The sequence below is a fragment of the Triticum aestivum genome, chromosome 2B, assembly GCF_018294505.1.
Source record: "Triticum aestivum cultivar Chinese Spring chromosome 2B, IWGSC CS RefSeq v2.1, whole genome shotgun sequence".
In the NCBI taxonomy this organism is placed as follows: Eukaryota; Viridiplantae; Streptophyta; class Magnoliopsida; order Poales; family Poaceae; genus Triticum; species Triticum aestivum.
In genome coordinates, this window is record NC_057798.1 from 232,942,642 (window position 1) to 233,086,820 (window position 144,179).

A 144,179-nucleotide genomic window follows, 5' to 3' on the forward strand; every position below is an offset into this window, starting at 1 on the left:
GGCTGGCGTAGACGATGCAGGAGACAACGGCGGTTCTTCTGGGCTTATCGACAGGGCGAGGGGTGGGCGGTGGCCACGGTGGTTGCGAGCGACGTCGGCGGCGGCTCTTGGTCATGGGGGGGAAGCAGAGGAGCGAGGGGGAGGGAGGTCCAGAGAGCGAGGGAGAAGTGAGAGGGGGGTCGGGGAGGCGCGTGGCGTCACCGGGGCGTCGAGGAGGAGCCAGGCAGGCTGGGAGGGAGGAGGTGGCCGGGGCGCGTGGCCGCGCGCGCCACCGAGCAGCTTCGGGGCGAGGGGGAGGAAGACGACAGGGGGAGAAGCGGCGGTGGGCTAGGCCGCTGGAGGAGCTGGGCCAGGTGGGCTGAGAGGTGAGCGCCAGGTAAGTTTTCTCTCCTCCCTGCTTTTATTTCTATTTAATTTTGTTTTCTATTTTCTGTAGTTTGTTTTGATTTAGTTTTAGACACTAAATCATTTTAATAAATCCTGTAGGTTTTTATGTGGCTTGCTAAAATATATACAAAGCCACTCACAAACTTCCAGAATTATTGGAGTCATATTTAATATATATATATTAAATATAAATCCAAAGCAAATAGTTATTGGATTAATTCAAAGGGCCAAAATAAATATTTCTGTGACTCCAAGAATATTGGTTTGAATTTTACCTCTTACCAACATTTCTATGGAATAACAGGAACATTTTCTTGGACTCATTTGAGAAGATTTAAATGTTAATCATTTTTAGAAGGTTTCTGAGGCTTTGAAAATTCCTCAATTCAAATTTCATTTAAATTTAAACATGATGCACACATGGAAGCAAGCATAGGTCAGGCCAGAACTAGGGATGTGACAACCCCGTCGTGGAGAAGGAGAGCGGCGAGGCCTCTATGTCGGACACTCTCGTGCTGCCTCCGCCGCCTCCACCGCCGTCTGGGAGACCACACGGCAAACAGCCGGTGGATCCGTCGGAGCCGCCGGCCATGGACGAGGCCGAGGCGCGGCTGCTTCTCCAAGTCGCCTCGCCGGCGTGCCGCCGTCTTGAGAGGGCCACCTCGGCGCCGCGACCTCGGGAGACTGGCGCTGCCAGCTCGGCAACCCTAGACGCCGAGGCCACAAGCGCCGCGCCCATCGGGTGGGTGCGCGGAGGCGGCACCGGGCCGCTAAATCAATTGCTCCTGGAAGTCCAGGCGAAGTTGCGGGCCGAAGGCGATGCCCTTCAAGCCTGCACCAGAGCGCACTTTGTCCTCAGTGACTTATTGCAGGAGTACAACAACCTCCGCGCCACTGCCTTCAACCGTAATGTTGAGGAGTTGAGGAAGCGGGCTGCCGACTTGTCGGAAAGCCAGAGTAAGCTCTTCTTCTTCGCGGGGGCGCGTTGGTGCACCCGAGGGCTGTAGTCCCCGAGATTCGGGCCGACTGCTGAGGAGTCGGGCCGGATCTTCCCGGCGATCTTCTTTGCTGACGACTCATTTGTCTCTTCTTTCATTCTTCAGGAGCCAACGCCGCTCTTCAGGAGCAGCTGGGCGAGGCCAATACCACCCGTCGTGCCAAGGAGGAGGAGTGTGACAAGCTTTCCACGGAGCGCGACCTGCTGGCGGCGCAGCTGGCCGAGCAGAAGGAGCTGCTCAAGAAGGCGCAGGATGAGGCTGAGAAGAAGGAGGCCGCCCTCCTGGCCGAGTTCGAGAGCGAGCACTCCTCCTGGACTGATAGGGAGGCGATGCTGACCTCCGGCTTCAACGAGATCGAGGATATCGTTGATGGTAAGTTTTTTCGGGCTTCCGACTATGTGTCAGGCCGACTTCTGATTTTTCGACTTGCTTCTTTTTTGTCTTGGCAGACTTCTTCCCTGGTCACTCGTAGGCAGTCCCTCTGGCCATCGAGGCTGCTCGCGTGGCGCGAAGGGCAAACGGTGAGGAGATCGCCGCTAATGCCCCCCGAACCGTCGATGAGCAGCTTCTGAGCATTGAAGCCCGTCTTTGTCCGGCTTGCCGGCTGATGCGCCGGCTTCAGCGTGCCGGCGCCCAGGCGGTTTCCACCCTATGGCCAGGCACACCAGCTCTGCGCACCGCCAGCCGAACTGCCGACTGGCTGGAGGTTGCTGCCGGCCCTCTTGAGGCCTGGAAGGGCTCCTCGGCCCGGGCCGGAGCGCGCTGGGCCTTGAGTTCGTCAAGGCGTGGTATCCAGGGCTGGACCTGGACCGTCTGGCCGCGTTCCGGTCAGAAGCCCAGGCCGAGCTGGAGGCCGTGGAGAGCGCCCTTATCGAGCGTGCGGCGGCCATCGCTGAGTATACGGACACCAGTGTCTTCGTCCCCGAGCGGGCTGAAGGCGGCAAGGAAGTGCCACCAGAGTGGTTCGGGATGAACCCGGAGTATGGCGAGGACTCGGCGGAGGTGATCGACTCCATCACCAAGGAGGAGGATGAGGCGGAGGACGAAGGCGAGGCGGAGGTGCCAGAAGACGGAGCAGGCGGCGAGCTTCAGCTCGACCGCGCCTCCAGCAATGACCCGCGTCGGGACAAAACGACTGCTGCCGGAGGCGATCAAACCGAGACCGCCCAGCCGACTGCCCCGGCGCCTGACACCATCGTCACCTCTGATCCTCCGATCCCAGATGCCGCCTCCTAGGCTGCCTTTTTCACCTCTGTTTGTCTATCTTAGTAATCTTTTGAAAACTTTGTTAGATTCAAACAATTCCACCCGCGGGGTGTATCTTGAACTTCTATTCGAAGATTCGGCCAAGGGCCTATGTAAATATTGATCTGATTTCCGTATTTCCTTGCTTATTGCTCTTTAGGCTTTTCCCTTTGCCGCCTTCCTTTAGTCGCTGCCTTGCCAGTCGGGCGGCCGCTCTGCGGACTGTCACTGGGTCAAGTGCTTGGCCACTTCGGGAAGGCAAGTACTTGGCCGTTTAGAGTTTCTTTAGCAAGTCGGATGGAAAGCAACAGGCCGACTACCCAAGAGTCGGCCGTCCTTGATAGAGGCTAGTAAAGACGGCGAGCCGGCTACTCATGAGTCGGTTTTCCGCTTCAGAAATGCTGGAAGCCGTCTTACGCTATGTTCATGCTTTAGGTCCTTAGCCATTTTTCGTGTGGATGCCCGTTCTTCCTCACTCCTGCCCGCCTCACAGTCGCTCTGCGAGCTGCGGCCTTGCCAGGAGGCGGATTGGGCACCGCGCACTACTTGTCTGACTGCGGGAAGCTCCTCATAGCGCAAGGCGGCGAGTCCCCGGGCCGACTAGTCTGACCCGGTGCCAAGCGGCTTGCAATGAAAGTAATATACTCGGAGGCATAATTCTTATCATACAGATAACAAAAAGGGCAGTCCCCGAGCTCGTCTCGGGGGGGCCAAAGTCTTAGTACTTAAATACAAAAGGGGTAGTGCGATACATACTGCATCAACTGTAAAATCTTCGAAGAAGATTTGCATTCCACGGGCGCTCTATCTCTTTGCCGGAGTCGTCCCTCTTGCGCGCTTGGGGCTTCTGAGCGTCGATCAGGTGGTAGGCGTCGTTCCCTAGCACCTTGCTGGTGATAAAGGGGCCTTCCCAAGGTGCCAACAGCTTCTGCTGGCCGGCTGTTCGCTGGATCAGCCGGAGCACAAGGTCGCCTTCTTGGAAAGATCTTGGCCTGACCTTCCTGTTGTAGTATCGACGCAGAATTTGCTGGTAGATGCTGGACCGGCTGAGTGCCAACAGCCGGCCCTCTTCCAGCAGATCGACACCGTCTTGACGTGCTTCTTCTGCTTCTTCCTCAGTGTACATGGTGACTCGCGGGGAGTTGAACTCTATGTCCGTTGGGATGACGACTTCGGCACCATAGACGACGAAGAAGGGTGTGAAGCCGGTTGACTTGTTTGGAGTCGTGCGTAGACTCCAGAGGACGGCTGGCAGATCGCTCCAGCGGTACGACGAGTCGAGGCTTGATGCCGGATAAGTTGAGGCCGTTCGCTCGCTCCACCTGGCCGTTTGACTGTGGATGGGCAACGGACGCTAAGTCCAGTCAGATGCCCTGCGTCGCGCAGAAACGGGCCAAGGCGCCTTTGGAAAAATTCGTGCCATTGTCAGTGATGATGCTGTGTGGGATGCCGTACCGAGTTGTGATGTCAGCGATGAAGGTCACTGCAGTCGGACCATTTAACTTCTTGATGGGTTTCACCTCCACCCACTTGGTGAACTTGTCCACTGCGACAAGTAGGTGAGTCAAGCCACCCCGTGCCGTCTTGAATGGTCCCACCATGTCCAGGCCCCAGACTGCAAAGGTCCAGGCGATGGGGATAGTCTTGAGTGCGGAAGCTGGCTGAAGTGGCTTGGAACGGAAAATCTGGCACCCCTTGCACTTTTGGACTAACTCTTTGGCCTCTTCCAGGGCGGTTGGCCAGAAAAAACCATGCCGAAAGGCTTTGGCGACGAGTGCCCTGAAGGCTGCGTGGTGACCGCACTCGCCTTCATGGATGTCTCTGAGGATTGCCTGGCCTTGTTCTGCCTCGACACAGCGTTGGAAGATGCCGGTAACGCTGCGCCTGACCAGCTCTCTGTTGACTATGGTGTAGGCTGCTGCTCGGCGTTGCACTTGCCGAGCCAAGATTTCATCAGTTGGCAGCTCTCTGTTTATAAGAATCTGAGGATGGGCTGGGCCCATGAAGGTGCTACTATTTCTTCTACTGCCACTAGTGCGACTTGGATAAGGGCGGCCGAGCTGGGAGGCGGCGGGTTGGAGTCCGCAGCCGCTTGCTGATTTGACAAAGTCTCTGGGCTGACTGGAGCAGTCCCCGGGCCGAGCTCTGGAGTCTTCGATCTTGCTACTGCAGTCCCCGGGCCAGGTTCTGAAGTCCCCAGGCCGGCTTCGACTGTATGTTTCTTGGAGTCGGATCCGTCCTCCTCAGGCGGAGCCGGCACATAGATTGCATCTGATTCTGGTGACGGTTTGATAGAAGGCTTGAGGAGGCGCCGGAGGGCGACACCAGATGGTATTTCCTGGCGGGTGGAGCCGATTCGTGCCAAGGCGTCTGCTTAGTCGTTGTCGTTCCTTGGCACGTGGAGGAACTCGCACCCCTCAAAGTATCCGCTGAGTTGCTGGACAAGGAAATGATAGCTCGCCATATTTGCGTCCTTGGCGTCCCAATCGCCAGATGATTGCTGGACCACCAAGTCAGAGTCGCCATAACACAGGATCCGGCGAATGTCGAGTTCTTTGGCAAGCCGGAGCCCGTGGATGAGCGCCTCGTACTCGGTCACGTTGTTGGAGGCGGCGAAGTGGATCTGCAGCACATATCTGAGCTTGTCACCCTTGGGGGAAGTGAGGACGACGCCGGCTCCCAAGCCGGTGCGCATCTTGGAGCCATCGAAGTGCATCCGCCAATGGGTGGAGTCGGAAGCTGGCGGCAGATACTGGGTCTCGGCCTAGTCGACGAGGAAGTCGGCCAGTGCTTGTGACTTGATGGCGGTGTGGGGCTCATAGTAGATGGTGTAGGGGGCCAGGTCGATGGCCCATTTGGCCACTCGGCCGGAACCATCTCGGCTCCCGATGATCTCGGCCAGCGGAGCCGTGCAGACCATAGTGATTGGATGCTCCTGGAAGTAAGGCTTCAATTTCTTGGCGGCAAAATGCACGCTGTAGCACATCTTCTGGTAATGGGGGTAGTTTTGCTTGGAGGCTGACAGCACCTCGCTTAAGTAATATACCGGTCTCTGGACAGGTAGCGCCTTGCCTTCCTCCTTGCACTCGACTACAATGACTGTGCTGACTACTCGGCTGGTGGCGGCAATGTATAGGAGCATGGGCTCTTTGGGAGTCGGAGCCACCAGCACATGGGGAGTAGTCAACATCTTCTTTAGCTGGAGAAAAGCCTCGTCCGCCTTGGGAGTCCACTCAAAGAAGGTCGTCTTCTTCATGAGCTGATACAAGGGGAGAGCCTTCTCGCCCAACCGACTGATGATTCGGCTGATGGATGCCAAACAGCCGGTGAACTTCTGCACATCTAGCAGTCGTCTGGGAGCTTCCATCCTCTCGATGGCCTTGATCTTCACAGGATTGCACTCTATGCCGCGTTCGGAGACCAGGAAACCGAGGAGCTGGCCGGCTGGTACTCCAAAATCGCACTTCTCTGGGTTGAGTTTGATCTGGAATCGGCGCAGATTCTCAAAGGTTTCCTTGAGGTCCTCCAGCAAGGTTCCACGCTTCTCAGTCTTCACCACTACATCATCCACATAAACGTGGGCATTTCTGCCGAGTTGCTTCAGGAGGCACTTCTGCATGCAACGCTGAAAGGTGGCGCCGGCATTTCTTAAGCCGAACGTCATGGTCAGGTAGCAGAAGGCTCCAAACGGCGTGATGAAGGCGGTCTTCAGTCTATCGGCCGGGTTTAGCTTGATCTGGTGATATCCTGAATATGCGTCTAGAAAACTCAATAGCTCGCATCCGGCTATGGAGTCTATCACCTGATCAATTCTCGGCAGAGCAAATGGGTCCTTGGGGCAGGCTTTGTTGAGGCTCGTGTAATCAATGCACATCCGCCACTGCTTGTTCTTCTTCAGCACCAGTACTGGGTTTGCCAGCCACTCTGGAAAAAATACTTCCATGATGAAGCCGGCCGCCAGGAGCCGGGCTATCTCTTCTCCGACAACTCTTCTTTTTTCTTCTGACAGGCAGCGCAAGGGCTGCCTGACGGGCTTCATATCAGATCGGATGTGTAATTTGTGCTCGGCGAATTCCGTCGGGACACCAGGCATGTCCTTGGGGGACCATGCGAAGATCTCGCGATTCTCACGGAGGAAATCGACGAGCTCGCCTTCCTATTTGCTGTCAAGGCCTGTGCCCATGACAGCGTACCTCTTCGGGTGCTCCAGGTCCGACGGTATCTTCTTTGTTTCTCTGGCCGGCTTGAATGATCCTTCTGCTTCCGATTCCTTGGGGTCGGGCGATAACTCGGGCTGCTTGCCGGCCATCGCCACGACCCGATCGAGAAGTCGTTTCTCAGCCGCGATCACCAAGGATTCGGCCAGCCGACTACTTTCGGCCGCGCAAGCGGACGACTTCCTGTAGTCGCCGGACATGGTTAGGATTCCCTTGGAACTCGGCATCTTCTTCTTGAGGTAGGCATAGTGGGGGACCGCCATGAACTTGGCCAAGGCGGGTCGGCCAAGCAATGCGTGATATGGGCTCTCAAGGTCCACCACCTCAAACCAAATTGGCTCTCGGCGGAAATGATCCTTGTCTCCGAAGAGGACATCTATCAGGATCTTGCCGATTGGTGAGCAGGAAAGGCCAGGGGCAATTCCGTGGAACACAGTCCGGCTGCTCTGAAGCTGTCTTCGCTTGATTCCTAATTTCTCCATCGTATCCTTGTACAGGATGTTGATATTGCTGCCTCCGTCTATCAGTACTGGCGAGAAGCGAGCGGCCCGCCTATCTGTGGCGAGTGTGGCGCCTAAGACCAAGACGTAGGAGCCCGGACTCGGCATCACCTCTGGGTGATCCGCTCTGCTCCAACTGATAGGCCTCTCGGACCAATGCATGAACTCTGGAGTACTTGATGCAACCGCATTCACTTCTTGCTGCTGTTGGCGCCTGCTGCACCGATCATCCGACACACTGGTGAACACCACATAGGCTCCGTGCTCATCCAGGAACTCATCTTGTATTGCACCGACTGGCCTGACGGCTGGCTGCTGGGGCGGCTGTGGAGGAGGTGGCCCAGCAGGAAGGGGAGGGAGCAGGCCGTCCCCCTTGGCGATTCTGGTCAGCCAGTGGCATTCTGTGGAACTTGCAGGGACCATCTAGAGTCTGGTCGTAGGAGAAAGCCGGCAGTCAGTTGGACTTGCCGCCCTTTTGTCGCTTCGCCGGAGGCGGTCCCTCCAACTACTGGTCTTCTGCCGTTGCCACTTGCCGACTGTTGGAAGTCGGCTGCAGGGCTTTGCGCTTCTGGTCATTCTGCTGCTGCCGCCGACTGGTGTCTCCAGCCGGAGTCCTTGGAGCCTGAGGGGCGACTTTGCCGGTTGTGCTGACCCGTACCTCCGCCTTCATGGAGGAGTCGGCCGTGGCCTACTTGTCCGCTGTGATCAGCAGCTCATCGAGGGTCTCCGGCTCGTCGCAGAGGAGCTTGTTCTTGAGGACGGTGCCTTCTCTGCACCCGGCAGTAAAGTACTCGATGGCCTGCACCTCGTGCACGCCCTCGCAGGAGTTCCGGAGTTCACCCCAGCGCGTGAGGTAGTCGCGAGTAGACTCGTCAGGGCCCTGCATGCACAAGGAGAGTTGGCGTGGCTTGGGAGGTCGCTTGTACGTGCTGGTGAAGTTGCGGACGAAAGCCTCGGTGAAGTCGACCCAGCTATTGATGCTGCAAGGCTTCAGACTGTTCAACCACGTCCGGGCCAAGCCCTGGAGCATGAGCAGGACGTATCTTACGGCAACACGCTTGTTGCCGTTCGCTATGTTGACGGCTGTGGAGTAGTCGATCAGCCAATCTTCCGGCTTTACGGTGCCGGTATATTTGGGCATGTCTCGGGGGATCGTGAACCCTTTGTGGAAGGGCTCATCTCGGATGCGGGGTCCAAAGCAGGGGGGCCCAACTCGTCTTCTTCTTCCAGCGCCAGGGATCGGTGGAGTCGGTCGATCCGGTGGCGGGCGTCATTCTCTCCGACTCCCTCTCGGCGGCCAAGGCGGTCGCCGAGAGTCGGATGTTCCACGGGCGGCGGGGAGACTCGCCTTTCTCTGCGAGGAGGGGGAGGCAGGTAGTCGTCGGGACGTTCCACCGCTTTGGGGCGGCCGTCTTGGTCGTGCTCGATGGCGATGTGAGTCCGACTGTGGCTGACAGCCGGCTCCTTGTCCTTCTTCCCACGGGCCCCGCCAGTCGGCGTTCGTGACGTCGCTCCCTGGTCTCGGCGAGGCGGTGGGTCGTCGTTTTGGCGCTGCGGCGCCTCGGTGCGGCAGCCGGCATCATTCTGTGCGGCAGCCGCGTCGAGGAGCTGCTGAACTTGCTCCGTCATTGCGCGGCGCTCTTCGCCTTCAAAGTTGTCGAGCTCGTCTGCCGCCACCTAGGCGGCACGGATATTCTCTGCGGGCGTGGCATACACAGGGTGATCGGCCCCGAAGAGGTTGGCGATTGCCGCGCCACGCTATCGGAACGCGCCTAGGCGGCTAGGCCCGGTCGGAGCTGGCGAGCCGCCTACGGCGCGATCCATCTCGCGTTGGTAAGCTTCTGACAAGCGCCTCATGCTTGCCAGCTTCTTCGCGCCCTCGATGAGCTGAAGGCGGAGCGCCTCCAGCGTCTCGGCGTCGGCGTCTTCCGGAATCGGCGCTGCAAGGCCTCGGAGGGCCGCGTCAAGCAGGTCGTGCGCTCCTTCGCCGGAGCGCTCGCCATGGTCGAGGACGAGGACCTCAGTGATGGTGCTTCCGCCGCTCCCCGTGTAAGAGAGCGGCTCATCGTAGACCACCACGTTGGTGGGGAACGCGTCGAGCGACGCGGTGTCGGAGTCGACCAACATCGGGTCGGTGGATCCTATGGATTCCAAGTCCGCGGCAGGCTCACCGGCGATGTGGAGTTGGTCGAGGAGGCCCGCGAGGAGGCTCTCGGGGACACTCATGCCTGCGTCGGATGCAAGCTCATCGGAGAGGCAAACCTCGCTGATAAGATCGGGGCAAGGCAGCTGGCCGCACAGGCGATCTCAGCGCCGTGCAGCGCGTTGGCACAGACGCCATCCGGCGTGCCGGGCTGGCTGTACTCGCCAGGGAGAAACAGGGTTCCCGTCCAGAGCATATCTCCGGACGACGGTGCACCTCGCCCCACTGTGGGCGCCAAATGTCGGGGGTTGGGTACGACATATGCCAAGGGATGGCTTATCATGGTGGGAGCGAGTAGAACGTCGCCGGTGCCTGGAAGCGAGATGAGGCGAAGACATGCACGCCGGCGGAACTTACCCAGCTTCAGGTCTCTCCTAGGAGATAACACCCCTACTGCTGCTCGGCGGGGTCTCCGCATGATCACTAAGGAAAAGTGACTACAATGGTGCTCCTGGAGCTGTTTCGGGAGGTAGGAGAGGGCAAGGCTAGCTCTCTCCTCCCTGTGCTATCTGGTCTATCTCTATTTAGGTCCGAACCCTTTGCATGGGCGCCCCGGGGGGTTTATATAGACCTACCCCCGGGGGTACAATAGTAATCTGGCTGGGCGCGGGTCCCAGCCGTCTGTCTCTCAGGCCGCCGTCCTTCCCGCCGGCTTCTGGGGCCCGCCGACTGGCGGGTCCCGCGGACAGGCTTGATACTGTAGCGGCGCTCCTCATGACGCAGGCTTGGTCATTGGGTCGTGGCAACAGTGCCGCCGTCTATCGGGCGATCACTGTCGCCATTCCCCATCCTATCTGGTTAATGGCTCGTGGGGCCCTGGGGAGGAGTCGGCCAACTCCAAGGAGGCTGACTCCCACAGGTCCGTCTTCGGGTCGCCCAGGCCGCCTTCGGCCCACCCACTGACAGGCGGCCCCGCCGCCTTTGGGTCATACAGGCCGGCGTCATGGGCACAGTGTACTACGCACTGTGGCTGAGGTCAGGGCAGGCATGGCAACAGTGTCGCGCCTCGCCGGAGATCTTCCAGCGATACGGCTCACTGTAGCCATGCCGACCCTCCATAAGCAGGAGGGGGAAACGGCCATGCCGTGACCATACCCCGCATCGTACTTGAGATGAGGGAGGAGTCATGGGCCGACTCTCCATAGTCGGCCTCTCTGGAGGTCGCCAGCTTGGAGTCGGCTTATCTGGGAGTCGCCGTCTGGGACTAGGCTTGTCTTGTCGTCGCCGTCTAGGACTCGGCAAATTTTGGAGTCGCTCCTGGGACTCGGCCTGAGGGGCGCGGCCTGCCCCGATGTCTTGAAAGGTCCTGGGGCTCGGGTTAGCCTACCCGTGGCCCATTACTCCGACAGTGTGCCAAGTAAAAATTACCGACACCAACCATGCTCCATGCACGCATTGGCGTCCACCACCACCAGTGGGATGTGTGGCATTCTCTCTGGACGGATCTTTCTCGGTAGCAAATCCTCTGACCAAATACTAGTGTAGCTTATATTGGCAGTTTCTAGGGAGTACTCTTTTCTGAAAGAAGCACCAATCTATTTTTCTTTATTTGTACACAGTGTCACAACTTTGACCCAAAGGTCCAGATCTATTTTAGGGTGATTGGTGTAGTACATGGAGACTGATTGTAAGCATGATTTTCATTAGCTGTCACACTGATTGTAAGCATGAGCAGGTGGAAGATTAGGTTAGTGCGAAGCTTACCTTAAACCCTACCGCCGTCGTTGAAACAAGGCGAGCGTCGAGGGAACCGTGGAGAACGGCAGGGAAGTAACATCGCGCCATCTGGTCTCCTCTTGCATGGGAGAACGAATACTCCTGTGGCTCCGGCTAGCTCTGCACCCTCACAAACGGCACACCGTACTCGATCGATTCGTTATCCTCTGGGTGTTCGACCTTCGACTTGTACACCCACCACCTCCGCCTGACTTTCGCCTCGGGCGAATCTGTCTGCGCCATCGCCCAGAGGAGATACTCGATGAACTCGAAGGACTGCGGCGTGACTGCCGCCGAGGAGTACATGTACATCGCCGCCGTCTCGCTCTTTAGCATACATTGCCACATGGCCCTCACCATCCTCGAAATCTCCCACTCATTGTCAAACCAAGTAAGGATCTCCTTCAACCTGGCTAAGTTTGCCTGGTCGCCCCTGGCGATCTGCCTGATTCGTTGCTGCATCCTCTCCATAGATGTCCTTCTGAGTGGTCCGGTGCTAGCTTTGGAAGATGGGAGGAGTGACGGTGGTCTTGCAATAGAGAAGAGGGAGAGGCAAGACTGTGGTTTTGGAATGGAGATGATGGAGAGGAGAGGAGGTGGTTTTGCAATGAATAAGAGGGAGAAGCGAGACGGTGGTTTTGGAATGGAGATGATGGAGAGGAGAGGAGGTGGTTTTGCAATGGAGAAGAGGGAGAGGAGTGTGCGGCAGCGATTCAGGATTGGATGAGAGGGCCGGCGCGCTGTGACTGGATCAAAATCAAAATCAAATTACCCTTCAATTAAGAAAGCGACCCCACATTAACTAGTCTCCCTTTTTTCTGGGTCATAATTGACCATGATTTTCGCAAATAAAAAATATGTTATACGTTGCAAAAATAATATAATTTGAAAGTACATTCAGATACGAACCAAACGTTACAATTTTTCGTGACATGCATTCACATTTTGCTTGTCAAATACAGTGTGTGGTCAAACTTTGACCCGAAATATGCAAAACAAAAAAATACTTCTAAGACCAGCGCCGCTCTTCTGCTCTTCTCCTCTTAAACCACCACAACTCCTCCCATGTTCCAATCTAAATCCAGCGCCGCTCCTCTCCTCTCCCATTTCAAAACCATCGCCCCTGCTCTCTTGTTCCAATCCAAAACCAACGTCGCTCCTCTCCCGTTCTAATCCAAAACCAGCGCTGCTGCTCTCCTCTTCCATTCAAAAATCACCGTCGACGAGTGAAGGTGCTGTGGAGAAGTAGATCGATGGAGGAGTACAATCGATATGTGAGGATCGTAGACGGCGACCCTGTGAAGCTAGCTAGGATGTTGGAGATACAGTCTTGGTTTGACAACAAGGACCAACTAGCAGTGATAGTGACATCCATGGCCAAATATCTGAAACAGAGCGAAAAGGCGATGATATTCCTAGAGGGAGTCACGCGGGAGTACATAGAGCTGCTCCTCTGGGCCATGGAGCAAACAGATTCACCGAATCTGATCGTGAGGGAGAGGTGGTGGGAGTATCGATCCCACATGGAGCATCCACCAGAGATTGAAGGATCAAGCATCTACAGGGTGTCGTTTATGAGGGTGTCATGGCAGAGAGAGCCGGTGGAGTCTTCGTTGACCGAACCCAACTGCAAGAGGAGAAAAGCAGTAGGCCCGACGACGCTTCCCCGCCATCCTCTCCCTCTCTGTTCACATCGTCTCACGGGGCGGCTGTCTGCCGCCGAGGAATAGGAGGGGACTGCCCCCCCCCCCCCAGCCCAATAGTCTGGCAGGTTGTGAATTGTCAGGAGGAGCTTAGGGTTGTCAGTATTTGCAGGTTGTGAATTGTGTTTTGTGTTGTGTATTTTGAGAGTACTTTTAGATATGAATGTCGTTTGAATTTCAGATTTGCAGTATTCAGCATATGAAGTATTTTATGAATTCTAGAGATATATTTTTAGCACTTAAAAAATGTAGTTTCATAGGAGTATAAAAGTGCAGACAATGTGATTCTCAGAGAAGAAACTACAAGTTTCAGTTTCAGATAAGAAACTGCAAGTTCAGTTTCACATAAGAAACTGGAACTTTCGAAGGCAAAGCATTTATATTAACACGGCCTTTTCGAACAGGGTTAACATCATGTTGGAAGTTTTATTCATGGTCGTAAATGGAACTACCAGCCAGTTAACATCATGTTGATCAACATTCATGTATAGCACATCTTCATATGATGCACAGTCAAAAAGATATGCTATTTTCAAAATTCCCACACAATGTCGAGTGTGCGAAAAACAGAGAAAACGAGGGACGAAGTTTTGGCAAGTGTTGGACATGGTGTGCATAGATGACAATGGGGACCCACATGTCAATAAAGGCAGAGGCAAAAAATTGGGAGATATTTTCCTTGCATAGGTGGAAGTGAACCCGGCCGGAGCAGCTGTCGGGTAGTGTCACTTGTCCACTAGGCTAGTTCAGTAGTTTTGTTACTAATAAGGCACTTCCTCAGGTGGTCGGATCTCCTCCTGCGCCTTTCTGTGCTCGCCGCGACGCCGCTGTCTGCCGTTGTGAACATGTTGAACAAACGAGAGGAATCTGGAGAGCACTGTACGTGGAGAGGAAGACAGTCGGGACCCACCAGGTCTATGGCCATACGCAAGCAAGTGCCTCATCGAAAAAATACTTCCTCCTAATGCTATACTGACATTGGGGCCCACGGGTTTGTCAACATAGTTACATTTTTAGGTGTTTCAATGTAATACTGTAGGAGATAAATTCACAACGAAGCTGGGGAGCTGGCAGGTATCATTTATTATCACTGGGGCAGCAAGTCTCAGCTGGGTTTTGGGCTGCCCCGTCTAGGCTTTCTTTTTTAACATGCGCAGCCCACGACATGCCGGTTTGTATTTTATTGAGGGTAGTCATGCATCGACTGGCCTATGGACCTCCCATCCGAGGTTTTATTTTTCCTGAAACATCGGCAGCCCAATTTATGTATTTTTTTTGAAGAAAACGCCGAGGTTTGTTCTATTTTTCTATATAAGAATAGGAATGCCTGGTCCAACTTATGTTTCCCTTCTAACTATATTATATATATTTAAATTATTTTATATGTTATCATATATTACTGTTATTGTCATCATATATTTAACAGATACTTACATATGTAAGAAAACGATATCCCACATCTTATTAACTTATAAAAATAATTTCTTAACAATAAAATCCTGGATTTTTTTGGCAACGAAAATCTTGGTGATTGTGTACAAAAGCTTGGTAAGATTTAAGGACCAATGTAATAATAAATCACTTATTACTTGAATATATTTATAACAAAATGCTTAGCCCCTGTTTATTTTTTGATAACATTGCTGGCCCAGCCCAACATTAAAATTAGAATCAGCCTAGCAAAATCGTGTATTTCGAGAAAGTGCAAATGGCCTGCAATTTTTTAGGACAAAAAAAAATGGGCCGCATGGACGCTACATTATTTGTTCACCCAACCCAGCTAATGGACTGTAATTCAAAAAAAGATCAAATTGACTGTAAATTCTACCCCGCAAAAAACACTGTAAATTCTAAAAAAATGGGTTGAGTATGTGCCACATTTTTGGAGCCTGAAATGTGGGCCAATAGGTCAAAGCCAACACCAGTCATTGTCAACTTAGTCAACAAATGATTCTGACATCATTAGCCATTGGATTTACATCCAATGACCGGCATCCATCTTCAATCTCTCGTCTTCTTCCTCCAGCGCCGCCGGGACCACCTGCTCCCGCCTCCTGCTACTAGCAGCTCTGCTTAGCACGCTTCGCTCCGAAGCGCTACTCCACTGTTGGCCAGGCCATCCCTCCACCCCTCCACACCTCATGTTCTTCTCCACCGACTGTTGAACCACACCGCACCAGAACCAGTTAACCCTCGTACACCTCTCCGTCCGCGACTCTACTCCCGCGTCTTCCCATCTCCGGCTCGTTGCTGTCCGGGGCCTCGCCGTCGTCCACCACCTTGGATGTGCTCGGCGCAACGTGGTCAACGAACGACACCATCAGAAGTAAATTGTGCGTGGAGAGGCTGACAGTTGGGTCAACGGCCGCACACAAGGAAATGCCTCCTTATTATGCGCAAAATAATGATTCCTCCACCTGACAGCTGGGACCCACCGAAAGGGCCTCTGTATCTTACAAAAAAACGTTCCCCCTGCTGACTGGTCGGACCCACCAGCTATATCTTCGCACGCAAGGAAGGGCCTCCTTATTATGCACAAAAAATGAATACCCCCTGCTAGCTGGGACCCACCATAGCGGTAGGCTGACTTGTGGGCCAACTAAGTTGACGGGAATGGAGGGCTTTGTCAACTTAGTCAATATGAACGATTCTAGGTCCAATGACTGTACGATGTCCATCCAACGGCTGTAGTGCTTCTTCAACCTCTGGTCTTCTTGCTCCAGCCACCCAAACTAGCGCTGGTCGTGCCGCCTGCTCCTGCCTCCCGTGGTCGGCTGTGATGCAGCAGAGGCCTCATCACCCCCTCCTACTCCCACCGCTGGCTAGGCCATCTCTCTACTCACCCACACCCCCTGTTATTCTGCGGCGACGGCAGCCTCACACCACAGCCGGACCAGTGAACCCTCATACTCCTCTACGAGTGGGCATCCACTGCCGTGTCTTCCCCGGCTCCGCATCGTCCCCTTCCTAGGCCTCGTCGTCGTCCACCGCCCTGGTGCTCTCGGTGCGGTGTTTTCAACGTGTTCAAGGAACGACTTCCATTGGAAGAGTGTTGTACGTTGATAGGCTGACAGCTGGGTCCACGGCAGCCGCAAGGAATTGGCTCCTTATTACGCGCAAAATAATTATTCCTCCGCCTCACAGCAGGGACCCACCAGATGGGCCATTGTATTTCGCAGAAAAAAAGTTTCCCCCTAACTGCTGGGACCCACCAGCTACATCTTTGCACGCAAGGAAGTGCATCCATATTACGGGCAAAAAAATGATTTTCCCCCCTGACTGCTGGGATCCACCAGCTACATCTTCGCACGCAAGGAAGTGCCTGATAGTCGAGACCCACCTGGTTGAAGCGTACATAGTGTTGTCATTCTGGTCGCGAACGTGTACGTACATACTAGTCGATGTAGAGGCCTGCATGTGTCGTAGTAGAGGCGCGCACATAGCATGTACACATACGTACAATGGCCAGTGTGCAAGAAAGAAAATACGGTCACGTGCATACATACGGGCGGGGTCTCGAACGCCTACTCACGCATACATATGGCCAGGGCTCGTGATGGCTGGGTCGGAACGGAGAAACAGCGTCGTCGTCGTGTTCATGGGGAGCCAACGGGTTGGGTCGGAACGTAATGCGTTGTCGTGTTCATTGGGAGGGCTTGGATGGAACAGACGATGGAAACGAGGTTTGGCGTACCACACAACAGAGGAAACAACCTTGTGTCCGACCGACCACGGTCGAAACGGGATCCTGTTCATTGGGAGGGGTCTGGCGTACTAGGAAACAGACTTCTGTTGGACCTCCTACGGTCGAAACGGGGTCCTATTGATCAGGAGGGGTGTGGCATACCGCAAAATGGAGGAAACAGACTTGGATTGGAGCGCTATGGTCGAAGTGGGGGTCCTATTCATCGGGAGGGGTGTGGCGTACCGCAAAACAGGATTCCACGGGATACTGTTCATCTCCACCGTCGACCTCCTCCAGCCTCCACGGGCTACTGTTCATCCACCGTCGACCTCCTCCACCCTCCACCTACGACTGTTCATCCACGGGTTCCTGTTCATCCAGCCTCCACCGTGCGCTACTCCACCGGCTACTGTTCAACCAGCCCTCTCCACAGGCTCCTGTTCAACCACCCCTCCACGGGCTACTGTTAATCCAGCCATCCACAGGCTACTGTTCAACCAGCCGTCCATGGGGTTGTCCTATTCATCTAGCCCTCCATGGGGTCCTGTTCATCCAGCCCCAACCGGCTCGATCGATCAGGGTCCTGTTCATCTAGAGGCAACACCACGGGGTCCTGTTCATCCACCCCCACCGAGAACTGTTCATCCAAACCCCCCAGCAATGCTCACTGTTCATCCAGACCCCCCCAGCAACACTCATTGTTCATCCAGAGGCAGCATCGATCAGCTTCAGTGAGCAGCAGTAGCAAAGGAGTCGCTCAATCGCTCAGGTTCGGTAACGCGTAGCCTGCAGTGCAACCGCCCGGGTTCAGTTAGGCGACGCCTCGCTTGGGTTCAGTTAGAGCCCAACGCCTCGCACCCATGCTCGTATGGTATGGGAGAAACACGCATCGCTCGGCTCCCGACCGCCCACTGTAACCGGGAAATCCTCGATATTTTCCTCACCCTCGCTTCTACCATGGTTTTTTCTGTCATGGACGGCCCAAAGAATGTCATCCAGCTGCGTCTCCGGCCCGCCCAGGACGAAAAGCCCATTTTCTGTCATGATTTTTTATCATAAAAGTAGGAGCCCACCACATCTATGATGATACCGGGTTTTGTCATAATTATCATCATAGAAGTGTCATCAATATGACAAAAAAATTGTTCTGCCCAAAAATCACAGATGTGTCTTTTTTTAGTGTAGATCGGATATGAACTCCTTCATCCAGACTCCTTCATTTGCTGCTTCCGAAGCAGCTATGTACTCCACTTCACATGTAGATCCTGCCACGACGCTCTGCTTGGAATTGCACCAACTTACAGCTCCACCATTCAATATAAATACGTATCCGGTTTGTGACTTAGAGTCATCCAGATCAGTGTCAAAGCTTGCCTGGCGCGCCTAGGTGGGTTGTGCCCACCTCAGACACCTTTTGTACTCCATTTTTCTTCCGTATGCTTGTTCTCTAAGATAAAAAATCTATATATACTTCCCGAATGTGTTAACCACCGTATCACAGAGAAAATCCTTTGTTCTCTTTTCCTTGTTGTTTTCTGTCAAATCCCATCTACCATGGCCTCTTCAAGCTCCTCCAAGGACAAGTTCTTCAAGAAAGTCATCAACCCTTATCTGCGGGAGGTGGTGCAGCACCCTCCAACCATCCAGATGCATGAGGGGGTGCTTCACCTCGGCTATGTGCCATGTCCCAAGGGGACGGGAACCATGGAGGCCAGGCTTGAAGCTATAGAGCAAGATGTCTTCCGGTGCAAGGGGATGGTGGAGCGTGGGCTCAATGCCAATCACCTCATGATCATGGACCTCTCCTGTGATCTCACGGTGGATGGCAATCCCATGAAGGACATCGTATTCACCCTCAACGAGCAAATAAGTTTCCTCCAAAGCCAGATCTATGACCTTCAGAACCAAGTCTTTGGATATGAGGCGAGGTCTAAAGGTATGAGTTTGGCTGCTGGCTGCAGGACCCATGAGACTGACTCCTCCGCTTATGATGGTGGACCACTGCCATGGAAATCTAAGGACAAGATCTCTTCTTCATCGCCATCACCATCTTCTTTACCAGCGAAGGAGAACTGAGTATCGAGTATGGGCACTCCCCTTGGCTTCCTCCAAGCTTGGGGGAGGTGCCCTGGTATCATATCATCCCACAATCTTTTGCTTTTACTTATCTTAGTTTGATCTTTTACCTTAGATGAAATAAAGTTAGTTCAATCCTTTCTTATTTGAGAGTTTGCTTAGTGATGTATCATTGTAATCGTGTGCAAGTTATATAATAAAGTTTAGTTTGAGTTTTTTCTTTATTTACTTCCATGTTGCAAATTAAGAAAATAAGTAAGAAAGAAATAAATAAAAGAAAGGAAATAAATCAATAAGATCATATATTAATCCTATGTTAGGTGATAGCACCACATAAGGAAAAGTATAAGTAGAAAATTTTATTAGGGATTGACAAACATAGCATTAGTCAATGATGCAACTCATGAAAGAATTAATAAGGGAAGAGAAGATTCACATATAAATATAGTATCCTAGAAATCTTTTGTGATTTTGAGCCCTCATCGAAATATTATATGCCAAAATTGTTGAGTTGGACAAGGAAGACAACTTAATGGTCTATGTTTGTTTATATTCACATAGAAATCATATTGTCATAGATCCTTCAACATGTGGTGCTTGCCCCCTATCTTTGCTAGCCAAAAATTCCGCACTAAGTAGAGATACTACTTGTGCATCCAAAAACCCTTAAACCCAAATCTTATTTTCAAGTGTCCACCATACCTACCTAGGTATTGAGCAAGATCCCTCAAGTAAGTTGTCATTGGTGCAAAAAGACAATAAAAATTGCTTCCAAAATTTTTAGATCATTTAGTGTAAGAGAAAATTGAGCGTTGAACGAACTTGGATGACAAAGAATAAAAGCGACAGACTGCATAATAAAGGTTGTCATCTTAAGGGGCAATACAATGTGACGTTCTCTTGCATTAAGGGATTGGGCATACAAAACAACTAAGCACATGGCAGCCTCTGCTTCCTCTATGAAGGGCCTATCTTTTACTTTTATGTATTTACTTTTTTGGAAATAGTAAAAGTTTTCCTTCTATTCCTTTTTATTTTTTCTCCTTTGGCAAGCATCATGTGGTGAGGAAAGATCTAGGCACATATGTCCAGTTGAATATAGATAGCATGAGTCATTATTGTTGACATCACCCTTGAGGTGAGTATGCCGGGAGGCGAAACTATAAGCCCCTATCTTTCTATGTGTCCAGTTGAAACATTTTGCTCATGGGTATGAGGTGAGTGTTAGCAATCATAGAAGACTATATGATGGTTGAGTATGTGGACTTGCCTAAAAGGCTCCGACAAGTGACCCTTCCTGAAAAGATGATGAATTGTAGTTACAAAGTTGACTGAGAAAATAGTTTGTTGGTTTCTAATAGAGTTTTTGCTTTATACTTCGATTGTGTGATGAACTATTACTTATTCATGAGAAGTATATGATAATAGTTCTATGATAAAAGTCCTATGTTTAATTTTGTTACTGTTATAATAATCAACATGATGCTTCTATGCCTGTATTTTGTTTTTATCGACACCTCTCTCTAAAGCATGTGGACATGTTTTTCGATTTCGGTTTTCACTTGAGGACAAGCGAGGTCTAAGCTTGGGGAGTTGATACGTCCATTTTGCATCATGTTTTCTTACTGTTATTTACAATGTTTTTACCCATAATAATGCTTTTTGGAGTAATTCTAATGCCTTTTCTCTCATAATTTACAAGGTACACACAAAGAGGGAGAATTCCGGCAGCTAGAAATCTGGACCTGGAAAAGATACGTCAGGCCACCTATTCGGCACAACTCCAAATAAGCTGAAACTTGACTGGGATTTTTTATGGAATATATAAGAATTATTTGAGCAAATAACTACCAGAGGGGGCCCACCAGGTGGGCACAACCCACCTGGGCACTCCAGGGAGCCCAGGCGCGCCATGGTAGGTTATGCCCTCCTCGGCCCACCTCCGGTGCCCATCTTCTGGTATATAAGTCATTTTGACCTAGAAAAAATGAGGAGAAGACTTTCGGGATGGAGCGCTGCCGTCTCGAGAGAGAACTTGGGCAGGAGCACTTTATCCCTCCGGCGGAGCGATTCCGCCAGGGGAACTTCCCTCCGGTGGGGAAATCATCGTCCTCGTCATCACCAACAACTCTCCCATCGTTGGGAGGGAAATCTCCATCAACATCTGCAACAGCACCATCTCATCTCAAACCCTAGTTCATCTCTTGTGTTCAATCTTGTTACTGGAACTATAGATTGGTTCTTGTGGGTGACTAGTAGTGTTGATTACATCTTGTAGTTGATTACTATATGGTTTATTTGGTGGAAGATTATATGTTCAGATCCAATATGCTATTTAATACTCCTCTGATCATGAACATGTTTATCATTTGTGAGTAGTTACTTTTGTTCTTGAGGTCACAGGAGAACTCATGTTGCAAGTAATCATGTGAATTTGATATGTGTTTGATATTTTGATAGTATGTATTTTTGATTCCCTTAATGGTGTCATGTGAACGTCAACTACATGACACTTAACCATATTTGGGCCTAAGGGAATGCATTGTGGAGTAGCAATTAGATGGTGGGTTGTGAGAGTGACAGAAGCTTAAACCCTAGTTTATGCGCTATTCCGTAAGGGACCGATTCGATCCAAAAGTTTAATGCTATGGTTAGAATTTATTCTTAATACTTTTCTCGTAGTTGCGGATGCTTGCGGCAGGGTTAATCATATGTAGGATGTTTGTTCAAGTAAGAACGGCACCTAAGCACCAGTCCACCCACATATCAAATTATCAAAGTAGCAAACACGAATTAAACCAACATGATGAAAGTGACTAGATGAAATTCCCGTGTACCCTCAAAAATGCTTTGCTTATCATAAGAGACCATTTTGGCCTGTCCTTTGCCTCAAAAGATTGGGCTACCTTGCTGCATATTTGTTACTACTATCATTACTTGCTCGTTACAAATTATCTTGCTATCAAACTACTCCGCTACTTACAATTTCAGCACTTGCAGACATTACCTTACTGAAAACTACTTGTCACTTGTCATTTCCCTCTGCTCCTTGTTGGGTTCGACACTCTTACTTATCGAAAAGAGCTACAATTAATCCCCTATACTTGTGGGTCACCAATAATCATCCTGTGGCTGAAAACATGAAGGAGAGAAAGGATCCAGGCATAGTTTCAAATAGGAGAGATAGCATCCGCTATTGCGTCCGCAATAGTGCTAGCGCAATAGCGTCCGCTACTTCTCAAATTAAATGTCATTACTTTTTGTTTATGATATTGAAATATACAGAATAATCTAGTGTTTTTAAAAATCCATTATACGGACATAGCGCCCGCAATATCGCCCGCTATCAGCATTCCGCTATGCAGACCCCAACCCGCTACCAGCCCTCTATCCGCTATTTAAAACCATCCAGGTCTCAGATGGTGGAGACAATCAGACCCCTATGCTGCAAGGAGAAGAACTGTTGTGGACTACAAATTTCACACTAAGGAACAACATGACTTCTAGGAGACAATTCTTTTGGATAGGAAGCCTATTGTGGGTGACATGAAGTGGATAGTCTAGGAATACATTGATGAAAATGAAGGCCACTTCCCTGGAGTGCATGAGAGCTTCAGACTCAATGAAGTTGACACCTTTGTGGGTCAGAAATTGACCAAGTGGAATGATGAGCTTATCATGCAGTTCCATTCAATAGCTCACTCCTACCTAGATGGAAGAATTGTTTGGATGTCTGAGGGTACAAGGTACCAGTCTACTATTACTGAGTGGGCCAAGCTTATCAATGCTCTAGATGAAGCTGATGATGACATTGATGTCTATGCCAAGCGCAAGAAAGATCACAACTCCATGGCCAACATGTACAATGAGATACCTGACAAGGCCTTGGAGACACACAAGCTAGGCTTAGTGTACTATTTGTTGTCTGGACTGGCCACCATAAACACCATTTTGAGGCACACCTTGTTGCCCAAATCAGGAGATCGCGGGATGATTAGAGGCCACTCCATCAACTTGCTTCAACTGTTTGATGCGCCACAGAAAATCAAGGTGATGAGCTTGACAGTAGAAACCATCAAGAGAACTGTAGCAGACCAAAATAGATCATGTGGGTATGCTCCACACATTCAGATGCTTATTAACTCCAAGATGGGCAAAGGCACATATATCCTGGATAAAGAGCACCTTCCCTTGAGGCCTGATTTTGAGGACAACACAGTTGTCATGGATGCGACAAATCCTACTTCAGTAGAGGCTCAGGAGAAGAGAGCAAGAGCAAAAGCAGAGAAGGCTGCCAAAATGCCAAGCGTTGAAGAGGCATCCCAGGTTTTTCTCATGTCTAAACAAGATCAACTTAGCTATCTTATTCAAGCTACTTTGAGGATTGAGAAATGTTTGGCCAACCTGACTCAGAATCAAGAGAGTCTTGAAAGAATTTTCAAGACAAAGCTTCATGACTTGGATGTCAAAGTGACTGAGATTCAGAGTTCAGTGGAGAAGATTCAAGAAGAGCTTGAGGATAGGAGTGACAAGACCACCACTGATGCTTATCGAAGGGTGCCCGAAAGATAGAGGTCTGCAGCAGCGCCAGTGACAGACACTAGAGCTACAACTTCAGCTCCTGCAGCCACGCTTCAGTTGCCCCTCCAGTTGCAACTCCACTGGCTCCTACAACCTCTTCGGATGCTTTTGTTGCAGGACTCCTCTCCACACCACCTTCGCACTTTGGCGCTCCCGAAGATCAAGCTTACAGAGCCGCATACCACTATGCATTTTCGAGCTTTTTGGTAACTTGTTGCCAAAGGGGAGAAAGTGTATAGATCATAGGCTTTGATAGAGAGAGAGAGAGCTTTGCTACCTTTTGCCTCTTTTGCTACTTATTTGTTTGCTAGCCTTGATGATATTCTATGGTTGTGTGTGAGATACTTGTATGGTCATGTGCTTGATCATATCATACTTTAATGTTTGTGCTTGGATGATAATGTTATTTATCTCTCATGTATGATCATTCACACTTTGTCTTGTTGATGAGTGCATGTTTCATATTCTATCATTTTGAGCGCTCCACCAAGATGTATGTGACATGGAAGAGAAACCCATGATCCTAATCGATTGTGCATTTGCATTCAAAAGCAAATTTTTAAATAATGCACAGATTTAGGGGGAGCTCTTGCTGATCACATACTTCTCAAAGCGACGATGTATTCCATTCTTATTATCATTTGTCGAAGCTTTGATCAATATGTTGTCATCAATTACCAAAAAGGGTGAGATTGAAAGTGCAACTAATCCCTGGGTGGTTTTGGTAATTCTTAACAACATATAGCTCCCTGAACTAATACACTTTCAAGATGATCATTTCAGAAAGTTCAATGATTGGCATGGCATGGACTAGACATGTGGACCCCAAAATGCTAAGGACACATATTGGCAACAGCTCAAGACTCTACATTTTCATTTTTGTAATCCAAGATCACATTGAGTCCATAGGAAAAGCCAATACTACTAAAAGGGGATGAAGTGTTGCTTAATGGCTTGCTTGCTCAAAATGCTTAGTGATATGCTCCAAAAGCCCTCAACCACTTTCTCATTTCCACATATGTTCTAAACCTAAAGCCAAACTCGGACCCACCGATTTGATCTATCCGGTGCCACTGAGTTCATTTGGCATAGCCATAGCCAGAAACCCTAATTAGTTCGGTCTCACCGCTAGGGATCTTAGTCTCACCGAGATGGGATTACAAACTCTTTGTTTCCCTTCGTAAAGTTTCGTTCTAGCCGAAATGAGCAACCGGTCCCACCGAGTTCGCAATGCAAACTCTCTATTTCCTTTTTGTAATGTTTCGATCTCACCGAAATGAGCGATTGGTTCCATCGAGTTTGCCTGACCAACTCTTTGTTTGCCTATTACTAAAATCGGTCTCACCGAGTTCATGTGATCGATCTCACCAAGATCCAGTTATTCCCTAACCCTAACGCATCAGTCCCACCGAGTTGATCATGTTAGTCCCACCGAAAAGCCTAACGTTCACATTTCGAACTAAATCGGTCTGACCGAGTTTCACTATTCGGTCCCACCGAGTTTGGTAAATTGTGTGTAATGATTAGATTTGTGTGGAGGCTATATGTACCCCTCCACCCATCCTCCATTTGTGGAGAGAGCCATCAGAACGTGCCTATAATTCCAGCGTTCATTTTCAGATAGAGAACCACCTACTCATGTGTTGAGACCAAGACATTCCAATCCAACCACAAGAATCTTGATCTCTAGCCTTCCCCAAGTTGCTTTCCACTCAAATCATCTTTCCACCAAATCCAAATCTGTGAGAGAGAGTTGAGTGTTGAGGAGACTATCATTTGAAGCACAAGAGAAAGGAGTTCATCATCAACACACCATCTATTCCCTTTTGGAGAGTGGTGTCTCCTAGATTGGTTAGGTGTCACTTGGGAGCCTCCGTCAAGATTGTGGAGTTGAACCAAGGAGTTTGTAAGGGCAAGGAGATCGCCTACTTTGTGAAGATCTACCCAAGTGAGGCAAGTCCTTCGTGGGCGATGGCCATGATGGGATAGACAAGGTTGCTTCTTCATGGACCCTTTGTGGGTGCAGCCCTCCATGGACTCACACAACCGTTACCCTTTGTGGGTTGAAGTCTCCATCAACGTGGATGTACGATAGCACCACCTATCAGAACCACGCCAAAAACCTCCGTGTCTACATTGCGTTTGCTCCCTCCAAACTCCTCCCCTTTACCTTCATATGCAATGATTTACATTCCGCTGCTATACTCTTAGAATTGCATGTGTAGGTTGATTGCTTGACTAGTGCTAAGTTGCTAAAATCTGCCAAGACTTAAAACTGGGACAAAGCTAGATTTTTATTTGGTCAAGTAGTCTAATCAGCCCCCTCTAGACATACTTTCGATCCTACACACACTAAACTATCGAGTAGTCATCAGATCGAACTTGCCAGACATTCATAACATCAGCATCTGCTCCTGCAGCAGACACTACAAAAAAACCACCTCCATGATGATACGTGTTTGTCACAGTAGGTCACGTTTTCTATCATGCATGTACATCCATGACAATTTTATGACAGAATCAAGATAATCATACATGTGCTGTCGTAGAAGTGTCCCATGACATTAACAAAATTATCAACACAGAAGTCTCCACTTCCATGACGATAAACCGCGCGTCATAGAAGTGCTTTCGTCAAGGGTAACCGACACTTGGCATCCACCATAACGGGTCGCCGTTAAGCTATCGGGTTCCAGTTTGGATCCGATAACCCATTAACAACTTGGACCAATGGGGATTTTCCATGTGTAAAATTACCATTCGCCGGCAGATCCACGTGTTGGCCCGGTCTTCGGACAGTTGCCATCCAGCGAATGGACGGGATGCGCCTATGATACGTCGACACGTGTCTCAGCCCAACAGTGGCCCATTCAGGTTAAAAGGCCGGGCCTGTCAAAATAAGCGAGTCGACCCATTAGCGTCCTACTTGAGTCAAGCCCATTCACAAGCACGGCCCATACAAGTTACACATAATCGGCCCCTCAAAGGCACATTCCGGATTTGACAATTTCTAGCCCATCGTCAGTTTCTGCCCGTTAACAGTCTGCTACGTCTTTGGGCCCAATTACGGCCCAGGCTTCTTTTGTCCTGTTAGCATCCCATCATCAGTTCCAGCCCGTTAAAGGCCCAGGACGTCTTTCGGCTTTTCTCGGCCCATTCTACAGTTGGGCTAACTTCTAGCCTGTTGTGACTTTAGGCCTGTCCTCGGCCCATTCGGCAAATGGGCCAATTCCTAGCCCATTTTGTCTTTCGGCCTGTTAACGCCCACACAATAGTTGGGCCTTTAACTATGCAACCTAATTTTTGATCCATTAAGGGCCCATGTTCTGCAGGGCAAAATTTCAGCCCGACGCGACTTTCGGCCTGTTAAAAGCCTAGTTTGCAAATTGGGCCTCCTCTGGCCCATAACACTTTCGGCCTCTTACTGGCCCGTAGAGTAAAAGGGTCGAGACAAAATTGACATTTATTTTGGCCTGCTAGAGGCCCGCAGGCCATTTCCATTTATACAGCCCTATCGAGCTTTCGGCTTGTTAATGGCCTGCTAAGAGCCGTTGTTACGGTGGGCCACATCATTTGTGATCCACTAAATATTATTTTGACCAGCCCAATTAAGGCCTGCTTTGACTACACATGTTTGTTCATTCGTATGGCGTCTAGGAAATGTTTGGGCGTGTTGGCCCCTGTTTCAACGATATAGCATATTCAAAGAATTATCCTACTCTATACTATCGCCTCTAAAAACATACACTATACAATAAAAAGACTAAGGCATAGGAATGTAGAATAATCCTACACTATACAATAAAGAAATTACAGCCGATTATGCCCACCAGGCATTATAGTTCGGCACCAGTGATAATAAAGCGTACACAAACAACAAATTACATACACTAGGCAAATAAAGCTCATATATCATGGAAACGCATCAATAGAACTTACCATTTGAACTATAATCTCTTTAGAAAATAGGATAGGCCGGATTCAGATACCACAAATTTCAGTCTGCAAAATCTCCAATTCCTTTGTGGTTACCTCAGTGTCTCGTTTCATTCTTTTGACTCATGCATCTCATACCTGCAAGTCCAGTCTCAACTTGTTGATTACATGTTCAGAATCATGTACACGTTGTCTTGCCACCTCTAGTTGATGCTCGAGAACATCAGCACATTCCAATTCCAATCCATAATCATTTGGTAATGGCCATGCCGCACTACTCGCAGATCTTTGTGTTGATGTCACTTCATCCTGAAATGTTTCTATAAGTACACATGACTAGGGCAAAAATATAGTTACAACAGTGAAGCAAGCAAAAAAGACTATTTTGTACACGGCAAAAGAGGACTAACAATAATATTACACGTCATGAAGCATAAGCGGGTGATATTTTAAAAATTATAAAAATGCTAGTCTGTGCAGCCCGCATATAGAAATCTCTCTTAGCTCACCAAAGGAGCATGATGTTGGGGCCAAATCCAAAACACAGACAGGTTACAATTTTAGACAGCACATTGTGTATAAGTAAGCAAGTTGTTGGCCATTTTGTAGCTCAACTGAAGTCTTAGGGAGCATAATGAACAGCAGAGGGATTCATACAAACCTACTATGGAAAGCAAAACTATGCAATCATTAGCCTAGTATAAACTAGATTGTGAGCCTCATGTAGTAATAGTTGGTTAATAGACTTCAAAGCTTCATGCACACTTCGCCAGAGTAATTAAACGGTAAGCCCTTTAATTATATCAACTAATAGTTATACAAGTACCCAACATCAGGTATCATTGTTTGGGCATCTCATTAACTGAGGACAAATAAAGCAATTGAAAAGAGCAATTTAACTATGCCTAAAACAAACAAGCAATTGTACTATTGAGTTGGCAGCATGCATACATGCATGCCTCGGTAACATCCAAGGCCTAGCTACATTTACTATATAAAGGAACAAGTAATGTAATATTATTTTTCCCCTATGAAGTATCTCGATTAGTATGTAAGCAGTATCCTAGTAATGATAGGGAGGCTAATGATGTGAATATGTGTTTGGTTATGACATTTATGACATCGACAACTCTACCATGGCAGGAAGCAGTTTCACACTGTTCACTACTATAAGATGTTTTAGATATTTAAAAGTAGACTACATCTGTAATGAGTGAACAGACACATTAAAATGTGTTTACATACATCTGATTTACAAAAAAGTTAGATCATATAGTAGTGAGTGGAGGGGTTTTTAATCAATGGCCCAATGACTGGGTTACAGGTGAAGAACCCTACGCAAGCACAATGTCAGACAAATAGGATGTCCTAGTAATTGTAATACAGTGTGACTTACCTTAACTGGTTGAACAGGCTCAGCGCTGCTCCTCCTTCTCTTGCAAGGCTCCTTCCTAACATCTTGTACTTGGAAATCCTCAATCTTATCTTCATTGCACCCCCTCTGCAAGGTGACACAAATTAGTTACTGGTCTCCTTGGAAGATAAATATGCATACTTTCTAGTATGTGAACAAGACAAAAGGATGATATTATAACAAAACAACACGACATAATGAAACATGCCACATCTCTTGCACACAATGAAATGAGCATTTACTATGTGTGCACTATGTAAAAACTAGGCATACCTTCGAACTGGATCTACAGGTACTCTTGGATAGCCTACTTTAGTGTACAACCAAACTTTATGTCACCTATCAGTTATACAAGCCCCCACTACAGCAGCCCTTAGTGTTTAAATCATTGGCAAGCTCTATTAGGTCAAGGATAGCAAGTAATCAAAGCAAACAGTCCTAATATGGCTGGCTGACACAAACAATCAATTGAACAGATGTGCGAGCAAATCTTATGTATCAAGAGAAGAAGCATATAGAAGGAGGCTTAAAGACCATCACTTGACTGACCAGATTTAAGGGGCATTTAAACATCATGTGCAATGTATGAACTAACATAAACCACTGGTCCCATCTGGCCTGGTCCTCGACGATGCTTTGTCCAGCTAGGCTACATGGCCAGTGGGTAGGACACAATCTTCCCGGCTGCTCCTCCCTCTAACGCTACCCCTCATTCTAATGATCTCCAGCAGTAGCTCCGTTATGGTCCATCCAATGCACTACTCTGGCGGGCGCCGCACAACTACGGCTGATGCCACATTGTAGTAGAAGGCACCTCGTTCCCCCTCCCCTCCTCCCAGGTCGTGGCCTTGAGGTGTTGTTAAAGGATGAGCTCATCCAACAAGGTGAGGATCTACTCTTATTTTTTGCCAAATTTTCATTCTGATCCGCTATACGATGAATTTCTATGAGCTGCTTCTGCTACTATATGATGCATTGCTATGAGCTGCTCCTGCTACTGCTATATGATAATTTCTATGAGCTACTGCTACTGTATGATGAATTGCTATGAGCTGTTGATGCTATATGATGAGTTGATATAAGCTGCTCCTGCTTCTGCTATATGATGAATTACTATGAGCTGCTCCTGCTGCTGCTATATGATGGATTGCTATGAGCTGCTCCTTCTGCTGCTATATGATGAATTGCTATGAGCTGCTGCTGGTATATGATGAATTGCACACTGCTGTTGCTGCTATATGATAAGTTGCTATGAGTTGCTGCTATATGATGCTTTCAGGTGGTGCTTCTATATGATAATAACCAGCCACTTGAACCATCGAATTTCGATAAATAATTTTTCTTCATTTAAATTTAGATCATGTGTTCTTCATTTAAATTAGCCAATGGGATCTCTATGGAAGACATTGACCAAAGTAGATTGTGCCAAGCAGATGGTATCTTTGTATTTGCATTTTGAACAAATATTGATGGTTTGTTTTCCTATCATATTAATTACTGCACTGGGTTCAATTTGTGATGTTTGCAAGTCAAATTAATTTTCATCTGGGCAGCAATATGACAAAATATAATGCAATCTAGATTTTCAATAATCATACCATAGATAAGCTGAAAAGGCAGGCAATGAAAAGAACTGGTTGGCTTATTACCTGGAGCTTATATTCAAAGGTGCTTATTTTCTTAGGATAACTCGAAATAACTGTCCCTAAGAAACTTGGCCAATAGAAGTGACATACAAATAACATGTCACGATGATTGCAATGGAGGCCCAATTCTTTTGCCAGATTCTCCCAGAATCTGACCCCTACCCAGATTCTCCCAGAATCTTTGAGCCCCATTTGTTTTACAATCATATCTAGTTAGGGTCTAGTTAGGTAGGATTATAAAACAAAAGGGGGTCAAAGATTCTAGGAGAAGCTAGAGAGGGGCAGATTCTGGGAGAATCCTGCAAAAGAACTTGGCCGGAGTGACCTACCGTAGCACAATGTATACGCTCACCACTGCCTCTCCTTTTTTTGCGATGTTCCATGAAATTGCCACATACATCTTGTACTTTTTCATTGCGTAACCCTATCTGCAAGTTGACATAGCTAATTTCAGACATCTCTACAAGATAATACATTGCATATCCCTTCCGCATATTTAAACCACCAATTAACGATTGTGTGCGTAGCATAAACTAGCCATGACTCTGTGTGCTGGACTAGCAGGCACTCTAAGGGAGCCTAATGTAGTGCACTGGAATTCCTACATGCCACCTACCATTTTGTGTAATGTACTACCTTTGTTCCTAAATATATGTCTTTGTAGAGATTCCAGTATAGACCACATACAGATGTATATAGATGCATTTTCAAGTGTAGATTCACTCAGTTTGCTCTGTATGTAGCCTATAGTGGAATCTCTAGAAAGACTTATATTTAGGAACGGAGGGAGTATCATGTATGACATCTACATATCTAATTTAGCAGTCAGCTGTAGAAATCATTGTCTGCATAAAGGGATTACTGGTCAAAAAACCTAGCAAAGCACGCTGGTAGGCACACAACAATATAAGAGAGAGAGATGCACTTACAAGATCGTAGCAATGCCTCAGTCCAGGATCTTGGTTGGCCAAGTTGTTAGATCCAGAAGAAACATCGTCCTTGTAGTTTTTGCCAGCTGCATAACATGTAACAACGACCTGTTAGTATATTTTAAGTACGCCAGGAAGGTGATGCTCGATGGGTTTAAAGGTGACAAGTACCTAGGCCATGGCAGGTGCTTGGCATCTTGCCAGATGGTGGGAATTAGGGTAGAAACATCAAGGGTGATGACATTGCGCTAGTTGTCGGGGTCCGGTAAGGAGATCTAGAATCGTTGAGGTGGGTGTTTGTGGAGCGGCTCCCGTAGGGTGGACTACGGTGTGGGCGAAGCGGATCTGAGGCCGTGGACAAGGGCGTCGGTGAAGCTACTCCGGTGGTTGGGTTCATGATGGTGTCAATGATGCGGATCTGTAGCCATGGACGGGGCATCAAAAGTTGCTCCGGTAGGTTGGACGAGGGAGCGACGAAGTGAATCTGAGGCCATGGACTTGTGCGTTGGCAAAGCAGCCTTGGTAGGGTTGAGAATGGTATAGGCAAAGCTACTCCAGTAGCGTTGATGATGGTGTCAGCGAAGCGGCCCCGGTAGGGTTTAGGAAGGTGACCCCGAAGAGGAACAAAGGCCGTCGACCGGGGGCGTCGGTGGGGCGGCTCCGGGGGGTGTGGACGAAGCGTCTCTGGTGGGGAGTACGAAGGAGCCGCTGCAGATGCGCTGCGATTGACGAGAGTACCGTTGAAGCAGATCCGGCGCCATGGACAAGGCCCGCACCGAATGGGTTGTGGTACAGTGGTGGATGAGTAGTCTACTTGTTTCTAGGGGAGGTGGGAGTGGTAGATGCGGCTGCAGAAGCAGATCCGGCGAGGTGTACGCCGCTGGCAGTGAATGGGCTCTGGTATGCTGGTGGATGAGCAGTCTAGGGTTTCGAGAGGGGAGGGGTAGAAAGCCCGATGAAGTATGGACGGCGTGATGTAAGATGCTCTGGTGTTGTGGAGTTAGTCGTTTTTGCGGGAGGGGGAGAGGAAATGGGGGTGCCGTGTGGTGGGGGGAACCAGAAGTTTCCAAAGTAGCCCCGGCCTATTATGTAAAGGAGGGTCGTATTGTAACTGTTGTTCTTCATGCACCAAGGACAAAAGGGGAATTTCGCATGGTAAAGACTAGGTGGCGGAAGTTTTAGAAGGAGGCGGGAGATTTTGCCGCCCGCGGGATCGTTCGTATCTAGTTTCAACTAATTTTGGACAGTGCTAGTGGAAAGGTCATGCGAGACTGTGTACACGGGGCACATGTCAGCAGTTAATAACTGGTGTGAAGTCCACCCCAGAAAAAATGATGCACCGATAACTTGGACGTTCACACAGGCGTGGCCAATCGTACATGAGTAGAGGTGCGTTCACAAAAAGGGGATCAAACGCTCAGCCTATGTATTTCTTGTGTAAACAGATAATTTAGTGCCATTGGTTCTTTACTTTAAACATAATGCATTGACATGTTATTGTAGAGGCGCACAAAAATAAATGGATATTGCAGTCTCAGAAAAGAAATGGATATTGTAGTCCACTACATAAAAGTGTTACCTCATATGATTACATAGCCTCCATTTCATAAATTGTGTACCCGTTGAATTCATATATGAATATTACATATATTACTTCATAATAGAACCTTAAATCATCCAAGACTAATGAATTTCAATGCAATACTAACAATGGTGCATGTACATGATAGCTACATTGGTTGTTTGAAGAAGCGTGCACAATTGAAAATGATTATTTAGAAAAAAAATGTGATATGTGAGTGTCCAATCTTTATAGCGTTGAATCGATATTGTATCTTTGGGTACGATACGAAGTAGACATTGATTTATGTTCAAGCGATGCACGTCCACGATCGCTAGATAGTGATACGTGAATGAATTGTGCAATCTCTCTCACACACATACATATCTCATTTCTCCATGGGCATCAGAATCACACACGCGCACTTCGTGTATTTCTCTCCCTCCATCAAGGTTAGAATTTGTCTTTCTACCCTGTCCTACAAGTCTCTCACTCAAAAACACACACGCTCTCTCTGTCGAACATGCCCACCCCTTTAATTCCGCCCACCCACCGCCACTAATGTCTCAAAGTATAATTATGTCTCTCACACATATGCCTAAGGTTAAGTCGAGTCCCGGAACCATATGAATACATATGATGGGATTCCAGTAGAGCACCTTTTATTTTGAGATTTCGCTCTCTCTATCTCACACACACACACGCACGCACACACACGCGCGCGTGCGTAGACATTGTTTCTCTCTTCATTTTTTTCCGGCACTTGCATGCACGCCGCTTGTTTATCTCCGTCATGCTTTAAGTATGCCTCGCACACATGCTACCTACCTATCCCTTAATATAGATATGTGTCACACAACTCCTTCTCCCTATATCTAAGTGTCACTAACCCCCCCCCCCCACACACACACTTCCCGGCATCGAAGGAGTAGGGTGACACCTCGATCTTGATACTAATCTATCTACTGGCTTCTCTCTCAAACACACACACACACACACACACTACCTGACACCGAAGGAGTAGGGTGGAACCTCGATCTTGGTAGTAATCTATCTACTGGTGTCGGCGTTCTGGGAACGGGGGTCCCCAGACTTGCCTGCCTGCGGCCTGTGGTGTGGCTCGAGCGGAGGCCCAGTGTGGCCCAGCTTCATCAGCTCAAGCTCAAGACCCTCGCGAAGGGTCAAGCCTCGTGGGGCGGATCACAAGAAGCTTCCACAGGAGCAGCCTCATCAGGCGGGCTCGCGAGGAGGCAGAGAGATCAAAGCAGGGGTACCTCGCGAGGTGCCCGTGACGCAAGCCATGACGATCGAGACTAGGCGGGCGCCAGCCTGCGCAGTGTCCTTGTTTCCCCTTTGGTGCAAGGGGGGCAAGCACAGGCCAAGGCATCAGGCAAAGGTTGCCGTTTCGGTGCAACAAGACCAAGACCAGCGGAAAGGCAGGATGGAGGTCACCGTGGAGCCCAAGACGGCGTCACCGTCAGAGTCTTTGGCAGTCAAAGACCAACTTTAGTCAGGATAAGTGTACTAGATGTTCCCCTTCAAAATGGCCAATTGTTGGCGCCCTTCCCGCTCATTATTTGGGGAGAGGCCTAGGGCCTCTATAAATAGAGCTAGCCACCACAGAGTAGGGGAGAAGATTTTGGGGAAGACTAGAGAGAGAGAGAGAGGCGATCGAACTCACCCAAGCAGTTCATCGCACCAGCTCAAGAACACCTCTCGTGAGGCTATTTTTCCTTTGTATTGTTCATCATCAGGCCCTGAGGCAATCCACCACACCACACACTGGAGTAGGGTATTACAGCGCAATGGTGGCCTGAACCAGTATAAACCTCGTGTCCCTTGTGTGTTCTTCTTTCTAGCCTAGATTCCTTGCGAGGCTTTGAGACGAGAGTTCGTAGAGGAGAGATCTTCGCACGCACCCCAGAGTTTGAACCTCAAGGGTCTTCCAGAACCCGAAATCTGACATTTGGCGCGCCAGGTAGGGGTGCACCGGAATCCTTCTTCCACCGCCTCGTGCTTTGTCGTCCGTCGCGCCCATGTCTGACGCTCACCGAGCCCGCGCCGAGCGTCAGGCTGCTCTTGTGGCCCATGTCGCCCAGACGGCCCCCGTCCGCGGGACTCCCCATCGCTCCCCGTCGCCTGCCGCCCACGCCGCCACCGGGCCGGCGGGGAACGAGTAGCAGGCGTCGTCGCTGCATCCCTCGGTGCAGCGGGAAGTTTGCACCGCCACCCCGTCGCTGACTCTAGCGGCCTCGTCGTCGCACGCTCGCCGCGCTCCCGCGGACGCGCACGCCGCATTGCTCCTGGCACGTGAGCTCCTGCACTACTGCCCTGTCGACGACCTCTACGACGAGTGGATCGCTCGCATCACCGAGCTCGTCAGCGCCGCAGGGGGCTCCCATGTGTCGTCCCTCTCGCTGCATCGCCCTCCGCCCTGCACGGGCAACGCAGCTTCGGAGGCACCTCTGCCGCCTCCTCCTCAAGAAGGCGCCCTGGCCCCAAGGCGCGCGGCCCCTGGACGAGACCCACCGCGTCCAGCACCCGTGCAGCAAGAAAAGAGCTGCCAAGAGGTCCCTCGCCCCCAAGAAGGTGTTCGCGTGCTCCCTGCGCCAGCACGCCACGACCGCGTTCCTGCTCTAGCATGCCAAGACCTCGCGCTACTGCTGGCGGCAGCGCGCGGAGACCTCCAAGATCGAGCCCTTCGTCACCAAAGGCCCCTATAGCCACTACAGGCTGTTGCGCCTTCACCGCCGAGCTGCGCAGTGTGGCCTGGCCGGGCAAGTTCAAGCCAGACCTGCCTCCTTGCTATGATGGTACTGCCGACCCCGCGGAGTTCCTCCAACTCTACGAGCTGGGCATCGAGGTGGCCAATGGGGAGGAAAAGGTCATGGCGAACTGGTTTCCCATGGCGCTCAAGGATGGTGCCCGCACCTGGCTCCTAAACCTGCCTCCCAGCACGATCTCCTCTTGGGACGAGATGCGCACTCGCTTCATCGCCAACTTCCAAGGCACTCGCGACCGGCCCCCGGCCATGAGTGACTTGCGCCACATCAAGCAACAGCCAGGAGAGACCCTGCAAAAGTACATCCAGCACTTCAACAACGCCCGCCTCAGGATTCCTAGGGTGACTGAGGAAGCCATCATCTCAGCCTTCTCCAATGGCGTGCGTGACATCAAGATGAAAGAGGAGCTAGCCATCCATGAAGACCTGTGCACATCTCTAGAGCTGTTCAACTTGGCGACCAAGTGCGCCAGGGCTGAGGAAGGGCGCCTCTCCCTCCTCGAGCTTCCGGCCGTGCGAGATGGACGTATCGGTCGACGCCCCGAGCGCAACGATCGCGGCTATGGCCGAGGAGGAGGAAGAGGTGGAGGAAGATGGGAAGACCGTGGCCCACGCCAAGGGTGGCATGACTGACCTCGCGAGGATCGCTGGCAGGACAAGCCTCGCGAGGGAGGTTGGAGGGATTAGCCTCATGAGGATCGCCCAGGAGGCAACGCAGGCCTCCCTCCTCTGCCACCACCGCCAAGGAGGAATGAAGACCAGCATCAGGACAAGGGGGCTGGGGGCTTCCAGGAGCCGCGCGCAATCGCTTGCATCCTGGGCGGAGCTCAAGCCCCAGCCCCTCAGCGTATCTTCAAGCAGTTTGCTCGCAAGGTGAATGTCGTCCTCCCCAAGCTCGAGGCCACGCGCCCTCTCAGGTGGTCTGCATGTGCCATCATGTTCAGCTCAGCGGATCAGCTCAAGTGCGCAGCAACAGCTGGGATCCTCCCAATGCTCTGCTCCCCAGTCATCGGCAATGTGCAGGTCACCAGGACCCTCATCGACGGTGGAGCAGGGCTCAATGTTCTGTCCGTCGAAACGTTCAACAATCTCCAAGTGCCATATGATCAGCTTCAGCCAACCAAGCCTTTCTCAGCACTCACTGATGGTTCCACTATTCCGATAGGGCAGGTTCGCCTTCCTGTCACCTTTGGGCAGCGCAAGAACTACCGTACCGAGCTCATTGACTTTGACATCACCCACATTCGCCTACCATACAACGCCATCCTCGGGTATCCGGCCCTGGCCAAGTTCATGGCGGTGACTCACCATGGCTACAATGTCCTCAAGATGCCAGGAAGCGGTAAGGTCACCACAGTCCCCTGTGAGGAAAAGGATGCAGTGTGTTCCCTTGAGCGTGCCTTCTAGGCCACGGCAATCGAAGACCCAGATCACGGGAGCGGTAGCCTTCCCGAGGCAGTCCCTAAGAAGAAGAAGACTTCACCTGACCCAAACCATCAGAAGGCAGGCACCTCCAGAGGTGTTGCATCAGGATCCGCGCCCGTTCAAGGGGCGCCACCCTCTGTCGCATAGGAAGGCGCGCCCGGCGCCCTCCTCGGGCAAGGCTCGGGGGCTCTCTCCTGGAGGGCCACCGACTTTGCCAAGGTCACGGGGGAGGCGCTCGGGCACCACTTGGAGGCGTGCTTCAAAGCACGTTTCCCTCAGGAAGGTATGAGGCAAGGAGGACCAAGCCCTCAGGAGTGCATCGCAAGAAACACTCAGGAGCTGCAGGAGTCAAGAGTCATGCGTGGCAGCCGCCGCTTACCCGCCGTAGCCCCCCATCCAGGCAAGGATGGTGGGCTGCACGTCTGCATCGACGTGCCAGGGCTCAACCGAGCCGCGTCTCAGGAGCGCCTCTGGCCCTCGTGCGTGGGGCATTGGGAGGGTCCACCTTACAGCTACGTTCGCATGCCTCTCGGCCTGCCGAATGTGGCCGCTGCTCATCAGCGCCTGCTGAGGAGCATTCTGGAGGCTCAGGAGGTCAGGCATCGCACGGTCCTGGCAGTGATGGAGATGGTCCTCAAGGATCCGCCTGCGCACCCGGAGCCTCCCGAGGCTCCTGGTCCCGGGAGCTCAAGAGGGTCGGCTCCCTCACCGCACGTCGTCCGCTACTTCAACATTCCTTCATCTCCAACGGTATCAGGTGACATCTTTCAAAGTTCCATTTTCAGCTGGGAGTGCCCGCAGGGCTACATTATTCCCAGGTCGCGTGGGTCCGTCCCTGCGGCATGTATCCGTTTTACTTGTGTTCTTTGCTTGCCTTGTTGGGGGTGCCCCTCGGGCCGCATCATCCCTAAGCCACTCGGGCCTGACCCAATGGGGTTTGCTTTTTCTGCATCTATCTAAATGGATTTGGTCCCCCATGCTTAACCTGATTCCCATGATTATCGTTTGTTGCCTACCGCGGACCTCTCCACTCTCATGCAAAGTGCTTGCACGTTAAAAGGGGGGTGCCTGAGCATCGCGACTCATGTGCCCTTACTGGCTCTCCAGCCCTCACCCCCTGGCCTTGACCCACGGCATCGTGACCTGTCATACCAGCGGCGGCTGAGCTTGCTCGAGGGCCGAGACCTGAGAACGTAGAGCATTTGCATTCTAACCACCTTGCAGGAACATACCATTGATAAAGGCCCAGAGCCAGGCGCAACCCGCCTCGAGGTAGGGCCTCGTGAGTCCCGCGCTGGCTCATGGGTGCCCAGATACACCTCTCCTAGCCCTACCGTGCCGGCCACGGGTCAGGGTGGGGCTGTACACGCCCCGGGGGCACCTCCCGGAGGGGCGCCCCCTCCAACGCACCAGTGGGAGCACCATGCTCCGTGCTGGCTGATGACACTGCCGAGGAGCGGCTATGCCCGTACACATACGGAGGCACTATGCTCCCCGCTGGTGATAAACAACTGAGGGCGGCCCACGGCTGTATCAACCTCAGGGAGCCTAGAGCTTAGTGTCTGGCACCATCGCAACGCCTCCCCTAAAGAGTGTCGCGCGAGGGGCCTGGACACAGGGGCTGCGCCCGGGCCATGCCCGAGCGCATGCCACCCAGCCAGGTCCCTCGGACCTGGTCATCGCGCGCCCCTCCCCGAGCGGAGCCAAGGTATGAAGACTCATTTGAATGTCAAGGGGGACTCCTGAGAATCGCGACTCAGGAGCCTAACTAGTCATGTAGCCCCTCACTCCTTAGTTTTGAAAGGCAAATGGCGGTTGAGGTATGCGCGGGGCCGGGCCCTGCCGACGTAGAACGACAAATCCACTCCTATGCCTCCCTTCCCTACTTGTTGTTCGTGCGTCAAGGGGGACTCCTGAGCATCGCGACTCAGGAGCCTAACTGGTCACGTAGCCCCTCACTCCTTAGTCCCGTCCTGGTTTACGGTCGGGGCTAACGGCGGCTGAGGTATGCGCGGGGCCGGGCTCTGCCGACGTAGAAAACAAGCAAATAGGAGGGAAAAATGCAAATTCTAGGTAATTCAAAAGCAAATATCACAGGCCATAGGTTGTTTTCACAATGTCAAACACAAGTTTAACGTCTCCATGAGGCATGGTGCATGTTGCAGGAATTGGAATAGGACAAAAGCCGTGAAGGGATCACTTTCCGGTGGCGCCGCCGCTTGTGGTGGAGTCACGCTGGGCGGCTCCACCTCCCGAGGCCGCGGAGCTGGTAGCATTGCGCCCGGGCCAGGTGCTGAAGGCGCGGAACCTTCCCAGCAAAGCCTCAGCTCGGCCCTTCACAACCTCAGTGGCACCAGCGGCAAGTTCGCCGCTCACAGGTTCCAGCAGGCTGTCGAGGTCGACGTTGGGGTTGCAAAGGTAGACGTGGCTGAGGACACGCGTCAGCGCCGCAGAAGAAAGGACACACGCCTCGGCCTCGACCGTGGGGCCAAGGCCGTCTACGACATCTTCAAGTGCACGGACCAGGAAGGGAAGCAGCTCGGCAGGGCCGTCCTCTGCGCCAGCCAACGACTTCTCTAAGCCGCCAACATAAAGCGTCGTCAGCGCGGCGCGAGCTTTCTCCTCCAGCTTCGCGAAGGCCACTCAACCCTCAGCCAGGACCTTCGCCTTGCCGTCTAGCTCCATTCTCTCTGCCTTTAGGGCCTGCTCTAGTGTCTCGAGCCAGCCAGAATGGTCATCGAGCTCACCGTCCCGATCCCTGACGGCAGCTTCCCGAGCCTTCATCTCCTTCTCCTTCTCCTGGCGGCCGCGGACCTCCTTGGCAAGCTCATCACGCAGGCCTTGTAGCTCACCCTCCAGCGCCTTGCAGCGGCCCCGGGCATCTGCAGCATCACCCAAGGCAGCGTCGCGAGTGGCCTTGGCCTGGGAGACGGCTTGTTTCTCCTCATCGATGGCGGGACACGGCCTAGCTTAGCTCCGCCCGAATGGAGGCGTCAGAGCGGACCCAGCCAGAGGCTAGCTCCAGGCCACCAGGCGGGGGTCATCGCTCCGGAGATCCTCCCGCAGCCAGCTCAGTTCGTTGGCAGCATGGTCCAAGACGGCAGAGGAAGCAGAGGAGATGGGAGCTGGTGGAATAGGCGGAGAGGACGGCAACGTGATCACAGCTTGGGAGGAAGGGACCCCCTGAGCCTCGGCCACCTTGGCGACAACATCAAGTGCAGGCACCTCTAGAGTCAGCGAGGCCATGGGGGCTGACTCCTTGTCGGGGCGTACCTGCTGCCCTCGCGACGACGACCGGGTAGGGGAGGCACGAGCCTCGTCGCCTCCTTTCCCCGTAGATGAAGGCGCTACCCCGGCAGGTGAACTCACCACAAGCAGGGCAGTCGAGGCCCCTTTCAACCTTTTTGCTGCAGGCGCCGGCCTAGTAAAAAGGATACAGATGTCAAGACTTGGCGATAGAAACAAAAGCAAAACATGAATCGAGCACTTACTGGTCGTCGTTCGCGGACTCAAGCAGCTTCCGGCCAAACTTGAAGCCCGAGAGCCTACTGTTGGGGTCAGCCTTGGTAGGTCCGGAAGCAGAAGGCGCGTCGTGAGGGCTGGAGATGGCCTCAAACTGCCCCGGGACCAGAGCAGGCCCTCGGGGAACCAGCCCCCGTCATGTCCTTCCTCGGGACCAAGGGCGAGTCCTCCCCGCCTCGCCTGGCACCGGCCTCATCATCGTCCAGCATGGAGCGGAGGGCGCGGGACCTGCGCCGAGGGAAGGACTCCCGGACTCCTCGCCAGTCGCCTCAGAGTCGGGCTCTTCTTCCTCCTCCTCTTCTTCCTCCTCCTCCCCCCCCCCCCGCTGGAGTCGTCGGAGGACACGTTCACCGTCGCCAGCGCCACCAGATCCTCGGGAGCATCCGCTGGCACCAGCCCCTCCCTGTTGAAGGTGGGCATGGTGTCCACCACCTGCTCCCAGTCGTGGCGAAGGAACAGGGGGATACGAGCGCCCTCCGGGCTCGCCACGTCTCCCCCAACCAAGGAATGGAGAGCCACGGCCAGATCTTTGTCGGCCAGGGCCTCGGAGCTTAGGCGGAGGGCGGCATCTGCTCCCCCAAGCCTCCACAATGGGAGCGAGTGTTCCCAAAGTGGGGCCACCCGGTGCTCCAGGAACTCCCTCAGGAGCGTAGCACCGGTCAGCTTCGCCGCCCCCAAATTGCCTCGCCTCAGGTATGCGTTCATCCTCTTTAGCACCACCTTCGCATGGGGGTCGTCAAGCTCTGTGCGAGACCACGCATCAACGGCCTTGGGCTGCCCCGTAGGCAGCACCAGCCGAGGGTGGATGCGCCCAACATCCACCATTACCCACTTGCTCCGGAAGCCTTCGATCTTCTTCCCAGGTTTTGATATGGCATTGGAGTTGGAGTATGCGATAAAGCTTGCACATGCGGTGATGTGGGCACCAGAAACCCGGAGGGAAAAGTAATGGCGCGGCAAGGCCACTGAGGGCATCACTCCAACATGAGCCTCACAATAGTAGGCGAAAATCGCCAGGAGAAGAACAGAGTTGGGGTGGAGGTGCAGAGCTTGCAAGTTGTATTGGCGAAGAACAGCAAGGAAGAACTCAGAAAAAAGGAGGCACTAGACCGGCGATGATGGCGCTCACAAAGAGCGGGTAGAAGGTGCTCCCCTTGCCTTCAGGCTGGGCGGAGCCGGCCTTGAGCACGATCGCCCCCTCGTTGCCGTACGCCACCATCATCAGGCGCGTAAGGGCGAGATTCTTCTCCAACACGTTCGAGGGATCCAGAGCCGGCGAGTACCAGGACTCGGTCGGGGTCTTGCGCGGCGCCAAGGCTCGCCGGATTGTGAGGGATTGAGGCAGATCTGGAGGATTTTGGAAGCGAGAAAGGGGATCTGGAGCAAGACGAACGAGAATGAAGCAAGTAAGTCTGGCCCGGGCACCCCTTTTGTCAGACGGACGGTTGCTGAGGCGTCATGGGGAAGCGGAGATGCCCACGTCCAATCAACCGCCACGCGGCACCCAAGGCCGCATGCTATTGGGGCCTGCGGCACTTTGCACTTGCCCCTTTGCTTCTCTGCTAAGCCAAGTCCGGGCGTGCCTTGGGCCCGGGGGCTACTATTGGCGTTCTGGGAATGGGGGTCCCCAGACTTGCCTGCCTGCGGCCTGCGGCGTGGCTCGAGCGGAGGCCCAGTGCAGCCCAGCTTCATCAGCTCAAGCTCAAGATCCACGCGAGGGGTCAAGCCTCGCAGGGTGGACGACAAGAAGCTTCCTCAGGAGGAGCCTCATCAGGCGGGCTCGCGAGGAGGCGGAGAGATCAAGGCAGGGGTACCTCACGAGCTGCCCGTGACGCAAGCCATGACGATCGAGACTAGGCGAGCGCCAGGCGGGCGCCGGCCTGTGCAGTGTCCTTGTTTCCCCTTTGGTGCAAGGGGGGCAAACACAGGCCAAGGCATCAGGCAAAGGTTACCATTTTGGTGCAACAAGACCAAGACTAGCGGAACGGCAGGATGGAGGTCACCATGGAGCCCAAGACAGCGTCACCGTCAGAGTCTTTGGCAGTCAAAGACCAACTTTAGTCAGGATAAGTGTACAAGATCTTCCCCTTCAAAATGGCCAATTGTTGGCGCCATTCCCGCTCATTATTTGGGGAGAGGCCCAGGGCCTCTATAAATAGAGCTAGCCACCACAGAGTAGGGGAGAAGATTTTGGGGAAGACTAGAGAGAGAGAGGCGATCGAACTCACCCAAGCAGTTCATCACACCAGCTCAAGAACACCTCTCGCGAGGCTGTTCTTCCTTTGTATTGTTCATCATCAGCCCCTTAGGCACTCCACCACACCACACACTGGAGTTGGGTATTACACCATAATGGTGGCCTGATCCAGTATAAACCTCGTGTCCCTTGTGTGTTCTTCTTTCTAGCCTAGATTCCTTGTGAGGCTTCGAGATGTGAGATGGTAGGGGAGAGATCTTCGTGCGCACCCCAGAGTTCGAACCTCAAGGTTCTGCCGGAACCCGAAATCCGACAACTGGCTTCTCTCTCAAACACACACACATACACACTCGCTAGTTGTGCCTCTGTGCCTACCACGTGCACACTCTTGATACGTCTTTCTCTCCCTCCCCCTCCCCCAACAATGACAGCAGAAGGGTGATAACTCAATCATGATCTTAATCTATCAATTGGTTTCTCTCTCAAACACACACACACACACACACATACACACACACGTGCTAGTTGTGTCTCCATGCCTTGCTCACACACACTCAATGCGTCTTTCTCTTTGTAGCCCCCTTGATATGTAGACTTCTCGCGCGCGCACAACTATAGTGATGATGACGCTGAACCCAGTGTGCCTTGTTTTTACCGGCCTCATGTGATAGTTTTCACCATGTTTTCTGTTAATTAACAAGGCAACCTTTTTTTGTTACTACTAGTGAATCTGAGATCATTCAGGCAGACATAAAATATATCACTTCAGCCCAATTATTGCAGTAACTATTTTAAAATAAACTAGCTAGATGCCCGTGCGTTGGACGGAACATCAAGATGCATTTGTATGAGTAGTTTATCTTGTGAGAGAAAAGGATGAACGAGGGAAGGCCTTATTTGCAAATGTGGTGAGGGTGTGGGTATCTTTTTGGAAAATTTCCATGGTTTCCTTCCTATCCGTTAGATATAAATCCGATGGCCCATATTGCAGGATGGCAGGCACACCATCATCACCAACTCTATTTTCTACTCCCCCCGTTCCTAAATATTTGTCTGTTTAGAGATTTCAACAAGTGACTACATACGGAGAAAATGAGTGAATCTACACTCTAAAATATGTCTATATACACATCCGTTTGTGGTAGTCCATTTGAAATCTGAAAAAGACAAATATTTAGGAACGGGGGGAGTATAAGAGTAGACATAGAGATATATCTCCAGCATCGTCCGCAACGAAAATGTGCTGGACTGGTTAGCGCTGGATGCTCGCAACGCAATGACCTGAGTTCGAATTCTGTCTTTAACATTAGATTTTTTATATTATATATTATTTAATATATACTTCTTTCACTATTGTACTGACAGTGGAACCCACAGAGTACTTCGAATACAAGATTAAGGATGGATTTGTTTCTTTTTTACTTGTTGTATGAAGCTATAGCCACCCTACAAGTCATGTGTACAATGTACATGCACTTAACTTTTTATAGAGGGAGAATCATACACACAATTAAATCAAATGGATTGGATGTGACTCTATTATTTCCAGCATAAGAGCATCTCCAACGGCAGCCAACAAATCTCCTCCCGCTTCCTTTCGCGGAGGACGACATCCAACGCCAGTGGCATACATTTTCACAACTCTTAACCAACTAGAGGAAATTCGTGAAAACACGGATTGATTTTATATAAGCATGAAGGATTTCGTATAAAAAATCCCAAACATGATGGATTTCATTACATTTACATGAACTAAGCGGTGTTAATCCGGCTCTCGTGGTATAATTAATACCTAATCTAAATGGCTGCCCGCGGATCCCTTTGCCTTCCTCGTGTCCAGCAGACACTTGCGGGGTCGAAGAAGGTCCTCGGAAGAGACAAAGAAGCAAAGAAACCACCTAAATACACAGTCATCGCCTCAGCGGTGACCTTTATGGGAGCCAAGTGGTGGCGGACTCCCGTGTTCTACTTCTCCTTGATGATGGTGGCAGACACAGAGAAGCTGGCCAATGACTTGTCGCTCTCCACACACCCAGCTTCTGTCTCTGCATGCATGGCACTACCGCAGGCATGGGAGGTGTTGGAAATATGCCCTATAGGCAATAATAAAATGGTTATTATTATACTTCCTTGTTCATGCTATAATTGTATTAACCAGAAACCTTAATACATGTGCGAATACAAAGACTACGGCATGTCCCTAGTGAGCCTCTAGTTGACTAGCTCATTGATCAATAGATTGTTATGGTTTCCTGACCATGGAAATTGGATGTCATTGATAATGAGATCACATCATTAGGAGAATGATCTGAAGGACAAGACCCAATCTTAAGCATATAGCACAAGATTGTGTAGTTCGTTTGCTAGAGCTTTTCTAATGTCAAGTATCTTTCCTTACACCATGAGATTGTGCAACTCCCGGATACCGTAGGAATGCTTTGGGTGTATCAAACGTCACAACATAACTGGGTGACTATAAAGGCGCACTACATGTATCTCCGAAAGTGTCTATTGGGTTGGCACAAATCGAGACTGGGATTTGTCACTCCGTATGACGGAGAGGTATCTCTGGGCCCACTCGGTAATGCATCATCTAATGAGCTCAATATGACTAAGGAGTTAGACACGGGATCATGCATTATGGAACGAGTAAAGAGACTTGCCGGTAACGAGATTGAACGAGGTATGGGGATACCAACGATCGAATCTCGGGCAAGTAACATACCGGTGGACAAAGGGAATTGTATACGGGATTGATTGAAACCCGAACATCGTGGTTCATCCGATGAGATAATCGTGGAACATGTGCGAGCCAACATGGGTATCTAGATCCCGCTATTGGTTATTGGCCGGAGAGATGTCTCGGTCATGTCTGCATGGTTCCCGAACCCGTAGGGTCTACACACTTAAGGTTCGGTGACACTAGAGTTGTTATGGGAAATTGTATGTGGTTGCCGAAGGTTGTTCGGAGTCCCGGATGAGATCCCGGACGTCACGAGGAGTTCCGGAATGGTCCGAAGGAAAAGATTTATATATGGTTTCGAGGTTTATCAGTATTGCACCGGGACCACCTAAAGGTGTCCGGGGGTCCACCGGGTGGGGCCACCTGCACCGGGGCACTTAATGGGCTGCACAAGGGTGGGAACCAGCCCCCTAGTGGGCTGGTGCACCCCCCAAGGGCCCAAGGCACCTAGGGTTGGAAACCCTAGGGGGTGGGGGTGCCTCCCACCAAACTTGGGAGGCAAGTCCCCCCCTTGCCTCCCCCTTGTAGATGGGATCTAGGGGGGAGGCCCCCTCTCCCCTTCCCCTATAAATAGTGGGGGTGGGAGGGCTGCCATACCCTTACCCTGGCACAACCCCTCCCTCCTCCAACACCTCCTCCTCCTCCGTAGAGCTTGGCAAAGCCCTGCAGAAAAACCGCAAGCTCCACCACCACGTTGTCATGCTTCCAGAGATCTCCCTCAACTTCTCCTCTCGCCTTGCTAGATCAAGAAGGAGGAGACGTCCTTGGGTTGTACGTTTGTTGAAGGCGGAGGCGTCGTCCGTTTGGTGCAAGATTAGATCTTCTGTGATTTGAATCACCGCGAGTATGACTCCATCAACCACGTTCTTGTAACCTTCCACTTAGCGATCTTCAAGGGTACGAAGATGCACTCCCTCTCTCTCTCTCTCTCTCTCTCGTTGCTAGCATCTCCTAGATTGATCTTGGTGACACGTAGGAAAATTTTGAATTATTACTACGTTCCCCAACAGTGGCATCATGAGCTAGGTCTATGCGTAGATTCTATGCATGAGTAGAACACAAGTAGTTGAGGCCGATGATTTGTTCAATTTGCTTACCGTTACTAGTCCTATCTTGATTCGGCGGCATTGTGGGATGAAGCGGCCCAGACCGGCCTTACACGTATGCTTACGTGAGACAGGTTCCACCAACTGACATGCACTTGTTGCATAAGGTGGCTAGCGGGTGTCTGTCTCTCCCACTTTAGTCAGATCGGATTTGATGAAAAGGGTCCTTATGAAGGGTATATAGCAATTGGCATATCACCATTTTGGCTTTTGCATAGGTAAGAAATGTTCGTTCTAGAAACCCATAGCAGCCACGTAAAACATGCAACAACAATTATAGGACGTCTAACTTGTTTTTGCAGGGTATGCTATGTGATGTGATATGGCCAATAGGATAATGAATGATATATGCGATGTATGAGATTGATCATGTTCTTGTAATAGGAATCACGACTTGCATGTCGATGAGTATGACAACCGGCAGGAGCCATAGGAGTTGTCTTAATTTATTGTATGACCTATGTGTCAATGAAAATGCCATGTAATTACTTTACTTTATTGCTAACCATTAGCCATAGTAGTAGAAGTAATAGTTGGCGAGACAACTTCATGAAGACAGGATGATGGAGATCATGATGATGGAGATCATGGTGTCATGCCGGTGGCGAAGGTGATCATGTCGCGCCTCAAAGATGGAGATAAAGGCACAAGATGATATTGGCCATATCATGTCACTTTATGATTTGCATGTGATGTTTGTCATGTTTACAAATTTATTTACTTAGAACGACGGTAGCATAAATAAGATGATCCCTCACTAAAATTTCAAGAGATGTGTTCCCCCTAACTGTGGACCGTTGCGAAGGTTCGTTGTTTCGAAGCACCACGTGATGATCGGTGTGATAGATTCTAACATTCACATAAAACGGGTGTAAGACAGGTTTACACATGAAAAACACTTAGATTGACTTGACGAGTCTAGCATGTAAAGACATGGCCTCAGAACACGAGAGACCGAAAGGTCGAACATGAGTCGTATAGTAGATACGATCAACATGGAGATGTTCACCAATGATGACTAATCCGTCTCAAGTGATGATCGGACACGGCCTAGTTGATTCGGATCATGTATCAATTAGATGACTAGAGGGATGTCTATCTGAGTGGGAGTTCATTAAATAATTTGATTAGATGAACTTAATTATCATGAACATGGTCTAAAATATCTTTACAATATGTCTTGTAGATCAAATGGCCCACGCTAATGTTGCCCTCAACTTCAACGCATTCCTAGAGAAACCAAGCTGAAAGACAATGGTAGCAACTATACGGACTCGGTCCGAAACTTGAGGATCATCCTCATAGCTGCCAAGAAATCACATGTCCTTGAAGCACCGCTAGGTGGCGCACCCATTTTCCCAGCAACACAAGACGTTATGAACGCCTGGCAGTCACGTACTGATGATTACTCCCTGGTTCAGTGCGGCATGCTTTACAGCTTAGAACCGGGGCTCCAAAAGCGTTTTGAGCAACACGGAGCATATGAGATGTTCCAAGAGCTCAAAATGGTTTTCCAAGATCATGCCCGGGTCAAGAAATATGAAGTCTCTAACAATTATACAGTTGTAAGATGGAGGAAAATAGTTCTGTCAGCGAGCATATACTCAAAATGTCTGGGTTGCACAATCGTTTGTCTCAGCTGGGAGTTAATCTTCCAGATGACTCGGTCATTGATAGGATCCTCCAGTCGCTCCCACCTAGCTACAAGAGCTTTGTGATGAACTAAAATATGCAACGGATGGATAAGTCCATTAATGAGTTATATTCAATGCTGAAATCAGTGGAGGTGGAAATCAAAAAGGAACATCAAGTGTTGATGGTGAATAAGACCACTATTTTCAAGAAAGGCAAGGGTAAAAATAACTTTAAGAAGGACGGCAACGGAGTTGCCGCGCCTGGTAAATCAGTTGCCAGGAAGAAGCCAAAGAATGGACCCAAGCCCGAGACTCAGTGCTTTTATTGCAAGGGAAATGGACACTGGAAGCAGAACTGCCCCAAGTACTTAGCGGATAAGAAGGCCGAGAACGCCAAAGGTATATGTGATATACATGTTATTGATGTGTACCTTACCAGTGCTCGTACTAGCTCCTGGGTATTTGATACCGGTGCGGTTGCTCATATTTGTAACTCAAAACAGGAGCTGCGGAATAAGCGGAGACTAGCGAAGGACAAGGTGACGATGCGTGTCGGGAAGGTTCCAAGGTCGATGTGATCGCCGTCGGCACGCTACCTCTACATTTTCCTACGAGGTTACTTTTAAACCTCAATAATTGTTATTTAGTGCCAGCTTTGAGCCTAAACATTGTATCTGGATCTTGTTTAATACGAGATGGCTAATCATTTAAATCTGAGAATAATGGTTGTTCTATTTATATGAGAGATATGTTTTATGGTCATGCCCCGCTGGTCAATGGTTTATTTTTATTGAATATCGAACATGATGATACACATATTCATAGTGTGAATGCCAAAAGATGTAAGGTTGATAATGATAGTCCCACATACTTGTGGCACTACTCCTTGGTCTCATTGTTGTCAAATGCATGAAAAAACTCCATGCAGATGGACTTTTGGAGTATCTTAATTATGAGTCATTTGACACGTGCGAACCATGCCTCGTGGGCAAAATGACCAAGAATCTGTTCTCCGGAACAATGGAGCAAGCAACCAACTTTTTGGAAATAATACATACTGATGTGTGTGGTCTAATGAGCGTTGAGGCTCGCGGTGGCTATCATTATGTTCTCACCCTCACTGATGACTTAAGTAGATATGGGTATGTCTACTTAATGAAACACAAGTCTGAGACCTTTGAAAAGTTCAAGGAATTTCAGAGTGAGGTAGAGAATCAACATGACAGGAAAATAAAGTTCTTACGATCAGATCATGGAGGAGAATATTTGAGTCATGAGTTTGGTACGCACTTAAGGAAATGTGGAATTGTTTCACAACTCATGCCGCCTGGAACACCTTAGCATAATGGTGTGTCCAAACGTCGTAATCGCACTCTATTGGATATGGTGCGATCTATGATGTCTCTTACCGATTTACATTGTCATTTTGGGGTTATGCTTTAGAGATAGCCGCATTCACTTTAAATAGGGCACCGTCTAAATCCATTGAGAAGACACCATATGAATGAATTATGCTTTGGGAAGAAACCTAAGCTGTCGTTTTTAAAAGTTTGGGGTTGCGATGCTTATGTCAAGAAACTTCAACCTGAAAAGCAAGTCGAAAAAATGCGTCTTCATAGGATACCCTATCGAAACCATTGGGTATACCTTCTACCTCAGATCCGAAGGCAAGATCTTTGTTGCCAAGAACGGATCCTTTCTGGAGAAAGAGTTTCTCTCGAAAGAAGTAAGTGGGAGGAAAGTAGCACTTGATGAAGTGCTGCCTCTTGAACCGGAGAGTAGCGCAGCTCAGGAAGATGTTTCTGTGGTGCCTGCACCGACTGGAGAGGAAGTTAATGATGATGGTCATGAAACTTCGGATCAAGTTGCTACTGAACTTCATAGGTCCACAAGGGCACGTTCCGCACCAGAGTGGTACGACAACTCTGTCTTGGAAATCATGTTGTTAGACAACGGTTGAGGGAGTCCCGGATTAGGGGATGTCCGGATAGCCGAACTATCATGATCGGCCGGACTCCAAGACTATGAAGATACAAGATTGAAGACTTCGTCCCGTGTCCGGATGGGACTTTCCTTGGCGTGGAAGGCAAGCTTGGCAATACGGATATGTAGATCTCCTACCATTGTAACCGACTCTGTGTAACCCTAGCCCTCTCCGGTGTCTATATAAACCGGATAGTTTTAGTCCATAGGACACAACAAAAATAACAACAATCATACCATAGGCTAGCTTCTAGGGTTTAGCCTCCTTGATCTCGTGGTAGATCTACTCTTGTAATACCCACATCATCAATATCAATCAAGCAGGACGTAGGGTTTTACCTCCATCAAGAGGGCCCGAACCTGGGTAAAACATCGTGTCCCTTGTCTCCTGTTACCATCCGCCTAGATGCACAGTTCGGGACCCCCTACCCGAGATCCGCCGGTTTTGACACCGACATTGGTGCTTCCATTGAGAGTTCCTCTGTGCCGTCGCAATCAGGAAGGATGCCTCTTCCTGTCTTCAAAGATGGTACCATTGCCAAAGGAACTTTGGACGCCGGTCAAGCAATCCGCCTGGGTGGTTTTCTTATGACCGCCTGTTCGGCCACCGCTTCGACGATGACCTCTCGGGTCATCAAAAGCGATCTTTGCATCAACTCGGAATTCGCCGAGCAGCTGGATCCGATGGATCTCTCTTCCGTAAACGAGCTCTTGGATCGCATCGCCGCCCTGGGAGTTGCTACAGACTATGATCAGATTGGGCTTAAAACCGATCTGAGAGAAATTAACTCTCCCCGGGCTACCCACCATGTTGCGGTGGTAGAAGAACAACGCGGTGACTCTTCTTCTATGTTAAAAACCAGTTATGTCCGGATTCCCGATCCCTCCATGACGGATTCCCGCGGAGGGACGGACGTCAATCGAGTACTGAACCTAAAGTCAGGCAGCAGACTAGATTCGTTGGACGACCTCCAGCAATCCAAGCTTCCAAATCCGGAAACTCCTCGGCCTTTGAGCCTCAGTTTGGGCGGGGTTCCGAATTTAGTTCCACCCGCCCACCCAAACACAAGCGATCTATATCAAATACGGCAAGAGCCCGATGAAACAGTACATCATTACTGGGCCAGATTCCTCCTGGTTATGGACAGGATAAAGGACTGCCATGAGGAAAGCGCAATCTCTATTTCGACGGCTCCAAAATGTTGGCCGGCTTGGGGGCTCGCGCCGTACTGACGTTCCCAACCGGAGACACAGTCCAATATGTACTTCAGATAATGTACACGGACTCTAACAATGCAGCCGAATACGAGGCCCTTCTACATGGTCTCCGGATGGCAATCTCCATGGGTATTCAACGCCTAGAGGTGCGCGGGGACTCAAACCTCACAATATCCCAAGTAAATGGAGACTTTGACGCCAAGGATCCGAAAATGGCAGCCTATCATAACGCCGACTTAAAAATGTCAGATTGGTTCGAAGGACTCGAATTCCATCATGTAGCCCGGGATAATAACCAGGCAGCCGACATGTTGGCACGCATCGGCACAAAACGCAACGCCGTCCCTCCAAACATCTTCCTGGAGCGGCTCTTTAAGCCATCCGTACTATGGGAAGAGGAGTCCGGAAATAGCAACCCGGAACCAACCGCGCCACCCAACACGGAACATTCTGACACAGTCGGTGGCTCAGCCAATGAAATAACACCCACAACCCACGAAATAATGGCAGTAATCGCCCCGTGGGCGGAACCATTCCTAGCCTACTTAACTAGGCAGGAACTCTCCAAAAACCAAAATGAGGCCCGCTGCATAGTTCGGCGATCTAAAGCCTACAAGGTCCATGAGGGAGAACTTTATAAGAAAAGCACAACCGGAGTCCTTCAAAGGTGTATCTCCGAAGAGGAAGGGCGAAATCTCCTGGCTGAAATTCACGCCGGACTCGGTGGGAACCACGCCGCAGCCCGGGCCCTTGTAGGCAAGGCCTTCCGTACAGGATTTTATTGGGCGACTGCCCGGGCAGATGCTCAGGACTTAGTCCAACGATGCATCGGTTGCCAGCTCTTTGCTAATCAAATCCACATGCCACCCACCGCCCTCAAAACTATGCCCATCACCTGGCCGTTCGCGGTCTGGGGGCTTGATATGGTTGGACCCCTTAAAGGAGGAACCCACAAGCAAAAATACCTATTGGTCATGGTGGACAAATTCACCAAATGGATAGAGGCCAAGCCAGTTAAAACGGCCGAATCCGGACCCGTGATAGACTTCATATCCGGGGTAGTACACCGTTATGGTGTCCCCCACAGCATCATCACTGATAACGGCACGAATTTCACGACCGACGAGGTTAAACTCTGGTGCAAAAACATGGGCATCAGACTTGACTACGCTTCAGTCTATCACCCCCAAACTAACGGTCAAGTCGAACGTGCAAATGGTCTAATCATGAGCGGCATCAAACCCAGATTAGTGCGGTCCCTCATGGAATCTAACACGCACTGGGTAGAGGAGCTCGACTCTGTACTCTGGGGGCGGCGGACCACGCCGAACCGCAGTACCAGATTCACACCATTTTTTATGGTGTACGGCGCAGAGGCAGTTTTGCCTTGCGATATAATTCATGACTCACCTCCCGTGCGCATGTACAAAGAAAGAGAAGCCGAGTTGGATCGGCAGGACAGTTTGGACGCCTTAGAGGAGGAGCAGGACATGGCAAAAGCTCGTTCCGCATTTTACCAGCAGCAGGCTCGAAGATATCAAAGCAGAGAAGTACGGGCCAAAACTTACAATGTTGGCGAACTTGTTCTACGCCTGCCGGACAAGAAAAAGGACAAACTCAAGCCCAAATGGGAAGGTCCCTTCATCATCGACCAAGTCCTGACCGGCGGAGCATACCGTCTATGTAACGCATCTGACAACCGACTTGAGCCGAACCCATGGAACGCAGCCCGTCTCCGAAGATTCTACGCCTAGCGCCGGACTCAGAGTTCGTCTCCCTCCTCCGTCCACCTTTTACATTTTCACTGTCTCTTGTTCCCCTCCTTCTTTGCCCTTTTTTAGTAAAAGCCTTTGATGGGATGATCTGCGCATTGTTCGCACACACTTGATGTGCTACTAGCACTCATTATACCTGGGGGCTTCTTTAACAGAAGCTTATTTATACGGGCTTCATGCCCAACACATGTGTCATACTTCCGCATGTACCTTTTATTCACCATTATATGCATCGATATGACTTAAGTTTTGGCCAAGCTGGGTTGCCTGGCTCCTGTGCTTACCCCTACGTTCCCGATTGTTCAGCTAGGAGGTAAAGGGAGCACCTCTGCAATTGTTACTGCCGGGTCAGCCGGATGTGTACCTCAGACTGGGTGAAGCCGAAAGCTAGCGTTCTTAAGGGCATATTCGGTCGATGACTTGAAAGATGATTTATTACTTATTTAAACTTATCTGCCCCCAGATGCTTTTTCTGCTCTTTTCGCAGTACGGACATGCACCTTAGGGCATGCCTCCCAGGGAAAGGAACCCCTAACGGAACTATTCTCCTTGGAAGATGTTTCTTACTAACCATGTAATATAACATAACTAGTTGGGCACTTGTCTGATGAAGCACTAATGACCCCTGCGCCTGGTCTCCATGCATGCCCCGGTTTTTCTAACCGCTAGGGTATTCGGACACACTCCGGACTGTTGGGTCCCGAGGTTGAAGCGAAAAGGTCTGCAAAGACAAACAATCTACAATCCGGCTAGAAGGCATTTTACATGTCATTTTAAAATCACATCGTCAAATTGATTGATTGAACTCCTCTTCAATCCCATCTAACAGGCTGTCTAGCTTACAGTCCCATTGGGAATATTTCGCGGCCAACTCTACTTGGCCGTACATTAAGCTCACAGGGATCTCCTTCCCATCGGGCCCCACAGGTCCGACCTCGGCCATGTGGTTTGGATCAGCCTTCGTGTACCGCGTCTTCACCATGGCCCAGGCCTCTCTGGTGCCTTGACGGCAGGCTGATATCTTCCACAGACGGAAGCGCTGCCGTACTCCCTGAAGCTTGTCAGCAAGCCCTCCTCGGGTAGGGAGACAGACGGCCATAAGGCCTGGACGACGCCGCTCATCGCCTGCCGAATATGTTCGTGCAGTTGCAGCAGCTCAGGAAGAAGGTAACCCGTGGAAGCAGGCATCTCCTCCGCCGGACGACCCGTGAGCACACCTACAGACACATTTCTGTCAATCGACTTCCTCGCCGAACTCTTCTTTTCAAAAGAGTTTGCTCAAGCACTTACTGTAAATGCCACGACGAAGCCGCCGATTCTCCTTTATGGAGTCAGCCAACTGGACCCGAATATCTTTTAGTTCTTCGCCCAGCCGGGTGTTGGCATCTTGGAGTTTGTTCCTCTCCTGCTGCACCCTCGTAAGCACCTTCTCGCCGGCCTTCAGCTGGCGTAGCAGATGTTGCTTGTCCGGTTCCAATCTGGCACCCTCTGCAATTCAATTGTCAGACTTACGCACACGCCGCACTTCATAAACCACTTATCTTTTCGAAGTATGCATTACTAAAGGGAGTCTCTGTGCCTCCTCCTGCGGTGGCTAGTGCGGCCTCAAGTTGGGCCTTGCACTCTTGAAGCTCCTGGGACAGACAGGTATTCTTCTCCGCAAGATCCTGCATAAACAAATGATCCTTAAATCAGTTATTCTAACTATTTTAAGTCTCGGGGGCTACTGGCATATATAACTATTAAAATTCCTCACCCGCATGTCTTTCACATACTGCTCCATGGCTCTGGTTAAACCATCTCGAGCGGCACGGAGGTGCGCGTCTCCCGCATTAAAGGCATTCAGTGCCTCCGGAGAGAAACACGCGTCACGAAGAACCGTCCGGCGGCGCCTATGATTCATGGCGCTCTCCACCTCAGACCTGGTGGCGGACAGCCTGTCGGTATCCTCCGTTGGAGGACCATCTGACTCATGTCTTGTGTTCGCCTCCCCTTCCGGACCACGCGTTGGAGCATGGCTGGCGGAGGCTTGATTGGCAACCTCTCTGGACACTATCCGGCGAGCGCTCTTCCTCTTGGGAAAATCATGAGCATCAATATACCTCCTAGAGATCTTTCCCTTAAAAACAACGGTGCATCGTACCGTTTTAGCGACATTTCGATTCGCGCCGCACTCCTCTTCCGCCTACTGGGCCGAACTGACCCTCGCTGGTCAGCCGCCGCGGGTTCGGCTTCCTGCCTTAAAGGCGCCTCCTGCGATGCACCATTGGTATATGATGGTCAGAAATGAGCATGGATCAAATGATGGTGTCAGGACTCCGGTTGTAGTCACCTGGGAAGCTGGAGATAAACCGGGGTAGTCAGCCGTAATGGCGACTAGAGCATTGTCCATGCTAAGTTGGTGGAACACCCCGTCAATCAGCTCCACCTTTATGTCCGGATCCTCTTCGGAGGCTGGATCAAGGGATCGTCCCGGATCCTTGGGCTGTGGAGTCAGGCTTTGTATGCCCTCCACGTCCCGGCATAGCTCCTGCCCTCCACGTCCCGGCATAGCTCACGTGAGACACTTGACTTTGGGAATATGGATCGGACAGATAAACATCCGCTTACCCAGCTCCGAGGGTTATTCATGGAGAATCCATTCAATGGACTCGTGCGGAGGAAGTCCTCCTTCTCCCCCTTGTACAAGCCGACAGGATCTTCACCAAATCGGCGGCCGATCTCGGCCCCTTGCGGCCATGATGGGTGGCGTCATCCTCCCCATTGAAATCCCACATGGGGTGGCCCCTATATTGGAGCGGCTGCACCCCTCGCGTAATGCACGTGGCCATGACTCCAATCATGGTCAATCCGGAGTGGGCCAGTAACCTTATCCGGCCCATCAGATATTGGATGCTCCCATCATCTTCCCGTTGAGGGCTCCGCGGGCGCCAACTCAGGCGTTTCTTCAAGGGAGCATTGCTGAACTCCGGGAGGCCGATCCAAACTGGATCCGGCAGAGGGGCGTCCTCCATATAGAACCATTCCGAAGGCTAGTCTTCGGACGCCTTCTTCGGGGTGCCGGATAGATATCCAGTCCCGGCGATGCGCCATATTTCGGCTCCGCCCACTTGATATATCGACCCCTCGTGAGAATGGGGTACGAGGCAAAACAATCTCTTCCATAGCGCAAAATGGGGCTCGATGCCCAAGAACAGCTCGCAAAGAGCTACAAAGCCCGCGATGTGCAGAATGGAGGCATGTGTAAGGTGGTGAAGCTGGAGTCCGTAGAACTCCAGGAGCCCCCGGAGAAACGGATGTATGGGAAATCCGAGTCCCCTTATTAGATAAGGGACAAAGCATACCCGCTCTCCTTTGGAGGGGTTGGGGACACTCTCCGCCTGCTTTCCACCCCTGAAGGTGGCCAGTCCGGCTCGAACCGGAACCATGAAGGCTGGGGGAAGATATCTCTCGGTTTGGAGCATCACTAGCTCGCTGTGTGGAACTGAGCATCTCCCCCAATCTCCTAGCTGAGGGCTGGGAGCGCGAGAGGAGGAGCCGCGTCGACTATCCATGACGGAATGGATTTTTGTCAGAGGCACTTCGATGAGTACTTGCGGAAGGAGGATGGTGTGAGTTGGATCTAGATCCTCGCCTCTCTTATAGGCGGCTCGTTTGCACGGATAGGGGGTAAAACGCAAAAATACCCTAGCTTTTCGCATTCATATGACACGTGGAAGAGGGCCATTATTGGACGTGCAAGCCAAGGAGCGCAACATTTATAAGGAAGCCGGACACTATTCGGAGGCACATGAAATTTGAAGGAGAACCCGCCTTGCAACACCAAAGACAATATACGTTCCTGACTCGTCGTCATTGAAGCCTGGTTCGGGGGCTACTGAGGGAGTCCCGGATTATGGGGTGTCCGGGTAGCCGAACTATCATCATCGGCCGGACTCCAAGACTATGAAGATACAAGATTGAAGACTTCGTCCCGTGTCCGTATGGGACTTTCCTTGGCGTCGAAGGCAAGCTTGGCGATACGGATATGTAGATCTCCTACCATTGTAACTGACTCTGTGTAACCCTAGCCCTCTCCAGTGTCTATATAAACCGGATGGTTTTAGTCCGTAGGACACAACAACAATAACAACAATCATACCATAGGCTAGCTTCTAGGGTTTAGCCTCCTTGATCTCGTGGTAGATCTACTCTTGTAATACCCACATCATCAATATCAATCTAGCAGGACATAGGGTTTTACCTCCATCAAGAGGGCCTGAACCTGGGCAAAACATCGTGTCCCTTGTCTCCTGTTACCATCCGCCTAGACGCACAGTTCGGGACCCCCTACCCGAGATCCGCCGGTTTTGACACCGACAATGGTGAACCTTCAAACTATTAAGAAGCGATGGCGAGCCCGGATTCCAACAAATGGCTTGAAGCCATGAAATCCGAGATAGGATCCATGTATGAAAAAAAAGTATGGACTTTGATAGACTTGCGCGATGATCAGCAAGCCATAGAAAATAAGTGGATCTTTAAGAAGAAGACTGATGCGGATGGCAATGTGACCGTCTATAAGGCTCAGCTTGTCGCTGAGGGTTATCGACAAGTTCAAGGTGTTGTCTATGATGAGACCTTCTCACCCGTAGCGATTCTTAAGTTCGTCCGAATCATGTTAGCAGTTGCCGCATTCTATGATTATGAGATATGGCAAATGGACGTCAAAACGGCATTCCTTAACGGTTTCCTTAAGGAAGAATTGTATATGATGCAGCCGGAAGGTTTTGTCGATCCTTAGAATGCTGACAAGGTGTGCAAGCTCCAGCGCTCTATCTATGGGCTGGTGCAAGCTTCTCGGAGTTGGAACATTCGCTTTAATGAAATGATCAAAGCGTTTGGGTTTATGCAGCCTTATGGAGAAGCATGTGTTTACAAGAAAGTGAGTGGGAGCTCTGTAGCATTTCTCATAATATATGTAGATGGCATACTATTGATGGTATAGAACTTTTGGAAAGCGTAAAGGCCTACTTGAATAAGAGTTTTCCAATGGAGGACCTTGGAGAAGCTTCCTACATATTAGGCATCAAGATCTATAGAGATAGATCGAGACGCCTGATTGGTCTTTCACAAAGCACATACCTTGACAAGATATTGAAGAAGTTCAATATGGATCAGTCCAAGAAGGGGTTCTTGCCTGTATTGGAAGGTGTGAGATTGAGCACGGCTCAGTGTCCGACCTCGGCAGAAGATAGAAAAAAGATGAGTGTAATCCCCTATGCCTTAGCCATAGGGTCTATTATGTATGCCATGCTGTGTACTAGACCTGATGTGAACCTTGTCGTAAGTTTGGTAGGGAGGTACCATAGTAATCCCGACATGGAACACTAGACAGCGGTCAAGAATATCCTGAAGTACCTGAAAAGGACTAAGGATATATTTCTCGTTTATGGAGGTGACGAAGAGCTCGTCGTAAAGGGTTATGTCGATGCTAGCTTCGACACAGATCTGGATGACTCCAGGTCACAAACCGGATACATGTACATTTTGAATGGTGGGGCAGTCAGCTGGTGCACTTGCAAGCAAAGCGTCGTGGCGGGATCTACATGTGAAGTGGAGTACATGGCAGCCTCGGAGGCAGCACATAAAGCAATCTGGATGAAGGAGTTCATCACTGACCAAGGAGTTATTCTCAATGTGTCGGGTGTCGGTGTCAAAACCGGCGGATCTCGGGTAGGGGGTCCCGAACTGTGCGTCTAAGACTAATGGTAACAGGAGGCTGGGGACACGATGTTTACCCAGGTTCGGGCCCTCTCGATGGAGGTAATACCCTACTTCCTGCTAGATTGATCTTGATGATATGAGTATTACAAGAGTTGATCTACCACGAGATGAGAGAGGCTAAACCCTAGAAGCTAGCCTATGGTATGATTGTTGTTGTGTCCTACGGACTAAACCCTTCGGTTTATATAGACACCGGAGGGGGCTAGGGTTACACAGAGTCGGTTTACAGAGGAGGAGATCTACATCCGAATCGCCAAGCTTGCCTTCCACACCAAGGAGAGTCCCATCCGGACACAGGACGAAGTCTTGAGTCTTGTATCTTCACGGTCCAACAGTCCGGCCAAAGTATATAGTCCGGCTGTCCGGATACCCCCTTATCCAGGACTCCCTCAGTAGCCCCTGAACCGGGCTTCAATGACGATGAGTCCGACGCGTAGATTGTCTTCGGCATTGCGAGGCGGGTTCCACCTCCGAATACTCCAAAATTAATTCCGAACACAAGGACCGTGTCCGGCTCTGCAAGATAAATTCCATATATCACTGTAGAGAGAATAATAATCCACGAATCTGATCTGCTGACAATTCCTCATTGTGTGACATCACGCCATGGCTCGGTAACTTATTCGAACCATTTTTACAACCTGCTCCCGCACACATCGCGAAGCGGTTTCTTTGGCACGTCCTGTCAAAGCAGAGATCATGTCCCCTTATCGTGGGATCTCCATTAATACGGATATGGGTAACCCAACCAGTGCCATCAATCGAGGCGCTTGGAAAGATAAGAGATTTCGAGAGGCAAGTGGGGAGGTGCACATTCTACATTGCCTTTATAAAGGGATAGAGATCTCTCGTTTTTACCCACACCTTCTTCCTCCTTGGCTCATCCGTTCTCGCACCCTTGAACTCCAGCGCCCAAGTTCTGACCTTCTCCGTAGGATCGCATCATGTCCGGAGCGGGAGGCAAGTGGATGGCCTCCTCTGTCACAGAGGAGAACATCACCAATCTTCGGGAAGCTGGATACCTGGCTGAGAATATCGCGCACAGGCTTCCAACAGAGGGACAGATTACCCACACTCCGAAGTCTCGGGAGAGAGTAGTATTTCTCCCTCATTTTGTCCGCGGACTAGGATTTCCACTCCACCCGTTTGTCCGCAGGCTTATGTACTACTATGGGCTAGATTTTCACGATCTGGCCCCGAATTTCTTCGTCAACATCTCGGCATTCATCGTCATGTGCGAGGCATTCCTCCGCATCAAGCCCCACTTCGGCCTGTGGTTGAAGATCTTCTGCGTGAAGCCGAAGATCGTGAGCGGCCAATAGGCGGAGTGCGGAGGTGCCATGGTGGGCAAAATTCCCAATGTCACATGGCTTGATGGCTCCTTCGTGGAGATCGTAAAGGAGTGGCAATCGGGGTGGTTCTACATCACCGAGTCGCGCGATGCCAACTAGGTCGCGGCCCCCAAATTAAGATCCGGAATCCCCACGCAACTCACTTCTTGGGAGAAGAAGGGCCTGGCCTGGGGCGAACCCACAGAGTTGGCTGGACTCAAGACCGACATCCGAAGTATGAGGGACAAGAAGATCAAGCTTGTCAACGTGGTCCAGGTCATGCTCATTCGCCGGATTCTCCCGTGTCAAAGACGGGCATTTGATGTGTGGGAGTTCGACTCGGCCGAACACCAGATGCTGCTAGAGCTCTTCGGCACAATGCACAAAGAAATCTGGAAGGCGTTATTCAAGGCTGGCGAAGTTCCTCCTCCCCTTTCCGAGGACCGGGGGCTTAGCGCAAGCCGCCTCGCCAATCCAGTAAGTCCTCTGGTTATTTGTAAGATATTTTGTTCCTGGTATGTTCGTGGGAGGATTCTTAGATCACTATACTGACCGAACAGGATTGGGTGCAGATGGTGGAGCGGATTAACTGTCCGACTCCATTGCCTAAGGACCCAGTGAGCGCACTCCTAGCGGAGATGCTGGTTCCGGCGCCTTACAAGGTGCCGGGAAAAAAGGCCAAAAAGAAGGCCGCAGGGACCCGTAAGGGTCTCCGGTGCGAAGCCGCACCAGACGCCTCGCTAGAAGATGACGAGGAGCACTCCTCCCACGAAGGGGAGGAGAGGAAGAAGAAGGCCGCCTCAACTGAGCGGGCTGGAGGGTCCAAGAAGGTGGCCGCGGGGACCAGAAAAGGTCCCCGGCGCAAGGCCGTGATAGAGTCGTCATCTGAAGATGACGAGGAAGAGTCTCTCCCCGAAGATGGGGGAAAACATGAAGAAATTCCTCCTCCCCGCGCTAGGGAGGAGAAGAAAAGTAAGGCCGCCCCGTCAGGGGAGGCCGGGGCGCCGAAGATGGGAAAAGCGTCCCTTCCCGATCACTCGACTACCGCCGCTTTCAGCGACGAGGAGTGGCTGCCCAGGGGCAAGCCCCGGGCGAGGTCGTAAGTATCCGCATTCCATAATACTTTCTGTGCGACTTTGACCTCATGGTTTATAATGACGCCAGACATGTTTATGCAGTCCGGCCGGTTCCGATCTCGAGGAGTCCTCTTCGGAGGAGTCTCTAAACGAGTCGGAGATGAATTCGCTCCCGACGGCAACCTCCCCACGACCTGTGGATGACACCGAAGTGTTGTCCTAGAGGATGCCATAGCAGGAGGCGATGGCTCCGGGGATGCCCTAAGGCAAGATCTCGGGCGCCGGACACATGGGTGATGAGAACCCCATGGATTATGCTGATGGGAGCCACAGCAAGTCTGGATCCCAGTCGGTTACTGCGTCGGAGCCTACAAAGGTTCCGGATTCCAGTAAGCAGTCCCTCATGAAGGAGGGCCAGCCGGTCGTGCCGATGACCTCCGCCCAGCCAGAGGCATCGGATAATTTGTTGGAGGTGCTTCGAGGCGCTTCCATCGAGGATGAACACCGTACACTTATGGGTACGGTGATTGAGAAGGTTCGGTCCGCCAAGGGCGGTTTGACCGAAGCCTGCACCAGCCTGCTAATAGGCTTTGAGGTAAAGAAAGTGTGAGAAGATATCACCCGATAGACAGTAGCCCCTGATACTCTGGTTGGTGTTCCGAAAGAATAGCCAAACGGAGGGTCACCAAAAAAACGCAGGAAGCTAATGGTATTTGTTTGAATGAATCAAACAGGCATTGCTGCTGACCACTGTTGCGCGCACGGCTGAGGTTGCCGGACTCAAGCGCGAACTGGGGTAGGCCGAAGAAGAGCTCGGCCTCGTGAAGAAGCAGCTCGAGGCGAACAAAGGTAAGAGAAACCCCGTCCATATGTCGTATAGAGGATAAAAAGTTGGTGATGCCAAGAAAAAGCATCATGGCTTTTGATAGGGACCGCGACCGAAGTGACGGCCCTGAAGGAAGCACTGTCCACAGCCGAAGCCAAGGCGAATACGGAGCGCACCGAGTGACAAGAGCAAGATGCTCGGGTGGGAGAGGTACAGCAGGAGCTCCAGGAGCTTGGCAAGAAGTTCGGCTCGCTGGAGCATGACTACAAGACGCAAGCGCCTGAGCTTGCAAAGGCCCTCCAGAGCGCGGCCGACGCCAAGGCCGAAGCCCAAAAGGCCATCCAGGAAATCCAGGCGGCTAAGAAGATAGCGGAGGGTAAGGCATTATTTATGCAAAGCAAGCATGTGGAGGAGTCATTTCTTTTACTTACACGAGTCCAGAGCTCTCCAGGAGCATTTGCAGATCTGCCACACAGCATTTCGGATGCTGCGGAGTTCTATCGCGCTGAAGAGGGGAGCTCTACGGAGAAGCTATTCTGGTCCCAATATACTGGGGCCGAACACCCTATGCCTCTGAGTGACTAGCTGAAGCAGTTGGTCGAACTCCACAATGTGGCCGAACAGGCCATGAGGGACCTCATAGTCCGGATGTGGCCTGGCGAGCCCCTACCCGGCAGCTACTTTGCCCTGGTGAAACAGATGGTGCATGCCTGTGCACGACTAAAAGTTATCAAGCAGTCCGTATGTATTGAGGGTGCCCGATGGGCCTTTGCCCGTGCGAAGGTGCATTGGGGCAAACTGGATGCTGAGCACCTCGTGAAGGATGGATCCCCGAAGGGCAAGGAGCATCGCTACCCCGAGATGTATTATAATGGCGTTATGAAAGGCGCTCGGCTTGTGGCGAATGAGTGTCCTAAGAACATTATTTTAGAGTAAATGTACTCATGTCGTCTGTGTAATATGAGGACGAGTTTGATTGCGCTATATAATGCTTTGTTTGATTTAAAATATTACCTTCTCTGCAGCCGTTTATCAAAACCTGAAAGTAGGCCAGTCGTCGGCTTCCACCCCCTTGTAACTAGTACTGGGGTGTTCGTGGAAAACCTAAACACTCTTTATCCAAATTCTTGGTCCTTTAAGGAGGTGTTTAGCGCAGCGAACTAGGCAATTGGACTATTCGGCTTTATAACTCTCACTTGGCCATAGAAGTCTATATTTTTAAATTTCGGCGAAGCCCCTAGTATTCGGAAAGCCGAATTGGGGCGTTATACACGCCTAAATCGGGCAAGGCCGATTCCTAGCCTTAAGAGGAAAAAATCTTTAGGGATTTTACTACCTCGCGAACAGCGACCAGCTCTCACCGCATCATGACGATCAGTTTTTGGCTTTCTCTACTGAGGTGCTCGTCTGAAAGAACCGGGACATAATCGCAGTAGTTCTCCCAGCGCTACCTTAGCCGATATAACGGAACGTAAGGTACCAAAACAAGGGAGCCGGGCTAACCCAACTATTGACCCAAGACATGATTCGGAGCTGATGCATATAATGCTATAAGTTCGGGATGCCGCACTATTGAAAGTGTTCAGACTTTTCTTGCCATTTTATGGGGCTTGATAAGAAGCCCCAGGCGAGCTGACCGTACCAAAGTGTATGAATGCAAATATTGAATAAATATTCAACGGAAAATATAAGGATAGTAATAAGAAGCTGACGCTATGTACTACTTCCAAGTTATTTGGACAATACGGCAAAACGTAGGTGTACAATTGATGCATTAAGCAGAGAAAATAGGACTATTTGACATATCCTATCCAAGGGCAGGCTACATGCGTGTATGTGAGGATAGGTATAACGATCATTGGAGAAGACCACCTGAGTATTCCCTTGCGTGTGATGCCTCTGTGCCTCCTTGGTGTACCTTCTGTGATGAGTCCGGTTATCCGATCTCTCTGAAGGGGCTGCCCAAAAGTGGGGTCCTGAAAAAATAAAAAGGTATGCGGGCCTCATGGCGGCATAACCGCACTGTGGCCGCATTGTCGTCCTGCCTCCACCTATGCCCATGGTATCTTGAGCGCATAGTTGTGTACGTGTGGCACTAACGCCGCTTGAATGGGGCTGGGGTGGAGGCCGGGTTGCTAATCGAGCTCCTGGCGTGTCACGCCCAATATGCGACCCTATCCAAAAAGGAACTCGAAGGTCCCACCAAGGATAGACCCGCATATTGAAACGCTTTTGCAAGGTGGATATCATTACATCAACATTACATAATAGATGCGGATACATACATAAGGCATACGATGCCACACGAATACAACATCACAATACATCAGAGCATCATCCGACTACGGATGAAACACAAACATAAACTCAAACGACATCCACCCTGCTAGCCCAGGCTGCCGACCTGGAATCTATCCCCTGATCGAAGAAGCAGAAGAAGAACTCAACGCAAGCAAGCATCGCTCTCGCGTCATGATCATCGCACAACCTGTACCTGCAACTGTTGTTGTAGTAATCTGTGAGCCACGAGGACTCAGCAATCCCATTACCATGGGTATCAAGACTAGCAAAGCTTAAAGGGAAAGGAAGGGGTAAAGTGGTGAGGCTGCAGTAGCGACTAAGCATAATATGGTGGCTAACATACGCAAATAAGAGCGAGAAGAGACCAAGCAAAACGGTCGTCAACTAGAATGATCAAGAAGTGATCCTGAACTCCTACTTACGTCAAACATAACATAGAAACCGTGTTCACTTCCCGGACTCCGCCGAAAAGAGACCATCACGGCTACACACGCGGTTGATGCGTTTTAAAACGGATCTGGTGTCAAGTTATCTACAACCGGACATTAACAAATTCCCATCTGCCTATAACCGCAGGCACGGCTTTCGAAATATTATACCCTGCAGGGGTGTCCCAACTTAGCCCATGATAAGCTCTCGCGATCAACGAAGGATATACCTTCTCCCAGGAAGACCTGATCAGACTCGGAATCCCGGTTTACAAGACATTTCGACAATGGTAAAACAAGACCAGCAAAGCCGCCCGATGCGCCGACAAATCCCGATAGGAGCTGCAAGTATCCCGTTCTCAGGGCAACACCGGATGAGACATCCTACGAGTAAAACCAGACCTCGAGTTGCCCCGAGGGGGCCCCGCAGTCTACTCGGTTTGGACCAACACTTAGACAAGCACTGGCCCGGGGGGGCTAAACTAAAGATGACCCTCGGGTTGGCCGACCCAAGGGAAAGGGGTAGGTAGTGGTGAGGCAAATGGTAAAACCAAGGTTGGGCCTTGCTGGAGGAGTTTTATTCAAAGCAAACTGTCAAGGGGGTCCCATAAATCACCCGACCGCGTAAGGAACGCAAAATCCGGGAACATAACACCGGTATGACGGAAACTAGGGCGGCAAGAGTGGAACAAAACACTAGGCAAAAGACCGAGTCTTCCACCCTTTACCAAGTATATAGATGCATTAATAATATAAGAGATATTGTGATATCCCAACAAAATCCTGTTCATCATGGGGCAATCTTCAACTTCACCTGCAACTAGAACGCTATAAGAGGGGCTGAGCAAAAGCGGTAACATAGCCATACAATGGTTTGCGTAGGAAAGGTGTCAAAGGTTAGAGGTTCATGGCAATTTGGGATGGCTTGATAAACAGGTGATAGGTAGCGCAGCATAGCGATAGAACGAAGCAACTAGCATAACAATGATATTAGTGAGATCCAGGGTAGCGGTCATCTTGCCTGAAATCCCGCTAGGAAGAAGAACGAGTCCATGAAGAAAACGAACGGATGAAGCCGAACCAAGCGTAGACGAACGAATCCTCACGATCGCAACGAAACAGGAACTATCGAAAAGAAGCACACAACATAGTAAACACACCACACATGAACAAGGCATGATGCACAAACAAGTATGATGCATGACAAGGCTACATGAAGCTACTCATGGCAAGAGATGATGCATACAAGAGCAACATCAAGGCAAGTTTAAATGAGGCCGGGAACAACATATAACAATTCCGGTAAGTCCTCATATGCATATTTCGAAATTGGTCCAGATCTGAATAAGCCTTATGTTCAAGTTGTTAAACAGCAAGTTAAGATGCACAAAGATGATCTACACGAGATTCTAGTCAAGTTACATATAAAGTTCATTTAGTTCGGAGCTACGGCCTAGAAGATATGAGCAAAACAAGTTAAACATGGCATTGATGCAAAATGCACCCAAACATCAAGCAAACACCTCAAAACATGGATGCAACATGATAATATGAAACTATATGCAAAATCAAGCAAGTTTCATATAGAGCACACTCAAAACGGAGCAACGGTTCAACACGCACACATGAAACAAGTTATAAGGACAAACTGTCCAAAACAGTAACTAGGCATATTGCAAGCATCAAAACAACATGCTACAGCACCACAATATGAAAACAAAAGGCATGGGCATGATGTACAGGTAAAGCATAACAAAACATGAACACTGAGCTATCTCTAGAAATCACTAGACCATGCTCAAACACACGTGGCAATATTGCAAGTTATAACAATTTCAGACTTTGCAGAAAATAACATCACAATGCAATGTTTAGAGCTATCAAACAACATGTTACAGGAACTTATTATGGCAAACAAAGGCATGGCATGAACCTACTAATTGCATAGATCAAAAGTCCTTTACTGACCATAAGCCAAAAAGGATCAGAAAATATGATGGCACCCATGTAAACATAGCAAGTTATATTACAGATTCATACATGGCAGAAACAGAATTATGAAGGCATGTTGATGAGCTTGTGCAACTCACTACAGAGCATTACATGGCATGACAAGGCAACCAACAGTAAGAAGGCATGTTTGTGAAGATAAGCATGGCAAGAGCAAGTCCATAGGGTGCAAGGATCACTAGCAACAACCTTGGCAAAAATAAACAATCTGCCAGGAAACATTTTGAATCAAAGGTAGATCACGAAAATGACATGCTAGACTACTCCATAATTGAAACCAAGGGCAGGGATGGATAGAGCATAACCATATGTTCAAAATATCCTTACTGAAGTATCTCAAAATATGCATGGATCTCTTTGTAGCATCAAGTTTACATGGCATCAAAATAACAGCAGAACAGGGACTAAAATCAGCAACATGACGATGCCTAGTTTGCATGCTTGTGCTAGTCACCACATTGATCACAAAAATACATGGCAAACACCTCTATAAAGAAGACATGGCATAGATCAAAACACATGAAGACATCAACCTCATAGGATGCACACATCAATCATGGCAAAAATGACAAAAGAGCTCGTTCTGTTAACAGACAGCAGAAAACATTATGAAGCACTCTTACAACGATGATTCAGGCATCAAGATGAGCTCAAATGAATATGATGCAATGTAACGAAATGATGTACTTGTTGAGACGAACAATTTGACATATTACACGCACAAAACGGAGCTACGGATGCAGAGATACAATGCGATGAACATGGCATGAAAATTACTGCAGATTCGAGGACTTGGTCGATTTCTGAAAAAAACGGACGGACCGCAAAACGACTAAATGTCGCCCGGGCGAGGGATAGGGCTGGCGGGGCGCTCACCTAGTGGGCCGCACGCCCAGGTCGCAGAGGAGGCAGGCCGAGGAGGTGGACCGGGCCGGGACGTGGCCTGGGCCAGAGCGGGGCCCACGCGGCCCGTGCGGGCGAGCAGGCGCGCCGGTCGTCTTCCTCCTCGAACCCGAGCGGGAACAAGGCAAGGGCGGCGCCGGCGGCGTGGGGAGGCGCTCCGGAGTGGCGCCGGTCCAGATCTGGACGGGAATGGAAGCGGGGGCGGCGGATCCGGTCGTCTCCGGGCCGGATCCGCCCGGAGGAGGCACGGCGGAGCTCCATGCGGGCCTGCTGGGTGCACAGGAGAGGGAGAGAGAGCATGGGGTCAGAGAGCGCGCGGGGGAAAACAAGAGGAGGAGAGGGAGCGGGACCGGCCTGGGGGCGGAGGCCGACGGCGGGGACCTGCGGCACCACTCCGGCGAGGCTGCCGGTGGGCGGGACGGCAGGAGGCGTGCGGGACTACGGGGAGCGGGGCGCTCCTGCGCTGCGGGCGGCGGGGAACCAGGCGGCGGGGCGCGCGGGCTCCTCCGGGCCCAGATCCGGCCCGGGGCGGGCCTGGAGCGGGCCGCGAGGGCCGCGGGAGGTGGCTAGGGGCGCGGGGTGAGGTGGCGAGGAGGACATGGCGCGCACCGATTGGAGGGGAGCGGCGGCTGGTGACGGCGCGACCATTCCGGAGGTGACAAGTGGCAGGGGGGTAGGAGCTCGCCGGAAAACGAGGAGAAGGTGGGTTGGCTGCGGCTGCAGGTTGGGGGCGCGGAAAAAGAGGAGGAGGGGGGTAGGATTCCAGATTAGGAAGGACTAGCCTTCCTTATATAGGCAGGGTTAGGGTTAGGGGGTTTTGCTCCGTTTCGGAGCCGTTCGATCTCGATCGGATGGTCCGGAGCGGAGGGGGGTTAGGTAGGTGGGCTAGTGGGCTGTGAAGAGGAGTTGGGCTGAGGTGAGAGGGAAGGAGTGCAACCCGGTAGCTGTTTCCGAAGACCGAAAACATCCGACGATAATACTGGCAACGGTGCCGCTATATTTAACGGTTGGGCAGTCAAATGGACTCCGAATGCGATGAAACTTGGCAGGCGGTCTGTCTACACTATAATAAGACCGTACGACAAGTTGCAACCCATTCCGAGAACATTTTTATGCCACTTATAAAATAATATTTCGGAGGTGCCGCGGGCGCGTGCGAGTGTGGTCTGGACTCCGAACGGACAAAGGAGAGAACCGGGAGGACCCGAACAGATGCAAGTTTTGGAAAACATGCGGATGAAATGCAGATGATGACATGATAAAATGCAACCTGCAAGCAAATGACATGGCAATGACAGCGAATAACTGGCAGACACCTGGCGCATCGGATCCGGGGCGTTACATGGCGTGCCTGGCGGTCCTGTTGCGGGGTACTCCGAACTCGCTTGACAGTGTTCGGGGATGTTGTTGCCAGATTGGCTGTTTGTCGGAGGAGGCTGCTTTGTACTTCTGCCGCGAGGGCTGCAGTATGCTCTTCCGTACAGAGGGAGCGGTCTGTGTTTCCATTGACTATTATGACCTCGCGAGGTCCTAGCATCTTGAGCTTGAGGTATGCATAGTGCGGTAGCACATTGAAATGAGCGAACGCAGTTCGTCCAAGTAGTGCATGATAGCCACTACGGAAAGGGACGATATCAAAGATTAACTCCTCGCTTCGGAAGTTATCCGGAGATCCGAAGACCACTTCCAGTGTTATTGAGCCCATGCAGCGGGCCTCTACCCCTGGAATTACACCTTTGAAGGTGGTTTTGGTGGGTTTGATCCGTGACGGATCGATGCCCATTTTGCGCACTGTGTCCTGATAAAGCAGGTTCAGGCTGCTGCCACCCTCCATTAGGACTCGCGTGAGGTGGAATCCGTCGATGATTGGGTCAAGGACCAATGCGGTTGAGCTGCCGTAACGGATGCTAATCGGATGGTCGCTATGATCAAAGGTGATCGGGCAGGATGACCATGGGTTGAATTTTGGGGCGACGGGCTCCATCGCATAGACGTCCCTAAGTGCACGCTTTCGCTCCCGTTTGGGGATGTGAGTGGCATAGATCATGTTCACTGTTTTGACCTAGGGGGGGGGATTTCTTCTGTCCTCCGGTGTTCGGACGCCGGGGCTCCTCGTCATCATCATTCTGCAGCCCCTTGGCCTTGTTCTCGACATTTATTTTGCCGGCCTGTTTGAACACCGACCAATCTCTGTTATTGTGATTGGCTGGTTTGTCGGGGGTGCCGTGAATCTGGCACGAGCGGTCGAGTATGCGGTCCAGACTGGACGATCCCGAATTGTTTCTTTTGAACGGCTTCTTCCGCTGACCGGATTTGGAGTTGCTGAATACGACATTGACTGTTGTATCCTCCGCATTGTCGGCATTGTTTTCGCGCTTGTGTCTATTGCGCCGTGGCTTTCCGTTACTGTCACGGGTATCTGAGGTGCTAGGGTTTCCTGGCACTGTGTTGCTGCGAGCCAGCCAACTGTCATCACCCGCGCAAAAGTGGGTCAATAGTGTCGTGAGTGCCGCCATGGTCCTCGGTTTTTCTTGGCCTAGGTGTCGGGCAAGCCATTCCTCACGAATATTATGCTTAAAGGCCGCTAGGGCCTCGGCGTCCGGACAATCGACAATTTGGTTCTTTTTAGCTAGGAACCGAGTCCAGAATTTCCAGGCTGACTCTCTGGGCTGTTGGGTAATGTGACTTAAGTCATCAGCATCCGGTGGTCACACATAGGTACCTTGGAAGTTATCGAGGAATGCGTCCTCAAGGTTTTCCCAACTGCCAATAGAGTTTGCCGGCAGGATATTCAGCCAGTGTCTGGCTGGCCCTTTAAGCTGAGTGGGAGGTACTTGATGGCATGTAGGTCATCACCGCGGGCCATATGAATGTGGAGAAGAAAAACCTCGATCCACACCGCGGGGTCTGTTGTGCCATCGTATGACTCGATGTTGACAGGTTTAAACCCTTCTGGGAATTCATGTTACATTACTTCGTCAGTGAAGCAGAGGGGGTGTGCGGAGTCTCTGTGCCGGGCTATGTCGCGGCGTAGTTCGATTAGGTCCGGTCTGTAATGTCCGGCCCGACCAGATTGATCAGTATTGTATCCGGCATGACGATCGGTGTTCTGAACTGTGGCGCGCCCTCATGATTCATAGATCGATCTTGGTTGTCCTGCATTGTTTTCTAGTATATCTCATAGGTCCTGCGTATTGCCCCGGGCCGTGCTCAACCGGCGTGGGGGTGCGGGCTAATGTCCGGCCTGCCATGCCATTTTATCCCGGCCACGTTGTGGTCGGTCAGCCTCATCTTGTGCTGGAAGTTCAGGCTCTTCGTCCTCTTCTTCTAGCGGTTTAAGCTTTGGGTATCCCCTGCTTGCGGGTTCGAGTCCATATTCTTCGGTCGCCAGGACTTCAGTCCATCTATCTGCGAGCAGATCTTGGTCCGCTTGGAGCTGTTGCTGCTTCTTTTTCACGCTTCTTGCAGTGGCTATAAGCCTGCGCTTGAAGCGCTCCTGCTCTATGGGATCCTCTGGTACGCCGAATTCGTCATCACCGTGGCTCACCTCGTCTTCGGAGGGAGGCATATAGTTATCGTCCTCCAAGTATCCATCTGTCGCCTGTTCGTCTGGGCTAGCCTGCCTGTGTTCCTGTTCGGCTTGCTCGAAGGTGGGTTGATCAGGATCATATTCCTCTTCGGCGCCATCTGGATTTTCTTCTCCAGTGCCGGTATTGTTGTGGCGAGGCTTGGAGCGGCGCCGATGACGCCCATGTTTTGCTTTCTTCCGCGAGGGATTATCTCCCGTTGCCTCATCGCCATTATTTTCTTTGGGAGTATCCACCATATATATATCATATAAAGAGGTGGCAGTCCACCGCCCTGTGGGCGGTGGTTCCTATTCTTCTCCCGCATTGTCGTCTATACCGTCAATGTCTTCGGAGTCGAAGTTAAGCATGTTGGTTAACTCATCGACCGTGGCTATTAAGTGGGTGGTGGGTGGGTAACGGATATCTTCGTCGCCAGCTTCCCACTCGAGCCGGACATAGTTCGGCCAGGAGTCTCCTGACAAAGAGAGAGACCTTAATGAATCCAGCACGTCTCCAAAGGGTGAGTGCTGAAAGATATCTGTGGCGGCAAACTCCATGACTGGAGCCCAATTAGATTCGATGGGCACGGATGCGCGCGGTCCGGAACACACTACCGGAGATGAGTCCAGGGGTCTGGAGGTACAGATTTCCTGAGGAGAGGAGACTGTGTTTGGCTCCAACGCCGATGAGTGTGCGGCCTCCGGGGCGGAGTCCATCCACCCATCCTTGGAAGGCACAACCTGCTCTGGAACGAAGTCCAGAGCTATAGCAGGTGCGATGTTCCAAATACTGTCCGACTGCAGATCTAGATCATGCTCATCGTGATTGTTAAGCGCACCTGACACGGGCCCGAATCCGTCGAAGATCAAGTCTCCGTGGATGTCAGCGGTGTAGTTTAGGTTTCCAAACCTGACCTGATGGCCAGGGGCATAGCTATCGATCTGCTCCAGATGGCCAAGCGAGTTGGCCCGCAGTGCGAAGCCACCGAACATGAAGATCTGTCCGAGGAGAAAAGTCTCACCCAGGGCAGCGTGGTTGAAGGTTGGAGAAGCCATCTAGCCTTGCAGCGACGACACAGAGGAACTCTCAATGAAAGCACCAATGTCGGTGTCAAAACCGGCGGATCTTGGGTAGGGGGTCCCGAACTGTGCGTCTAAGACTAATGGTAACAGGAGGCTGGGGACACGATGTTTACCCAGGTTCGGGCCCTCTCGATGGAGGTAATACCCTACTTCCTGCTTGATTGATCTTGATGATATGAGTATTACAAGAGTTGATCTACCACGAGAACAGAGAGGCTAAATTCTAGAAGCTAGCCTATGGTATGATTGTTGTTGTGTCCTACAGAATAAACCCTCCGGTTTATATAGACACTGGAGGGGGCTAGGGTTACACAGAGTCGGTTTATAGAGGAGGAGACCTACATCCGAATTGCCAAGCTTGCCTTCCACGCCAAGGAGAGTCCCATCCGGACACGAGACGAAGTCTTGAGTCTTGTATCTTCACGGTCCAATAGTCCGGCCAAAGTATATAGTCCGGCTGTCCGGATACCCCCTTATCCAGGACTCCCTCATCGGGCCCGATGACTCTCTTCTGTGACAACACTAGAGCTATTGCCCTTGCCAAGGAGCCCAGGTTTCACAAGAAGACCAGGCATAGCAAGCGTCGCTTCAACTCCATTCGCGAAAATATTCAAGATGGAGACATAGATATTTGTAAAGTGCATACGGATCTGAATGTTCTAGATCCGTTGACTAAACCACTTCCACGAGCAAAACATGATCAACACCAGAACTCTATGGGTGTTCGATTCATCACAATGTAACTAGATTATTGACTCTAGTGCAAGTGGGAGACTGTTGGAAATATGCCCTAGAGGCAATAATAAAATGGTTATTATTATATTTCCTTGTTCATGACAATTGTCTATTATTCATGCTATAATTGTATTAACCGGAAACCGTAATACATGTGTGAATACAAAGACTACAGCATGTCCCGAGTGAGCCTCTAGTTGACTAGCTCGTTGATCAATAGATGGTCATGGTTTCCTAACCATGGACATTGGATGTCATTAATAATGAGATCACATCATTAGGAGAATGATATGATGGACAAGTCCCAATCCTAAGCATAGCACAAGATTGTGTAGCTTGTTTGCTAGAGCTTTTCTAATGTCAAGTATCTTTCTTTAGACCATGAGATTGTGCAACTCCCGGATGCCATAGGAATGCTTTGGGTGTATCAAACGTCACAACGTAACTGGGTGACTATAAAGGTGCACAACAGGTATCTCGAAAGTGTCTGTTGGGTTGGCATGAATCGAGACTGGGATTTGTCACTCTGTATGACGGAGAGGTATCTCTGGGCCCACTCGGTAATGCATCATCATAATGAGCCCAATGTGACTAAGGAGTTAGTCACGGGATCATGCATTATGGAACGAGTAAAGAGACTTGCCGGTAACGAGATTGAATGAGGTATGGGGATACCGACGATCGAATCTCGGACAAGTAACATACCCGTGGACAAAGGGAATTGTATACGGGATTGATTGAATCCCCGACATCGTGGTTCATTCAATGAGATCATCATGGAACATGTGGAAGCCAACATGGATATCCAGATCCTGCTGTTGGTTATTGGCCGGAGAGATGTCTCGGTCATGTCTGCATGGTTCCCGAACCCGTAGGGTCTACACACTTAAGGTTCGGTGACACTAGAGTTGTTATGGGAAATAGTATGTGGTTGCCGAAGGTTGTACAGAGTCCCGGATGAGATTCTGGATATCATGAGGAGTTCCGGAATGGTCCGGACGTAAAGATTTATATATGGGAAGTCCAGTTTCATTCACTGGAATGGTTTTGGGGGTTATCAGTATTGTACGGGGACCACCAAAAGGTGTCCGGGGGTCCACCGGGTGGGGCCACCTGCTCCGAGGGACTTAATGGGCTGAACACGGCTGGGAACCAGCCCCCTAGTGGGCTGGTGCGCCCCCCCCAAAGGGCCCAAGGCGCCTCCCACCAAACTTGGGGGGCAAGTCCCCCCCTTGGCCGCCGCCCCCCTTGTAGATGGCATCTAGGGGGGCCGGCCCCCTCTCCCCTTCCCCTATAAATAGTGGGGGTGGGAGGGCTGCCATACCCTTCCCCTGGCGCAACCCCTCCCTCCTCCAACACCTCCTCCTCCTCCGTAGAGCTTGGCCAAGCCCTGTAGAAAAACTGCAAGCTCCACTACCACGCCATCGTGTTGCCGGAGCTCTCCCTCAACTTATCATCTCCCCTTGCTGGATCAAGAAGGAGGAGACATCCTCGGGCTGTATGTAAGTTGAACACAGAGGCGCCGTTCGTTCGGCGCTTGATCGGATCTTCTGCAATTTGAATTGCCGGGAGTATGACTCCATCAACCGCGTTCTTGTAACGCATCCGCTTAGCAATCTTCAAGGTATAAAGATGCACTCCCTCTCTCTCTCTCATTGCTAGCATATCCTAGATTGATCTTGGTGACACGTAGGAAAATTTTGAATTATTACTACGTTCCCCAAGGAGGCTCGCCCACAGACATGGGAGGCGCGGCCACCGCAGACACTGGTGGTGCTGGACGATGCGGCAGCGACGACATGCGTGCCGCCATGCTCGCCGTCGTGCCAGCGCGGAGCAACTCGCCACTCCTCATCAAGCTGAACTAGAGAGGCAAGTTGCTGAACCATGCGCCATCTTGGGGCGGCAACTGGCTCCGTCTGGCCAAGTGAGGTTGGTGAAGGACCGAGCGGCCTCGCTCATATCCGGATTGCTTGGTGGGCCACCTAGCCAGGTAGTATGCCAGAGAACGGCTCCTCAGAAGCCATCAGAATAGTGGAGAAAATGGTGAAGGAGGAGATGGGGGAGTGGCGGAGGGGTGCGATTCTTGCCCGCTGTCTGTCTGGCCTTGTTTAAATAGAGGGCTGATGGTAGGAGCTTGGCTGGCGTCTAGCCTCATTTAAACTGAGGTTGGATGGGAGGAGCTCGGTCGGTGTTGCATTTAATTCCGGCCCGCTCATGAACGGGCGTCTGGCCGGAGTAGGTTTCTCAGTTTGCATGCGGGTTTAACGGAGACGTTTGATGGAGGCGAGGAGGCGTGTTCAGCCGGGCATGCAGCGGGCGGTGCAGTACTATTCGATTTGACTCCTACTAGTAAACCAAGAAAGTTCCCAATACGGCTTTAATGCAGGCAAGGGAGAGGGTAGCATTTCCCGAAATGTTGAACGACCAATGATGCATCCTCCTTCAATTAGCATCCTGAATGCATTAGGGAAATAATGGGAGGAGGATGGGGAAAAGAGGCAGCATGATGTGAATGCAATGCAGTTTGCACTCATATAAAGGCGCCCCTCCATTCCAATGCCTCTACCACATTGAACGCACCTAAGCACCTACAGTAAGCACAAAAGTGCTCACTCCAGACCCATGATGGCGATGCACGCGAGTGGCCAGCGGTTGTGCCAGATGGTCCATGACGTTGGCCTGCAGGATGGCACTGAGGATCGTCTCCAGACGGTGTGGGCGACCGGCTGGTTCATGTCCATCGTCGACGCCAGCTATAACTCTCGGTTGGACCAAATGATCGTTGCCACCATCAACAAGTTCACCATCATCAAGAAGCTCGTGGACGACATCGACGTATTCCTCCAGCCCACACGCCTGGGCTCCTCATTGCCTGCCACCCTAATCGGCCTCCATGGCAAGAACCTCTTTCAAGCATTGGTGGCCCTGCGACTGCCCGCCGACGCAAATAAGAATGTCCACCTGGAGGTCGTGCTTGCTGCGAGGCGCCTCGCCCTGCAAGAATTCGTCGACCAACACCTCCACGTGTATGAGCAAGTCGTGTACATAGGTATCTACGAGGCCGGTGAGGACGCTACAACATTGGGCTTCATCAACCGTCTGGAAGCATTAGACGCCTTTGTTTAGAAGCACCTTGACCTCGCCACAAAATCCGCCGCTCCTAAGCCGCCGGTCGGTGGCCCGACGCACTAAGTCAAGGAGGAGGAGGTCGTACGTTGATGGATGCATCTTTCTTTTTGCCTCCTATAACAACCACTACGATCGCATCATCGGGGCCTTAATTCTTATTGCGCTATTGCATTCTCGTTCCAGTCAATACAGACATGTGTGATCCCTTTGCTCACATTTGGAGGCAATTATATGTGTCACTATAACTAGTACTCCATCTATCAATTTATAAGTTGTGCTTGCCTTTTCCATCAACTTCGTGCAACGCACGGGCATCTTGCTAGAAACACTACAACATGTTGAACCGCATGTGACCGAACCGATGATGCGCCAACCTAGCTACTACCCCGCCTATCTGGCGGAAAAAGCCCCGTCCTAGTGTTTCCAATCGTTATTTCTATCTATCGATCGCGCAAGGAGCATAACCAAATGCTAAAATTTATACATGTTTCTCTATCTTTGCTCTTATAAAAAATAGAGTTGGTGATGATGGTGTGCCTGCCATCCTACAATATAGGCCGTCCGACTTATATCTAACGGATAGGAAGGAAACTATGGAAATTTTGCAAAAAGATACCCACACCCCTCTTCACATTTGCAAATAAGGCCTTCCCTCGTTCATCCTTTTCTCCCACAAGATAAACTACTCATATAAATGCATCCTGATTTTCCGTGCAACACATGGGCATCTTACTAGTATCCTATAAAAGACTCAGTTGCTGATGGTGGTGTGTCTGCCATCCATCATTTCTGACCATTAGATCCACATCTAACAACTGTGAGGTAAGTTATGGCATTTTTGCAACAATAGCCCACTTCTCTACTCCAATTTGCAGAAAACCCCTTATTATCTTGAAAGCAACCACATCCCTCTCTCGGCGTCCTGGACTTGGGGGTATCCAGTCCTGCCTGCCTGCGGCCCACCACGTGGCTCCATCGACGGCCTGGTACGGCCTAGCTTCAACACAAACACCACAAGACCCTCGCGAGGGGCCAAGCCTCGCAAGGCGGACGACGCCAAGACCCCTGGAGGAAGTGTCCTCCTCAGGAGGGCTCCTGAGGGGCGGAAAGTTCTATGCAACTATCTCATGAGGCTCAGCTGACGTGAGCCATGACGACCAATGCTAGGCGGGTGCCAGGCGGGTGCAGAGTGCAGGTTTCCTCTTTGGTGCAAGGTAGGCAAGCTGCAGGAGCAGAGTCCCGAGGAATTAGCCAAAAGTTTCCATTCTGGTGCAACAAGACCAAGACCGCCAGGACGGCAGGACGGAGGTCATCACCGAGCCTAGCACAGCCTCACGACCAGAGGCTTTTCGCAGGCAAAGACTACTTTTGTTAGGATAGACTGTACTACTTGTCCCCTTTCAAATTCCGCCGTTGTGGAATCCCTTCCCGCTCATATTTGGGAAGAGGACCAAGGCCACTATATATAGGACTTAGCCACCACCATAGAAAAGGACCGAAATCAGAACAAGTAGAGCACCACACCAGCTCAAGAACACCTCACCTCCTGAGGCTTGTTCATCCTTGTACTAGTTCATCCATAGCCCCTCGAGGCAATCCACCACACCACACTAGAGTAGGGTATTACACCACAACCGTGGCCCAAACCAGTATAAATCTCTGTGTCTTTGTGTCTCTTTGAGCTCGACGCACTAGGCTAGGGAGGATCACGAGTAGGCAGGCTGGGCAGGTTGAGATCTCCGCACGCACCCTAAAGTTTGAACCTCTGAAGGGTTGTCGGATCCCGAAATCTGACATTTGGCATGCCAGGCAGGGGTGCGTCGGAATCTTCTTCCTCGACCTCCAGATCGTTCCACTGACCCGTATGGCAGGCGCTCCTCCGTCGGCCTCGTCGACGCGCGTTCTTGGAGAAGCGACAAGGCTGCGTTGCTTTGCCCTCACCCTGCGGCAGGTGCAGTGGCCGCCCAAGTTCCGACCGGAGATGCTGCCGCACTATGAAGGTGCGACAGATCCAGCCCCCTTTCTTCAGGCATATGAGGAGGCAGTTTGGGCGGCTGGTGGAGACGACAAGGTGAAGGCCAGCTGGTTCCCCATGGCCCTCATAGGCGCTCCACGCGCCTGGTTGCTCAACTTGCCGTCGTCTTTTGTGGCCTCCTGGGAGGAGCAGTGTGACCTCTTCCTCGCCCAGTACACGGCATCGGCGCCCCCGGTCATCGTAGCTCTCCTAGGCGGCTCACAGGCGCCACCTTCCGACCGCCACGTCAAGCAGTTCTACCGACGGGCAGGCAACACGCAGGCAGGCTCGGGGGCTCCCCCAGGCTGGGCGGCGCCCCAAGCTAACCTCGCATTGGCCCCGAAGATCACCCCGTCGCCACAACGGGAGCAGGCGCGCTCCCGATGCTCTGCACCCCCACCATCTGTCACGTGGCGATCATCAGCACCCTCATCGATGGCGAAGCCAGCCTCATGTACTCTCCCTAGAGGCGTTCGTCCTGCTCCACGTGCCGCCCAGCCGGCTCTGCCCCTCCAAGCCTTTATCCGAGGTCGGAGACGGCTCCACCAGGCCCGTGGGGCAGATCCGCCTCCCTGTAACTTTCGAGACCCACGACAACTACCGCACCGAGCTCGTTGACTTCGACATCGCCAAGATCGAACTGTCGTACAACGCTATTCTGGGATACCCGGCCTTGGCCCAGTTTATGGTTGTGACCCACCCCGTGTACAACCTCATGAAGATGCCTGGAAGCAACAGTGTCCTCATGGTGGCAGGGGACACCAAAGGCGCGCTGCAGGCCCTCAAGCTCGCCTTCAAGACAGCCGCGACCATGATACCCGGCGAGAAGAAGGATTAGGAGGCCCCGAAAGCAGCGCCTACCAAGAAGAAGCAACTGTTCTCCCAAGACCGAGCCGAGATGAAGCAAGTGTTGGAAATATGCCCTAGAGGCAATAATAAATTGATTATTATTATATTTCCTTGTTCATGATAATCGTTTATTATCCATGCTAGAATTGTATTGATAGGAAACTCAGATACATGTGTGGATACATAGACAACACCATGTCCCTAGTAAGCCTCTAGTTGACTAGCTCGTTAATCAATAGATGGTTACGGTTTCCTGACCATGGACATTGGATGTCGTTGATAACGGGATCACATCATTAGGAGAATGATGTGATGGACAAGACCCAATCCTAAGCCTAGCACAAGATCATGTAGTTCGTATGCTAAAGCTTTTCTAATGTCAAGTATCATTTCCTTAGACCATGAGATTGTGCAACTCCCGGATACCGTAGGAGTGCTTTGGGTGTGCCAAACGTCACAACGTAGCTGGGTGGCTATAAAGGTACACTACGGGTATCTCTGAAAGTGTCTGTTGGGTTGGCACGAATCGAGATTGGGATTTTGTCACTCCGTGTAAACGGAGAGGTATCTCTGGGCCCACTCGGTAGGACATCATCATAATGTGCACAATGTGACCAAGGGGTTGATCATGGGATGATGTGTTACGGAATGAGTAAAGAGACTTGCCGGTAACGAGATTGAACAAGGTATCGGTATACCGACGATCGAATCTCGGGCAAGTACCATACCGCTAGACAAAGGGAATTGTATACGGGATTGATTGAGTCCTTGACATCGTGGTTCATCCGATGAGATCATCGTGGAACATGTGGGAGCCAACATGGGTATCCAGATCCCGCTGTTGGTTATTGATCGGAGAACATCTCGGTCATGACTACATGTCTCCCGAACCCGTAGGGTCTACACACTTAATGTTCGATGACGCTAGGGTTATAAAGGAAGTTTGTATGTGGTTACCGAATGTTGTTCGGAGTCCCGGATGAGACCCCGGACATCACGAGGAGTTCCGGAATGGTCCGGAGGTAAAGATTTATATATAGGAAGTCCTGTTTCGGCCATCGGGACAAGTTTCGGGGTCATCGGTATTGTACCGGGACCACCGGAAGGGTCCCGGGGGCCCACCGGGTGGGGCCACCTGCCCCGGGGGGCCACATGGGCTGTAGGGGGTGCGCCTTGGCCTACATGGGCCAAGGGAACCAGCCCCAAGAGGCCCATGCGCCTAAGGAACCCTAGAGGGAAGAGTCCTCAAGGGGGAAGGCACCTCCGAGGTGCCTTGGGGAGGATGGACTCCTCCCCCCCTCTTGGCCGCACCCCTTTCTTGGAGTAAGGGGCAAGGCTGCGCCTCCCCCTTCTCCCCTGCCCCTATATATAGTGGAGGGGAGGGAGGGCATCCATACCTGAGCCCTTGGCGCCTCCCTCCCTCCCGTGACACCTCCTCCTCTCCCGTAGGTGCTTGGCGAAGCCCTGCAGGATTGCCATGCTCCTCCATCACCACCACGCCGTTGTGCTGCTGCTGGATGGAGTCTTCCTCAACCTCTCCCTCTCTCCTTGCTGGATCAAGGCGTGGGAGACATCGTCGAGCTGTACGTGTGTTGAACGCGGAGGTGCCGTCCGTTCGGCACTAGGATCATCGGTGATCTGAATCACGACGAGTACGACTCCATCAACCCCGTTCACTTGAACGCTTCCGCTTAGCGATCTACAAGGGTATGTAGATGCACTCTCCTTTCTACTCGTTGCTGGTCTCTCCATAGATAGATCTTGGTGATACGTAGGAAAATTTTGAATTTCTGCTACGTTCCCCAACAGCAAGTGCTAGTCTGCGAGGACGGGACGGCCAACGCCACCTTCACCATAGGGGCTGGCCTCCCTCAGGATCAAGAGGAGGCATTAATCAACTTTTTGCGGGCCCACAAGGATGTATTCACTTGGGAACCCAAACACTTGGCTGGGGTCCCAAGGGGGGTAATCGAGCACCACCTGAGGGTATGTCCAAACGTGCGGCCATAAAGCAGAAGGCTTGCTGCCAGTCCACCGAGAAGCAGGCCTTCATCATCCAAGAAACTCGTAAGCTATAGGCCGCAGGGGTCATCAGAGAGGTGCAGTACCCAGAGTGGCTGGCTAACCCCGTCATCATCCCCAAGAAAGGAGGGAAGGAGCGCATGTGTGTCGGCTTCACCAACCTCAACAAGGCAGACCCGCAAGATCCCTTTCCGCTCCCTCTCATCGACTAGATCGTCGACTCCAGTGCCGAGTGTGACTTGTTGTGCTTCCTAGATGCCTTCTCTGGCTACCACCAGATCAAGATGGTCGTGGAGGATGTGGAGAAGACGGTGTTCCTCACCCCATGCAGGGTGTACTACTACACCTGCATGCCCTTCGGGCTGCGCAACACCGGGGTAACCTTCCAACGGTTGATGAACATCACCCTGGGTTCGCAGCTCGGGAGGAACGCAGAGGCCTACATCGATGATATAATGGTGAAGTCTTGGGAGGTTAGAACTATGGTAGAAGATCTAGAGGAGACGTTCGCCAGCCTGCGCATGGTGGATCTTCGGCTTAACCCCGAAAAGTGTGTGTTCAGGGTCCCTTCCAGCAAGCTGTTGGGCTTCTTTGGTGTCGCATAGAGGGATCGAGGCCAACCCAGAGAAGGTCAAGGCGATAGAGGATATGAACCCCCCCCCCAGACCTTGAAGGAGATGCAGAAGCTAGCTGGCTGAGTAACCTCACTTGGGCGCTTCATTTCCAAGCGGGGGAGCGCGTCCTCCCGTTTTTCAAGTTGATGAAAAGGAAGGAGCCATTCGAGTGGACCCCCGAGGCAGACGCAGCCTTCCAGGACCTCAAGAGATATCTGACCAGTCCGCCCGTGATGATGGCACCGCGCCCTCTCGAGCCCTTGGTGCTGTATCTGGAAGCAACCCCTCACTCAACAAGTGCCGCCCTGGTGACGCTAAGGAAGGAGCGCTCGGTCAAGAAGCCGCACTAGGATGCACTACCAGCAAGCGAGACGCAACACACCCCGGGGAAGGCATCTAAAGTCTCGGTCGACGCTGCGGTCGACATTGCCACGATTGATCCCGTGGCTATCGAGGCTCCGGAGGGCGGGCCTCATGAGGCCGTGAGGGACCTATGCCCTCGTGGAGAACAAGATTCCGCTGACGCTTCCCCCCTCATCGAGCACCCCGTCTACTTCGTCAGCACGGTACTGAGGGAGGCCCGAGCACGCTACCCCATGCCACAGAAGCTCTTGCTCGCACTTCTAGTCGCCTCAAGGAAACTGCGCCACTACTTTCAAGGCCACCCCGTCAAGGTTGTCTTGGAGTACCCGCTAGAGAGGGTGCTCCGGAGCCCGAACGCAGCTGGGCGAGTTGCTGAATGGAACATTGAGCTTCAAGCTTTCAATCTCGAGTTCAGTACCACTAGGGTCATCAAGGGTGCGGCCCTCACGGACTTCGTGGCCGAGTGGACTGACGCTCCAGACCATGGAGTAACCGAGGACTGCTCCCTCTTGCTAGGAGATGAAGAGCCGGACGGATGGATCATGTACTTCAATGGAGCATTTGCTCGACAAGGCGCAGGGGCAGGGGCCATCCTCATCTCGCCCACCAAGGACAAGCTTTGTTATCCAGTACAACTCTGCTTTTAGCGGAGCGAGAAGCTCTCCAACAACATCACAGAACTAGAAGGCTTGCTCGCCGAACTCAGGGCCGTGGTCGCGCTGGGGGTAAAACGCCTCACCATCAAGGGCGACTCTCAGCTTCTCGTCAATTTCTCCTACCAGGAGTACACGCCTAAGGAAGAACAAATGGAGGTGTACGTAGAGGAGGTGCGCAAAATGGAGAAGCAGTTCATGGGCATGGAGCTGCAGCATGTGCCGCGCGGGACGAACAAGGAAACAGACGACATCGCCAAAAGAGCCTCTTGCTGGCTCCCTCAGGAGCCAGGGGTGTTTGAGGAGCAGCTCTTAAAGCCATCTACGGTCCCGCACTTTATGACTCCAGCACCACCTCAAGAGGACTTGCCACAAGCACCCGAGACGGGCACCCCAGCCTGCGGTCACCCCTCAGGAGCCCGCTTGCTGCTCGCGCTCGAGCCTCACGAGGGGTGTTGGAGAGAAGAGTTAAAGGCGTACTTGCTTCAAGGGACCCTATGTCAGGACCCCGACTCAATGCCACATCGATCTAGCATGTAACACCTCATATCACTTTGCGGCCTCATGCACGGTATCCCCACGGGTGTCGCCTTACCTTTGCCCGGGACCGTTTGCGCCTTTTGGCACACGTATATGATGGTGTCGCTAGCATCCATATGATAAAGAGCCTGGGCTGACATGGCTAGTCGTAAACCCAGAGTGGCACTAACTTACAGGGACAGGCATCCATGACCCAGCATCGAACGTGTCGGTCATCAGCGAGTGAATCCAGGCTGTAGCACTGGGCTAACAGGACTCCAGTGAACCGGGCTGTGGCAGGCTAACAGGACTCCGGTATTCATCGCGTGACATTTCCCCGAAGGGACAGACACAGGATCGAAGAAGGACACATGCCGGCCAGCCTAAGTGTTCCGGAGCAGTAGCAAGCTACCAGGGCTTAGTGGAAGCACTAGGAGACATTTCCCGGTAAGAGAGGCTACTAAGGATAAACAACTAGATAGTCAGATCCCACACATAGCAATACACATTACACGTACGCATAACATGCAAGTATGTGCTGTACAACATGGCATCACAGCATAACTCAACAACTCATATAGATAAAGGCTCAGAAGAGCCATCATAGCATTTATTACAAACAGGGGTCACATGACCCAATATTCAGAGCAATCAAGCAACAAACGGAAGAATTACATGTCTGAGTACAGACATCTATAAATGGAAAAGGCTGAAAGCCTGGCTATCTACAACGTCCGATCAAGATCGTAGCTAAGGTACTAGCTACTAGTCGAAGTCCATGAGAACACTAGTAAGACCGAAGTCTCCGCTGCAAAAACATAAATAAAGCAACATGAGTACAAAGGTACTCAGCAAGACTTACATCAGATTCTATCATACATGCAATTGTATCAAGAGAGTAATGTGGGGTCTAGTTGCAGCAAACCAGCTTTGACTCTGTGGCTATCCTGTTCTACGAGTACCAGAAACTCTGGAGGTGAGACAACGTACACGAGTCCACTAATCACCACACAATACACTTACTATGGATTCATCCCCGTCTCCCTATGAGAAGGCCATCCATAGCACTCACACTTGTCTTGAGCATTTTAGAGTATCCACTTCAAGTTGTCTATGTACCATGTAAGCATCCAAGAAGTCCATAACCGCGGACCCGGCTATTCGAATAGATCATGTTAACCCTGCAGGGGTGTACCTCTTCACACACGCTCTCGCCACTTACCTCCATGTACACGTCATGTATCTCGGCAACCTTCAAGCGGAAGCCTGGCGAGGGTGTCGGCCACGACCTGACTAACCACACAAGACTCTAGTCCAGGTTTATCGCCTATTCGGGTTCCATCCGCAAGGAGATCCGGCCGGGGTGTCGCTCACGGCCCCAAACGATGTGAGCAGGGTTCCCAAGCCCACCATCCGGGTGCCACTTGGTACACCATGCCACCTGTGCCTAGTCTGTCCCAAGCCCACCCTGCCGGGTGCCACTTGGTAGAAAAATAGCACTACCTACAAACACCAGAAACTAGTTGCGACTCCTGGACAGAGACCAAGTTGGTTAATAAGTCGAGAGGGGCACTTAAGCATTCCAATGTGTGGTAGTATCGAGTCATTGGACAACATACATAGAACTCAGTGCTTAAGGACGGTTCCAGTGAGACAACCCACCATGTACTCCTACATGGCCTCTCACTACTACCTTTACCAAATCGTGTTCACACACTTCACTCTCAGCACCAGAACATATCGTAACACTCCAATTCATTCCCAATGAATCAGACCTGACACAACTCTAAGCAATAGCAGGCATAGCATGGTAGGAACACAACATGGCTCAATCAACTCCTACACATGCTAGTGGGTTTCAACTATTTACTATGGCAATGACAGGTCATGCAGAGGAATGGGTTCAACTACCGCAGCACAAAGTAACAGATGAATCGTTGTTGTCCTAATGCAATAACTGAGAGCAGGAGCGAGAGAGTAGGGTTTTATCGAAATGAACAAGGGGGTTTGCTTGCCTGGTAAATCAACAGAGGAGGCACTGCTTCACAGACAGGTACTCCGGAACAGCTCCGGAGCAGGACCTATCAAGAAGGAACGGTGCCGGCAATCAATACACAAACATATGCAACAATATGATGCATGAACATGGCATGAAGATGTGATGTTGTTTGAGCTAATGCAACTAGTAATCATTTGGTTTGAAGTCCATTTGAACCATAGGCTCAAATGCATCTCCAAAGTAAGCTCTTATATATGCCATAATGTGTTTTCTCATATTCAGCATGTATAAGTTGGTTTGTCATGCATGAAACTAGTACAGATGGAAAGATTGCATTTTTCTGATAATTTTTCATATATAAATTATTTTAATCTGAGCTACGGTTGAATTGATATGAATTTTTGAAGTTTAAATCAATTTCTGGAATTTCCTGAATTATTTTAATTCCAGAAAATCATTATTGCGTCAGCATTGAGTAAGCATGACGTCAGCAGGTCAACTGCGGCTGGCTAGGGTCAAACCTGACGTGTGGGGTCCACACGTCAGTGACAGGGGGTTAAACAGGGTTAGATTAACTTAATTAAAAGATTAGGGGGGTCGGGCCCACTGGTCAGTGTTAGTGGCTAATTAGGTTTAGTTATTTTTTTTACTAAAATTAGCAGGGCCTGGCCCCACTAGTCAGCGACCCTGGGGGGTCAAATCCCAGGTCAAAAAAGTCAAACCCGCCGGCAGTTAGTCGCCGGCGAGGCCTGAACGCGACGGAGGGCTGCGGAATCGTCGCTCCGGCGACCAATCGCGCGGCGGAGAGCACCTACGTGAAGCCCAGGCTCGCGCGCATCTAGTGGCGCCCTCTGTTTCACCGGAGACGGTCTATATCGCCGGCGGCGACCACTTGGGCGGCGACCGGAGTTCAGGATAGCGCGGGCGTGGGGCTGCAGCTCGCGTTCGAGCGAACAGAGGGCACAGGCGGTAGCTACAAGGCAGCAGGAGCACGCCGAGCTACTACGCGAGGCGGAGGTGCTCGGGGGCACGGAGCTCGCCGGCCATGGCGGACGGCGGCTTCAGGCGCTCGCGGGGCAGCGGCTACAGGGCACGCGCGAGAGAGAGAGGTGAGGGGAAAGGAAGAGGGGCTCACGGCGGACTCGCAGAGCAGGCCGGTGTGCTCGGGGACGTCCTGCGTCCGGCGAATCGACGGTGATGGCAGCAAGGTCGATCTCCAACGTCGGTGGTGAAGAAGACAACGGCGTCGGCGATGGAGCGCGTCCGGAGGTGCGTGGCTTGACAAGGAGGTAGAGGGGGTCGTGGCGGAGCTGGGAAGCGTGTCGGGGAGGCGATGGGAAGCCGGTGGCCACGGCAACGGCGAGCGGCGGCGGCGATGGCGCTCGGGTGTGCGAGGGAGAGAGCAGGGGGAGAGGAGGAGGGTGAGGGAGAGTGCGAGAGAGGTCGGGGTGGCTGCGTGGCGTCTCCGGGGCATCCAGACGAGGAGGGGAGAGGGCAGGCAGGCAGAGAGGCTGGTGGCGTGGCGCGGTGGCGCGCGCGCGCGCCGGGCACGCTCCCCTCCCTCTGTCGAGGACGAAGACGACAGAGGAGGAGGCGGGCTGGGCCGCCTGCTGGCTGGGCCGGCCTGCTGCTGCTGGGCCAGAGGCGCCAGGCAGAAGCCCAGGTAAGGTTTTTCCTGTTTTATTTCTTTTTCTAAATTTTCTGACATTTGTTCTGATTTAATAATAATACTAAATCAATTTATTTACTTATGCCAATTTTTTCAGGGGCTAACTATATTATTCCAGAGCTCCTTTATAAATGGCATAATTTTTGGACATATATTAATATATATAACTAATATATTTCCAATGCATATATTTATCGGATTAATCCAAATGGCCAAAATAAATGTCCATGAGCTCCTAAAATATTTTTTTGAATTTTACCTCTGACCAATATTTTCAGAGAGCAACATGAACATTTCCTTGGACCTTTTTGGAGCAATTTTTATTTGGGTCATTTCCAAAAATAATTTTGAGGGTTTCACAAGTCCTCATTTCAAAATTAAATAGAATTTAAACATGATGCACAAATGACTAGCTAGCCTAGGTCATACCAGAACTAGGGATGTGACACCCTACCAGAGAAGGAGGAGGACACTGAGCACGTGGCCCGTCAGGCCACCACGTACTGCATCAAGGATGGTGAGTTATATCACAAGAGGCCCAATGACATTTCATTGCGGTGCATCTCCAGGGAACAGGGGCTCGAGCTGCTGGGGGACATACATGGTGGGGACTACGGGCAACACTCCTCATCCCGCATCCTGGTGGGCAAGGCGTTCCGCAGCGGCTTCTACTGGCCCACCGCGCTCAACAACGCTACCGAGCTGGTGCGCTCTTGTGAAGCATGCCAGTTCCATGCCAAGCAGATCCATCAACCCACGCAGGGCCTCCAGACGATCCCGCTCACGTGGCCTTTTGTGGTCTGGGGGCTGGACATGTTGAGGCCATTCCCTCGAGTGCCGGGGGCTACTGATACCTCTACATCGCCATCGACAAGTTCACCAAGTGGGCGGAGGTAGAAGTCGTGTGCACCACCCCAGCAGGATCAGCCGTCAATTTCATCAAGGGAATCGTGAGCCGATTTGGGGTCCCCAATCGCATCATCACCGACAATGGCTCGCAGTTCACCAGCAATCTTTTCAAAACATAATGTGCTAACCTTGGAACACAAATCTTCTACGCCTCAGTAGCACACCCACGGAGCAATGGATAGGCTGAGAGGGCCAATGCGGAAGTCCTGAGGAGCGTCAAGACCCGCACCTTCAAGAAGAAGCTCGAGGCCTGCGGCAGGGGCTGACTCGATGAGCTGTAGTTCGTGTTGTGGTCCATCCGCACCACCATGACCAATCCAACAGGAGAAACACCGTTATTCCTCATCTACGGAGCAGAAGCGGTTCTCCCTCACGAGGTCAAGCATCGCTCCACGCAGGTCCTGGCGCTCGATGAAACGCAGCAGGACGCCAAGAGGGGGATGGATCTTGTGCTGGGGGAGGAACACCACCGTCAAGCCTCGCTCCGAGCGGCGAGGTACCAGCAGGCGCTGCGGTGGTACCACTGTTGCAGCGTCCGCTCTAGGACGTTAGAGGTGGGCGATCTCGTCTTGAGGCAGGTGCTCTCCAGGGAGGGGCTGCATAAGCTCTCTCCCATGTGGGAGGGCTCGTTTAGTATTACCCGTGTCTCTAGGCCTGGCGCCGCGCGCCTGGAGACACAGGACGGGGTCCCCATCTAGAACGCCTAGAACATCCAGCACCTCCGGAAGTTCTACCCCTGAAGAAAGGCTCCGGCCTGTGAAACAAGGCTCTGGCCTGTGAAGGTCTCCGCTCGTGATACTCTCACGTAATAATGAGTGGGGCTGTACATGCCCCGGAGTCTCCTGAGAGTCGCCTGGGGACTCAAGGGAGCTCCCTCCCACGTCCTAGTGGCAGCACTTAGCTCCGCGCTGGTGAGAGGACTAGATTAGGTGTCAGACGCGGCTGTTCATTTGCTTTCTAAAGTTGCTTGCATTTTTCTTAGTATCCATTCAATGGATTTGGTATTCTCAAAGGCTGGTTCCCCGAGTTGTGTTTTCTCCTAAGCTATTTTGGTCTAAGGACATGAGAGAGGTGGCAGTCGCCCGCCACTTCTCCTCGTGCTCCTCGCGCGTGGGGCTAGGTAGGTGTGTGCACCCAGGGCCTGCCTTTGCATGCATGCACCACACTGAACCCCGTTATTTCGGCTTCATCCTCACCAGGAGCCCTCGATCGAGTCCGCTGGCACTAGCACCCCTCATGTCCGTGCCCCCCGGGCAGCACAACGCGGTGCATCAGGTCCAAACCAACCTATGGCAGGGGGCTCGCGTAAGGGGGAATAAGTCACTCTAAAGATTTTCTTTTCCTTTAAGGGATAGCTCTGCCCTGCCGCGGCTCCTCAGGGCAGAAGGCGTATCTCTGGAGAGCACAGGGTGTGCGCCCTGGGGGCCCTGTCAAATACCTAAGGTCAGGTCCTCATGACGCGAAGGTCGACTGCACATACCAAGCTAAGCCTTCCTACCTTAGCCCACTCAAATTGCAAACACTACAACACAGCATCAAGACAACAATTATAACATAAAAGGCATAGCAGCAACGGTTCATTACACGCCCTCCCAGGGTACATTCTTAGTCTTTGGATTGCAACAAAAAGGAAAAGCAAGACAAAGAGGGCCCGAAGGCGTGCAGGCTTGGCACCATCGCCACATCCTCAAGCAGCGCCTCAAGGTAGCCCGGCGCTCAACCAGTTCTTCCACGGGAGATCTGGGGCCACCGGTGTCAGATTTCGGGTTCCAGTAGACCCTTGAGGTTCGAACACTGGGGTGCGCGCGGAGATTACGCCCTCTGCCTACCTGCTCCGCACCGAATCGCTAGGATCTAAGCTACCAAAGGATCAACACAAGAGACACAAGGTTTATACTGGTTCAGGCCACCATTGTGGTGTAATAGCCTACTCCAGTGTATGGTGTGGTGGATTGCCTCTTGGGCTAATGATGAACAACACAAGGAAGAACAGCCTCACGAGGGTCCGTTCTTGGCTGGTGCGATGAACTGCTAGGAGGAGTTCAGTTGCTCTCTCTATCTCTCTCTCTCTCTCTCTCTCTCTCTCTCTCTCTATTCTAGATGTATGCCCGATTCTAGCTGATTCGATCCCCCCTACCCTGGGGGTGGCTAGTCCTATTTATAGGCAAAGGCCCTGGGCCTCTTCCCAAATATCAAGCGGGAAGGGCGCCAACAATTGGCCATTTTGAAGGGGAACAGCGGGTACACTTATCCTGACTAAAGTTGGTCCTCGCCTATCAAAGGCTCTGGTGGTGATGCCGGCTTGGGCTCCATGGTGACCTCCATCCTGCCGTTGGACTGGTCTTGGTCTTGTTGCACCAAAATGGATGCATTTGCTTGATGCTCTCGCCTGCGCTTGCTCCCTTTGCACCAAAGAGGAAAGGAGGACACTGCGCGGGCTGGCGCCCGACTGGCGCCCTTGGTCGTCATGGCTTGCGTCATGGGAACCTCGCGAGGTACCCCGCCTTGAACTCTCCGCCTCCTCGTGAGCCAGCCTGATGAGGTCGTGCCTGAGGAAGCTCCTTGTCGTCCGCCCCGCGAGGCTTGGCCCCTCGCGAGGGTCTTGAGCTTGTGTTGATGGAGATGGGCTGCGCTGGGCCCCCCTTTGAGCCACGCCGCAGGCCGCAGGCAGGCAAGTTTGGGGACCCCCATTCCCAGAACGCCGACAGTAGCCCCCGGGCCCACGGCGCGCCCGGACTTGGCCGTGCATAGAGGCGAAAGGGCAAATGCGAAGCATCGCGGGCCCTAATAGCCTGCGGCCTTGGGCGCCACGTGGCGGTTTATTGGATGTGGGCGGCACCGCTCCCCCATGACGCCTTGGCAACTGCGTGAGCTGTCAAGTCCCTGCATGCAAAAACTGGTCATGATTACCTGCGATCGTGGAAGCCGACGGTTGGCCTCCTCCGGCTATAAGTATGGGGCGGCGCAAGCCACTCCAGTTCATCTTCCTCTGCTACTCCTCCTCTTCTTCATCTTTGCCACTGCTCCGCCTTGCCGCCATGGCTCCGATACGCCGGTTCTCCATGAAAGAGAAAGGGAAGGCCCCCCGAGAGGGCCCCGACCCACTTCCGCCAAAGAAGCGGTTGATCCTCTGCCGCCGAGATGAGGGCGCGCGGCAGGAGGTGTCGAGGCCTTGGTGCGAGCGGCCACCGCCAGGGTTTCCGCTGCCCTTGTACACCCACCTTGAGGGCCTTGTAGGAGCTGATGCTGAGCGCCATGGATGACACCGCCGTCGGCGCCGGCGGGTTACGGCGGTGCGTGTTGTCCCTCCGGGAATTCACGTCGGGGGCTCCTCTCGAGAGTTTGTACTCCACGCCACCATGCCTCCTCGATCTTGGATTCGCCTTCCTCCTTCCTTCACCTTCGAGATCCCGCCTAGGGGGCCTTTCAGACTCTGGCTGCAGCACGCCGATTGCCGGACTCCTGCGACCGATGCGGATGTCGAGGTCGTCGCCCCGGGTGAGGTCTTCATGACTCGAGGCTAGGGCGAGGTCGCCCGGGTCTGCAGGACAAGGGGCGCCCTCGCGATCCATCTGGAGTACGATGGTGCTTCGGTGATATCCTTCAAGGTCTTCAACACGGAGGGTCGCCGGCTGGAGTGCTGCCCCAGGAGAGGCGGTCGGGACCATGCTGCGGCAAGACAGAGGCCGGCCAACCGCTCCCTTGGCAGCTCCTTAGGCGATGAAGGCGCCGGAGGATCCAGTGACTCCGCCGAGCTCTTCGCAACTCCAGAGATGAGCGACGACAGCTACGAGCCCCCGAGCCTGTGCCGCTCTCGGAGCAGGGCGGGCTTGTCAGACCGTCGCCGCCCCTGATCTGGATGTGGTTGGCGCCGGTGCTGGACGGCCCACTGTTGATGATGGCGTCTGCCGTGATGGTTCCTGTAGTTAGGACTCTTTAGGATATGCGTCTTTTGTCCCTGCGAGGAGCCAAGAATATGCCCCGTGGGGGCTTGTAAGGTGTCTGTAATTCCGTTTGTCAATATGATCCTTATCGTGAAGCGGTGCGAGATGCTTATTCCGTCTTAGCTTAGTTTCTTCCTTTCAGACCTCATGAAGGCTTGGTGCTCTGCACCGACAGGTCCCAGTCCCAAGGCGGCTTCAGCCGTCGCTGGTATGCCAGGTCGCGATGCCGTGGTCAAGGTCAGGAGGTGAGCGGCCCGGGGTCCAGTAAGAGCTCCTGAGTCGCGATGCTCAGGAGGTCCCCTTTAGCGCTCAAGCAGCTATCATTTGGTGAGAAAGGAATGTGACGTTGCTAACATGGGATCGCATTGGATGTGGTGACGGTGCTGCGATAGCTAATGTTCTCGTAGGATGACTTATCTCGTGGGTCAGGAAACGCTTCCTGGTGAGGGGCTAAGTCCGTGCCCTGGCTGGCGAGGGGTTGCTTGGTGAGGTCCTCACGTGCTCCTCCCCTCTCGCCTTCGCTCCCCTTTCTGCTCTACGTCCTCGGGTCCCGACCCTCGAGCTGGTCTCAGCCGTCGCTGGCATGCCAGGTCGCGATGCCATGGACATGGCCAGAGGGTGAGGGTTGGAGGGCCAGTAGGAGCCCTGAGTCCCGATGCTCAGGCACCCCCCCCCCTTCAACGTGCAAGCGGTTCGCGCGGGCGAGAGTGAAGAAGACACCGTGAGGGCCTCGCCTAATGATGCTCCTTGGAGGGACCCTGCAAGCTCAACACAATAGGAACGAGAGTTCGCCGTGACAATCGACAGTTAGCCGTTAGCTGCTTTGGAGAGGCTATGAGGCGTGAAAGGCCTGGCAGGGTGCATTGGGGCACCCGTGAACCAGCACTGGGATCACGGGGCCCGTCCCCAAGGCGGGTTGCGCCCGACACTGGGCCCTATCTTGGAGTGTGTTCCTACAAAATTGGCTAGATGCCGGTGCTCTACGTCCTTGGGTCCCGGCTCTCGGGCTGGTCTCAGCCGTCGCTGGTATGCCAGGTCGCGATACCATGGACAAGACCAGAGGGTGAGGGCTGGAGAGCCGGTAGGAGCCCTGAGTCGTGATGCTCAGGCACCCCCCTTTAACGCGCAAGCTGGGTTAGATGTCGAAACTCTACGTCCTCGGGTCCTGGCTCTCGGGCTGGTCTCAGCCGTCGCTGGTATGCCAGGTCGCGATGCCGTGGACAAGACCAGAGGGTGAGGGCCGGAGAGCCGGTAGGAGCCCTGAGTCGTGATGCTCAGGCACCCCTTTAACGCGCAAGCTTCCGACATCCAAGAAGAAAAGGTGTTGTGAATGGGAACCAAATAACAATCATGATGGGTCGAAAGCATGGCCCTAAGATAAATGCAAAAGGGATACATGCCACTGGGTCTAACCCGAGCGGCTTGGGGATAATGCAGCCCGAGGGGCGCCCCCAGCAGAGTAAGCTAAGAACATGAAATAAAAGGGATACACGCCGCAGGGACGGACCCACGCGGCCCGGGAATAATGCGGCCCTGAGGGCGCTCCCAGCTGGAAATGAAACTTGAAAGATGTCACCTGATGATGCTGAAGACGAAGGGGTGTTGATGTAGCAGACTCGGTGGGTTGTGGGAGCCGATCCTCACGAGCCCCCAGGCCCTGGGGCCTAGGGAGGCTCCGGAGGCGCTGGTGGCTCCTCGCGGACCATCTCCATCTCCACCAGGGCTGTGGCGCGCCTAACCTCTCAAGCCCCCAGGATGGCCCTCATGAGGCGCTGGTACGCGGCAGCCGCGTTCGGCAAGCCATAAGGCATGCGAACTAGCTGTGGGGCGGACCCTCGCAGCGTCCCACTTGTGAAGGCCAGAGGCGCTCCTGAGACGCGGCTTGGTTGAGCCCTGGTATATCGATGCAGACGCGCAGCCCACCATCCTCGCCTGGATGGGGGGCCACAGCGGGTAGGCGGCGGCCGCCTCTCATGACTCTTGACTCTTGTAGCTCCTGAATGGCCTTGTTGACGAACTCCTGAGGGTTTTGCCCTCCTTGCCTTGCTCCTTCTTGAGGGAAACGTGCTTCGAAACACGCCTCCATGTGGTGCCCTAGCGCCTCCCTCGTGATATTGGCGAGGTCGGCGGCCCTCCAGGGGAGAGCCCCCGAGCCCTGCCCGAGGGGGGCGCCGGGCGCGCCTCCCTATGCGATAGAAGGAGGCTCCTCCTGAGCAGGCGCGGGCCCTGAGGTGCCTGCCTCCTGAGGGGCCGACCCGGATGATGTCTTCTTCTTCTTGGGGGCGGCCTCGGGAAGCCTCCTGCTTCCGCGATCCGGGTCTTCCAGTGACGCGGCCTGAAAGGCTCGCTCCAGGGAGCACACTGCGTCTCTCTCTTCGCAGGGCACCGTGATGACTCCGCCACTTCCTGGCATCTTGAGGACATTGTAGCCGTGGTGGGTTACGGCCATGAACTTGTTAGCGCTGGGTACCCGAGGATGGCATTGTACGGCAGGCGGATGTGGGCGACGTCGAAGTCAATGAGCTCGGTGTGGTAGTTGTCGCATGCCCCGAAGGTGACAGGGAGGCGAACCTGCCCGATCGGGACCGTGGAGCCGTCGGTGACTCCGGAGAAAGGCTTGGTTGGCTGAAGCTGATTGTAGGGCACTTGGAGATTGTTGAATGTTTCCACAGACAGGACGTTGAGTCCTGCCCCGCCATCGATGAGGGTCTTGGTGACTAGCACGTTGCTGATGATTGGGGAACAAAGCATCGGGAGGACTCCGGTTGTAGCCGCGCACTTGAGCTGATCCGCAGAGCTGAACGTGATGGTGCATGCTGACCACCTGAGAGGGCGCGTGGCCTCGAGCTTGGGAAGGACTGCATTTACTTCGCGGGCGAACTGCTTGAAGATGCACTGAGAGGCTGGGGCTTGAGCTCCGCCCAGGATGCAGGCGATCGTGCGTGGCTCCCGGAAGCCCCCAGCCCCTTCGTCCTGATGACAGTCCTCGTTTCTTCTTGGCTACAGCAGCAGCGAAGGGACGCCTGCATTCCCTTGCGGGCGATCCTCGCGAGGCTGATCCCTCCAGCCTCCCTCGCGAGGTGGGTCCTGCCAGCGATCCTCGCGAGGTTGGTCGCGCCACCCCTGGCGTGGGCCGCGGTCTTCCCAGCGTCCTGCGTTCCTTCCTACTCCCCGGCTGTAACCCCGGTCATTGCGGTCGGGACGTCGGCCGACCCTTCCTTCACGCACGGCCCGGAGCTCTTGGCATTCATTGGTGTTATGTGTGTGGAGGTCGTGGTACACGCAGTACCGACTGTCCTTGGAGGGTTCGGGCTGATCGCTGCCCCGCTTGGTGTCAGGCTCTGCGGCGAGCACGGTAGCCCCCTTGCGCTTCACTTCCTTGGCCTTGAGCTTCTTCTCTTCTGGGTCTGCGGCAGGAAGCTCGAGAAGGGAGAGGCGCCCCTCCTCAGCCCTGGCGCACTTGGTCGCCAAGTTGAACAGCTCCAAGGAGGTGCACAGGTCTTCATGCATCGCCAGCTCCTCCTTCATCATGACATCGTGCACGCCGTCGGAGAAGGCTGAGATGATGGCCTCCTCGGTCACCTTAGGGATCTTGAGGCGCGTGTTGTTGAAGCGCTGGATGTACTTCTGCAGGGTTTCCCTTGACTACTGCTTGATGCAGCGCATGTCGCTCACTGCGGGTGGCCGGTCGCGAGTACCCTGGAAGTTGGCGATGAAGCGGGTGCGCATCTCGTCCCAGAAGGAGATCGTGCCAGGTGCCAGATTCAGGAGCCAGGTGCGGGCCCCGTCCTTGAGTGCCATGGGAAACCAGTTCGCCATGACCTTCTCGTCTCCGTTGGCGGCCTCGATGCCCAGCTCGTAGAGCTGGAGAAACTCTGCGGGGTCAGCCGTGCGGTCATAGCGGGGAGGCAGGTCCGGCTTGAACTTGCCAGGCCACGCGACGCTGCGCAGCTCGGGGGTGAAGGCACGGCAGCCCGCTGTGGCCACAAGAGGCCTTGGGTGACGAAGAGCTTGGTCCTGCGGGTCCCCATGCGCTGCAGCTGGGAGTAGCACGGGGTCTTGACGTGCTGGAGCAGGAGCGCGGTCGGGACGAGCCGGAGCAAGGAGCGCTCGAGCAGCTTCTTGGGGGCGCGGGACTTCTTGGCAACTCTGCTCCTGCCGCGCTGGCACCTGACGGGGTGGGTTCCGCTCAGGGGCCGCGCGCCTTGGAGCCAGGGCACCTTCTCGAGGGGGAGGCGGCTGAGGCGCCCTGGGAGCTTCATTGCCCGCGCAGGGCGGGGCGGGGTGCAGCGAGAAGGACGGCGCGGGGGAGCCCCCAGCGGCGCGGACGAGCTCGGTGACACGGTCGAGCCACTCCTCGTGGACATCGTCGATTGGGCGGTAGCGCAGGAGCTCGTTTGCCACGATGAGCGCAGCTCGGGCCTCCATGGCCGCGCAGGGTGCGCGAGATGACGAACCAGTAGGAGTGAGCGAGGGTGTAGCAGTGCGGCCGTCTCGCCTCATGGATGGGTGCTGGGACGATGCTTGATGCTCGTTCCCCGCCGGGCCGGTGGCGACTTTGATGGCAGGTGACGGGGAACGACGGGGGAGCCCGCCGACGGGGGCCGTCTGGGCGACGCGGGAAGCGAGGGCGGCGCGGCACTCGGCGCGGGCCCGACGAGCGTCTGACATGGACGCGATGGTCGGAGAAGAACACGGCGACGGGAGGCGAATTCCAGCGCACCCCTACCTGGCGCGCCAAATGTCGGATTTCGGGTTCCGGCAGACCCTTGAGGTTCGAACACCGGGGTGCGTGCAGAGATTACGCCCTCTGCCTACCTGCTCCTCACCGAATCGCTAGGATCTAAGCTACCAAAGGATCAACACAAGAGACACAAGGTTTATACTGGTTCAGGCCACCATTGTGGTGTAATACCCTACTCCAGTGTGTGGTGTGGTGGATTGCCTCTTGGGCTACAGATGAACAACACAAGGAAGAACAGCCTCACGAGGGTCTGTTATTGGCTGGTGCGATGAACTGCTAGGAGGAGTTCAGTCGCTCTCTCTCTCTCTCTCTCTCTCTCTCTCTCTCTATTCTAGATGTATGCCCGATTCGAGCTGATTCGAGCCCCCCCCCCCTACCCTGGGGGTGGCTAGTCCTATTTATAGGCAAAGGCCCTGGGCCTCTTCCCAAATATTGAGCGGGAAGGGCGCCAACAATTGGCCATTTTGAAGGGGAACAACGGGTACACTTATCCTGACTAAAGTTGGTCCTCGCCTGTCAAAGGCTCTGGTGGTGACGCCGGCTTGGGCTCCACGGTGACCTCCATCCTGCCGTTGGACTGGTCTTGGTCTTGTTGCACCGAAATGGATGCCTTTGCTTGATGCTCTCGCCTGCGCTTGCTCCCTTTGCACCAAAGAGGAAAGGAGGACACTGCGTGGGCTGGCGCCCGACTGGCGCCCTTGGTCGTCATGGCTTGCGTCATGGGCACCTCGCGAGGTACCCCGCCTTGAACTCTCCGCCTCCTCGTGAGCCAGCCTGATGAGGCCGTGCCTAAGGAAGCTCCTTGTCGTCCGCCCCGCGAGGCTTGGCCCCTCGCGAGGGTCTTGAGCTTGTGTTGATGGAGATGGGCTGCGTTGGGCCCCCCTTTGAGCCACGCCGCAGGCCGCAGGCAGGCAAGTCTGGGGACCCCCGTTCCCAGAACGCCGACAACCGGCCTTGAGTCCAAGTTTGCTTGCCCCCTGCTTCAAGCCGGGCTCCTCTCTAGCTTCACTGGAGCGCTATAGTGGGACGAACCACCGGCGTCCTCGACACGAGCACGACGACGCAGAGGCCGGTCGTAGCCACCGTTGCTCGAGCTCTTGTCTAAGGAAGAGCTGCCGTCACGGGAGGAGGAGTGCGTGTCGCTAAGGCCAAGCTCGTCGTCGCCACCATCATCGTTGTTGCTGTCCTCCGAGCAGCACCCCACGCGGCGGCCGTCCCCCCTGAACACCCTCACATAGAGGGTCGCCAGGCCGTCGTACTTGAAGTGGACGGTGCACCTTCCGCCCAGGCCACGCGCACGGGCAAAGGTATGCCAGCCGCGGGCCAGCACCACACTGCCAGAGGTGGAGATCTCGGTGCTAACCCACGAAGCTCTGTTGCAGCACCCGTCAGCCTACAGCCAAAGGCCGGCAAGCCTTGAAGAAGGAAGCTCGCCGAAGAAGAAGCGTGGGAGCCGGAGCGAGGTGCCAGCCGGGCTCTCCGGCCACACCACGAATTCGGGGAGCACCTCCAGAGAGGAAAAGCGCGGCCGAGGCGGGCGCACGATCACGGCGCGCCTCCCTTCATCATGGGGGCTGCTCTGGAGCCGGTGGCCCCTGCCGCGGGAGGAGATGCCATCGCGGACGCCTAGAGCAACGCTGCCTTTGGGGGCACGCACCCGCACCCCCCGGATGCTGCCGGAGGGACCGCAGGGTGCTTGCGGGGACGGCCACGGCCCCTCTTGGGAGGAGGAGAGGCCGGCCCCTCCTTGGGGGCTTTCCCCTTCTCGACCACTGAAAACCTCTTCGGTGACGCCATGGGAGCAAGAATGAGAGGAGAGAAGCAGGTGGGAGCAAGACGAAGGAAAGATGGATGGGGGGCTCTGCCCCTCCCTCACATTTATAGCCAAGGGAAGCCAACCGCCGGCCTCCACGACCTCGCGCCATCATGACCCTCTGCATGCAGCATCGACTAGTCAAGTCGAGCAGTTGCCGAGGCAGTGTGGGGAAATGGAGTCGCCCATGTCCAATCAATCACCATGCGTCATCAAGGCCGCAGGCGGTTAGGACCAGTGGTGCTCTGCACTTGCCCTTTGGCTTCGCCTGGAAGACAAGTCCGAGCGCGCCTTGGGCCCGGGGGCTACTGTCGGCGTCCTGGACTTGGGGGGTATCCAGTCCTGCCTGCTTGCAGCCCACCACATGGCTCCATCAATGGCCTGGTACGGCCCAGCTTCAACACCAACACCACAAGACCCTCGGGAGGGGCCAAGTCTCGCGAGGCGGACAACGCCAAGACCCCTGAAGGAAGTGGCCTCCTCAGGAGGGATCCTGAGGGGCGGAGAGTTCTTTGCAGCTATCTCATGAGGCTTAGCTGACGTGAGCCATGACGACCAAGGCCAGGCGGACGCCAGGCGGGAGCCAGGGGGCGCAGAGCGCAGGTTTCCTCTTTGGTGCAAGGGAGGCAAGCCGCAGGAGCAGAGTCCCGAGGAATCAGCCAAAAGTTTCTATTCTGGTGCAACAAGACCAAGACCGCCATGACGGCAGGACGGAGGTCACACCGAGCCCACCGCAGCGTCACGACCAGAGGCTTTTCACATGCGAAGACTACTTTTGTCAGGATAGACTATACTACTTGTCCCCTTTCAAATCCCGCCATTGTGGAATCCCTTCCCGCTCATATTTGGGAAGAGGACCAAGGCCACTATATATAGGACTTAGCCACCACCATAGAAAAGGACCGAAATCAGAATAAGTAGAGCACCACACCAGCTCAAAAACACCTCACCTCCTGAGGCTTGTTCATCCTTGTACTAGTTCATCATAGCCCTTCGAGGCAATCCACCACACCACACTAGAGTAGGGTATTACACCACAACGGTGGCCCGAACTAGTATAAATCTCTGTGTCTTTGTGTCTCTTTGAGCTCGATATGCTAGGCTAGGGAGGATCGCGAGTAGGCAGGCTGGGCAGGTTGAGATCTCCGCACGCACCCCAGAGTTTGAACCTCTCAAGGGTTGCCGGATCCTGAAATCCGACACCCTCCCTTACCTCATCAAAACAGCTTGAGAAATACATTTTGAGTGAAAATTAATATATTTTTAGTGGTATATATGTATATCAAAACAAGAGTGTTTTCTTTCAAGTTTGTGAACAAGTACTATTCTAATTTGGATCCCTCGCAACGCACGGGCACATTGCTAGTAAAATAAAAAGGTCTGTCGCGTTCGCGTCGCACCCCCACTTGCCTGGGTATCGAGAGTACTCTACAGCCCGTCCGACACGCCACATATCTAGGGAAGGCGTGTTGCCTAGCATTTTCACTTTCATTTGGGACCATATTTGAGCGAACCGACTATCGACAACCCGCACCCCGCCCGCCCCGTTGGAAAACAGAAACGAGGAGGGGAAGATCTAGCAGTAGCACGGAAGCCAAGAAATTTGGTGTCAAATGGGGCTCGTTGATAGAGTAGAACCACTCCGTACTACTACTCCTACTAGTACAAAGTTTCTACTACAACTAGTACTACCACTATACAACTAGGTACATGCACGACACAGAATCATAGGAACAAAAAACGGGAAGATCTTGTTTTGGGTGATTTATCTTTCTTTCAGTCAACGTAGTATGAATAATATGATGTGGCGGGCACCCATGAAGCTTATGTGGCTTGGTTGCATGGCTAGGAAAGGCTAGAGAATAATAAATAGATAATGTGTTTAGAGTGCACTCCACTAAATAGATACACTTTGGATCCATTGCAACGCATGGGCCGACACATTGTTAGTAGTAAGAAACAAATTCCAAGTTTGGCACGAGTTCGTACTGTGGGAGCACCACACGGCCTGGAACAGGAGTTACATCTCCCTCTCGGGGCCCATGGGACCAAGCTTCAGTGGCTTAGTGCACCGGCCTATGAGTCAATGACATGTGGACCTTAAATGCGGCTGGCCCACATGTCATTCTCATGAAAGCAGAGCGGCGGTGGGATAGAGAGGGGTGAGGCGTAGGTCGGCGAACGAGGCTTGCCTGCTCCCCTCCCATGCTCCGATCCGTACTCCCGCACCACTAATTTTCATCCAACGGTTATAATAGATTTCCTCGTGTGGGCCATCTATAGCCTCAAACAAAGATAAACAAATGTTATATTTCTAGGAAATGATTTCCTGCATGAATCTGTACATGCATGCAAGACCCTTTCCTTTCCCGCTCGTCCTCCTCCGGATCATCAGCTGCATTGACAATGCTAGTGCCAACGCTAGAGCATCGCAACAGGTGCCTGCCTAAGCCATGTAGCATGCTGCGGCGCCAGCGAATACCACCTTCTCCATGCCAACATCAGCATCTAGGCCATGCACATGCAGCTGTTCCCGTAGTATTTTACCCGCATGCTCGACTGCAGTACCACACCGATCTTGGACGAGACCATGGAGCTTGTGGCCAAGAAAAGTCTTGCCCAGCCGACGCATGCAGAGGTGCTTGACTATTGTGACATGTCACACGACATTTACTAGCTCGCACTGTGGATGAGTGGCAGGGTGCTGCTCCCGATCGTCAGTGCTACGATGGCAACGACGGCCGGGTGGGAGCTCAGGCAGGAACCAGTGATCTACCCGGGGCACATAGCTCGGCTTGGGATCGAGATTCCGACCACTTGCACTGTCCCGAGGATGTACCACTCAACGATGAGGCTGGAATGCTGGATACGTATAGGCGTGTGCTCGTGGGCGGGAGCAACCTGCTCAACGGATAGCGGTTTTTGCGAATGTGATTTACTCGACGTAGTTGAGCCAGTGAGACTTGAGGCGTTCATGCCATCGTACACTGACGCGCGGCTCAACAGCGTGCGGCCACGTGCCAACATAGGTCGGCTACAGGGAAGCAGCATCGGTGTGGTTCGAGATCCCCAGCTGGCCGTTGTCGCGGCGGTGTTCGCAACTCACTCATTCGAGTTGAACCGGCCGGTGGTGGCCTGGCCACGACGAGGGTGCCACAGCTGGACTTCGGGGTGTTATGAGGCGTAGATGTCCATGGAAGGAAACTATGGCAATTTTGCAAAAAGATACCCACACCCCACTCCACATTTGCAAATAAGGCCTTTCATCATTCATCCTTTTCTCCCATAAGATAAACTACTCATACAAATGCATCTTAATGTTCCGTGCAATGCACGAGCATCTTGCTTGTAAGAAACAAATAGCGCATTTGGCACGAGTTTGTGAAGTGGTAGCACCACAAGGCATGGCGCAGGAGTTACATTTCCCTCTTGGGGCCCATGGGAGTGAGCTTCAGTGGACCCGATAGGTGGCTGGTCCACATGTCATGCTCCCGAAGGCAGAGGGGCGGTGGGACCGAGAGGGGTGAGCTGCAAGTCGGGGACATGTGGTGTCATGGGTTCGAGCGGTGTCATGGGAATCGCGTGTTGCTGTGGTAGAAACTTGATGCCGCATTTCAGCTGGCCCACATGTCATGCACAAAAAGGCAGAGGGGTGGTGCGACCGAGAGGGGTGAGGCGCACTTCAGGGGACGTGGTGCCATGGGTTGGAGCGACATCGTGGGAATCGTGAGTGGCAGTGTATGAAACATGAGATTGATGTAGTTCAACTTCCATGGACAAGCTGTCATGTCTACTAACACATGCATTGCATATCGATCACTAGAAGGAGTAGTAGAGAAAGCTAGGCGGATAAATAGTTCCTTATAGTCAAGTGGACCCACGCTGCTACTTGTTCCAAAGACATGCATGTCGGTGTCAAAACCGGCGGATCTTGGGTACGGGGTCCCGAACTGTGCGTCTAAGACTAATGGTAACAGGAGGCTGGGGACACGATGTTTACCCAGGTTCGGGCCCTCTCGATGGAGGTAATACCCTACTTCCTGCTTGATTGATCTTGATGATATGAGTATTACAAGAGTTGATCTACCACGAGATCAGAGAGGCTAAACCCTAGAAGCTAGCCTATGGTATGATTATTGTTGTGTCCTACAGACTAAACCCTCCGGTTTATATAGACACCGGAGGGATCTAGGGTTACACAGAGTCGGTTTACAGAGGAGGAGATCTACATCCAAATCGCCAAGCTTGCCTTCCACGCCAAGGAGAGTCCCATCCAGACACGGTACAAAGTCTTGAGTCTTGTATCTTCATGGTCCAACAGTCCGGCCAAAGTATATAGTCCGGCTGTAGGGAAACCCCCTTATCCAAGACTCCCTCAGTAGCCCCTGAACCAGGCTTCAATGACGATGAGTCCGGCGCGTAGATTGTCTTCGGCATCGCGAGGCGGGTTCCACCTCCGAATACTCCAAAATTAATTCCGAACACAAGGACCATGTCCGGCTCTGCAAGATAAATTCCATATATCACAGTAGAGAGAATAATAATCCATGAATCTTATCTGCTGACAATTCCTCGTTGTGTGACATCAGGCCATGGCTCGGTAACTTATTCGAACCGTTTTTACAACCTAATTCCGCACACATCGCGAGGCGGTTTCTTGGGCACGTCCTGTCAAAGCAGAGATCGTGTCCCCTTATCGCGGGATCTCCATTAATACGGGTATGGGTAACCCAACCAGCACAATCAATCGAGGCACTTGGAAAGATAAGATATTTCAAGAGGCAAGTGGGGAGGCGCACATTCTACATTGCCTTTATAAAGGGATAGAGATCTCCCGTTTTTACCAACGCATTCTTCCTCCTTTGCTCATCCATTCTCGCACCCTTGAGCTCCAGCGCCCAAGTTCTCACCTTCTCCGCAGGATCGCATCATGTCCGGAGCAGGAGGCAAGTGGATGGCCTCCTCTGCCACAGAGGAGAACATCACCAAGCTTCGGGAAGACGGATACCTGGATGAGAATATCGCGCACAGGCTTCCAACAGAGGGACAGATTACCCCCACTCCGAAGTCTCGGGAGAGAGTAGTATTTCTCCCTCATTTCATCCGCGGACTAGGATTTTCACTCCACCCGTTTGTCCACGGGCTTATGTACTACTATGGGCTAGATTTTCACAATCTGGCCCCGAATTTCATCCTCAACATCTCGGCGTTCATCATCGTGTGCGAGGCATTCCTCCGCATCAAGCCCCACTTCGGCCTGTGGTTGAAGATCTTCTGCATGAAGCCGAAGATCGTGAGTGGCCAACAGGCGGAGTGCGGAGGTGCCATGGTGGGCAAAATGCCCAACGTCACATGGCTTGATGGCTCCTATGTGGAGACCGTAAAGGGGTGGCAATCAGGGTGGTTCTACATCCCCGAGCCGCGCGATGCCAACTGGGTGGCGGCCCAAAATTCAGATCCGGAATCCCCACGCGGCTCACTTCTTGGGAGAAGAAGGGCCTGGCCTAGGGCAAACCCACAGAGCTGGCCGGACTCGAGACCTGCATCCGAACTATGAGGGACAAGAATATCAAGCTTGTCAACATGGTCCAGGTCATGCTCATTCGCCGGATTCTCCCGTGTCAAAGACGTGCATTTCATATGTGGGAGTTCGACTCGGCCGAACACCAAATGCTGCTAGAGCTCTTTGGCACAAAGCACAAAAAAATCTGGAAGGCGTTATTCAAGACCGGCAAAGTTCCTCCTCCCCTTTCCGAGGACCAGGGGCTCAGCGCAAGCCGCCTCGCCAATCCGGTAAGTCCTCTGGTTATTTGTAAGATATGTCCTTCCTGGTATGTTCATGGGAGGATTCTTAGGTCACTATACTGACTGAACAGGATTGGGTGGAGACAGTAGAGCGGATTAACTGTCTGGCTCCATTGCCTAAGGACCCAGTGAGCGCACTCCTAGCGGAGATGCTGGTTCCGATGCCTTACAAGGTGCCGGAGAAAAAGGCCGAAAAGAAGGCCGCAGGGACCCGTAAGGGTCTCCGGCACGAAGCCGCACCAGACGCCTCGCTAGAGGATGACGAGGAGCACTCCTCCCACGAAGGGGAGGAGAGGAAGAAGAAGAAGGCCGCCTCAACTGAGGGGGCTGGAGGGTCTAAGAAGGTGGCCACAGGGACCAGAAAAGGTCTGCGGCGCAAGGCCGTGATAGAGTCATCATCTGAAGATGACGAGGAACAGTCTCCCCCCGAAGATGGGGGAGAACATGAAGAAATGCCTCCTCCCCGTGCTAGGGAGGAGAAGAAAAGGAAGGCTGCCCCGTTAGGGGAGGCCGGGACGCTGAAGAAGGGAAAAGCGTCCCTTCTCGATCACTCCACTACGGCCGCTTTCAGCGACGAGGAGTGGCTGCCCAGGGGAAAGCCCCGGGCGAGGTCGTAAGTATCCGCATTCCATAATACTTTCTGTGCAACTTTGACCTCATGGTTTATAATGATGCCGGACATGTTTATGCAGTCCGGCCGGGTCCGATCTCGAGGAGTCCTCTTCGGAGGAGTCTCTAAACGAGTTAGAGATGAATTCGCTCCCGACGGCAACCTCCCCACGACCTGTGGATGACACCGAAGTGTTGTCCCGGAGGATGCCAGAGCAGGAGGCGATGGCTCCGGGGATGCCCCAAGGCAAGATCTCGGGCGCCGGACGCACGGGGGATGAGAACCCCATGGATTATGCTGACGGGACCCACAGCAAGTCTGGCTCCCAGCCGGTTACTGCGCCGGAGCCTACAAAGGTTCCGGATTCCAGTAAGCAGTCCCCCACGAAGGAGGGCAAGCCGGCCATGCTGATGACCTCCGCCCAGCCGGAGGCATCGGATAACTTTTTGGAAGTGCTTCGAGGCGCTTCCATCGAGGATGAACACCGTACACTTATGGGTACGGTGATTGAGAAGGTTTGGTCCACCAAGGGCGGTTTGACCGAAGCCTGCACCAGCCTGCTAATAGGCTTTCACGTAAAGAAGGTGTGAGAAGATATCACCCGATAGACAGTAGCCCCTGATACTCTGGTTGGTGTTCAGAAAGAATAGCCAAACGGAGGGTCAACTAAAAAACCGCAGGAAGCTAATGGTATGTGTCTGAATGAATCAAACAGGCACTGTTGCTGACCACCGCTGCGCGCATGGCTAAGGTTGCCGGACTAAAGCGCGAACTACGGCAGGCCAAAGAAGAGCTCGGCCTCGTGAAGAAGCAGCTCGAGGCACACAAAGGTAAGAGAAACCCCGTCCATATGTCGTATAGAGGATAAAAAGTTGGTGATGCTAAGAAAAAGCATCATGGCTTTTGATAGGGACCGCGACCGAAGTGGAGGCCCTGAAGGAAGCACTATACGTGGCCAAAACCAAGGTGGATACGAAGCGCACCGAGCGAGATAAGCAAGATGCTCGGGTGGGAGAGGTACAACAGGAGCTCCAGGAGCTCGGCAAGAAGTTCGGCTCGCTGGAGCATGACTACAAGACGCAAGCGTCTGAGCTTGCAAAGGCCCTCCAGAGCGCGGCCGAAGCCCAAAAGGCCCTCCTGGAAATCCAGGCGGCTAAGAAGATAGCGGAGGGTAAGGCAATCTTTATGCAAAGCAAGCATGTGGAGGAGTCATTTCTTGCCATTTTATGGGGCTTGATAAGAAGCCCCAGGCAAGCTGACCGTACCAAAGTGTACGAATGCAAATATTGAATAAATATTCAACAGAAAATATAAGGATAGTAATAAGAAGCTGACGCTATGTACTACTTCCAAGTTATTTGGACAATACGGCAAAACGTAGGTGTACAATTGATGCATTAAGCAGAGAAAATAGGACTGTTTGACATATCCTATCCAAGGGCAGGCTACATGCGTGTATGTGAGGACAGGTATAACGATCATTGGAGAAGACCACCTGAGTATTCCCTTGCGTGCAATGCCTCTGTGCCTCCTTGGTGTACCTTCTGTGATGAGTCCGATTATCTGATCTCTCTGAAGGGGCTGCCCGAAAGTGGGGTCCTGAAAAAAGAAAAATGTATGCGGGCCTCATGGCGGCTTAACCGCACACTGGCCGCATTGTCGTCCTGCCTCCACCTATGCCCATGGTATCTTGAGCGCGTAGTTGTGTACACGTGGCACTAACGCCGCTTGAATGGGGCTGGGGTGGAGGCCGGGTTGCTAATAGAGCTCCTGGCGTGCCTGGCGGTCCTGTTGCGGGGTACTCCGAACTCGCTTGAAAGTGTTCGGGGATGTCATTGTCGGATTGGTTGTTTGTCGGAGGAGGCTCCTTTGTACTTCTGCCGCGAGGGCCACAATATGCTCTTCCGTACGGAGGGAGCGGTCTATGTTTCCATTGACTGGTATGACCCCGCGAGGTCCTAGCATCTTGAGCTTGAGGTATGCATAGTGCAGTACCGCATTGAAACAAGCGAACGCAGTTCGTCCAAGTAGTGCATGATAGCCACTACGGAAAGGGACGATATAGAAGATTAACTCCTCGCTTCGGAAGTTATACGGAGATACGAAGACCACTTCCAGTGTTATTGAGCCCGTGCAGCGGGCCTCTACCCCTGGAATTACACCTTTGAAGGTGGTTTTGGTGGGTTTGATCCGTGATGGATCGATGCCCATTTTGCGCATTGTGTCCTGATAAAGCAGGTTTAGGCTGCTGCCACCGTCCATGAGGACTCGCATGAGGTGGAATCCGTCGATGATTGGGTCAAGGACCAATGTGGCTGAGCCGCCGTGACGGATGTTGGTCGGATGGTCCCTATGATCAAAGGTGATCGGGCAGGATGACCATGGGTTGAATTTTGGGGCGACGGGCTCCATTGCATAGACGTCCCTAAGCGCACACTTCCGCTCCCGTTTGGGGATGTGAGTGGCATAGATCATGTTCACTGTTTTGACCTGGGGGAAATTTCTTCTGTCCTCTAGTGTTCGGACACCGGGGCTCCTCGTCATCATCGCTATGCAACCTTGTCCTTGTTCTCGGCATTTATCTTGCCGGCCTGTTTGAACACCCAGCAATCTCTGTTAGTGTGATTGGCTGGTTTGTCAGGGGTGCCGTGAATCTGGCACGAGCGGTCGAGTATGCGGTCCAGACTGGACGATCTCGGATTGTTTCTTTTGAACGGCTTCTTCCGCTGACCAGATTTGGAGTTGCTGAATCCGGCATTGACTGTCATATCCTCCGCATTGTCGCCATTTTTTTGGCGCTAGTGTTTGTTGCGCTGTGGCTTTCCGTTACTGTCACGGGTATCTGAGGTGCCAGGGTTTCCTGGCACTGTGTTGCTGCGAGCCAGCCAACTGTCCTCACCCGCGCAAAAGCGTGTCATTAGTGTCGTGAGTGCCGCCATGGTCTTCGGTTTTTCTTGGCCGAGGTGTCGGGCAAGCCATTCGTCACGGATATTATGCTTAAAGGCCGCTCGGGCCTCGGTGTCCGAACAGTCGACAATTTGGTTCTTTTTAGTTAGGAACCGAGTCCAGAATTTCCTGGCTGACTCTCGGGCTGCTGGGTAATGTGACTTAATTCATCAGCATCCGGTTGTCGCACATAGGTACCTTGGAAGTTATCGAGGAATGTGTCCTCAAGGTTTTCCCAACTACCAATAGAGTTTCCTGGCAGGCTATTCAGCCAGTGTATGGCTGGCCCTTTAAGCTTCAGTGGGAGGTACTTGATGGCATGTAGGTCATCACCGCGGGCCATATGAATGTGGAGAAGAAAACCATCGATCCACACCGCGGGGTCTGTTGTGCCATCGTATGACTCGATGTTGACGGGTTTAAACCCTTTTGGGAATTCATGTTCCATTACTTCGTCAGTGAAGTAGAGGGGGTGTGCGGCGCCTATGTGCTGGGCTATGTCGCGGCGTAGTCCGATTAGGTCTGGTCGGTAATGTCCGACCCGACCGGATTGATCAGTATTGTATCCGTCATGACAATCGGTGTTCTGAGCTGTGGCGCGCCCTCGTGATCCGTAGATCGATCTTGGTTCTCCTGCATTGTTTTCCAGTATATCTCGTAGGTCCTGCGTATTGCCCCAGGCCATGGTGAACCGGCATGGGGGTACGGGCTGGTGTTCGGCCTACCATGCCGTTTTATCCCGGCCACGTGGTGGTCGGTCAGCCTCATCTTGTGCTGGAAGTTCGGGCTCTTCGGCCTCTTCTTCTAGCGATTTATGCTTTGGGTATCCCCTGCTTGGGGGTTCGAGTCCATATTCTTCGGCTGCCAGGACTTCGGTCCATCTATCTCCGAGCAGATCTTGGACCGCTTGGAGCTGCTGCTGCTTCTTTTTCAGGCTTCTTGCAGTGGCTATAAGCCTGCGCTTGAAGCACTCCTGCTCTATGGGATCCTCTGGTACGCCGAATTCGTCGTCACTGAGGCTCACCTCGTCTTAGGAGGGAGGCATATAGTTATCGTCCTCCAAGTATCCATCTGTCGCCTGTTCGTCTGGGCTAGCCTGCCCGTGTTCCTGTTCGGCTTGCTCGAAGGTGGGTTGATCAGGATCATATTCCTCTTCGGCGCCATCTGGATTTTCTTCTCTAGTGCAGGTATTGTTGTGGCGAGGCTTGGAACGACGCCGATGACGCCCATGTTTTGCTTTCTTCCCCGAGGGGTTATCTCCCGTTGCCTCATCGCCATTGTTTTCCTTTGGAGTATCCACCATATATATATATATATATATATATATATCATATGAAAAGGTGGCAGTCCAGCGCCCTGTGGGCGGTGGTTCCTGTTCTTCTCCCGCATTGTCGTTTATACCGTCGATGTCTTCGGAGTCAAAGTTAAGCACGTCGGTTAAGTCATCGACCGTGGCTATTAAGTGGCTGGTGGGTGGGTAACGGATATCTTCGTCGCCAGCTTCCCACTCGAGCCGGACATAGTTCGGCCAGGAGTCTCACGTCTCCAAAGGGTGAGTGCTGAAAGATATCTGCGGCGGCAAACTCCATGACTGGAGCCCAATTAGATTCGATGGGCACGAATGCGCGCGGTCCAGAACACACTACCGGAGATGAGTCCGGGGGTCCGGAGGTACAGATTTCCTGAGGAGAGGAGTCTGTGTTCGACTCCAATGCCGATGAGTGTGCGGCCTCCAGGGCGGGGTCCATCCACCCTTCCTTGGAAGGCACGACCTGCTTTGGAACGAAGTTCGAAGCTGTAGCAGGTGCGATGTTCCGAATACTGTCCGACTGCAGATCTAGATCATGCTCGTCGTGATTGTTCGGCGCACCTAACACGGGCCCGAATCCGTTGAAGATCAAGTCTCCACGGATGTCGGCGGTGTAGTTTAGGTTTCCAAACCTGACCTGATGGCCAGGGGCGTAGCTATCGATCTGCTCCAGATGGCCAAGCGAGTTGGCCCGAAGTGCGAAGCCGCCGAACACAAAGATCTATCAGGGGAGAAAAGTCTCACCCAGGGCAGCGTGGTTGAAGGTTGGAGAAGCCATCTTGCCTTGCAGCGATGACACAGAGGAACTCTCAATGAAAGCGCCAATGTCGGTGTCAAAACCGGCGGATCTCGGGTAGGGGGTCCTGAACTGTGCGACTAAGACTAATGGTAACAGGAGGCTGGGGACAAGATGTTTACCCAGGTTCAGGCCCTCTCGATGGAGGCAATACCCTACTTCCTACTTGATTGATCTTGATGATATGAGTATTACAAGAGTTGATCTACCACGAGATCACAGAGTCTAAACCCTAGAAGCTAGCCTATGGTATGATTGTTGTTGTGTCCTACGGACTAAACCCTCCAGTTTATATAGACACCGGAGGGGGCTAGGGTTACATAGAGCCGATTTACAGAGGAGGAGATCTACATCCGAATCGCCAAGCTTGCCTTCCACGCCAAGGAGAGTCCCATCCGGACACGGGACGAAGTCTTGAGTCTTGTATCTTCACGGTCCTACAGTCCAGCCAAAGTATATAGTTCGGCTGTCCGGATACCCCCTTATCCAGGACTCCCTCAATGCACACCATCGAAATAGTTCATCTTTATCAATATACACAGGGAGGAAATATTTTTTACAAGAGAGGAAATAGTTCATCCATCCATAATGCCCTGCTGCTGGTGCAACTTCTTCTTATTATTATTCTTCTTCTTCTTCTTCTCATTTTCCATAGGAGACGTCTTCGCAACAAGCTATTTGGACCTTGCAGCTATTTCGAAACTCACACAGGCATCGAGGGCAGCATATTTTATCTGCTCATACATCAAGGGATAATGCCAGCGTCTTGTCACCCTTCTGAAGATTTGTAACAATCACAAAATTTGCTACGTCGAATAGGGATGGTGTCTGTTTATTACAATCTTCTATAGGAATTTTGATTCTGGTTTGTAGGTCAGCGATGCTTTTCAAATCAAGGTTGTACGGTGCCAGCTTCTGTTTGTCCCCTTCGATGGCTGCCCCATAGAAGTATATATCCTCCCAAGACAAGAAATCATGGAGCTCACCTAGTATGTAGGGCATGTATGTGATGTGGTACACCAAAACATCATCTTTGAGGCACAGCTGAAGGACGGCGGCGCGTCGAATCTTCCCAGTGGCGCGCTCCGTGTACTCTGTGTCGAGACCGATGACCTTCATCTCTACCTTTTGGAGGGAGTTGGATACATTGTTGATCCACTTCCGAACAACCGTTGGGTGGTCGGTGACGGTGGCAACTATGCTCAACGAGCCTTCGACGAGGACATGTTGGACGCTAAAAACCTGCATCTGGATCTCTTTCGCCATCTGGAACCGCTGGACTAGAGGGCTATGGTTTGGAGAATTAGGATTAGATGGCTAGTCTAACTGAAGAATATGATTATTTAAAGGGGCTTCGGAATTACTCCAGGAGTATGTGAAGAGGTTAGAACAATGTAATGCAGTGGGGTTTGGATGCAAATGAAGATGAAGGAGAGGTGAAGAAGCCGAGGAAAATCGGTTCCTGATGGAGAAGTAAATAGGAGAAGTGGCCTGCAGGCAGTTGAGACTAAAGGCTATGCAGGTAGACAGAGTGGTACTTGTCCATGTGTGTGCCCATCCTTCTAGCGCTACGTGTGCCACTGGCTAGTTGATTTCACTCTTTCGAATCACCGTTGCGAGACATTTTATGATTCCTTTTCATTTCTGCACCCCTCCTGACAGGTGGGACCTATGCAAACAGATATTAAAAATGTGTTGTAGCTCGTTCGGATGGATATTGGAGCGTGTGTGGGAGACACAACATTCTCTGGTTAAGGAATATGCGGTTATCCTCAAAAAAGAAAAGAAAAACTTCTTCGCGCTTCCGCATGCACGAGAATTTGGTTCTGCTTGCAATATGGATGATACCTGGAGGATGAAGTGAACCCAGAGGCATGATAGGAAGGGAGACCTATTTCCGCTATACAGTACTACTCCGTGTGTTCCTACTACTAGTAGTACAACTGTGGTACACTTGATGGTCAAGATATTATTCATCTGGTCCTCACAGTGAAGTGACAAGACCCTGCGCCCGAGGTGACACTAGTCCAGGCTGCGTGTTCAGGTTACCAAAGTCGACCTCACCTTGTGCACCATGTAGTCACTGTCACCGTTGTTGTATATCATGCCTCGCCTCATCTCCCTTTCCCCTAGCACCACTCCATCTCCATCTCTGTCTCGCCAGAGACCCAGAGGTCACTCTTCATCATCTCACTATGCCCCCACGTACCCTCGCCTCGCTCGCCTCCCCCGGTACCACTGTTCCATCGCTAGCTGCTCCAGCACCGAGAGCCTTCTCCCTCGTAAATCAGGACTCCAAAAATCCCACCTTCCAAACTCCACCATGGCCGAATGCGAACCGCGCAGCATCCATATGAGCCGCGATTGGAGCAATCTCCCCAGTGACATCCTTGACATCTATTGTTCATGTATGGATATGTTGAGCGCCCTACGGCTGGCTGCATGCTCGAGGGAGATGCACACGGCCATCATCGAAGTGATGCCTAAGCTTTTCAAGACATCCTGCTTGTTGCTATCTGGTCTTGTGAGATGTACTCACCATGATACAGAGGCGTACATGATGCCCCTCGACTTCAATCCGACCTCCATTAGCTGAAACTTCTTTGCAGGTATGTAGTGGGTCACCATACATCATTTCCCTCAACTTCGATCCGATCACCATCGCCTGAAACTTCTTGGCAGATATGTACCAGGTCGGCATGAACTCCCACTAGATGGCTGCCGTCAGAGAAGACCGGAAAAAGTTGGTGCTCGTGAACTTCCACACCTCCCATGAGATTATCCTTCCTACGTTGGATTATATAGAGTTTTACCGTCGCGGTCCAAGTCATCTAGATTACGTCGTCAGTTGGACGCACCTTGTTTTGCTGAACATTGTAATCTGCCAAGTGCCTACACGAGATGCGAATTCCGCAGACTTCAAGCTAATTGCCTTGTTCGACCGTGGACTCGCCTATCTTTCCGCTGGTGCCTTGTTTAGCTGGAGACAGCTCACCTTTCAGTGGATCGTCAAAGCTGATACACACTTCTGTGATGCTATTGAACACAATGGCATCATCTACGTGATCGACAAAGTAGATGGCTCCACGTATTGCTGGGACAACGCATGTAAGTTTTTTCCGTCTGATGTTAATGATAACACCATGACATTGTTTGAACTTTTTGTGATGATTGGTATATCCATGTTTGAGAAGAATTTGAGTATAACAATGGCAATGTATTAGAGATGTCTTAAATCAGTTGTATTTGGAGTGAGTTAATTCATGTGATTGTGACCATGTCATTACAGCCAATTTGTACCCCTGAATAATCAAACGGTTAGGAAGATATGGATATTCTCCTTATTTTATAGTAATCTATATACTACTAAATATGAGTGTGTATCAATGGCCATGTTAGTTTCCTCATTTTCATGATGTTGAAACATGCATCACACTGTTGGTTTCATCTAACCATACATTAGGGAAGTAAATGTGCATATGGAGAACTCTATATTTGTAAGTAGTGAAATCATGTAATGCTTACCATGTGTACATACCTATATTCGCCCTTCAGCAATCAATGGCTAGAATAATATCCTCACAAAAAATTTGCCCACAAAACATGAGTATATAACAATGCATGGTCTGTTAGTTTCCTTGAAGAATTTGTTTGTGAGGACACAACATGATTACATAACATGCTTGACATGGTAGTTTCCTGTGAAGAATCGATTGCGAGATAACATGAGTGTAACCATGCATGGCACTTCTATATTTTCGAACCCAGTATACATTTCCCTGTATTTTCCTCTCAGTTCCAACACAGACATATCAATGCTGTTTCTTGCATTATCCTACTCATACTTTGAAGAATGATGATCTTACATTAACAATGCCTACCCTTTTTGATATGATGCAGTGTCCCTACAGTTACTGCTCTTTGTAACACGCCACCTTTGCCAAAAACAGGGAAGCACAACTGGTTCCTTGCTTGATTAGACAACGGTAAAAGACTGATGATCATTCGCACACATGAGCCAGAAATGTTATATTGCAAAAAAAACACTGTGTAGAAGCACGGTGAAATACATGAGTATCCAGACAATGGATGTTACGTCTATGAGCAGGATACCAGTTTGTTGGGGCCTTCAAGATTTTTGACTTGGAGGCGGGTAAACAGACTTGGTTCACACTCTCTCTTTCTCGGACTCAATTATCTGATTAACCAGGAGATCACCGTTGGCAAGGACCTTGATGGTAGAGAGGCTCTGTTTGCTATGGAAAATTGTGTCTACATGGCAAGCCCTAGGACTTTGGGAGCAAATTCCCCTGATTGTCAATGATACATCCTGCAGCAAAAGAAGGTGAGAATGACAAAGGCATCTGGATTAACTTTGATCTTGGATGTCTCAAGTCCGACAGGCAGTGATGTGGTTCAAGCCTTCAGGTTGATAGGTAATTGGGCTATTGCGTCGAAAGGGTGGAGTACTGGTGTCCCCGGATCCCTGGTCGCTGAAGTGGGGCTGCAAATTATGATGGTGTTGGACCATCCCTCTTTGAATGACTTGTTGGCATAAGTAGTTCTCTCTTTTTTATGCATATTCCTTGTCATTTGGTCATCCTCGTCTATGTCACTCTTACTATGTAATATTTGCCTCTATTTAGAATGTCATTCTCGTCTGGATCACGAGAGTCTGAGCGCTGTAGATGGGTGCATTTTGGTAGTGTAGTAAGACTTCTTATGAACTATCATGTATTGTTGTTTATGTCAGTAGTAGTCACTAGTCATTGTTTGAATGTTGTATATATTGTTGTTTCGAACTATTTATTGTCTTGAACTGCTGGTGGGCTAAATGAGGGCATCACTATTCTCTAGTGTTCAGAGTATATCTCATTTTTCAAGTTATAATTTGATCTTAGTGTCTTTCCGATGATGTACACTTGTTTGGGCCAATGAGGTGTCATTGGATATGGGTCGAGTAGTAACGCAATGCCAAATAGGTCAATTATGACTCTCACGCCGGGCTCTCAAAAGATCCTCAAAAAAGGCTGGGATCTCAAAAAAAAAGAATAAGGACTCTTAGGCCGACATGTGGGTGCCATTGGTGTTTTCGTGCGCTTGCACACCAAGAGCATATTAGAGTGTGTTCGAAATTCATGCTACCTTTTCACCCTCACTCTCCCGCCCCTCCCCACCTCTGGAATCTCGATTTCTACTCCAGTTCCCCCAAATCCCCCTCTCGTACTCCCTGTACTCAAGCACACTATCATGTTGCCGGTCAATGCGGATCTCCGAGCCGGAGATCCTGAGGTCCGTTCTGCCTTCGGGTGCTGCGTGTTGTCGCTCAACAGTGGCATGGTGGATCTTGATGACCAGTTTGCCGGCAAAGTGATGATGGTAACCATCAATGGCGACTGGCGTCCCGTCTCACCGGCCAACCTTGTCAAATCTCTTGGCATTGTGCACGACATCCAAATAAGTGACTTGCTCATCAAAGTCTATCCACCACCGGCTGATTTCTTCATCAGGTTCCGGACAACTTTCGACTGCAGTTGTGTGTTTGAATCTTCCCAGTGCGTGTTTTGCGATGGCGCACTGGTGAGCTTTGATTGGTGGCACCCAGGATGGGGCTTAGTGCCCTCTGAGCTTGAGTTTTTAACAAAGCTTACCTTCCATGGCATGCCTCGACGTGCTTGGAACAGCGAGTCCATGAATGAGCTTATCAACGACCTTGGAGGTGAGCTCGTAAGTATGTTTATTCCTCCAGACAACGGGGCTCTAACGGTTATGGCATGGATGAAGAAGACATCCACCATATCGAAGGTGATTGGTGTTGAGATACCGATGCAGGAAACGAGGTTGTACTATTCATTGCCACCAAGGCCGTCGCGAACCACGTTAGGGATGTACCTATATCGAGTGTTCGTGCATGTCGAAGAAGTGGTCAATCCATCAATAGAAGTCTTGCCACTGCCACTGGTGCCAGGGTCGGTCGATGATGTCCATTATAGGAGTCAACATTAGACTTGCCCTATGTTGCTCAAAATGATGGATGGCATAGGGCCTACTCCATCGCGCGGCAGAGGCCACTGCTTCGTTGGGAGAAGAGGCGGGGATGGCTACCTGGATGTGCTCTAATTTGAGGTAACAAGTGAATCTTCTTAGATACTAATTAAATCTGAGCTATCGGCGTGAAGCACTGATGTGCCAGTACATTTGATTGTGACATGTTCTATTTTTGTACTTGAACTTTTTTTAGAAAGGGTTGTACGTCAACTTAATGTGCTAGCAGAACTTACTGTGTTGTTTGTCTGTTTTCTTTGCACAACATTCAGGATATTTCCCCGTCATTGATAAAGACAATGAACCATTATGTACGAGTTCGTTCGTTTCAACATAGCCCTACCCGTAGCGATCCACTGCTTTCACCCTGATTGTGCCGCCTGCGTGAAAGTTTTGTATGCAAGTTCAGTGTGCTATGATGTTCTATATGATTGTGTCAACTATATAAGTTTTTACTGAGCATCAGCAATGCATATGGCTAAAAGATGTATTTATGAGCATCGGTCGATGGGTCTGTCTCTCGCTCTCTCTCTCTCACACACACACACACATGCACAAGTGGGACCCATTAAATTATTTCTTCGCTTGTGACAGATTTTCATTAGGTTCCACTGTACTCTAACTTTTTTCTTAAGTTATTAATTGAGCTGAGTGACTTCAAAAAGTTGTATAGAAGCCTTGTTTGGGCCTTTCCGGCGTCGCTGAATGTGGGCTGAGTAGCCATGTAAAGTTGTACTGTACTACACAAGCTTTTTTTAACATTAGCAATGCAACTAGGCCGTCAGTTGTACACAATATCCGGGCCAACTTGTTATTCTCCGCCCCACTAGGCCGCAAATCTTTCCTAGGAGGGATGCATTAGGCTTAACAAGAAAATGGGCTTTAAGAAATAATAAATGGGATATAATTATAAAAACTGGGCAGTAACTATAAAAAATGCACCAAACATGTAATTAGTTTAAAATATTATTTTTGGATTTTGAATTTTTTTAATTTCATTACTTGTTACGCGTGCAATATTTCGTTGGATTTTTATGTAATACAAATTTATTTTGAAATTATATTTAATCTGACTAGAAATTTTGGGATAAAAATATTTCGGATCCCATCAAAATGTGTGAAATTTTATTGAATTATGTTTTGAGCGGTTGGTTGAAATTATTAATGGTTTTCCTAGTTAGAAAATGGGTTGTACTTTTAACAAACTGTAAATGAGCTGTAGTAAATTCCATTAGAATTCAAAAATGGGTTGTACATTCTTACAATCGCAAATGGGCTATATGTTCTTGGCCACACACTTGTCAGCCTACTAAGTTGACGTGTACGCAAGGCTTTGTCAACTTATAGTAAACACACGGTTATAGAAGCAGTGGCCGTCGGGTGTCCATCCAACGGATGTTGTGCTTCTTCTTCAATCTTGAATATTCTTGCTTCAGCCACCCAAAAAATGATTCCCCCCCCTGAAATCTGGGGTGCATAGTTTCAGAGGCAGACCTGTGGGCCTACTAAGTTGACTCTTACCAAGGGCTTTGTCAACATAGTCGATATAAATGATTCTTGCTACAGTGACCGTACGATGTCCATCCAACGGCCGTCGTGCTTCTTCAACTTCTGGTCTTCTTGCTCCAGCCGCCCAAACCAGCACCGGCCATGCCACCTGCTCCTGCCTCCCGTGTCCGGCTGTGCTGCCACCGCTGGCCATGCCATCCCTCTATACTCACCCACACCTCATGTTATTCTTCGACGACGGCAGCCTCACACCGCAGCCGAAGCAATCAACCCACATACTCCCCTTCGCGTGGGCATCCACTTCCACATCTTCCCCGGCTCCGCGTCATTCCCTTCCTAGGCCTCATTGTCGTCCACTGCCTTCGTGCTCTCGGCGATGCGTGGTCAACATGGTCAACGAAGGACAACCATCGAAAGAGTACTTTAGGTGGTGAGGCTGACAGCTGGACCCACCAGCTACATCTTCAAACACAAGGTAGTGCCTCCTTATTACTCGCAAAATAAAAATGATTCCTCCCCCTGACAGCTGGGACCGACCAGCTATATCTTCGCACGCAAGGAAATGTGTCCTTATCCTCCCTGACCGCTGGGACCCACCCAGCCAAAGCGTACGTAGCATTGTTTGTCTGGTTGCGAACATGTACATACATACTGGTCGATTGGTCTCTCTGCAATTATGAACTATGGCCGAGTAAGTAGTGGCACTGTCATTGTAGAGCACCCGACATAGCAGTTTACACAGTCCCGTCTAAGTCATGTACACGTACGTACAACCACAGGCCAAAAAATACGGCCACGTACATACATACGGGCGAGGTCTCAAGCGCGTACTCATGCATATATACGGACGGCGAGGGCTTGTGTAAATGGAGAGGCAACGGACGGCAGCAACGGCATCCTGTTCATCGGGCAGCGAACCGGCTGGGTCGGAATGGAGAAACATCGTCCTGTTCATCGGGAGGCAACTGACTGGGTCGGAATGCGTCCTATTCAATGGGAGCCAACCAGCTTGGTTGGAATAGCCGTAACGGGGTCTGGCGTACCGCAGAATGTAGGAAATGGCCTTCTGTTTGACCGGCCATGGTCGAAATGGGATCCTGTTCATCGGGAGGGGTCTGGCATACCGCAAAAGGGAGGAAACGGACTTGTGTTCGAGTGCCTATGGTCGAAATGGGGTCTTGTTGATTGGGAGGGGTGTGGCATACCGCAAAATGGAGGAAACGGACTTTTGTTGGAGCTTCTAAGGTCGAAACGGGGTCCTGTTCATCCATCATCTACTGCCTCACTCCAGCCTCCACGGGCTACTGTTCATCCACCATCGACCTCCTCCAGCCTCCACCAGCTAATGTTCATCCACGAATACTGTTCATCCAGCCTCCATTGGCTACTGTTCATCCAGCCTCCATGTGGTCATGTTCATCCACCCCCAACCGGCTGGTGTGCAGCGGCCTCCTAGGGGTCCTATTCATCCAGCGACAACAGCTTACTACCACAGGATCTTGTTCATCCAACCCCCATCGGGAGCTGTTCATCCAAAGCCAACCAACCGGCTCAACTCACCACGTCTCTACTCGTTCTACGTACTGCACGCATGCTAGCAACAGTCACTGTCCATCGAGAGGCACTACACCAGCTGGCTACTCGCACGGGGGCTCGATCGGCTTCAGTAAGCAGCAGAAGTGATCGATTGATCGGGTTCAGTTAGCAGCAGCAGCAAAGGAATTGCTCGGGTTCAGTCAATAGTGAATGAATCGCTCGGGTTCAGTTAACAGCCAAGGGATCAATCACTCGGGTTCAGTAACATGCGATCGCTAGGGTTTAGTTAGCCAATACCTCACACACACGCACGTACACGAGAGAAACACACAAACCACAATGCATCGCTCGGCTCCAACTACCCACCGTAACCGGGAATTCCGTGATATTTTCCTCGCCCTCGCTTCTACCATGATTTTTCCATCATGGATGGCCCAAAGAATGTCATGCAGCTACGTCTCCAGCCCGCCTAGGAAGAAAAGCCCAATTTCTGTCATGATTTGTTGTCATAGAAGTAGGAGCCCACCACATCTATGATCATATCGGTTTTTTCACAATTATCATCATAGAAGTGTCATAAGCATGATAGAAAAAAATTCGTTCAACCCAAAATGTCACGGATGTGTCTTTTCTTTATAGTGAGGCCTTTCACCTAGGGGTGCATCAAGGACATAATTCTTCTATGCAGCAATGAGGATGATCCTCAAGTTACGGACCCTGCCCGTGTAGTTCCTACCATCATCTTTCAACTTAGCTTTCTCTAGGAACGCATTAAAATTCAAGGGAACGGTTGTTGAGGATATAACCACTGAGTGTAAACCGCCCAGGAGGGGCCGGTTCATGCTCAGCTATGCTGAAGCCCATGAAGACAAGAAGATGGTGCTTTACTGATAAAGTTTAGAGGCCCAGAGCCTGGAGGCGGGTTAGGGCCCATACTGGTAAACCGTCATGTTTGTATAACTTGTGTTGTAAGATAGGAAATGGGAGAGACCGAGCCGAACACTTGTATGAGTCGGCCTCGGGACTCTGTAAACCAGCCGGGCATCAACCTGTGTATATATAGGGACGACCCGGCGGCGGTTCAAGGACAAGAGACAACAACTCGAGACCCAGGCAAGCGTATTTGCTCCCTGGTCATCGAAACCCAATCAATTCCATCACAACTATACGTAGGCTTTTACCTTCATCAAAGGGGCCGAACTAGTATAAACTCTCGTGTCCCTTGTCCGGTTTAACCCCTTCAAGCTAACCCGTCGCAATGGCTCCACGACTAAGTCCTTTCATGAGGACATCTAATGTGATATTTCCACGACAGTTGGCACTCACCGTGGGGCTATCGCACGATGGTTTTGAGTTCTTGAAGGGCAGCTTCGAAGGACTTAAGGGGTACGCAGTCGGCCGGATGACCAAAAGTCGTCGCGGCAAGCTCTACATTGACAACGCAGGATGGGGCCCCGAGGCCGGCTCAATCGAGTACGGGTACCGGGTCCCCTTTGGCGGAATTCACGTGTTCATCGGCAAGATCGGCGAACCGGGCCCTAAGCCGGACATCTGCACTGACCTCGTCGAGACGGCTCAGCGTGCGAGTCCTGCCCGGGTTCAGCCCGCCATGAAGCGTGCGTTCGTAGGATGTGTCCATGGGATCGGATCTGAACCAGTGTCCAAAGGAGAGACGGCCGTTTATTCCGATGGCGAGTCATCCACCGGTGAAACCGAGTCCCTGTACCAAGTTCATGACGGTGTGTTCGAGGGGTATTCCGATGGCACTAGTATTCCGGAATTTTTTGAACCGCCAAACCATGTCGCAATTTTCATGGCCGGTACACAACCCACCTTGCAATCTTCATCCACAGTAGCGATGACGTTCGGATCAGCAGTAGCGGCAGGAGGCCCAGCACGCCGACCGGCTCAAGTTCTCTCTAGTTTGATGGATGCCTGGGCAACCTTGTTAACCACGGCAGTTACCCCGGAGATGCAGGATCAGCATAATGCGGACGTTGCCAAACTAAAGGACCAGATAACACAGGCTAAGGAGGACCTGGCAGCTGAGGACGCTAGGATGGCTGGAGACCGGGCCGCTTTGGATGCCCAGTCACAGCAGATACAGGCGTAGAATTACCGGCTCATGTTGGATCAGAATGCATCAAATGACGTAATGCGGAGGAAGTATCGATCTCGTATGCCACCGGTCTTCGAAGGACTAAATCTCTTCAATACGCCGGGGGCTGGGCGGAGTAATCCGGTAGCCGTAAACCGGACTGAGGCACCTAGGGCAGAGCCGGATCAACCACAAATGACAGATCCGCCTCATCGAATGGACAACCCGCTGCAGCACGTATCAACACCACCAGCTCACTTTTCTAGCCCTTTGGATAACATGATTGCTGCAGCATCTCGCATGGTACCTATTCCAATGGAGGGCGATTCACTGGCGGCGGTTGAGATGCGGCTGGCCAGGGATCTTCTTCAAACCGTTGTTGTGCGGCAGCAGGCTTATTCTTATAGCCGAGACAGAATTCATTCAACCCCCCGTCCGAGCAAAAGTTATAGCGGGCACATAGATGAACCGGAAGTGTCCAGCAGTGCGCGGCACCGTGATGCCCCTCAAAGGCCCAATCCATCACGCGGTGGGGCGATGTCACGCCCAATATGCGACCCTATCCAAAAGGAACTCGAAGGTCCCACCAGGGATAGACCCGCATATTGAAACGCTTTTGCAAGGCGGATATCATTACATCAACATTACATAACAGATGGGGATACATACATAAGGAATACAATGCCACATGAATACAACATCACAATACATAAGAGCATCATCCGACTACGGATGAAACACAAACAGAAACTCAAACGACATCCACCCTGCTAGCCCAGGCTGCCGACCTGGAACCTATCCCCTGATCGAAGAAGCAGAAGAAGAACTCAACGCAAGCAAGCATCGCTCTCACGTCATGATCATCGCATAACCTGTACCTGCAACTGTTGTTGTAGTAATCTGTGAGCCACGAGGACTCAGCAATCCCATTACCATGGGTATCAAGACAAGCAAAGCTTAAAGGGAAAGGAAGGGGCAAAGTGGTGAGGCTGCAGCAGCGACTAAGCATATATGGTGGCTAACATACGCAAATAAGAGCGAGAAGAGAGAAAAAGGAACGGACGTGAAGCTAGCAATGATCAAGAAGTGATCCTGAACTCCTACTTACGTCAAACATAACCCAGAAACCGTGTTCACTTCCTGGACTCCGCCGAAAAGAGACCATCACGGCTTCACACACGGTTGATGTGTTTTAATTCAGATTTGGTGTCAAGTTATCTACAACCGGACATTAACAAATTCCCATCTGCCAATAACCGCAGGCATGACTTTCGAAAGATTATACCCTGCAGGGGTGTCCCAACTTAGCCCATGACAAGCTCTCACGATCAACAAAGGAATAGACCTTCTCCCAAGAAGACCCGATCAGACTCGGAATCCCGGTTTACAAGACATTTCGACAATGGTAAAACAAGACCAGCAAAGCCGCCCGATGCGCCGACAATCCCGATAGGAGCTGCACATATCTCGTTCTCAGGGCAACACCGGATAAGTCAAGCTACGAGTAAAACCAGCCCTCGAGTTGCCCCGAGGTGGCCCCGCAGGCTGCTCAGTTCGGACCAACACTTAGACAAGCACTGGCCCGGGGGGGCTAAAATAAAGATGACCCTCGAGTTGGCCGACCCAAGGGAAAGGGTAGGTGGTGGTGAGGCAAATGGTAAAACCAAGGTTGGGCCTTGCTGGAGGAGTTTTATTCAAAGCGAACTGTCGAGGGGGTCCCATAAATCACCCGACCGCGTAAGGAACGCAAAATCCGGGAACATAACACCGGTATGACGGAAACTAGGGCGGCAAGAGTGGAACAAAACACTAGGCAAAAGGCCGAGTCTTCCACCCTTTACCAAGTATATAGATGCATTAATAATATAAGAGATATTGTGATATCCCAACATAAACCTGTCCACCATGGAGCAATCTTCAACTTCACCTGCAACTAGCAACGTTATAAGAGGGGCTGAGCAAAGCGGTAACATAGCCAAACAACGGTTTGCATAGGAAAGTTGCCAAAGGTTAGAGGTTCATGGCAATTTGGGATGGCTAGATAAATAGGTGATAGGTAGCGCAGCATAGCGATAGAACGAAGCAACTAGCATAGCAATGATAGTAATGAGATCCAGGGTAGCGGTCATCTTGCCTGAAATCCCGCAAGGAAGAAGAATGAGTCCATGAAGAAGACGAAGCCACGAAGACGAACCAAGCGTAGGCGAACGAATCCTCACGATCGCAATGAAACAGGAACTATCGAAAAGAAGCACACAACAAGGTAAACACACCACACATGAACAAGACATGATGCACAACAAGCATGATGCATGACAAAGCTACATGAGGCTACTCATGGCAAGAGATGATGCAAACAAGAGCAACACATCAAGGCAAGTTTAAATGAGGCCGGGAACAACATATAACAATTCCGGTAAGTCCTCATATGCAAATTTCGAAATTGGTCCAGATCTGAATAAACCTTATGTTCAAGTTGTTAAACAGCAAGTTAAGATGCACAAAGATGATCTACACGAGATTCTAGTCAAGTCACATATAAAGTTCATTTAGTTTGGAGCTACGGTCTAGAAGATATGAGCAAAACAAGTTAAACATGGCATTGATGCAAAATGCATTCAAACATCAAGCAAACACCTCAAAACAAGGATGCAACATGATACATGCAATTCTAAGCAAGTTTCATATAGCGCACACTCAAAATGGAGCAACGGTTCAACACATGCACTCTATACAAGTTTAAAGGACAAGCTATCCAAAACAGCAACTAGGCATATTGCAAGCACCAAAACAACATGCTACAGGACCTCAACAAGAAAACAAAAGGCATGGGCATGATGTACAGGTAAAGCATATCAAAACATGAACACTGAGCTATCTCCAGAAATCACTAGAACATGCTCAAACACACGTGGTAAGATTGCATGTTATAACAATTTAGACTTTGCAGAAAATAACATCAGGTTGCAATGTTTAGAGCTACCAAACAATATGTTACAGGAACTTATAATGACAAACAAAGGCATGGCATGAATCTACTAAATGCATAGATCAAAAGTCCCTTACTGACCATAAGCCAAAAAGGATCAGAAAATATGATGGCACCCATGTAGACATGGCAAGTTATTAAACAGATTCATACATGGCAGGAACAGAATTATGAAGGCATGTAGATGAGCTTGTGCAACTCACTACAGATCATTACATGGCATGGCAAGACATCCAACAGTAAGAAGACATGTTTGTGAAGCTAAGCATGGCAATAGCAAGTTCATAGGGTGCATGGATCACTAGCAAAACACATGGAAACAACTGAACTTAATGTTAACAGGCTGACAGCAACATTATGAAGCAACTTTGGAGCAAGATATGAACAAGCTACAGCAAGCTATAAATGCAACCAGGGGCATGGATGGATAGAGGATGACATGTAGATCAAAACATGTTTATAGAACATCTCCAGATTATGCATAGAATGATTAGTAGCAACATGTTTACATGGCATCAAAATAACAGCAGAACAGGAACTAAAATCAGCAATATCACGATGCATAGTTTGCATGCTTGTGCTAGTCACCACATTGATCACAAAAATACATGGTAAGCACCTCTGTAAAGAACACATGGCATAATTCAAAACACATGTAGACATCAACCTCATAGGATGCACACATCAATCATGGCAAAAATGACAAAAGAGCTCGTTCTGTTAACAGACAGCAGAAAACATTATGAAGCACTCTTACAATGACAATTCAGGCATCAAGATGACCTCAAATGAATATGATTCAATGGAATGAAATGATGTACTCGTTGAGTCGAACAATTTGACATATTACATGCACAAAACGGAGCTACGGATGCAGAGATATGATGCGATGAACATGGCATGATAATTACTGCAAAATCGGGGACTTGGTGAAAAATATACCTACGCGAAAGTCAAAGCGGGACGGAGGCGTGCGGGACGAGGAGATCCGGGATCGGGGGCGCTGTTTGGTTGGAGGGATGGGTGGATCTCGTCCACCCCGACGAGACCTCACCGGAGAAGAACTCCGGCGAGCGGCGGGCGGCTCCGGCGAGGTCGGGACGGCCGGAGGGAGGACGCGGGCGGCGGACCCGGCCGGAGGCGGGAGCCGGCGAGGGCGGAGGCGGGCGGCCGCGGCAGAGGCGGGCGGGCGCCGGCGCCGGCGCTCCGGGCTGGCGGCGCGGAGGAGCTCGCCCGGCCGGCGGCGGCGCGGGGCGGGACGGCGCCGGGTGGCCGGAGGGCGGCGACGAAGGGAGCACGGCGGCGGGGAGCCGGCGGCGAAGGGACGGGCCGCGGGGCGCCGCGGCTGCGGGCGGCGGCGTCCGCAGACGGGCAGCGCGGGCAGCGCGCGCGCCGGCGGTGGAGGCGACGGCGGCGGCCGGGAGGCGCGACGCGACGGCGCGGGAGGCGGGGCGCGCGGGCCCGGTCGTGGCCCGGGACGGGCCTCCCATGGGCCGGGCGGGCCGCGGCGGCACGGAGAGAGAGAGGAGGCTGGCAGGGACACGTGTCACGCCCGGATTCGCCGCGGGGGCGGGGGCGGACATGTCCGGTGGGAGAAGAAAGTGTCCGGCGGCGCGGGGAGGAAAATGGCTAGGGTTTGGACCCGGGATTTCGGAGGGGGAGGCTTATTTATAGTTTCTGGGAGCTAGGAGAGTCCAAATGAGGAGCGGTTTTCGCCCACACAATCATGATCGAACAACCGAGAGCATGGAGGGGAGTTAGAGGGGTTTTGGGCCAGTTTGGAAGGGTGTTGGGCTGCAAAGAGAGAGGGGGGTTTGCGGTTACCCGGTTAACCGTTGGAGTATCAAACGACCTCCAAATGGCACGAAACTTGATAGGCGGTCTACCGGTGCTATACCAAGGCTGCTTGCCAAACCTCGGGCCATTCCGAGAAAGTTTAACACCCACTCACAACGAGAGACAAAAGGGGAGCGCCAGAGAGCATAGGAGCGCCAGATTGCAAAACGGACAATGGGGAAAATGCTCGGATGCATGAGACGAACACGTATGCAAAATGAAATGCACATGATGACATGATAAAATGCAACGCGCAAGCAAATGACATGGCAACAGCGATGAATAACTGGCGGTCACCTGGCGCATCGAATCCGGGGCGTTACAGGCGAACGCTCAGGATGTGGTGGATAATGGCAGAGCACGAAGGGAGGCCGCTTTAGCAGCACAGTATGCGGGTCGCTATCAACCCGCCCCGGTTCAGCCAGCGGCGTCAGTAGACCGAGGCACCGGGCTTGCTTTCAGTTCTTGGGGAGTGCCATGTCTCATTCCGGCTCTCTGTAATGTGCGACTGCCCAAGGATTTCAAGGGTCCGCGTAAGGTACCCAATTACACTACTGATCAACCACCTGAGGCGTGGGTTGAGAGTTATGAGATGGCAATGGAGATGCTGGATGTGGATGAAGCAGCCTGTGCAAAGTACTTCACGATGATGTTAGAAGGGACAGCCCGTACTTGGTTAAAGAATCTGCCAGCCAACTCTATCGAGTCTTGGACCAGTTGAAAGCCTGGTTTATAGCCAACTTCAAAGATACGTGCAAACAACCTATGTCATTGTGGATCTGGATGCCTGTGTTCAAGGGGAGAGCGAGTCAACAACTCATTGGGTGCGCCGGGTTTCAGACGTTTTGCATTTGTCAGACCGGATTAATGCTGGCCAAGCAATCATAAAGCTGGAGCGTTATTGCCGGTTTAAGTCACTGAAGATGAAGTTGGGACGGCTCAAGCGCCACTGCAATGACATGGGAACGCTTATGGCAACCTTGGTTAAATATGCCGATTCTGATAATACCAAGGATCCTGATTCTGATGAGGAGAAACCGGAGAAGGGAAAGAAGAACGGTAAGCGCAAAGGGACAGCAGCACAACCAAGGAAGCCATGGGAATAATGGTAAGCGCAAAGCAGATAATTTAGATTTTGTGGCTAACACCAATATGCAGCGTCGTATAGGTAAACCGTCCCAGCACGGTGGAGGAATGAATCTGGAACGCCTGTTAAACCAGCCCTGCCCAAAGCACTGGACAAAGGAAGCTCCGGCCACACACCTTTGGAAGGATTGCCACATCATGAGGGAATTCAAAAACTCTGATCTTTTCCGGTATGATCAGGGTCCATCTGGTGGTTCCGGTCCAGGATTCCATGGGTCGGGTTACGGTGGTGGCGGTTCAAGCTCAGGGTTTCAGAATAATCAGGGCGATCAGAACAACCAAGGTGGTAATAACCAGCAGAATAATCAAGGGAATCGGCAGCAGTCGGGTTATCAGAGTCACCCAAAGCAGTTGAATGGCGGGCAGTATCATGTGTTCACTACTAGTTTGTGCAAGCGTGATCAGAAGCTTCACAAGAGGGCAGTTAATGTTGTTGAACCGGCGGTGCCACGTTATTTGCGGTGGTCCGAGCAGCCCATTGTGTGGAGCAGAGAGGATCATCCGCCCCAGGTTGACAATCCGGGTCACCTACCTTTGGTGGTTGCACCACAGGTGGGAGGTTACAAGTTTACCAAGGTACTCATGGATGGAGGGAGTAGTATCAATATTTCGTACTATGAAACCTTCCAGCGTATGGGGTTGACAGATAAGAATCTTAGACCGTCAAACACCTTTTTCACGGAGTGGTGCCTGGTAAATTGGCTTACCCAGTCGGAAAGATAGCTCTGGAAGTGGTTTTTGGAGATGATCATGATTCAAGGTCCGAGACACTAACCTTTGAAGTGGTTAAGATCAGAAGTCCATACCATGCTTTATTTGGACGGCCGGTTTATGCTAAATTCATGGCAAGGACATGTTATGTTTATCTGCAGCTCAAGATGTCAGGTTATAAAGGGACCATTATGGTTCATGGCAGCCGCAAGATTGCTCTGGAGTGTGAGGAAGGTGATGCGGCATATGCTGAATCGGTTTGTGCAACAGAGGAGTTGAAGTTTTATAAGGATAATGTTGATCCGGCAGACATGACTTCTCTAAAGAAATCCACCACAGAGCATGATCCGGCTATGAAGTTTAAATCGGCTGATGAAACCAAATTAGTTGATTTTGTTCCTGGCGATCCACCCAAGCAGTTCAGCATCAGCGTCAACTTGGATCCCAAATAGGAAAGCGCGCTCATCGAGTTCATCCGTGAGAACCGGGACATCTTTGCATGGAAACCTTCTGACATGCCAGGTGTACCGAGGGAACTCGCTGAGCACACTCTTAATATTGATCCAAAGTTTAAACCGGTTAAATAGTTTCTTTGCCGCTTTAATGAGGAACGGCGTATGGCCATTGGAGAAGAGGTAGCCCGGCTACTGGCAGCAGGGTTTATCGTAGAAGTATTTCACCCAGAGTGGTTAGCTAATCCGGTGCTGGTACTTAAGAAGAACGGCACTTGGCGTATGTGTGTGGATTACATAGATTTGAACAAAGCTTGCCCAGCCGATCCCTTCGCCCTCCCTCGTATTGATCAAATCATTGATGCTACGGCAGGTTGTGAGCGTTTGAGTTTTTTGGATGCTTATTCTGGTTATCATCAGATCAAGATGGCAGTCAAGGACCAGGAGAAGACAGCTTTCATCACTCTCTTTGGAGCCTTCTGCTATGTATCTATGCCCTTCGGGCTCAAGAGTGCCCAGGCAAATCAACGTTGCGTGCAGAATTGTCTTCATACTCAGATTGGGCGCAATGTTCATGCCTATGTGGACGATATTGTGGTCAAGTCCAGGAAAGCAAAGACACTCATATCTGATTTGTGAGAAACCTTTGATAATCTGAGAGTTTATAAAATGATGCTCAATCTGGCTAAGTGTGTTTTTGGTGTTCTGGCCGGCAAGCTCTTAGGCTTTCTGGTGTCTAACAGAGGTATTGAGGCTAATCCGGAAAAGATCAAAGCGATTACATCCTTGGCTAAACCAGTGTCCATCAATGATGTTTAGCGACTGGCGGGTCGTATTGCGGCTTTGAGCCGGTTTATCAGCCGTTTGGGAGAGAAGGCAATTCCTCTGTATCAAATGTTGAAGAAAACAGACAATTTTGTCTGGAGTGATGCAGCTAATGCGGAGTTTGAGGACTTGAAGCGGCAGTTGGTTGAACTGCCAGTTCTTATTGCTCCCGTTGATAAGGAGCCACTACTGTTGTATGTGGCTGCTAATGCCTGGGCTGTCAGTGTTGCCATTGTGGTGGAGCGCAAGGAGGACAGGAAGGAGTACCCGGTTCAAAGGCCGGTTTACTATATCAGCGAAGTGCTCATCGATTCAAAACAAAGATATCCGCATTGGCAGAAGCTGGTGTATGGGGTGTTTATGGCAAGCCGGAAACTTAAACAGTACTTCCAAGGTCATCCCATCACAGTGGTGAGTTCTGCTCCTTTGGGGAATATAATCCAGAACAGGTAAGCGACTGGCCGGGTTGCTAAGTGGGCTATTGAGCTTGGACCACACGGTTTGAAGTATATGCCTCGCACAGCGATCAAATCTCAAGCCCTTGTGGATTTCATCAATGATTGGACAGAGTTATGGATACCGGAGGACAAACCGGACAATACATACTGTACTATTCACTTTGACGGATCCAGGCAATTGGAGGGCTCGGGGGCTGGAGTTGTCCTTACTTCCCCTCGAGGTGATAAAATTCATTATGTTCTTCGCTTAATGTTCCCTTGTACTAACAATGCAGCTGAGTATGAAGCTTTACTCCATGGTCTTCGAGTGCCTAAGGAGATGAACTTAAGCTGTGTATGATGCTTTAGAGACTCAGACTTGGTAGCCCAGTAAGTTTTAGGTACTTGGGATTCCAAGGATCCACTCATCGTGGCTTACCGACGAGAGGTGAATATTGTGGCTGGTCACTTTATAGGTTATCAAGTGGAGCACATTGATCGGTGCAAAAACAAAGCAGCTAATGCTTTAAGCCGGTTGGGATCTCAGCATAAACCGGTGCCACCCAATACCTTTTGGACGTCTTGCATAACCCGTCGGTTCAACTGCCTACAGAGGAGGACCTCTCTATTCCTGATCCGGAGGCATAGTTGGTGGCCGCTTTACATATCATTCCGGATTGGGCGGTTCCATATTTGGCATATATGAACCGGGGCGAGTTACCAGATGATGAAATTTTGGCCAGACAGATAGTCCGGCGGTCCAAGTCCATGGTTGTTCACAATGGTGAGTTACACCATTGCAGTGTTTCTGGTGCTTTCCAACACCGTGTTTCTCCTGAAGAGGGCCATGAGATTTTACGTGAGATCCACGAAGGAGACTGTGGTCATCACCCCGGTTCAAAATCTTTGGTTGCTAAAGCTTTTCGTCATGGCTTCTATTTGTTGACGGCTCACGCTGATGCTGAGGACTTGGTCAGACGGTGCGACGGCTGTCAGAAATTCTCAAGACGAGCTCATGTTCCGGCTCAGGAGCTACGGATGATTCCTATCACCTGGCCGTTTGCCACTTGGGGGCTTGACATGGTAGGGCCTTTCAAGCGATCAAAAGATAAGAAGACCCACCTGTTGGTGGCGGTTGACAAGTTCACTAAATGGGTTGAAGCGGAGCCAGTAAGCAAGTGTGACGCAGCCACGGCGGTTCAATTCATCAAAAAGGTGATCTTCCGTTTCGGTTTCCCACATAGCATTATCACAGATAATGGCACGAACCTCTCTAAAGGCAAGATGGAGGATTTTTGTAAACGGGAGCACATCCGACTTGATGTGGCATCCGTGGCTCATCCCTAATCTAATGGTCAAGCTGAGCGAGCTAATCAGGAAATTTTAAAGGGTATAAAGCCCCGGCTTATGGTCCCCTTGAAGCGGACGCCGGGTTGCTAGGTGGAAGAACTACCGTCTGTGTTATGGAGCATAAACACCACCCCAAACCGGTCTACAGGTTATACGCCTATCTTCATGGTTTATGAAGCAGAGGCGGTACTCCCTAGTGAGATTCGTCATGACTCACCTCGGGTTGCCAATTATGTTGAAGCAGACAACGAGCAAGCACATCAAGAAGCACTGGACCTGTTAGATGAGGAGCGGAATATGGCTTTGGCTCGTTCGGCGGTTTACCTACAAGACCTGCGGCGTTATCACAGCCGCCGGGTTAAAACAAGAACCTTTCAAGAAGGCGATTTAGTGCTCTGGCTCATCCAAGATCAGACCGACATGCACAAGTTATCCCCACCTTGGGAAGGGCCTTTTGTGGTCAGCAAGAATCTGCACAACGGATCATACTACCTCATTAACGTTCGAGAAGACTCACGCAGTTCTGAGGAGGAGACCCGGCGGCCGTGGAACATAGCTCTCCTTCGGCCTTACTACACATGAGCCATAGGCTCTCTCTATGTACATATTATGACAATGTATATAGTATGCTCAATATAATAAACCGGCATCCTTGCTACAAGGAGGGCCTCTGCCGTTCTTCCAATATTTCTTGGATACAAGGGGGCTTCTGCTTTCAAAGCGATGACCCATTTTTTCCATTAAACTGGCTATCATGCCATCATACAGCTTGAGATCTTCACACCCAAGGGGCCAAAGAGAGATCTATTGCTACAAGCACAACTCAAACATAGGCACCCATTAAGCACAGCTCACAAAGTTACTTGGGGGCTCTTTGTGTAAAGTAACAAAGAGTTTGAAAGGACCCTTGTAATTGGGTATTGACCCATGGCTTGGAAGCCTGGTGCATTCACCTAAAACCCCGGGTTAACCTGCCTTCATCAAGTAAGCCACTCCTATACAGGTAATCCTGGCACGACCCGCCGAATGTTTGACAAGTTACTCTCATTGAGACCCTGAACTTGTCAAAGTTAAAACGACGATTGGTTAGTTGGAGGCCCATCTTAAAAGGCTTTGTCAAATGGTTTAACTCAGCGGCCTGGTAGCCCACGAAAAGCCTCGAATTTGGGCCTGGCAGCCCTCGACAAGCCTCGACTACAAGTTTTATTTGTTTGTCTTTGGAAATTTTTATCTTTATTTGATCACCTTTTAAGGTAAGCCGGCATCTCTTGATCCAGCCCAGCTATATGTTTCCATCTCAACCTGGTGTTTCTTAACCCAGTGTGGCTTACAGTTATCATCTATTAAAGCATATAATTAATGGTGAACCGGCATCTTTCAAACCGGTCTGGCTTTGACTACTTGTCGCCAGTATGATCATCCGGTGTTCATCACAACTTGGTTTTACTTCATACATACCAGCATTGCATGGTAGAAGTTGGGTATTCACCCTTACTACAAATAAGTTGGTAAACCAACATCATAATTTCATATCACGGGTATGATTTATTTTTGCTATTTTTACAAACTTGGTTGTCCACCAGGTTGTGTGTTGGGCATTTTGACCCATCCGGCGGTAAACCGCCCGGACAGATATTTTTATGCAGACACAGGGATTGCATAATATTATGAAGGTATATAAGCCAGCACTGAAATTATCATGGCGGATTAAACAAAGTTACATCCCAATGCATGATGGCAGCAGATCAAAGTGTTTCAACCAGCCTATTACAAGGCGCTTTAAGGCCCAAAATAAGCGATTATTCTTTACACAGAACACAATCTGTGAATATCAACCCAGTTGCCGGATTAGGACTCATCGACGGGTTGACGAGAGGTTGATGGATCTTCTGGTGTCGGTTCAGCCTCCTCCTCCCCATCCAGTGGCTGGAATTCAATGATGGTCCAGTCAATCTGGGTTAATGCTTGAAAGACAGCTTCTTCACTTATAAGTTCGGACGGATCAATGTCAGGAGCGTAAGTGTGCTTACGGATTGGCGGGATAAGATTTTGCACTTCTTTCATAGCAGTGTCAATCCATTGGTTGTTGACATCATAGAAAGACCGATGAACAGTCAAATTAGCCTCTTCCGCCAATTGACTTGCCAGAGGACGCATCTCCTTTGTCAAGACTTTGAGGGCTTCATTATCAAATTCTGCCCCGTTTTCTTGTTCACCGGGAAAGCCCTTGGCAATATCAACTGGATCCAGGTCAGCTATCCATGCTTTGTCTCGGGTAAGTGCCAACAAAGCAGCAGCCCTGGCAGCAGATCGCTTCATCTCCTCTATCTGTGCCGGCGTCATGGATAACTTTGCTAGAGTGTGATCAATGTTGGGGCTGGTTTGTTGTATGAGACTGCACAGATAACCCGTTGGGCATCGGGATACAGTTGCTCTATCAACGTGTATGCTGCCTTCAGCTTCATCCGCATGTCAGAGCCCAGATGAGCAACATGGCCACCTACAACGGTTTATGATTTTGATGTTAAACCGGCAAATTCAAAGATGGTTATTCAAGAAATCTTGGCAAGAGTATTTACCAAATATTGCAGAGGTCATGGCATTTACTTGGCGCTTCAACCCAGTTAGCTCTTCCGTCACCGGTTTAAGAGCTGACTCGGCGTCTTCAGCCCACTTCAGCAATGCAGTCTTTTCAGATTCCCAGTTGGCACGCTCAGTCTTGAAACTGTCCTTCAATTGTTCCATGGCTGTCAAAGCGCCTTTCAGCTCCTCTTTAGCCTTGGAAGTCTCTGCTTGTTGGGATTTGATATTCTCTTGCAGATCAGCAATTTGAGAACCATGGTGATTTATGTCAGCCTGCCATAGTCAGATGAGGAGGATGTTAATATTTTCTTTCAAAAGTCCCAAGCATAAAACCAGTTATACACTTGGCACTTGGGGGCTAATGCGGATTGCTTCTTTACTACTGATTGTTTGAAGTCCAAAGGATCAACACAAGTATTAATCTTGGCACTTGGGGGCTAATGTGTATTTGTTCAGAAACTACACAGACAAGGGAGTTAACAAAGTGCAGTATGGAACATAAAAGTCCCGGTTTGTCTTCAAGAGATAAACCGGCCCTTGGGGGCTACTCAGTCGAAGTGCTTTCTCTTAATAAGTCCCGGTTTGTCTTCAAGAGATAAACTGGCCCTTGGGGGCTACTCAGTCGAAGTGCTTTCTCTTAATAAGTCCCGGTTTGTCTTCAAGAGATAAACCGACCCTTGGGGGCTACAATGCAGTGAATATACAGAACAAGGATTAAAAGAATTTAGAAGATTACCTCATAGCGCTCCTTCATCATATTCACCAAGCCGGCCTCATAATCTCGGCTTGTGTACAGGCGGTTCAGGAATCCGGAATGAAGCTCCTGGGCAGAAAAGTTGACATACCTCAACAAATCTGTCTTCCCTTTCCCCTTGCCCATAGCAGCAAATTCCTCCTTGGCAGTATGCTTCGATAAGGCAACCAGATTGCCTGGGGCGGTATGACCAGTACCGGTGATAATAACATCATCATTGCCGCCTTTTGACGGGCTCGGCGGATTGACAATATCCCTGGCAGGGCTCGGCGGATTAACAGCTCGGCTTGGTGGATTAGCAGCTCGACTTGGCGGGTCAGCAGCTGGGCTTGGAGGCGTAGCATGCGGACTTGATGGATCAACATGCGTAGCCGGGTCAGCTTCCGGCGGATTAGCATCAGTGGCTGGATCCTATGGGGAAGAATCATCCATGAAAACATCAGTGTCTCTGCCGGCATCTTCTGGAGTCTTCTCCGGTTCAACTTCATTAGTGGGCCCGCTGGTCTTGGCTTTTTTGCTCAGACGAGCCTTGGTGCTACAATATCAAAACAAGGATTAGTATGGTAAACCGACGCATGAAGAAAAAAAAGCTGAAAGGCAATATACTTACCCAGCGACGGTCTTGAGGGGAGGCAATTGCATGGTTGATGAGTCGCCAGATGAAGAATTAGAAGTTACCTGATAATTTGAATCAGACGGATTAAGTGGGTATCAGAAGCAACCCGCCAAGGGACAAGGTTTATTAAGAGAAGAAGAGAGCTCTGGATGACATTTCCGGGGTGGAGTGTCCGATAAACCGGAGGAAGTGACCTGTTGGCCACTATGCCGGAGGAAGTGACCTGTTGGCCACTATGCCGGGTTGTGCGATGGCCTTCAACTTGTTGTGTCTTCAAAGAAAATTTTGGATCCAAATAAGCAAGAGGGTGAGAGCGTTTTACTTCCCGAACTGCACGGCGAAATTTTTGAACCGGCATATGATCTAAGCTGGAGGAAAGGGAGATTACCTCAACATGATCAGCGCGACTGGCTTCTGCATCATCCTGGCAACAATCATTGTTAATAAGGAGTACAAAAAATAAGCCAAGGGAGTCAAGTTCTACCTCTTGGTCTGAGTCTTCAATATCTTCTGGCAGATCAGCAGACTCGCCGGTTTTCTTCTTTGTTGGTCGCTTTATTACTTTGCTCTTGGCACGAGGAGCCCTAGCCGGTTTATCTTGAGTTTTCCTTTTCCAGAAGGAGCTATTGGCCTACAAAACTAAACAAAGGATTACTATAGTAGTGTTAAAGCGGAGACGGGTCAAAAAAGCACAAGGTTAAAATTTTACCGCTGGCGGTTTGTTGGAGGCATAAAATGGGCGCAGCAAAATTTGGCTGCATGCGGCGATCGGTTCATCAAGCATCTTCTTCACACTTTCAGTGACTTCATCATTAGTCATTTCTATTTCATTAAACCATTGAGTATCCTTGGCGTCGCCAGTATATTCATGCATCAATCCGGAGCGGCGGCTTAAGGGTAGCACATGCCACGAAACCCAGCAGCGGACGAGGTCAACACCGGTCAAGCCGTTGGCTAGGAGAGCCCGGAGCTTGGCAAGTTGAGGTGCATAAACTTGTCGTTCTTTGGCAGTTAATCGTTGAGGTTACGGGTGGCCGTTGCTAAGCCGGTGAGCGCGGTAACCCGGCAAAGGATTTTCTCCAGCAGGGGCAGTGTTCTGACAGTAAAACCATGTTTGGTTCCTGTCTTTCGGATGGCTGTGGTGTTCTGCATGAGGGAAATCAACTTCTTTCCTCTTCTGGATTGACACCCCACCAAGTTCAGTGTTGGGACCATCAGAGAACTCAGTTCGGCGGTTTAGATGGAAAAAGTCCCGGAAAAGCTCAACAGATGGTTCTTCTTGAAGGTAAACTTCGCAGAATACTTGAAAATTGCATATGTTGGATACGGAATTCGGTCCAATATCGTGTGGATGGAGTTGAAATCTAGCAAGGACATCCCGGAAAAACTTTGACCCGGGAGGGCTGAATCCCCGGTCTAGGTGTTGCATGAATACAATTACTTCGCCATCTTGAGGCTCGGGAGGGCACTCAGAGCCAGGGACTCGTCAGTGAAGGACATTTTTTGAAGCTAAAGCGCCAGTTACAACATATCCATTGACTTGCGTTTCCATGATCCGGGAAGGAACCCAGTTGCAAGCAGAGAATTGCTTGGTCATCTTGGAAAACAAACTGTAAAAGGAAAAAATGAAGGCCAGTTTACGATTGAAGGTTGATGTGCATTACTTGGTGTTAAAACCGGGAAATTTGGCCAAGGCATATATATGAGCTAAACCGGAAATTATTACTCAGGTCAAGATGGCGGTTTAAGTGAGGGCTACTGGCATATGGCGGGTTGTGAACCACTAAAGGTTAAACCGCCCTTAAGGAGAAAAGGCAGAGCTGAAATCTACTAAGTGTTATAGAAACAGGTTTCACAATGTGGCAGTATAATTTTGGATCTACCGTGGTTTAACAAAGAAAATTTTTCTGAGCCCTACAATGGTGCTAAGGGGAACAGAGAAGGTCCAGATGGAGTTTTGCCTAGGAACAGCAAGATGTTGTGGTATGGCAGATTAAATCTATGGATCTACCACAATCAGACCTAACTAAGATTCAGTAGAGATGCCAAGGGGAAAGTGGATAAGTATTGACGAACATCGATGAACAGGGAAGAATAGGAAGCTCTAATGGAGATCTAGGGTTACGGGAAGAAGGCTTACCAGGGCCACGCAGCGGCGAAGGAGTATCGCAGGAGTTCTGGTGCGAATAGGGTGATGCAGTAGCCTAGTCGGTGCGGGTTCGAGGATCGATGACGGCGGCGGCGGCGCTCTAGTTCTTTGGGTCGCGAGGAGGAAGACGAGAGGCAAGGGGGGGGGAATGGAAAGACCCCCGGCCCTATTTAGAAAGCCAAGAGGATAAAACGGCAGGCGCGAAAATCAAGGGGCCTGAAGAGGCAAAAGAGGATGCAGCTGTCGCCTCGATCTTCAAGAGCAATTAATGAAGGGTATCTTTTTATGCAGAGATGACGTCATGATGATTTACTGCAGTAATAGAAGATGACGTCACGGTGGTTCACCAAAGTTTACAGGGAGAAGACAACATGGCGGTTTACGGAGAATCGTTACAAGATGTTCATGGAATTTTCCTAAGTGTTGAAGATTGACATGAACAGGTTCAAATCAATCTCGGGCCTAATGTTGAGGATATAACCACTGAGTGTAAACCGCCCAGGAGGGGCCGGTTCACGCTCAGCTATGTTGAAGCCCATGAAGACAAGAAGATGGTGTTTTACTAATAAAGTTTAGAGGCCCAGAGCCCGGAGGCGGGTTAGGGCCCATAGTGGTAAACCGTCATGGTTGTATAACTTGTGTTGTAAGATAGGGAAAGGGAGAGACTGAGCCGAACACTTGTATGAGTCGGCCTCGGGACTCTGTAAACCGGTCGGGCATCAATCTGTGTATATAAAGGGACGACCCAGCGATGGTTCAGGGACAAGAGACAACAACTCGAGACCCAGGCAAGCGTATTTTCTCCCTGGTCATCGAAACCCAATCAATTCCATCACAACTAGACGTAGGCTTTTACCTTCATCGAAGGGGCCGAACTAGTATAAAATCTCGTGTCCCTTGTCCAGTTTAACCCCTTCAAGCTAACCCGTCGTGGTGGCTCCACATCTGACATGATATTTCCACGACAACGGTAGCACGGGCCATTGATCTACAACATAGATATGAAAAACTATTAGGACTAAGTTCATGATAAATTAAGTTCAATTAATCATATTACTCAAGAACTCCCACTTAGATAGACATCCCTCAAGTCATCTAAATGATACGTGATTCAAATCAACTAAACCATGTCCGATCGTCACGTGAGATGGAGTAGTCATCAATGGTGAACATCTCTATGTTCATCATATCTAATATATGATTCACGTTCGACCTTTCGATCTCTAGTGTTCTGAGGCCATGTCTGTACATGCCAGGCTCGTCAAGTTTAACCTGAGTATTCCTCATGTGCCAAAGTGTATTGCACCCGTTGTATGCGAACGTAGAGTCTATTACTCGCGATCATCACGTGGTGTCTCAACACGACAAACTTTTGCAACCGTGCATACTCAGGGAGAACACTTACACCTTGAAATTTTAGTTAAGGGATCATCTTATAATGTTACTGTCATACTAAGCAAAATAAGATGCATAAAAGATAAACATCACATGCAATCAAAATAAGTAAAGTGATATGGCCATCATCATCTTGTGCTTTTGATCTCCATCTCCAAAGCATCGTCATGGACTCCATCATTACCAGCTCAACACCTTGATCTCCATCGTAGCGTCATGGTCGTCTCGCCAACTATTGCTTCTACAACTATCGCTAACGCATAGTGGTAAAGTAAAGCAATTACATGGCGTTTGCATTCATACAATAAAGAGACAACCATAAGGCTTCTGTCGGCTGCCAATAACTTTTACAAAACATGATCATCTCATACAATAACGTATATCACATCATGTCTTGACCATATCATATCACAGCATGCCCTGCAAAAACAAGTTAGACGTCCTCTAATTTGCTGTTGCAAGTTTTACGTGGCTGCTACAGGCTTCTAGCAAGAATAGTTCTTACCTACGCATCAAAACCACAATGGTGATTTATCAAGTTTGTTGTTTTAACCTTCAACAAGGATCGGCCGCAGTCAAATTTGATTCAACTAAAGTAGGAGAAACAGACACCCGCCAGCCACCTTTATGCAGAACTAGTTGCATGTCTATTGGTGGAACCGGTCTCATGAACGTGGTCATGTAAGGTTGGTCCGGGTTGCTTCGTCCAACAATACTGCCGAATCAAAATAAGACATTGGTGGTAAGCAGTTTGACGATCACCACCCACAACTCTTTGTGTTCTACTCATGTGTATCATCTATGCATAGACCTGGCTCGGATGCCACTGTTGGGGAACGTAGCATGCAACTTCAAAAAACATCCTTTGCTCATGCAAGATCTATCTAGGAGATGCATAGCAATGAGAGGTGGAGAGTGTGTCCACGTACCCTCATAGACCGAAAGCGGAAGCGTTTGACAACGCGGTTGATGTAGTCGAACTTCTTCTAGATCCGACCGATCAAGCACCGAACGTACGGAGCCTCCGAGTTCTACTCATGTTCAGCTCGATGACGTCCCTCGTCCTCTTGATCCAGCCAAGGTGCCAAGGAACAAGATGAGTTCCGTCAGCATGATGGCATGGTGACGGTGATGGTGAAGCACTACAAAGATATGACCGGAGGCGTAAACTGTGGAGGGGGGCACCGCACCAATTGTTGTTCTGTGTTTAGGCGCCCCCTCCCCACGTATATATAGGTGGGAGGGGGAGGGAAGCAGCCATGGGGTGGCCTAAGTAGGAGGAATCCTACTTGGGGTCCTATCCCAATTTGCCCCCCCCCCCTCCATTCCTTTTATTAGCCAGAGAGAAAAGGGAAGGGCGGATGAGAAAAGGAAGGGGGGCAAACCCCTTCTCCTCCCTCTCCTATTAGGCCACATGCCTAAGGGCAAGGGGGCACCCCTTGCGGGCTGGTGTGCTCCCCTCTTATGGCCCATATGGCCCATATCTTCCCCCGGAGGTTCCGGTAACCCCCCCCCCCCCCCCGGTACTCCGATAAATACCCGATACTACCTGGAACACTTCCAGTGTCTGAATACTATCATCCTTGAAAGGATCGAGAAGAGGTGTCTAGAGGGGGGGTAGACTCTTAGCAAAGAAAAGTTGCAGTTTTTATTTTCTTCAAGTTAAGGTGGAGTTTTAGCACAAGCTTAAACATTCAAAATACATATCAAGCAAGCATGACAAGAGTATATGAACAGCGGAAAGTAAAGCATGCAATTTGCAAGAATGTAAAGGGATAGGATTGGAGTGTGCAAACACAATTGGAGACACGGAGATTTTTGGCATGGTTCCGATAGATGGTGCTATCGTACATCCACGTTGATGGAGACTTCAACCCACGATGGGTAACAGTTATGCGAGTCCATGGAGGGCTTCACCCACGAAGGGTCCATGAAGAAGCAACCTTGTCTATCCCACCATGGCCATAGCCCACGAAGGACTTGCCTCACTAGGGTAGATCTTCACAAAGTAGGCGATCTCCTTGCCCGTACAAACTCCTAGGTTCAACTCCACAATCTTGATGGAGGCTCCCAAGTGACACCTAACCAATCTAGGAGACACCACTCTCCAAAAGGTCACTCTGTGCGTTTGGTTTATTCGGTTTGCATGGTTCAGTTTATACGGTTTTCCGGTTTAACGGTATTAATACTTTGGTTTATACGGTATGATATTAAAATACGGTTCGGTTTCGGTATATGCCAAATTATTTCGGTATGGTTTCGGTATATACCATAATAACCAAAGTTGACGCGAATTTGAAAATGACATACTATATTTTACAAACTTATAAATTCAAACACATACTTTTTAAATACAAATGGTATATAACTTTATATAAGTATATATGCATACCTCAATTCATGCCTTGAAAGGTTATGGATGACGTGGTTAGCATTTTTGCAAGAGAAAAATTACTACGTTACAAGAAAAAATGGATTTTCTTTGCAGGAAATTTTACTCTTATACAAGAAAAATGACTACTTGTATCGTTGTTTGCCTCAAGAAATATACATATTTTTTATTTTGGTTTATTCGGTTAACCATTTGGTTTTTCGGTATATACCATAAAAACCGAAATTCAAAACATTATGAAAAGTTCATACCATATAGAAACCATAAACCATAAAAATCATGAATTTGGTTTGGTTCACTTTATTTTTGGTATGGTTTTTCGATTCAGTTTTAAAATGCACAGAGTGAGGTAAAAGGTAATAGATGGTGTGTTGATGATGAACTCCTTGCTCTTGTGCTTCAAATGATAGTCTCCCCAACACTCAACTCTCTCTCTCGGGTTTGGATTGGGTGGAATGATGATTTGAGTGGAAAGCAACTTGGAGAAGGCTAGAGATCAAGATTTATGTGGTTGGAATGGAATATCTTGATCTCAACACATGAGTAGGTGGTTCTCTCTCACAAAATATATGCTGGAAGTGTAGGCATGTTCTGATGGCTCTCTCCACGAATGAAGAGTGGCTAGAGGGGTATATATAGCCTCCACACAAAATCTAACCGTTAAACACAATTCACCAAACTTGGTGGGACAGAATCAGAAAACACGGTCAGACCGATTTAGTTCAAAATGTGAATGTTAGGCTTTTCGGTGGGACCGATATGATCAACTCGGTGGGACCGATGTGCTAGGGTTAGGGTAAAACCTCATCTCGATTTGACCGATTACACAAACTCAGTGGGACCGATTTTGGTAATGAGCTAACCAGAGAGTTGGTTAAGCAAACTCGGTGAGGCCGATTACATATCTTGATGGGGCTTAAATTGTTGCAACAGGAACTAGAGAGTTTGCAAGCCCATCTTGATGAGAACGGGATCCCATCGATGAGACCGAATTGATTAGGGTTTCTGGCAGTGGCTATGTCAAATGAACTCGGTGGCGCCGGATAGAACAAATCGGTGGGGCCGAGTTTGACTTTTGGTTCGGGACATGTGTGGATATGAGAAAGTGGTTCAGGGTTTTTTGGAGCATATCACTAAGCACTTTGAGCAAGCAAGCCATTGAGCAACACCTCATCCCCTTTTAATAGTATTGGCTTTTCCTATGGACTCAATGTGATCTTGGATCACTAAAATTAAAATGTAGAGTCTTGAGCTTTGAGCTTTTGCCAATCTTCTTTCCTTAGCATCTAGAAGGAGTTCCACATCCTTTTGTCCACGCCACTCCACTATTGAACTCATCTGAAATATACTCGATAAAAGTATTAGTCCAACAAGAGATATGTTAACATTAATTACCAAAATCACCCAGGGAGCACTTGTGCTTTCAATCTCCCCCTTTTTGGTAATTGATAACAACATACAACAAAGCCTTAGTGTGACAGCCTAGTTTTCGCCTTCTCTCTTTTTCCGGACTTTCAGTTGCCTTTGCTTTGGATTTGGTGTTTTGGATCAATTCAAATGGACTTGAACACTTAGGCATACCCTTGATTTTCACCCAAGTGATCCATCCACCTCTAACTCACACTCTTTTCTCTGATAGACCCCACCAAAAGCCCTATGGAAATTTTTCATAAAAGAAAAATATTCACTTTCCTCCCTGAAAATCACTTCAGAGAAGAAAGCTCCAAAGCAACCCCTAGATTTCTTGCTCCAAAAATCCTGCATAGATTCACAAATATTCTTTGAACCCTAGGGCACCTTCCTCAGCAAAAATATTGCATAACTTTTTGTAATATTTTTGCTAAAGAAAATCATTTCTGTTCTGGACAGAATGACTTTGTATAACAAGTATATTTTTGCTTGATATTTTGGGGCTAATATTTTCTGAGCTTGATTACCTTCTTAAGAGATCACTAAACCCCAAAGCAGAGCCCTTAACTCTCACTGGATTTTTCTTAGTTAAGCTCACAAGTTTCTGTCCAGAAACTTGCCAGGAAGATAGCCACTCCCACAGTGCACCTATGACTCATCCAAGCGCGCATAACAACTAAAACTACTAAGGACTAGCTGCCAGACATGTTCTTTGGTATTAGCTCAGCCTGATGTCATAGTTCACGTGGTGACCTCGTTCGTCCAAGGTGGCTAGCATGCATCCAACGCGCTCTGCGTTCAGCCAACGCCTCGGTTTTGTGCGTGCTCGCTGCCCTCGCTGCAAAACCGTGCCAAACCACGCCACCATCTTCGTTTGAACCCCCTTAACTGCACCCTGGTGCTTGCCGACTAAGGGAATCCTGGATTAGGGGGTATCCAGACAGTCGAACTATATACTTTGGCTGGACTGTTGGACTATGAAGATACAAGACTCAAGACTTCGTCCCGTGTCCGGATGGGACTCTCCTTTGCGTGGAAGACAAGCTTGGCCATTCGGATATTATATTTCCTTCCTTGTAACCGACTCCATGTAAACCCTAGCCCTCTCCGGTGTCTATATAAACCGGAGAGGTTAGTCCGTATGGGGACGATCACAACATTCATAATCATCATAGGCTAGCTTCTAGGGTTTAGCCTCTACGATCTCGTGGTAGATCAACTCTTGTAACACTCATATCATCAATATTAATCAAGCAGGAAGTAGGGTTTTACCTCCATCGAGAGGGCCCGAACCTGGGTAAACATTGTGTCCCTTACCTCCTATTACCATTAAGCTTAGACGCACAGATCGGGACCCCCTACCTGAGATCCGCCGGTTTTGACACCGACATTGGTGCTTTCATTGAGAGTTCCTCTGTGTCGTTGCTGCAAGGCGCGATGGCTCCTTCAATCATCAACAACGCGGTCCAAGGTGAGACTTTCTCCCCCGGGCAGATCTTCATGTTCGGCGGCTTCGCACTGTGGGTCAATTCGCTTGGCCATCTGGAGTAGATCGACAGCTACGCCCCTGACCATCAGGTCAGGTTCGGAAACCTAAACTACATGGCTGATATCCGCGCAAACTTGATCTTCGACGGATTCGGGCCTGCGCCAGGAACGCTGGACAGTCACGATGTGCATGGCTTAGACCTGCTGTCGGACGGTGTGCGGGATATCGGCCCTGTAGGACCCCCGGACTCGTATCCGGCTGCAAATTCCAGTCCACACACCTCCGAGCCCGCCGAACTTGGTTGGGCTCCGGTAATGGAGTTCACCGTTGCGGATATCTTCTAGCACTCGCCCTTTGGCGACATGCTAAACTCGTTAAAATCTCTCTCTTTGTCAGGAGACTCTTGGCCGAACTATGTCCGGCTCGAGTGGGAAGCCGGCGACGAGGGAATTCGTTGCCCACCCACCACCCACTTCATAGCCATAGTGGATTATTTGACAGACGTGCTTGACTTCGACTCCGAAGACATCGATGGTTT